Source organism: Dermacentor andersoni, chromosome 1 (genome assembly GCF_023375885.2).
Source record: "Dermacentor andersoni chromosome 1, qqDerAnde1_hic_scaffold, whole genome shotgun sequence".
Classification (NCBI taxonomy): Eukaryota; Metazoa; Arthropoda; class Arachnida; order Ixodida; family Ixodidae; genus Dermacentor; species Dermacentor andersoni.
In genome coordinates, this window is record NC_092814.1 from 407,801,689 (window position 1) to 407,945,867 (window position 144,179).

Below are 144,179 nucleotides of genomic sequence, written 5' to 3' on the forward strand. Positions count from 1 at the left end.
TACAACGTTAGAAAAGGGTAGCATCGCCTTTCTTTGCACAGGCAGTCTCCTGGGGATTACGCTGCTCGCAATAAAGACTTTTCTGAAACTGAGACGCGTCGCATAACACTTGGTGCGTGATATATCGCTGTGCGCTTTCGCTACAACGTTAGAAAAGGGTAGCATCGCCTTTCTTTGCACAGGCAGTCTCCTGGGGATTACGCTGCTCGCAATAAAGACTTTTCTGAAACTGAGACACGTCGCATACCACTTGGTGCGCAATATATCGCTCTGCGCTTTCGCTACAACGTTAGAAAAGGGTAGCATCGCCTTTCTTTGCACAGGCAGTCTCCTGGGGATTACGCTGCTCGCAATAAAGACTTTTCTGAAACTGAGACGCGTCGCATAACACTTGGTGCGCAATATATCGCTGTGCGCTTTCGCTACAACGTTAGAAAAGGGTAGCATCGCCTTTCTTTGCACAGGCAGTCTCCTGGGGATTACGCTGCTCGCAATAATGACTTTTCTGAAACTGAGAAGCGTCGCATAACACTTGGTGCGCGATATATCGCTGCGCGCTCTAGCTACAAGGTTAGAAAAGGGTTGCATCGCCTTTCTTTGCAGAGGCAGTCTCCTGGGGATTACACTGCTCGCAATAAACACTTTTCTAAAACTGAGACGCGTCGCATAACACTTGGTGCGCGATATATCGCTTTTTGCTTTCGCTACAACGTTAGAAAAGGGTAGCATCACCTTTCTTTGCACAGGCAGTCTCCTGGGGATTACGCTGCTCGCAATAAAGACTTTTCTGAAACTGAGACGCGTCGCATAACGCTTGGTGCGTGATATATCGCTGTGCGCTTTCGCTAGAACGTTAGAAAAGGGTAGCATCGCCTTTCTTTGCACAGGCAGGCTCCTGGGGATTACGCTGCTCGCAATAAAGACTTTTCTGAAACTGAGACGCGTCGCATAACACTTGGTGCGCGATATATCGCTTTGCGCTTTCGCTACAACGTTAAAAAGGGTAGCATCGTCTTTCTTTGCACAGGCAGTCTCCTGGGGATTACGGTGCTCGCAATAAAGACTTTTCTGAAACTGAGACGCGTCGCATAACACTTGGTGCGCGATATATCGCTGTGCGCTTTCGCTACAACGTTAGAAAAAGGTAGCATCGCCTTTCTTTGCACAGGCAGTCTCCTGGGGATTACGCTGCTCCCAATGAAGACTTTTCTGAAAATGAGACGCGTCGCATAACACTTGGTGCGCGATATATCGCTGTGCGCTTTCGCTACAACGTTAGAAAAGGGTACCATCGCCTTTCTTTGCACAGGCAGTCGCCTGGATTACGCTGCTCCCAATAAAGAATTTTCTGAAACTGAGGCGCGTCGCATAACACTTGGTGCGCGATATATCGCTGTGCGCTTTCGCTACAACGTTAGAAAGGGGTAGCATCGCCTTTCTTTGCACAGGCAGTCTCCTGGGGATTACGCTGCTCGCAATGAAGACTTTTCTGAAACTGAGACGCGTCGCATAACACTTGGTGCGCGATATCTCGCTGTGCGCTTTCGCTACAACGTTAGAAAAAGGTAGCATCGCCTTTCTTTGCACAGGCAGTCTCCTGGGGATTACGCTGCTCCCAATGAAGACTTTTCTAAATCTGAGACGCGTCGCATAACACTTGGTGCGCGATATATCGCTGTGTGCTTTCGCTACAACGTCAGAAAAGCGTAGCATCGCCTTTCTTTGCACAGGCAGTCTCCTGGGGATTACGCTGCTCGAAATAAGGACTTTTCTGAAACTGAGACGCGTCGCATTACACTTGGTGCGCGATATATCGCTTTGTGCTTTCGCTACAACGTTAGAAAAGGGTAGCATCACCTTTCTTTGCACAGGCAGTCTCCTGGGGATTACGCTGCTCGCAATAAAGACTTTTCTGAAACTGAGACGCGTCGCATAACACTTGGTGCGTGATATATCGCTGTGCGCTTTCGCTACAACGTTAGAAAAGGGTAGCATCGCCTTGCTTTGCACAGGCAGTCTCCTGGAGATTACGCTGCTCGCAACAAAGACTTTTCTGAAACTGAGACGCGTCGCATAACACTTGGTGCGCGATATATCGCTGTGCGCTTTCGCTACAACGTTAGAAAAGGGTAGCATCGCCTTTCTTTGCACAGGCAGTCTACTGGTGATTACGCTGCTCGCAATAAAGACTGTTCTGAAACTGAGAAGCGTCGCATAATACTTGGTGCGCGATATATCGCTGCGCGCTCTCGCTACAACGTTAGAAAAGGGTTGCATCGCCTTTCTTTGCACAGGTGGTGTCCTGGGGATTACACTGCTCGCAATAAAGACTTTTCTAAAACTGAGACGCGTCGCATAACACTTGGTGCGCGATATATCGCTTTGTGCTTTCGCTACAACGTTAGAAAAGGCTAGCATCGCCTTTCTTTGCACAGGCAGCCTCCTGGGGATTACGCTGCTCGCAATAAAGACTTTTCTGAAACTGAGACGCGTCGCATAACACTTGGTGCGCGATATATCGCTCTGCGCTTTCGCTACAACGTTAGAAAAGGGCTGCATCGCCTTTCTTTGCACAGGCAGTCTCCTGGGGTTTACGCTGCTCGCAATAAAGATTGTTCTGAAACTGAGAAGCGTCGCATAATACTTGGTGCGCGATATATCGCTGCGCGCTCTCGCTACAACGTTAGAAAAGGGTTGCATCGCCTTTCTTTGCACAGGCAGTCTCATGGGGATTACACTGCTCGCAATAAAGACTTTTCTAAAACTGAGACGCGTCGCATAACACTTGGTGCGCGATATATCGCTTTGTGCTTTCGCTACAACGTTAGAAAGGGTAGCATCGCCTTTCTTTGCACAGGCAGTCTCCTGGGGATTACGCTGCTCGCAATAAAGACTTTTCTGAAACTGAGACGCGTCGCATAACACTTGGTGCGTGATATATCGCTTTGCGCTTTCGCTACAACGTTAGAAAAGGGTAGCATCGCCTTTCTTTGCAAGATTACGCTGCTCGCAATAAAGACTTTTCTGAAACTGAGACGCGTCGCATACCACTTGGTGCGCGATATATCGCTCTGCGTTTTCGCTACAACGTTAGAAAAGGGTAGCATCGCCTTTCTTTGCACAGGCAGTCTCCTGGGGATTACGCTGCTCCCAATGAAGACTTTTCTGAAAATGAGACGCGTCGCATAACACTTGGTGCGCGATATATCGCTGTGCGCTTTCGCTACAACGTTAGAAAAGGGTAGCATCGCCTTTCTTTGCACAGGCAGTCTCCTGGATTACGCTGCTCCCAATAAAGAATTTTCTGAAACTGAAGCGCGTCGCATAACACTTGGTGCGCGATATATCGCTGTGCGCTTTCGCTACAACGTTAGAAAAGGGTAGTATCGCCTTTCTTTGCAGAGGCAGTCTCCTGGGGATTACGCTGCTCGCAATAAAGACTTTTCTGAAACTGAGACGCGTCGCATAACACTTGGTGCGCGATATATCGCTGTGCGCTTTCGCTACAACGTTAGAAAAGGGTAGCATCGCCTTTCTTTGCACAGGCAGTCTCCTGGGCATTACGCTGCTCGCAATAAAGACTTTTCTGAAACTGAGACGCGTCGCATAACACTTGGTGCGTGATATTTCGCGTTGCGCTTTCGCTACAACGTTAAAAAAGGGTAACATCGCCTTTCTTTGCACAGGCAGTTTCCTGGGGATTACGCTGCTCGCAATAAAGACTGTTCTGAAACTGAGAAGCGTCGCATAATACTTGGTGCGCGATATATCGCTGCGCGCTCTCGCTACAACGTTAGAAAAGGGTTGCATCGCCTTTCTTTGCACAGGCAGTCTCCTGGGGATTACACTGCTCGCAATAAAGACTTTTCTAAAACTGAGACGCGTCGCATAACACTTGGTGCGCGATATATCACTTTGTGCTTTCGCTACAACGTTAGAAAAGGGTAGCATCGCCTTTCTTTGCACAGGCAGTCTCCTGGGGATTACGCTGCTCGCAATAAAGACTTTTCTGAAACTGAGACGCGTCGCATAACACTTGGTGCGTGATATATCGCTGTGCGCTTTCGCTACAACGTTAGAAAAGGGTAGCATCGCCTTTCTTTGCACAGGCAGTCTCCTGGGGATTACGCTGCTCGCAATAAAGACTTTTCTGAAACTGAGACGCGCCGCATACCACTTGGTGCGCGATATATCGCTCTGCGCTTTCGCTACAACGTTAGAAAAGGGTAGCATCGCCTTTCTTTGCACAGGCAGTCTCCTGGGGATTACGCTGCTCCCAATGAAGACTTTTCTGAAAATGAGACGCGTCGCATAACACTTGGTGCGCGATATATCGCTGTGCGCTTTCGCTACAACGTTAGAAAAGGGTAGCATCGCCTTTCTTTGCACAGGCAGTCGCCTGGATTACGCTGCTCCCAATAAAGAATTTTCTGAAACTGAGGCGCGTCGCATAACACTTGGTGCGCGATATATCGCTGTGCGCTTTCGCTACAACGTTAGAAAAGGGTAGCATCGCCTTTCTTTGCACAGGCAGTCTCCTGGGGATTACGCTGCTCGCAATAAAGACTTTTCTGAAACTGAGAGGCGTCGCATAACACTTGGTGCGTGATATTTCGCGTTGCGCTTTCGCTACAACGTTAAAAAAGGGTAGCATCGCCTTTCTTTGCACAGGCAGTTTCCTGGGGATTACGCTGCTCGCAATAAAGACTGTTCTGAAACTGAGAAGCGTCGCATAATACTTGGTGCGCGATATATCGCTGCGCGCTCTCGCTACAACGTTAGAAAAGGGTTGCATCGCCTTTCTTTGCACAGGCAGTCTCCTGGGGATTACACTGCTCGCAATAAAGACTTTTCTAAAACTGAGACGCGTCGCATAACACTTGGTGCGCGATATATCACTTTGTGCTTTCGCTACAACGTTAGAAAAGGGTAGCATCGCCTTTCTTTGCACAGGCAGTCTCCTGGGGATTACGCTGCTCGCAATAAAGACTTTTCTGAAACTGAGACGCGTCGCATAACACTTGGTGCGTGATATATCGCTGTGCGCTTTCGCTACAACGTTAGAAAAGGGTAGCATCGCCTTTCTTTGCACAGGCAGTCTCCTGGGGATTACGCTGCTCGCAATAAAGACTTTTCTGAAACAGAGACGCGGGGCATACCACTTGGTGCGCGATATATCGCTCTGTGCTTTCGCTACAACGTTAGAAAAGGGTAGCATCGCCTTTCTTTGCACAGGCAGTCTCCTGGGGATTACGCTGCTCGCAATAAAGACTTTTCTGAAACTGAGACGCGTCGCATAACACTTGGTGCGCAATATATCGCTGTGCGCTTTCGCTACAACGTTAGAAAAGGGTAGCATCGCCTTTCTTTGCACAGGCAGTCGCCTGGATTACGCTGCTCCCAATAAAGAATTTTCTGAAACTGAGGCGCGTCGCATAACACTTGGTGCGCGATATATCGCTGTGCGCTTTCGCTACAACGATAGAAAAGGGTAGCATCGCCTTTCTTTGCACAGGCAGTCTCCTGGGGATTACGCTGCTCTCAATAAAGACTTTTCTGAAACTGAGACGCGTCGCATAACACTTGGTGCGTGATATTTCGCGTTGCGCTTTCGCTACAACGTTAAAAAAGGGTAGCATCGCCTTTCTTTGCACAGGCAGTTTCCTGGGGATTACGCTGCTCGCAATAAAGACTGTTCTGAAACTGAGAAGCGTCGCATAATACTTGGTGCTCGATATATCGCTGCGCGCTCTCGCTACAACGTTAGAAAAGGGTTGCATCGCCTTTCTTTGCACAGGCAGTCTCCTGGGGATTACACTGCTCGCAATAAAGACTTTTCTAAAACTGAGACGCGTCGCATAACATTGGTGCGCGATATATCACTTTGTGCTTTCGCTACAACGTTAGAAAAGGGTAGCATCGCCTTTCTTTGCACAGGCAGTCTCCTGGGGATTACGCTGCTCGCAATAAAGACTTTTCTGAAACTGAGACGCGTCGCATAACACTTGGTGCGTGATATATCGCTGTGCGCTTTCGCTACAACGTTAGAAAAGGGTAGCATCGCCTTTCTTTGCACAGGCAGTCTCCTGGGGATTACGCTGCTCGCAATAAAGACTTTTCTGAAACTGAGACGCGTCGCATACCACTTGGTGCGCGATATATCGCTCTGCGCTTTCGCTACAACGTTAGAAAAGGGTAGCATCGCCTTTCTTTGCACAGGCAGTCTCCTGGGGATTACGCTGCTCGCAATAAAGACTTTTCTGAAACTGAGACGCGTCGCATAACACTTGGTGCGCAATATATCGCTGTGCGCTTTCGCTACAACGTTAGAAAAGGGTAGCATCGCCTTTCTTTGCACAGGCAGTCTCCTGGGGATTACGCTGCTCGCAATAATGACTTTTCTGAAACTGAGAAGCGTCGCATAACACTTGGTGCGCGATATATCGCTGCGCGCTCTCGCTACAAGGTTAGAAAAGGGTTGCATCGCCTTTCTTTGCAGAGGCAGTCTCCTGGGGATTACACTGCTCGCAATAAACACTTTTCTAAAACTGAGACGCGTCGCATAACACTTGGTGCGCGATATATCGCTTTTTGCTTTCGCTACAACGTTAGAAAAGGGTAGCATCACCTTTCTTTGCACAGGCAGTCTCCTGGGGATTACGCTGCTCGCAATAAAGACTTTTCTGAAACTGAGACGCGTCGCATAACGCTTGGTGCGTGATATATCGCTGTGCGCTTTCGCTAGAACGTTAGAAAAGGGTAGCATCGCCTTTCTTTGCACAGGCAGGCTCCTGGGGATTACGCTGCTCGCAATAAAGACTTTTCTGAAACTGAGACGCGTCGCATAACACTTGGTGCGCGATATATCGCTTTGCGCTTTCGCTACAACGTTAAAAAGGGTAGCATCGTCTTTCTTTGCACAGGCAGTCTCCTGGGGATTACGGTGCTCGCAATAAAGACTTTTCTGAAACTGAGACGCGTCGCATAACACTTGGTGCGCGATATATCGCTGTGCGCTTTCGCTACAACGTTAGAAAAAGGTAGCATCGCCTTTCTTTGCACAGGCAGTCTCCTGGGGATTACGCTGCTCCCAATGAAGACTTTTCTGAAAATGAGACGCGTCGCATAACACTTGGTGCGCGATATATCGCTGTGCGCTTTCGCTACAACGTTAGAAAAGGGTACCATCGCCTTTCTTTGCACAGGCAGTCGCCTGGATTACGCTGCTCCCAATAAAGAATTTTCTGAAACTGAGGCGCGTCGCATAACACTTGGTGCGCGATATATCGCTGTGCGCTTTCGCTACAACGTTAGAAAGGGGTAGCATCGCCTTTCTTTGCACAGGCAGTCTCCTGGGGATTACGCTGCTCGCAATGAAGACTTTTCTGAAACTGAGACGCGTCGCATAACACTTGGTGCGCGATATCTCGCTGTGCGCTTTCGCTACAACGTTAGAAAAAGGTAGCATCGCCTTTCTTTGCACAGGCAGTCTCCTGGGGATTACGCTGCTCCCAATGAAGACTTTTCTAAATCTGAGACGCGTCGCATAACACTTGGTGCGCGATATATCGCTGTGTGCTTTCGCTACAACGTCAGAAAAGCGTAGCATCGCCTTTCTTTGCACAGGCAGTCTCCTGGGGATTACGCTGCTCGAAATAAGGACTTTTCTGAAACTGAGACGCGTCGCATTACACTTGGTGCGCGATATATCGCTTTGTGCTTTCGCTACAACGTTAGAAAAGGGTAGCGTCACCTTTCTTTGCACAGGCAGTCTCCTGGGGATTACGCTGCTCGCAATAAAGACTTTTCTGAAACTGAGACGCGTCGCATAACACTTGGTGCGTGATATATCGCTGTGCGCTTTCGCTACAACGTTAGAAAAGGGTAGCATCGCCTTGCTTTGCACAGGCAGTCTCCTGGAGATTACGCTGCTCGCAACAAAGACTTTTCTGAAACTGAGACGCGTCGCATAACACTTGGTGCGCGATATATCGCTGTGCGCTTTCGCTACAACGTTAGAAAAGGGTAGCATCGCCTTTCTTTGCACAGGCAGTCTACTGGTGATTACGCTGCTCGCAATAAAGACTGTTCTGAAACTGAGAAGCGTCGCATAATACTTGGTGCGCGATATATCGCTGCGCGCTCTCGCTACAACGTTAGAAAAGGGTTGCATCGCCTTTCTTTGCACAGGTGGTGTCCTGGGGATTACACTGCTCGCAATAAAGACTTTTCTAAAACTGAGACGCGTCGCATAACACTTGGTGCGCGATATATCGCTTTGTGCTTTCGCTACAACGTTAGAAAAGGCTAGCATCGCCTTTCTTTGCACAGGCAGCCTCCTGGGGATTACGCTGCTCGCAATAAAGACTTTTCTGAAACTGAGACGCGTCGCATAACACTTGGTGCGCGATATATCGCTCTGCGCTTTCGCTACAACGTTAGAAAAGGGCTGCATCGCCTTTCTTTGCACAGGCAGTCTCCTGGGGTTTACGCTGCTCGCAATAAAGATTGTTCTGAAACTGAGAAGCGTCGCATAATACTTGGTGCGCGATATATCGCTGCGCGCTCTCGCTACAACGTTAGAAAAGGGTTGCATCGCCTTTCTTTGCACAGGCAGTCTCATGGGGATTACACTGCTCGCAATAAAGACTTTTCTAAAACTGAGACGCGTCGCATAACACTTGGTGCGCGATATATCGCTTTGTGCTTTCGCTACAACGTTAGAAAGGGTAGCATCGCCTTTCTTTGCACAGGCAGTCTCCTGGGGATTACGCTGCTCGCAATAAAGACTTTTCTGAAACTGAGACGCGTCGCATAACACTTGGTGCGTGATATATCGCTTTGCGCTTTCGCTACAACGTTAGAAAAGGGTAGCATCGCCTTTCTTTGCAAGATTACGCTGCTCGCAATAAAGACTTTTCTGAAACTGAGACGCGTCGCATACCACTTGGTGCGCGATATATCGCTCTGCGTTTTCGCTACAACGTTAGAAAAGGGTAGCATCGCCTTTCTTTGCACAGGCAGTCTCCTGGGGATTACGCTGCTCCCAATGAAGACTTTTCTGAAAATGAGACGCGTCGCATAACACTTGGTGCGCGATATATCGCTGTGCGCTTTCGCTACAACGTTAGAAAAGGGTAGCATCGCCTTTCTTTGCACAGGCAGTCTCCTGGATTACGCTGCTCCCAATAAAGAATTTTCTGAAACTGAAGCGCGTCGCATAACACTTGGTGCGCGATATATCGCTGTGCGCTTTCGCTACAACGTTAGAAAAGGGTAGTATCGCCTTTCTTTGCAGAGGCAGTCTCCTGGGGATTACGCTGCTCGCAATAAAGACTTTTCTGAAACTGAGACGCGTCGCATAACACTTGGTGCGCGATATATCGCTGTGCGCTTTCGCTACAACGTTAGAAAAGGGTAGCATCGCCTTTCTTTGCACAGGCAGTCTCCTGGGGATTACGCTGCTCGCAATAAAGACTTTTCTGAAACTGAGACGCGTCGCATAACACTTGGTGCGTGATATTTCGCGTTGCGCTTTCGCTACAACGTTAAAAAAGGGTAGCATCGCCTTTCTTTGCACAGGCAGTTTCCTGGGGATTACGCTGCTCGCAATAAAGACTGTTCTGAAACTGAGAAGCGTCGCATAATACTTGGTGCGCGATATATCGCTGCGCGCTCTCGCTACAACGTTAGAAAAGGGTTGCATCGCCTTTCTTTGCACAGGCAGTCTCCTGGGGATTACACTGCTCGCAATAAAGACTTTTCTAAAACTGAGACGCGTCGCATAACACTTGGTGCGCGATATATCACTTTGTGCTTTCGCTACAACGTTAGAAAAGGGTAGCATCGCCTTTCTTTGCACAGGCAGTCTCCTGGGGATTAGGCTGCTCGCAATAAAGACTTTTCTGAAACTGAGACGCGTCGCATAACACTTGGTGCGTGATATATCGCTGTGCGCTTTCGCTACAACGTTAGAAAAGGGTAGCATCGCCTTTCTTTGCACAGGCAGTCTCCTGGGGATTACGCTGCTCGCAATAAAGACTTTTCTGAAACTGAGACGCGCCGCATACCACTTGGTGCGCGATATATCGCTCTGCGCTTTCGCTACAACGTTAGAAAAGGGTAGCATCGCCTTTCTTTGCACAGGCAGTCTCCTGGGGATTACGCTGCTCCCAATGAAGACTTTTCTGAAAATGAGACGCGTCGCATAACACTTGGTGCGCGATATATCGCTGTGCGCTTTCGCTACAACGTTAGAAAAGGGTAGCATCGCCTTTCTTTGCACAGGCAGTCGCCTGGATTACGCTGCTCCCAATAAAGAATTTTCTGAAACTGAGGCGCGTCGCATAACACTTGGTGCGCGATTATCGCTGTGCGCTTTCGCTACAACGTTAGAAAAGGGTAGCATCGCCTTTCTTTGCACAGGCAGTCTCCTGGGGATTACGCTGCTCGCAATAAAGACTTTTCTGAAACTGAGAGGCGTCGCATAACACTTGGTGCGTGATATTTCGCGTTGCGCTTTCGCTACAACGTTAAAAAAGGGTAGCATCGCCTTTCTTTGCACAGGCAGTTTCCTGGGGATTACGCTGCTCGCAATAAAGACTGTTCTGAAACTGAGAAGCGTCGCATAATACTTGGTGCGCGATATATCGCTGCGCGCTCTCGCTACAACGTTAGAAAAGGGTTGCATCGCCTTTCTTTGCACAGGCAGTCTCCTGGGGATTACACTGCTCGCAATAAAGACTTTTCTAAAACTGAGACGCGTCGCATAACACTTGGTGCGCGATATATCACTTTGTGCTTTCGCTACAACGTTAGAAAAGGGTAGCATCGCCTTTCTTTGCACAGGCAGTCTCCTGGGGATTACGCTGCTCGCAATAAAGACTTTTCTGAAACTGAGACGCGTCGCATAACACTTGGTGCGTGATATATCGCTGTGCGCTTTCGCTACAACGTTAGAAAAGGGTAGCATCGCCTTTCTTTGCACAGGCAGTCTCCTGGGGATTACGCTGCTCGCAATAAAGACTTTTCTGAAACAGAGACGCGGGGCATACCACTTGGTGCGCGATATATCGCTCTGTGCTTTCGCTACAACGTTAGAAAAGGGTAGCATCGCCTTTCTTTGCACAGGCAGTCTCCTGGGGATTACGCTGCTCGCAATAAAGACTTTTCTGAAACTGAGACGCGTCGCATAACACTTGGTGCGCAATATATCGCTGTGCGCTTTCGCTACAACGTTAGAAAAGGGTAGCATCGCCTTTCTTTGCACAGGCAGTCGCCTGGATTACGCTGCTCCCAATAAAGAATTTTCTGAAAATGAGGCGCGTCGCATAACACTTGGTGCGCGATATATCGCTGTGCGCTTTCGCTACAACGATAGAAAAGGGTAGCATCGCCTTTCTTTGCACAGGCAGTCTCCTGGGGATTACGCTGCTCGCAATAAAGACTTTTCTGAAACTGAGACGCGTCGCATAACACTTGGTGCGTGATATTTCGCGTTGCGCTTTCGCTACAACGTTAAAAAAGGGTAGCATCGCCTTTCTTTGCAGAGGCAGTTTCCTGGGGATTACGCTGCTCGCAATAAAGACTGTTCTGAAACTGAGAAGCGTCGCATAATACTTGGTGCTCGATATATCGCTGCGCGCTCTCGCTACAACGTTAGAAAAGGGTTGCATCGCCTTTCTTTGCACAGGCAGTCTCCTGGGGATTACACTGCTCGCAATAAAGACTTTTCTAAAACTGAGACGCGTCGCATAACATTGGTGCGCGATATATCACTTTGTGCTTTCGCTACAACGTTAGAAAAGGGTAGCATCGCCTTTCTTTGCACAGGCAGTCTCCTGGGGATTACGCTGCTCGCAATAAAGACTTTTCTGAAACTGAGACGCGTCGCATAACACTTGGTGCGTGATATATCGCTGTGCGCTTTCGCTACAACGTTAGAAAAGGGTAGCATCGCCTTTCTTTGCACAGGCAGTCTCCTGGGGATTACGCTGCTCGCAATAAAGACTTTTCTGAAACTGAGACGCGTCGCATACCACTTGGTGCGCGATATATCGCTCTGCGCTTTCGCTACAACGTTAGAAAAGGGTAGCATCGCCTTTCTTTGCACAGGCAGTCTCCTGGGGATTACGCTGCTCGCAATAAAGACTTTTCTGAAACTGAGACGCGTCGCATAACACTTGGTGCGCAATATATCGCTGTGCGCTTTCGCTACAACGTTAGAAAAGGGTAGCATCGCCTTTCTTTGCACAGGCAGTCTCCTGGGGATTACGCTGCTCGCAATAATGACTTTTCTGAAACTGAGAAGCGTCGCATAACACTTGGTGCGCGATATATCGCTGCGCGCTCTCGCTACAAGGTTAGAAAAGGGTTGCATCGCCTGTCTTTGCAGAGGCAGTCTCCTGGGGATTACACTGCTCGCAATAAACACTTTTCTAAAACTGAGACGCGTCGCATAACACTTGGTGCGCGATATATCGCTTTTTGCTTTCGCTACAACGTTAGAAAAGGGTAGCATCACCTTTCTTTGCACAGGCAGTCTCCTGGGGATTACGCTGCTCGCAATAAAGACTTTTCTGAAACTGAGACGCGTCGCATAACGCTTGGTGCGTGATATATCGCTGTGCGCTTTCGCTAGAACGTTAGAAAAGGGTAGCATCGCCTTTCTTTGCACAGGCAGGCTCCTGGGGATTACGCTGCTCGCAATAAAGACTTTTCTGAAACTGAGACGCGTCGCATAACACTTGGTGCGCGATATATCGCTTTGCGCTTTCGCTACAACGTTAAAAAGGGTAGCATCGTCTTTCTTTGCACAGGCAGTCTCCTGGGGATTACGGTGCTCGCAATAAAGACTTTTCTGAAACTGAGACGCGTCGCATAACACTTGGTGCGCGATATATCGCTGTGCGCTTTCGCTACAACGTTAGAAAAAGGTAGCATCGCCTTTCTTTGCACAGGCAGTCTCCTGGGGATTACGCTGCTCCCAATGAAGACTTTTCTGAAAATGAGACGCGTCGCATAACACTTGGTGCGCGATATATCGCTGTGCGCTTTCGCTACAACGTTAGAAAAGGGTACCATCGCCTTTCTTTGCACAGGCAGTCGCCTGGATTACGCTGCTCCCAATAAAGAATTTTCTGAAACTGAGGCGCGTCGCATAGCACTTGGTGCGCGATATATCGCTGTGCGCTTTCGCTACAACGTTAGAAAGGGGTAGCATCGCCTTTCTTTGCACAGGCAGTCTCCTGGGGATTACGCTGCTCGCAATGAAGACTTTTCTGAAACTGAGACGCGTCGCATAACACTTGGTGCGCGATATCTCGCTGTGCGCTTTCGCTACAACGTTAGAAAAAGGTAGCATCGCCTTTCTTTGCACAGGCAGTCTCCTGGGGATTACGCTGCTCCCAATGAAGACTTTTCTAAATCTGAGACGCGTCGCATAACACTTGGTGCGCGATATATCGCTGTGTGCTTTCGCTACAACGTTAGAAAAGCGTAGCATCGCCTTTCTTTGCACAGGCAGTCTCCTGGGGATTACGCTGCTCGAAATAAGGACTTTTCTGAAACTGAGACGCGTCGCATTACACTTGGTGCGCGATATATCGCTTTGTGCTTTCGCTACAACGTTAGAAAAGGGTAGCATCACCTTTCTTTGCACAGGCAGTCTCCTGGGGATTACGCTGCTCGCAATAAAGACTTTTCTGAAACTGAGACGCGTCGCATAACACTTGGTGCGTGATATATCGCTGTGCGCTTTCGCTACAACGTTAGAAAAGGGTAGCATCGCCTTGCTTTGCACAGGCAGTCTCCTGGAGATTACGCTGCTCGCAACAAAGACTTTTCTGAAACTGAGACGCGTCGCATAACACTTGGTGCGCGATATATCGCTGTGCGCTTTCGCTACAACGTTAGAAAAGGGTAGCATCGCCTTTCTTTGCACAGGCAGTCTACTGGTGATTACGCTGCTCGCAATAAAGACTGTTCTGAAACTGAGAAGCGTCGCATAATACTTGGTGCGCGATATATCGCTGCGCGCTCTCGCTACAACGTTAGAAAAGGGTTGCATCGCCTTTCTTTGCACAGGTGGTGTCCTGGGGATTACACTGCTCGCAATAAAGACTTTTCTAAAACTGAGACGCGTCGCATAACACTTGGTGCGCGATATATCGCTTTGTGCTTTCGCTACAACGTTAGAAAAGGCTAGCATCGCCTTTCTTTGCACAGGCAGCCTCCTGGGGATTACGCTGCTCGCAATAAAGACTTTTCTGAAACTGAGACGCGTCGCATAACACTTGGTGCGCGATATATCGCTCTGCGCTTTCGCTACAACGTTAGAAAGGGGCTGCATCGCCTTTCTTTGCACAGGCAGTCTCCTGGGGTTTACGCTGCTCGCAATAAAGATTGTTCTGAAACTGAGAAGCGTCGCATAATACTTGGTGCGCGATATATCGCTGCGCGCTCTCGCTACAACGTTAGAAAAGGGTTGCATCGCCTTTCTTTGCACAGGCAGTCTCATGGGGATTACACTGCTCGCAATAAAGACTTTTCTAAAACTGAGACGCGTCGCATAACATTGGTGCGCGATATATCACTTTGTGCTTTCGCTACAACGTTAGAAAAGGGTAGCATCGCCTTTCTTTGCACAGGCAGTCTCCTGGGGATTACGCTGCTCGCAATAAAGACTTTTCTGAAACTGAGACGCGTCGCATAACACTTGGTGCGTGATATATCGCTGTGCGCTTTCGCTACAACGTTAGAAAAGGGTAGCATCGCCTTTCTTTGCACAGGCAGTCTCCTGGGGATTACGCTGCTCGCAATAAAGACTTTTCTGAAACTGAGACGCGTCGCATACCACTTGGTGCGCGATATATCGCTCTGCGCTTTCGCTACAACGTTAGAAAAGGGTAGCATCGCCTTTCTTTGCACAGGCAGTCTCCTGGGGATTACGCTGCTCGCAATAAAGACTTTTCTGAAACTGAGACGCGTCGCATAACACTTGGTGCGCAATATATCGCTGTGCGCTTTCGCTACAACGTTAGAAAAGGGTAGCATCGCCTTTCTTTGCACAGGCAGTCTCCTGGGGATTACGCTGCTCGCAATAATGACTTTTCTGAAACTGAGAAGCGTCGCATAACACTTGGTGCGCGATATATCGCTGTGTGCTTTCGCTACAACGTTAGAAAAGCGTAGCATCGCCTTTCTTTGCACAGGCAGTCTCCTGGGGATTACGCTGCTCGAAATAAGGACTTTTCTGAAACTGAGACGCGTCGCATTACACTTGGTGCGCGATATATCGCTTTGTGCTTTCGCTACAACGTTAGAAAAGGGTAGCATCACCTTTCTTTGCACAGGCAGTCTCCTGGGGATTACGCTGCTCGCAATAAAGACTTTTCTGAAACTGAGACGCGTCGCATAACACTTGGTGCGTGATATATCGCTGTGCGCTTTCGCTACAACGTTAGAAAAGGGTAGCATCGCCTTTCTTTGCACAGGCAGCCTCCTGGGGATTACGCTGCTCGCAATAAAGACTTTTCTGAAACTGAGACGCGTCGCATAACACTTGGTGCGCGATATATCGCTCTGCGCTTTCGCTACAACGTTAGAAAAGGGCTGCATCGCCTTTCTTTGCACAGGCAGTCTCCTGGGGTTTACGCTGCTCGCAATAAAGATTGTTCTGAAACTGAGAAGCGTCGCATAATACTTGGTGCGCGATATATCGCTGCGCGCTCTCGCTACAACGTTAGAAAAGGGTTGCATCGCCTTTCTTTGCACAGGCAGTCTCATGGGGATTACACTGCTCGCAATAAAGACTTTTCTAAAACTGAGACGCGTCGCATAACACTTGGTGCGCGATATATCGCTTTGTGCTTTCGCTACAACGTTAGAAAGGGTAGCATCGCCTTTCTTTGCACAGGCAGTCTCCTGGGGATTCGGCTGCTCGCAATAAAGACTTTTCTGAAACTGAGACGCGTCGCATAACACTTGGTGCGTGATATATCGCTTTGCGCTTTCGCTACAACGTTAGAAAAGGGTAGCATCGCCTTTCTTTGCAAGATTACGCTGCTCGCAATAAAGACTTTTCTGAAACTGAGACGCGTCGCATACCACTTGGTGCGCGATATATCGCTCTGCGTTTTCGCTACAACGTTAGAAAAGGGTAGCATCGCCTTTCTTTGCACAGGCAGTCTCCTGGGGATTACGCTGCTCGCAATAAAGACTTTTCTGAAACTGAGACGCGTCGCATAACACTTGGTGCGCAATATATCGCTGTGCGCTTTCGCTACAACGTTAGAAAAGGGTAGCATCGCCTTTCTTTGCACAGGCAGTCTCCTGGGGATTACGCTGCTCGCAATAAAGACTTTTCTGAAACTGAGAAGCGTCGCATAACACTTGGTGCGCGATATATCGCTGCGCGCTCTCGCTACAAGGTTAGAAAAGGGTTGCATCGCCTTTCTTTGCAGAGGCAGTCTCCTGGGGATTACACTGCTCGCAATAAACACTTTTCTAAAACTGAGACGCGTCGCATAACACTTGGTGCGCGATATATCGCTGTGCGCTTTCGCTAGAACGTTAGAAAAGGGTAGCATCGCCTTTCTTTGCACAGGCAGTCTCCTCGGGATTACGCTGCTCGCAATAAAGACTGTTCTGAAACTGAGAAGCGTCGCATAATACTTGGTGCGCGATATATCGCTGCGCGCTCTCGCTACAACGTTAGAAAAGGGTTGCATCGCCTTTCTTTGCACAGGTGGTGTCCTGGGGATTACACTGCTGGCAATAAAGACTTTTCTAAAACTGAGACGCGTCGCATAACACTTGGTGCGCGATATATCGCTTTGTGCTTTCGCTACAACGTTAGAAAAGGCTAGCATCGCCTTTCTTTGCACAGGCAGCCTCCTGGGGATTACGCTGCTCGCAATAAAGACTTTTCTGAAACTGAGACGCGTCGCATAACACTTGGTGCGCGATATATCGCTCTGCGCTTTCGCTACAACGTTAGAAAAGGGCTGCATCGCCTTTCTTTGCACAGGCAGTCTCCTGGGGTTTACGCTGCTCGCAATAAAGATTGTTCTGAAACTGAGAAGCGTCGCATAATACTTGGTGCGCGATATATCGCTGCGCGCTCTCGCTACAACGTTAGAAAAGGGTTGCATCGCCTTTCTTTGCACAGGCAGTCTCATGGGGATTACACTGCTCGCAATAAAGACTTTTCTAAAACTGAGACGCGTCGCATAACACTTGGTGCGCGATATATCGCTTTGTGCTTTCGCTACAACGTTAGAAAGGGTAGCATCGCCTTTCTTTGCACAGGCAGTCTCCTGGGGATTCGGCTGCTCGCAATAAAGACTTTTCTGAAACTGAGACGCGTCGCATAACACTTGGTGCGTGATATATCGCTTTGCGCTTTCGCTACAACGTTAGAAAAGGGTAGCATCGCCTTTCTTTGCAAGATTACGCTGCTCGCAATAAAGACTTTTCTGAAACTGAGACGCGTCGCATACCACTTGGCGCGCGATATATCGCTCTGCGTTTTCGCTACAACGTTAGAAAAGGGTAGCATCGCCTTTCTTTGCACAGGCAGTCTCCTGGGGATTACGCTGCTCGCAATAAAGACTTTTCTGAAACTGAGACGCGTCGCATAACACTTGGTGCGCAATATATCGCTGTGCGCTTTCGCTACAACGTTAGAAAAGGGTAGCATCGCCTTTCTTTGCACAGGCAGTCTCCTGGGGATTACGCTGCTCGCAATAAAGACTTTTCTGAAACTGAGAAGCGTCGCATAACACTTGGTGCGCGATATATCGCTGCGCGCTCTCGCTACAAGGTTAGAAAAGGGTTGCATCGCCTTTCTTTGCAGAGGCAGTCTCCTGGGGATTACACTGCTCGCAATAAACACTTTTCTAAAACTGAGACGCGTCGCATAACACTTGGTGCGCGATATATCGCTGTGCGCTTTCGCTAGAACGTTAGAAAAGGGTAGCATCGCCTTTCTTTGCACAGGCAGTCTCCTCGGGATTACGCTGCTCGCAATAAAGACTGTTCTGAAACTGAGAAGCGTCGCATAATACTTGGTGCGCGATATATCGCTGCGCGCTCTCGCTACAACGTTAGAAAAGGGTTGCATCGCCTTTCTTTGCACAGGCAGTCTCCTGGGGATTACACTGCTCGCAATAAAGACTTTTCTAAAACTGAGACGCGTCGCATAACACTTGGTGCGCGATATATCACTTTGTGCTTTCGCTACAACGTTAGAAAAGGGTAGCATCGCCTTTCTTTGCACAGGCAGTCTCCTGGGGATTACGCTGCTCGCAATAAAGGCTTTTCTGAAACTGAGACGCGTCGCATAACACTTGGTGCGTGATATATCGCTGTGCGCTTTCGCTACAACGTTAGAAAAGGGTAGCATCGCCTTTCTTTGCACAGGCAGTCTCCTGGGGATTACGCTGCTCGCAATAAAGACTTTTCTGAAACTTAGACGCGTCGCATAACACTTGGTGCGCGATATATCGCTGTGCGCTTTCGCTACAACGTTAGAAAAGGGTAGCATCGCCTTTCTTTGCACAGGCAGTCTACTGGTGATTACGCTGCTCGCAATAAAGACTGTTCTGAAACTGAGAAGCCTCGCATAATACTTGGTGCGCGATATATCGCTGCGCGCTCTCGCTACAACGTTAGAAAAGGGTTGCATCGCCTTTCTTTGCACAGGGGGTGTCCTGGGGATTACACTGCTCGCAATAAAGACTTTTCTAAAACTGAGACGCGTCGCATAACACTTGGTGCGCGATATATCGCTTTGTGCTTTCGCTACAACGTTAGAAAAGGCTAGCATCGCCTTTCTTTGCACAGGCAGCCTCCTGGGGATTACGCTGCTCGCAATAAAGACTTTTCTGAAACTGAGACGCGTCGCATAACACTTGGTGCGCGATATATCGCTCTGCGCTTTCGCTACAACGTTAGAAAAGGGTAGCATCGCCTTTCTTTGCACAGGCAGTCTCCTGGGGTTTACGCTGCTCGCAATAAAGATTGTTCTGAAACTGAGAAGCGTCGCATAATACTTGGTGCGCGATATATCGCTGCGCGCTCTCGCTACAACGTTAGAAAAGGGTTGCATCGCCTTTCTTTGCACAGGCAGTCTCATGGGGATTACACTGCTCGCAATAAAGACTTTTCTAAAACTGAGACGCGTCGCATAACACTTGGTGCGCGATATATCGCTTTGTGCTTTCGCTACAACGTTAGAAAGGGTAGCATCGCCTTTCTTTGCACAGGCAGTCTCCTGGGGATTACGCTGCTCGCAATAAAGACTTTTCTGAAACTGAGACGCGTCGCATAACACTTGGTGCGTGATATATCGCTGTGCGCTTTCGCTACAACGTTAGAAAAGGGTAGCATCGCCTTTCTTTGCACAGGCAGTCTCCTGGGGATTACGCTGCTCGCAATAAAGACTTTTCTGAAACTGAGACGCGTCGCATACCACTTGGTGCGCGATATATCGCTCTGCGTTTTCGCTACAACGTTAGAAAAGGGTAGCATCGCCTTTCTTTGCACAGGCAGTCTCCTGCGGATTACGCTGCTCGCAATAAACACTTTTCTGAAACTGAGACGCGTCGCATAACACTTGGTGCGCAATATATCGCTGTGCGCTTTCGCTACAACGTTAGAAAAGGGTAGCATCGCCTTTCTTTGCACAGGCAGTCTCCTGGGGATTACGCTGCTCGCAATAAAGACTTTTCTGAAACTGAGAAGCGTCGCATAACACTTGGTGCGCGATATATCGCTGCGCGCTCTCGCTACAAGGTTAGAAAAGGGTTGCATCGCCTTTCTTTGCAGAGGCAGTCTCCTGGGGATTACACTGCTCGCAATAAACACTTTTCTAAAACTGAGACGCGTCGCATAACACTTGGTGCGCGATATATCGCTGTGTGCTTTCGCTACAACGTTAGAAAAGGGTAGCATCGCCTTTCTTTGCACAGGCAGTCTCCTGGGGATTACGCTGCTCGCAATAAGGACTTTTCTGAAACTGAGACGCGTCGCATAACACTTGGTGCGCGATATATCGCTTTGTGCTTTCGCTACAACGTTAGAAAAGGGTTGCATCGCCTTTCTTTGCACAGGCAGTCTCCTGGGGATTACACTGCTCGCAATAAAGACTTTTCTAAAACTGAGACGCGTCGCATAACACTTGGTGCGCGATATATCGCTGTGTGCTTTCGCTACAACGTTAGAAAAGGGTAGCATCGCCTTTCTTTGCACAGGCAGTCTCCTGGGGATTACGCTGCTCGCAATAAGGACTTTTCTGAAACTGAGACGCGTCGCATAACACTTGGTGCGCGATATATCGCTTTGTGCTTTCGCTACAACGTTAGAAAAGGGTTGCATCGCCTTTCTTTGCACAGGCAGTCTCCTGGGGATTACACTGCTCGCAATAAAGACTTTTCTAAAACTGAGACGCGTCGCATAACACTTGGTGCGCGATATATCACTTTGTGCTTTCGCTACAACGTTAGAAAAGGGTAGTATCGCCTTTCTTTGCACAGGCAGTCTACTGGTGATTACGCTGCTCGCAATAAAGACTTTTCTGAAACTGAGAAGCGTCGTATAACACCTGGTGCGCGATATATCGCTGTGTGCTTTCGCTACAACGTTAGAAAAGCGTAGCATCGCCTTTCTTTGCACAGGCAGTCTCCTGGGGATTACGCTGCTCGAAATAAGGACTTTTCTGAAACTGAGACGCGTCGCATTACACTTGGTGCGCGATATATCGCTTTGTGCTTTCGCTACAACGTTAGAAAAGGGTAGCATCACCTTTCTTTGCACAGGCAGTCTCCTGGGGATTACGCTGCTCGCAATAAAGACTTTTCTGAAACTGAGACGCGTCGCATAACACTTGGTGCGTGATATATCGCTGTGCGCTTTCGCTACAACGTTAGAAAAGGGTAGCATCGCCTTGCTTTGCACAGGCAGTCTCCTGGAGATTACGCTGCTCGCAACAAAGACTTTTCTGAAACTGAGACGCGTCGCATAACACTTGGTGCGCGATATATCGCTGTGCGCTTTCGCTACAACGTTAGAAAAGGGTAGCATCGCCTTTCTTTGCACAGGCAGTCTACTGGTGATTACGCTGCTCGCAATAAAGACTGTTCTGAAACTGAGACGCGTCGCATAATACTTGGTGCGCGATATATCGCTGCGCGCTCTCGCTACAACGTTAGAAAAGGGTTGCATCGCCTTTCTTTGCACAGGTGGTGTCCTGGGGATTACACTGCTCGCAATAAAGACTTTTCTAAAACTGAGACGCGTCGCATAACACTTGGTGCGCGATATATCGCTTTGTGCTTTCGCTACAACGTTAGAAAAGGCTAGCATCGCCTTTCTTTGCACAGGCAGCCTCCTGGGGATTACGCTGCTCGCAATAAAGACTTTTCTGAAACTGAGACGCGTCGCATAACACTTGGTGCGCGATATATCGCTCTGCGCTTTCGCTACAACGTTAGAAAAGGGCTGCATCGCCTTTCTTTGCACAGGCAGTCTCCTGGGGTTTACGCTGCTCGCAATAAAGATTGTTCTGAAACTGAGAAGCGTCGCATAATACTTGGTGCGCGATATATCGCTGCGCGCTCTCGCTACAACGTTAGAAAAGGGTTGCATCGCCTTTCTTTGCACAGGCAGTCTCATGGGGATTACACTGCTCGCAATAAAGACTTTTCTAAAACTGAGACGCGTCGCATAACACTTGGTGCGCGATATATCGCTTTGTGCTTTCGCTACAACGTTAGAAAGGGTAGCATCGCCTTTCTTTGCACAGGCAGTCTCCTGGGGATTACGCTGCTCGCAATAAAGACTTTTCTGAAACTGAGACGCGTCGCATAACACTTGGTGCGTGATATATCGCTTTGCGCTTTCGCTACAACGTTAGAAAAGGGTAGCATCGCCTTTCTTTGCAAGATTACGCTGCTCGCAATAAAGACTTTTCTGAAACTGAGACGCGTCGCATACCACTTGGTGCGCGATATATCGCTCTGCGTTTTCGCTACAACGTTAGAAAAGGGTAGCATCGCCTTTCTTTGCACAGGCAGTCTCCTGGGGATTACGCTGCTCGCAATAAAGACTTTTCTGAAACTGAGACGCGTCGCATAACACTTGGTGCGCAATATATCGCTGTGCGCTTTCGCTACAACGTTAGAAAAGGGTAGCATCGCCTTTCTTTGCACAGGCAGTCTCCTGGGGATTACGCTGCTCGCAATAAAGACTTTTCTGAAACTGAGAAGCGTCGCATAACACTTGGTGCGCGATATATCGCTGCGCGCTCTCGCTACAAGGTTAGAAAAGGGTTGCATCGCCTTTCTTTGCAGAGGCAGTCTCCTGGGGATTACACTGCTCGCAATAAACACTTTTCTAAAACTGAGACGCGTCGCATAACACTTGGTGCGCGATATATCGCTGTGCGCTTTCGCTAGAACGTTAGAAAAGGGTAGCATCGCCTTTCTTTGCACAGGCAGTCTCCTCGGGATTACGCTGCTCGCAATAAAGACTTTTCTGAAACTGAGACGCGTCGCATAACACTTGGTGCGTGATATTTCGCTTTGCGCTTTCGCTACAACGTTAAAAAAGGGTAGCATCGCCTTTCTTTGCACAGGCAGTTTCCTGGGGATTACGCTGCTCGCAATAAAGACTGTTCTGAAACTGAGAAGCGTCGCATAATACTTGGTGCGCGATATATCGCTGCGCGCTCTCGCTACAACGTTAGAAAAGGGTTGCATCGCCTTTCTTTGCACAGGCAGTCTCCTGGGGATTACACTGCTCGCAATAAAGACTTTTCTAAAACTGAGACGCGTCGCATAACACTTGGTGCGCGATATATCACTTTGTGCTTTCGCTACAACGTTAGAAAAGGGTAGCATCGCCTTTCTTTGCACAGGCAGTCTCCTGGGGATTACGCTGCTCGCAATAAAGGCTTTTCTGAAACTGAGACGCGTCGCATAACACTTGGTGCGTGATATATCGCTGTGCGCTTTCGCTACAACGTTAGAAAAGGGTAGCATCGCCTTTCTTTGCACAGGCAGTCTCCTGGGGATTACGCTGCTCGCAATAAAGACTTTTCTGAAACTGAGACGCGTCGCATAACACTTGGTGCGCGATATATCGCTGTGCGCTTTCGCTACAACGTTAGAAAAGGGTAGCATCGCCTTTCTTTGCACAGGCAGTCTACTGGTGATTACGCTGCTCGCAATAAAGACTGTTCTGAAACTGAGAAGCCTCGCATAATACTTGGTGCGCGATATATCGCTGCGCGCTCTCGCTACAACGTTAGAAAAGGGTTGCATCGCCTTTCTTTGCACAGGGGGTGTCCTGGGGATTACACTGCTCGCAATAAAGACTTTTCTAAAACTGAGACGCGTCGCATAACACTTGGTGCGCGATATATCGCTTTGTGCTTTCGCTACAACGTTAGAAAAGGCTAGCATCGCCTTTCTTTGCACAGGCAGCCTCCTGGGGATTACGCTGCTCGCAATAAAGACTTTTCTGAAACTGAGACGCGTCGCATAACACTTGGTGCGCGATATATCGCTCTGCGCTTTCGCTACAACGTTAGAAAAGGGTAGCATCGCCTTTCTTTGCACAGGCAGTCTCCTGGGGTTTACGCTGCTCGCAATAAAGATTGTTCTGAAACTGAGAAGCGTCGCATAATACTTGGTGCGCGATATATCGCTGCGCGCTCTCGCTACAACGTTAGAAAAGGGTTGCATCGCCTTTCTTTGCACAGGCAGTCTCATGGGGATTACACTGCTCGCAATAAAGACTTTTCTAAAACTGAGACGCGTCGCATAACACTTGGTGCGCGATATATCGCTTTGTGCTTTCGCTACAACGTTAGAAAGGGTAGCATCGCCTTTCTTTGCACAGGCAGTCTCCTGGGGATTACGCTGCTCGCAATAAAGACTTTTCTGAAACTGAGACGCGTCGCATAACACTTGGTGCGTGATATATCGCTGTGCGCTTTCGCTACAACGTTAGAAAAGGGTAGCATCGCCTTTCTTTGCACAGGCAGTCTCCTGGGGATTACGCTGCTCGCAATAAAGACTTTTCTGAAACTGAGACGCGTCGCATACCACTTGGTGCGCGATATATCGCTCTGCGTTTTCGCTACAACGTTAGAAAAGGGTAGCATCGCCTTTCTTTGCACAGGCAGTCTCCTGCGGATTACGCTGCTCGCAATAAACACTTTTCTGAAACTGAGACGCGTCGCATAACACTTGGTGCGCAATATATCGCTGTGCGCTTTCGCTACAACGTTAGAAAAGGGTAGCATCGCCTTTCTTTGCACAGGCAGTCTCCTGGGGATTACGCTGCTCGCAATAAAGACTTTTCTGAAACTGAGAAGCGTCGCATAACACTTGGTGCGCGATATATCGCTGCGCGCTCTCGCTACAAGGTTAGAAAAGGGTTGCATCGCCTTTCTTTGCAGAGGCAGTCTCCTGGGGATTACACTGCTCGCAATAAACACTTTTCTAAAACTGAGACGCGTCGCATAACACTTGGTGCGCGATATATCGCTGTGTGCTTTCGCTACAACGTTAGAAAAGGGTAGCATCGCCTTTCTTTGCACAGGCAGTCTCCTGGGGATTACGCTGCTCGCAATAAGGACTTTTCTGAAACTGAGACGCGTCGCATAACACTTGGTGCGCGATATATCGCTTTGTGCTTTCGCTACAACGTTAGAAAAGGGTTGCATCGCCTTTCTTTGCACAGGCAGTCTCCTGGGGATTACACTGCTCGCAATAAAGACTTTTCTAAAACTGAGACGCGTCGCATAACACTTGGTGCGCGATATATCACTTTGTGCTTTCGCTACAACGTTAGAAAAGGGTAGCATCGCCTTTCTTTGCACAGGCAGTCTCCTGGGGATTACGCTGCTCGCAATAAAGACTTTTCTGAAACTGAGACGCGTCGCATAACACTTGGTGCGTGATATATCGCTGTGCGCTTTCGCTACAACGTTAGAAAAGGGTAGCATCGCCTTTCTTTGCACAGGCAGTCTCCTGGGGATTACGCTGCTCGCAATAAAGACTTTTCTGAAACTGAGACGCGTCGCATACCACTTGGTGCGCGATATATCGCTCTGCGCTTTCGCTACAACGTTAGAAAAGGGTAGCATCGCCTTTCTTTCACAGGCAGTCTCCTGGGGATTACGCTGCTCGCAATAAAGACTTTTCTGAAACTGAGAAGCGTCGCATAACACTTGGTGCGCGATATATCGCTGCGCGCTCTCGCTACAAGGTTAGAAAAGGGTTGCATCGCCTTTCTTTGCAGAGGCAGTCTCCTGGGAATTACACTGCTCGCAATAAACACTTTTCTAAAACTGAGACGCGTCGCATAACACTTGGTGCGCGATATATCGCTGTGTGCTTCCGCTACAACGTTAGAAAAGGGTAGCATCGCCTTTCTTTGCACAGGCAGTCTCCTGGGGATTACGCTGCTCCCAATAAAGAATTTTCTGAAACTGAGGCGCGTCGCATAACACTTGGTGCGCGATATATCGCTGTGCGCTTTCGCTACAACGTTAGAAAAGGGTAGCATCGCCTTTCTTTGCACAGGCACTCTCCTGGGGATTACGCTGCTCGCAATAAAGACTTTTCTGAAACTGAGACGCGTCGCATAACACTTGGTGCGCGATATATCGCTGTGCGCTTTCGCTACAACGTTACAAAAGGGTAGTATCGCCTTTCTTTGCACAGGCAGTCTCCTGGGGATTACGCTGCTCGCAATAAAGACTTTTCTGAAACTGAGACGCGTCGCATAACACTTGGTGCGTGATATTTCGCTTTGCGCTTTCGCTACAACGTTAAAAAAGGGTAGCATCGCCTTTCTTTGCACAGGCAGTTTCCTGGGGATTACGCTGCTCGCAATAAAGACTGTTCTGAAACTGAGAAGCGTCGCATAATACTTGGTGCGCGATATATCGCTGCGCGCTCTCGCTACAACGTTAGAAAAGGGTTGCATCGCCTTTCTTTGCACAGGCAGTCTCCTGGGGATTACACTGCTCGCAATAAAGACTTTTCTAAAACTGAGACGCGTCGCATAACACTTGGTGCGCGATATATCCCTTTGTGCTTTCGCTACAACGTTAGAAAAGGGTAGCATCGCCTTTCTTTGCACAGGCAGTCTCCTGGGGATTACGCTGCTCGCAATAAAGACTTTTCTGAAACTGAGACGCGTCGCATAACACTTGGTGCGTGATATATCGCTGTGCGCTTTCGCTACAACGTTAGAAAAGGGTAGCATCGCCTTTCTTTGCACAGGCAGTCGCCTGGATTACGCTGCTCCCAATAAAGAATTTTCTGAAACTGAGGCGCGTCGCATAACACTTGGTGCGCGATATATCGCTGTGCGCTTTCGCTACAACGTTAGAAAGGGGTAGCATCGCCTTTCTTTGCACAGGCAGTCTCCTGGGGATTACGCTGCTCGCAATGAAGACTTTTCTGAAACTGAGACGCGTCGCATAACACTTGGTGCGCGATATCTCGCTGTGCGCTTTCGCTACAACGTTAGAAAAAGGTAGCATCGCCTTTCTTTGCACAGGCAGTCTCCTGGGGATTACGCTGCTCCCAATGAAGACTTTTCTAAAACTGAGACGCGTCGCATAACACTTGGTGCGCGATATATCGCTGTGTGCTTTCGCTACAACGTTAGAAAAGCGTAGCATCGCCTTTCTTTGCACAGGCAGTCTCCTGGGGATTACGCTGCTCGAAATAAGGACTTTTCTGAAACTGAGACGCGTCGCATAACACTTGGTGCGCGATATATCGCTTTGTGCTTTCGCTACAACGTTAGAAAAGGGTAGCATCGCCTTTCTTTGCACAGGAAGTCTCCTGGGGATTACGCTGCTCGCAATAAAGACTTTTCTGAAACTGAGACGCGTCGCATAACACTTGGTGCGCGATATATCGCTTTGTGCTTTCGCTACAACGTTAGAAAAGGCTAGCATCGCCTTTCTTTGCACAGGCAGTCTCCTGGGGATTACGCTGCTCGCAATAAAGACTTTTCTGAAACTGAGACGCGTCGCATACCACTTGGTGCGCGATATATCGCTCTGCGTTTTCGCTACAACGTTAGAAAAGGGTAGCATCGCCTTTCTTTGCACAGGCAGTCTCCTGCGGATTACGCTGCTCGCAATAAAGACTTTTCTGAAACTGAGACGCGTCGCATAACACTTGGTGCGCAATATATCGCTGTGCGCTTTCGCTACAACGTTAGAAAAGGGTAGCATCGCCTTTCTTTGCACAGGCAGTCTCCTGGGGATTACGCTGCTCGCAATAAAGACTTTTCTGAAACTGAGAAGCGTCGCATAACACTTGGTGCGCGATATATCGCTGCGCGCTCTCGCTACAAGGTTAGAAAAGGGTTGCATCGCCTTTCTTTGCAGAGGCAGTCTCCTGGGGATTACACTGCTCGCAATAAACACTTTTCTAAAACTGAGACGCGTCGCATAACACTTGGTGCGCGATATATCGCTGTGTGCTTTCGCTACAACGTTAGAAAAGGGTAGCATCGCCTTTCTTTGCACAGGCAGTCTCCTGGGGATTACGCTGCTCGCAATAAGGACTTTTCTGAAACTGAGACGCGTCGCATAACACTTGGTGCGCGATATATCGCTTTGTGCTTTCGCTACAACGTTAGAAAAGGGTTGCATCGCCTTTCTTTGCACAGGCAGTCTCCTGGGGATTACACTGCTCGCAATAAAGACTTTTCTAAAACTGAGACGCGTCGCATAACACTTGGTGCGCGATATATCACTTTGTGCTTTCGCTACAACGTTAGAAAAGGGTAGCATCGCCTTTCTTTGCACAGGCAGTCTCCTGGGGATTACGCTGCTCGCAATAAAGACTTTTCTGAAACTGAGACGCGTCGCATAACACTTGGTGCGTGATATATCGCTGTGCGCTTTCGCTACAACGTTAGAAAAGGGTAGCATCGCCTTTCTTTGCACAGGCAGTCTCCTGGGGATTACGCTGCTCGCAATAAAGACTTTTCTGAAACTGAGACGCGTCGCATACCACTTGGTGCGCGATATATCGCTCTGCGCTTTCGCTACAACCTTAGAAAAGGGTAGCATCGCCTTTCTTTCACAGGCAGTCTCCTGGGGATTACGCTGCTCGCAATAAAGACTTTTCTGAAACTGAGAAGCGTCGCATAACACTTGGTGCGCGATATATCGCTGCGCGCTCTCGCTACAAGGTTAGAAAAGGGTTGCATCGCCTTTCTTTGCAGAGGCAGTCTCCTGGGAATTACACTGCTCGCAATAAACACTTTTCTAAAACTGAGACGCGTCGCATAACACTTGGTGCGCGATATATCGCTGTGTGCTTCCGCTACAACGTTAGAAAAGGGTAGCATCGCCTTTCTTTGCACAGGCAGTCTCCTGGGGATTACGCTGCTCCCAATAAAGAATTTTCTGAAACTGAGGCGCGTCGCATAACACTTGGTGCGCGATATATCGCTGTGCGCTTTCGCTACAACGTTAGAAAAGGGTAGCATCGCCTTTCTTTGCACAGGCACTCTCCTGGGGATTACGCTGCTCGCAACAAAGACTTTTCTGAAACTGAGACGCGTCGCATAACACTTGGTGCGCGATATATCGCTGTGCGCTTTCGCTACAACGTTACAAAAGGGTAGTATCGCCTTTCTTTGCACAGGCAGTCTCCTGGGGATTACGCTGCTCGCAATAAAGACTTTTCTGAAACTGAGACGCGTCGCATAACACTTGGTGCGTGATATTTCGCTTTGCGCTTTCGCTACAACGTTAAAAAAGGGTAGCATCGCCTTTCTTTGCACAGGCAGTTTCCTGGGGATTACGCTGCTCGCAATAAAGACTGTTCTGAAACTGAGAAGCGTCGCATAATACTTGGTGCGCGATATATCGCTGCGCGCTCTCGCTACAACGTTAGAAAAGGGTTGCATCGCCTTTCTTTGCACAGGCAGTCTCCTGGGGATTACACTGCTCGCAATAAAGACTTTTCTAAAACTGAGACGCGTCGCATAACACTTGGTGCGCGATATATCACTTTGTGCTTTCGCTACAACGTTAGAAAAGGGTAGCATCGCCTTTCTTTGCACAGGCAGTCTCCTGGGGATTACGCTGCTCGCAATAAAGACTTTTCTGAAACTGAGACGCGTCGCATAACACTTGGTGCGTGATATATCGCTGTGCGCTTTCGCTACAACGTTAGAAAAGGGTAGCATCGCCTTTCTTTGCACAGGCAGTCGCCTGGATTACGCTGCTCCCAATAAAGAATTTTCTGAAACTGAGGCGCGTCGCATAACACTTGGTGCGCGATATATCGCTGTGCGCTTTCGCTACAACGTTAGAAAGGGGTAGCATCGCCTTTCTTTGCACAGGCAGTCTCCTGGGGATTACGCTGCTCGCAATGAAGACTTTTCTGAAACTGAGACGCGTCGCATAACACTTGGTGCGCGATATCTCGCTGTGCGCTTTCGCTACAACGTTAGAAAAAGGTAGCATCGCCTTTCTTTGCACAGGCAGTCTCCTGGGGATTACGCTGCTCCCAATGAAGACTTTTCTAAAACTGAGACGCGTCGCATAACACTTGGTGCGCGATATATCGCTGTGTGCTTTCGCTACAACGTTAGAAAAGCGTAGCATCGCCTTTCTTTGCACAGGCAGTCTCCTGGGGATTACGCTGCTCGAAATAAGGACTTTTCTGAAACTGAGACGCGTCGCATAACACTTGGTGCGCGATATATCGCTTTGTGCTTTCGCTACAACGTTAGAAAAGGGTAGCATCGCCTTTCTTTGCACAGGCAGTCTCCTGGGGATTACGCTGCTCGCAATAAAGACTTTTCTGAAACTGAGACGCGTCGCATAACACTTGGTGCGTGATATATCGCTGTGCGCTTTCGCTACAACGTTAGAAAAGGGTAGCATCGCCTTGCTTTGCACAGGCAGTCTCCTGGAGATTACGCTGCTCGCAACAAAGACTTTTCTGAAACTGAGACGCGTCGCATAACACTTGGTGCGCGATATATCGCTGTGCGCTTTCGCTACAACGTTAGAAAAGGGTAGCATCGCCTTTCTTTGCACAGGCAGTCTACTGGTGATTACGCTGCTCGCAATAAAGACTGTTCTGAAACTGAGAAGCGTCGCATAATACTTGGTGCGCGATATATCGCTGCGCGCTCTCGCTGCAACGTTAGAAAAGGGTTGCATCGCCTTTCTTTGCACAGGTGGTGTCCTGGGGATTACACTGCTCGCAATAAAGACTTTTCTAAAACTGAGACGCGTCGCATAACACTTGGTGCGCGATATATCGCTTTGTGCTTTCGCTACAACGTTAGAAAAGGCTAGCATCGCCTTTCTTTGCACAGGCAGCCTCCTGGGGATTACGCTGCTCGCAATAAAGACTTTTCTGAAACTGAGACGCGTCGCATAACACTTGGTGCGCGATATATCGCTCTGCGCTTTCGCTACAACGTTAGAAAAGGGCTGCATCGCCTTTCTTTGCACAGGCAGTCTCCTGGGGTTTACGCTGCTCGCAATAAAGATTGTTCTGAAACTGAGAAGCGTCGCATAATACTTGGTGCGCGATATATCGCTGCGCGCTCTCGCTACAACGTTAGAAAAGGGTTGCATCGCCTTTCTTTGCACAGGCAGTCTCATGGGGATTACACTGCTCGCAATAAAGACTTTTCTAAAACTGAGACGCGTCGCATAACACTTCGTGCGCGATATATCGCTTTGTGCTTTCGCTACAACGTTAGAAAGGGTAGCATCGCCTTTCTTTGCACAGGCAGTCTCCTGGGGATTACGCTGCTCGCAATAAAGACTTTTCTGAAACTGAGACGCGTCGCATAACACTTGGTGCGTGATATATCGCTTTGCGCTTTCGCTACAACGTTAGAAAAGGGTAGCATCGCCTTTCTTTGCAAGATTACGCTGCTCGCAATAAAGACTTTTCTGAAACTGAGACGCGTCGCATACCACTTGGTGCGCGATATATCGCTCTGCGTTTTCGCTACAACGTTAGAAAAGGGTACCATCGCCTTTCTTTGCACAGGCAGTCTCCTGGGGATTACGCTGCTCGCAATAAAGACTTTTCTGAAACTGAGACGCGTCGCATAACACTTGGTGCGCAATATATCGCTGTGCGCTTTCGCTACAACGTTAGAAAAGGGTAGCATCGCCTTTCTTTGCACAGGCAGTCTCCTGTGGATTACGCTGCTCGCAATAAAGACTTTTCTGAAACTGAGAAGCGTCCCATAACACTTGGTGCGCGATATATCGCTGCGCGCTCTCGCTACAAGGTTAGAAAAGGGTTGCATCGCCTTTCTTTGCAGAGGCAGTCTCCTGGGGATTACACTGCTCGCAATAAACACTTTTCTAAAACTGAGACGCGTCGCATAACACTTGGTGCGCGATATATCGCTGTGCGCTTTCGCTACAACGTTAGAAAAGGGTAGCATCGCCTTTCTTTGCACAGGCAGTCTCCTGGGGATTACGCTGCTCGCAATAAAGGCTTTTCTGAAACTGAGACGCGTCGCATAACACTTGGTGCGTGATATATCGCTGTGCGCTTTCGCTACAACGTTAGAAAAGGGTAGCATCGCCTTTCTTTGCACAGGCAGTCTCCTGGGGATTACGCTGCTCGCAATAAAGACTTTTCTGAAACTGAGACGCGTCGCATAACACTTGGTGCGCGATATATCGCTGTGCGCTTTCGCTACAACGTTAGAAAAGGGTAGCATCGCCTTTCTTTGCACAGGCAGTCTACTGGTGATTACGCTGCTCGAAATAAAGACTGTTCTGAAACTGAGAAGCCTCGCATAATACTTGGTGCGCGATATATCGCTGCGCGCTCTCGCTACAACGTTAGAAAAGGGTTGCATCGCCTTTCTTTGCACAGGGGGTGTCCTGGGGATTACACTGCTCGCAATAAAGACTTTTCTAAAACTGAGACGCGTCGCATAACACTTGGTGCGCGATATATCGCTTTGTGCTTTCGCTACAACGTTAGAAAAGGCTAGCATCGCCTTTCTTTGCACAGGCAGCCTCCTGGGGATTACGCTGCTCGCAATAAAGACTTTTCTGAAACTGAGACGCGTCGCATAACACTTGGTGCGCGATATATCGCTCTGCGCTTTCGCTACAACGTTAGAAAAGGGTAGCATCGCCTTTCTTTGCACAGGCAGTCTCCTGGGGTTTACGCTGCTCGCAATAAAGATTGTTCTGAAACTGAGAAGCGTCGCATAATACTTGGTGCGCGATATATCGCTGCGCGCTCTCGCTACAACGTTAGAAAAGGGTTGCATCGCCTTTCTTTGCACAGGCAGTCTCATGGGGATTACACTGCTCGCAATAAAGACTTTTCTAAAACTGAGACGCGTCGCATAACACTTGGTGCGCGATATATCGCTTTGTGCTTTCGCTACAACGTTAGAAAGGGTAGCATCGCCTTTCTTTGCACAGGCAGTCTCCTGGGGATTACGCTGCTCGCAATAAAGACTTTTCTGAAACTGAGACGCGTCGCATAACACTTGGTGCGTGATATATCGCTGTGCGCTTTCGCTACAACGTTAGAAAAGGGTAGCATCGCCTTTCTTTGCACAGGCAGTCTCCTGGGGATTACGCTGCTCGCAATAAAGACTTTTCTGAAACTGAGACGCGTCGCATACCACTTGGTGCGCGATATATCGCTCTGCGTTTTCGCTACAACGTTAGAAAAGGGTAGCATCGCCTTTCTTTGCACAGGCAGTCTCCTGCGGATTACGCTGCTCGCAATAAAGACTTTTCTGAAACTGAGACGCGTCGCATAACACTTGGTGCGCAATATATCGCTGTGCGCTTTCGCTACAACGTTAGAAAAGGGTAGCATCGCCTTTCTTTGCACAGGCAGTCTCCTGGGGATTACGCTGCTCGCAATAAAGACTTTTCTGAAACTGAGAAGCGTCGCATAACACTTGGTGCGCGATATATCGCTGCGCGCTCTCGCTACAAGGTTAGAAAAGGGTTGCATCGCCTTTCTTTGCAGAGGCAGTCTCCTGGGGATTACACTGCTCGCAATAAACACTTTTCTAAAACTGAGACGCGTCGCATAACACTTGGTGCGCGATATATCGCTGTGTGCTTTCGCTACAACGTTAGAAAAGGGTAGCATCGCCTTTCTTTGCACAGGCAGTCTCCTGTGGATTACGCTGCTCGCAATAAAGACTTTTCTGAAACTGAGAAGCGTCCCATAACACTTGGTGCGCGATATATCGCTGCGCGCTCTCGCTACAAGGTTAGAAAAGGGTTGCATCGCCTTTCTTTGCAGAGGCAGTCTCCTGGGGATTACACTGCTCGCAATAAACACTTTTCTAAAACTGAGACGCGTCGCATAACACTTGGTGCGCGATATATCGCTGTGCGCTTTCGCTACAACGTTAGAAAAGGGTAGCATCGCCTTTCTTTGCACAGGCAGTCTCCTGGGGATTACGCTGCTCGCAATAAAGGCTTTTCTGAAACTGAGACGCGTCGCATAACACTTGGTGCGTGATATATCGCTGTGCGCTTTCGCTACAACGTTAGAAAAGGGTAGCATCGCCTTTCTTTGCACAGGCAGTCTCCTGGGGATTACGCTGCTCGCAATAAAGACTTTTCTGAAACTGAGACGCGTCGCATAACACTTGGTGCGCGATATATCGCTGTGCGCTTTCGCTACAACGTTAGAAAAGGGTAGCATCGCCTTTCTTTGCACAGGCAGTCTACTGGTGATTACGCTGCTCGAAATAAAGACTGTTCTGAAACTGAGAAGCCTCGCATAATACTTGGTGCGCGATATATCGCTGCGCGCTCTCGCTACAACGTTAGAAAAGGGTTGCATCGCCTTTCTTTGCACAGGGGGTGTCCTGGGGATTACACTGCTCGCAATAAAGACTTTTCTAAAACTGAGACGCGTCGCATAACACTTGGTGCGCGATATATCGCTTTGTGCTTTCGCTACAACGTTAGAAAAGGCTAGCATCGCCTTTCTTTGCACAGGCAGCCTCCTGGGGATTACGCTGCTCGCAATAAAGACTTTTCTGAAACTGAGACGCGTCGCATAACACTTGGTGCGCGATATATCGCTCTGCGCTTTCGCTACAACGTTAGAAAAGGGTAGCATCGCCTTTCTTTGCACAGGCAGTCTCCTGGGGTTTACGCTGCTCGCAATAAAGATTGTTCTGAAACTGAGAAGCGTCGCATAATACTTGGTGCGCGATATATCGCTGCGCGCTCTCGCTACAACGTTAGAAAAGGGTTGCATCGCCTTTCTTTGCACAGGCAGTCTCATGGGGATTACACTGCTCGCAATAAAGACTTTTCTAAAACTGAGACGCGTCGCATAACACTTGGTGCGCGATATATCGCTTTGTGCTTTCGCTACAACGTTAGAAAGGGTAGCATCGCCTTTCTTTGCACAGGCAGTCTCCTGGGGATTACGCTGCTCGCAATAAAGACTTTTCTGAAACTGAGACGCGTCGCATAACACTTGGTGCGTGATATATCGCTGTGCGCTTTCGCTACAACGTTAGAAAAGGGTAGCATCGCCTTTCTTTGCACAGGCAGTCTCCTGGGGATTACGCTGCTCGCAATAAAGACTTTTCTGAAACTGAGACGCGTCGCATACCACTTGGTGCGCGATATATCGCTCTGCGTTTTCGCTACAACGTTAGAAAAGGGTAGCATCGCCTTTCTTTGCACAGGCAGTCTCCTGCGGATTACGCTGCTCGCAATAAAGACTTTTCTGAAACTGAGACGCGTCGCATAACACTTGGTGCGCAATATATCGCTGTGCGCTTTCGCTACAACGTTAGAAAAGGGTAGCATCGCCTTTCTTTGCACAGGCAGTCTCCTGGGGATTACGCTGCTCGCAATAAAGACTTTTCTGAAACTGAGAAGCGTCGCATAACACTTGGTGCGCGATATATCGCTGCGCGCTCTCGCTACAAGGTTAGAAAAGGGTTGCATCGCCTTTCTTTGCAGAGGCAGTCTCCTGGGGATTACACTGCTCGCAATAAACACTTTTCTAAAACTGAGACGCGTCGCATAACACTTGGTGCGCGATATATCGCTGTGTGCTTTCGCTACAACGTTAGAAAAGGGTAGCATCGCCTTTCTTTGCACAGGCAGTCTCCTGGGGATTACGCTGCTCGCAATAAGGACTTTTCTGAAACTGAGACGCGTCGCATAACACTTGGTGCGCGATATATCGCTTTGTGCTCTCGCTACAACGTTAGAAAAGGGTAGCATCGCCTTTCTTTGCACAGGCAGTCTCCTGGATTACGCTGCTCCCAATAAAGAATTTTCTGAAACTGAGGCGCGTCGCATAACACTTGGTGCGCGATATATCGCTGTGCGCTTTCGCTACAACGTTAGAAAAGGGTAGCATCGCCTTTCTTTGCACAGGCACTCTCCTGGGGATTACGCTGCTCGCAATAAAGACTTTTCTGAAACTGAGACGCGTCGCATAACACTTGGTGCGCGATATATCGCTGTGCGCTTTCGCTACAACGTTAGAAAAGGGTAGCATCGCCTTTCTTTGCACAGGCAGTCTCCTGGGGATTACGCTGCTCGCAATAAAGACTTTTCTGAAACTGAGACACGTCGCATTACACTTGGTGCGTGATATATCGCTGTGCGCTTTCGCTACAACGTTAGAAAAGGGTAGCATCGCCTTTCTTTGCACAGGCAGCCTCCTGGGGATTACGCTGCTCGCAATAAAGACTTTTCTGAAACTGGGACGCGTCGCATAACACTTGGTGCGCGATATATCGCTGTGCGCTTTCGCTACAACGTTAGAAAAGGGTAGCATCGCCTTTCTTTGCACAGGCAGTCTACTGGTGATTACGCTGCTCGCAATAAAGACTGTTCTGAAACTGAGAAGCGTCGCATAAAACTTGGTGAGCGATATATCGCTGCGCGCTCTCGCTACAACGTTAGAAAAGGGTTGCATCGCCTTTCTTTGCACAGGCAGTGTCCTGGGGATTACACTGCTCGCAATAAAGACTTTTCTAAAACTGAGACGCGTCGCATAACACTTGGTGCGCGATATATCGCTGTGCGCTTTCGCTACAACGTTAGAAAAGGGTAGCATCGCCTTTCTTTGCACAGGCAGTCTACTGGTGATTACGCTGCTCGCAATAAAGACTTTTCTGAAACTGAGACGCGTCGCATAACACTTGGTGCGCGATATATCGCTTTGTGCTTTCGCTACAACGTTAGAAAAGGGTAGCATCGCCTTTCTTTGCACAGGCAGTCTTCTGGGGATTACGCTGCTCGCAATAAAGACTTTTCTGAAACTGAGACGCGCCGCATAACACTTCGTGCGCGATATATCGCTGTGCGCTTTCGCTACAACGTTAGAAAAGGGTTGCATCGCCTTTCTTTGCACAGGTAGTCTCCTGGGGATTACGCTGCTGGCAATAAAGACTTTTCTGAAACTGAGACACGTCGCATAACACTTGGTGCGCGATATATCGCTTTGTGCTTTCGCTACAACGTTAGAAAAGGGTAGCATAGCCTTTCTTTGCACAGGCAGTCTCCTGGGGATTACGCTGCTCGCAATAAAGATTTTCTGAAACTGAGACGCGTCGCATAACACTTGGTGCGTGATATATCGCTGTGCGCTCTCGCTACAACGTTAGAAAAGGGTAGCATCGCCTTTCTTTGCACAGGCAGTCTCCTGGGGATTACGCTGCTCGCAATAAAGACTTTTCTGAAACTGAGACGCGTCGCATAACACTTGGTGCGCGATATATCGCTTTGCGCTTTCGCTACAACGTTAAAAAAGGGTAGCATCGCCTTTCTTTGCACAGGCAGTCTCCTGGGGATTACGCTGCTCGCAATAAAGACTTTTCTGAAACTGAGACGCGTCGCATAACACTTGGTGCGCGATATATCGCTGTGCGCTTTCGCTACAACGTTAGAAAAGGGTAGCATCGCCTTTCTTTGCACAGGCAGTCTACTGGTGATTACGCTGCTCGCAATAAAGACTGTTCTGAAACTGAGAAGCGTCGCATAAAACTTGGTGAGCGATATATCGCTGCGCGCTCTCGCTACAACGTTAGAAAAGGGTTGCATCGCCTTTCTTTGCACAGGCAGTGTCCTGGGGATTACACTGCTCGCAATAAAGACTTTTCTAAAACTGAGACGCGTCGCATAACACTTGGTGCGCGATATATCGCTTTGTGCTTTCGCTACAACGTTAGAAAAGGGTAGCATCGCCTTTCTTTGCACAGGCAGTCTCCTGGGGATTACGCTGCTCGCAATAAAGACTTTTCTGAAACTGAGACACGTCGCATTACACTTGGTGCGTGATATATCGCTGTGCGCTTTCGCTACAACGTTAGAAAAGGGTGGCATCGCCTTTCTTTGCACAGGCAGCCTCCTGGGGATTACGCTGCTCGCAATAAAGACTTTTCTGAAACTGGGACGCGTCGCATAACACTTGGTGCGCGATATATCGCTGTGCGCTTTCGCTACAACGTTAGAAAAGGGTAGCATCGCCTTTCTTTGCACAGGCAGTCTACTGGTGATTACGCTGCTCGCAATAAAGACTGTTCTGAAACTGAGAAGCGTCGCATAAAACTTGGTGAGCGATATATCGCTGCGCGCTCTCGCTACAACGTTAGAAAAGGGTTGCATCGCCTTTCTTTGCACAGGCAGTGTCCTGGGGATTACACTGCTCGCAATAAAGACTTTTCTAAAACTGAGACGCGTCGCATAACACTTGGTGCGCGATATATCGCTGTGCGCTTTCGCTACAACGTTAGAAAAGGGTAGCATCGCCTTTCTTTGCACAGGCAGTCTACTGGTGATTACGCTGCTCGCAATAAAGACTTTTCTGAAACTGAGACGCGTCGCATAACACTTGGTGCGCGATATATCGCTTTGTGCTTTCGCTACAACGTTAGAAAAGGGTAGCATCGCCTTTCTTTGCACAGGCAGTCTTCTGGGGATTACGCTGCTCGCAATAAAGACTTTTCTGAAACTGAGACGCGCCGCATAACACTTCGTGCGCGATATATCGCTGTGCGCTTTCGCTACAACGTTAGAAAAGGGTTGCATCGCCTTTCTTTGCACAGGTAGTCTCCTGGGGATTAGGCTGCTGGCAATAAAGACTTTTCTGAAACTGAGACACGTCGCATAACACTTGGTGCGCGATATATCGCTTTGTGCTTTCGCTACAACGTTAGAAAAGGGTAGCATCGCCTTTCCTTGCACAGGCAGTCTTCTGGGGATTACGCTGCTCGCAATAAAGACTTTTCTGAAACTGAGACGCGCCGCATTACACTTGGTGCGCGATATATCGCTGTGCGCTTTCGCTACAACGTTAGAAAAGGGTTGCATCGTATTTCTTTGCACAGGCAGTCTCCTGGGGATTACGCTGCTGGCAATAAAGAATTTTCTGAAACTGAGACGCGTCGCATAACACTTGGTGCGCGATATATCGCTTTGTGCTTTCGCTACAACGTTAGAAAAGGGTAGCATCGCCTTTCTTTGCACAGGCAGTCTTCTGGGGATTACGCTGCTCGCAATAAAGACTTTTCTGAAACTGAGACGCGTCGCATAACACTTGGTGCGCGATATATCGCTGTGCGCTTTCGCTACAACGTTAGAAAAGGGTAGCATCGCCTTTGTTTGCACAGGCAGTCTACTGGTGATTGCGCTGCTCGCAATAAAGACTTTTCTGAAACTGAGAAGCGTCGCATAACATTTGGTGCGCAATATATCGCTGCGCGCTCTCGCTACAACGTTAGAAAAGGGTTGCATCGCCTTTCTTTGCACAGGCAGTCTCCTGGGGATTACGCTGCTCGCAATAAAGACTTTTTTGAAACTGAGACGCGTCGCATAACACTTGGTGCGCGATATATCGCTGTGCGCTTTCGCTACAACGTTAGAAAAGGGTAGCATCGCCTTTCGTTGCACAGGCAGTCTCCTGGGGATTACGCTGCTCGCAATAAAGACTTTTCTGAAACTGAGACGCGTCGCATAACACTTGGTGCGCGATACATCGCTTTGCGTTTTCGCTACAACGTTAGAAAAGGGTAGCATCGCCTTTCTTTGCACAGGCAGTCTCGTGGGGATTACGCTGCTCGCAATAAAGACTTTTCTGAAACTGGGACGCGTCGCATAACACTTGGTGCGCGATATATCGCTGTGCGCTTTCGCTACAACGTTAGAAAAGGGTAGCATCGCCTTTCTTTGCACAGGCAGTCTACTGGTGATTACGCTGCTCGCAATAAAGACTTTTCTGAAACTGAGAAGCGTCGCATAACACTTGGTGCGCAATATATCGCTGCGCGCTCTCGCTACAACGTTAGAAAAGGGTAGCATCGCCTTTCTTTGCACAGGCAGTCTTCTGGGGATTACGCTGCTCGCAATAAAGACTTTTCTGAAACTGAGACGCGTCGCATAACACTTGGTGCGCGATATATCGCTGTCCGCTTTCGCTACAACGTTAGAAAAGGGTAGCATCGCGTTTGTTTGCACAGGCAGTCTACTGGTGATTACGCTGCTCGCAATAAATACTTTTCTGAAACTGAGAAGCGTCGCATAACACTTGGTGCGCAATATATCGCTGCGCGCTCTCGCTACAACGTTAGAAAAGGGTTGCATCCCCTTTCATTGCACAGGCAGTCTCCTGGGGATTACGCTGCTCGCAATAAAGACTTTTCTGAAACTGAGACGCGTCGCATAACACTTGGTGCGCGATATATCGCTTTGTGCTTTCGCTACAACGCTAGAAAAGGGTAGCATCGCCTTTCTTTGCACAGGCAGTCTCCTGGGGATTACGCTGCTCGCAATAAAGACTTTTCTGAAACTGAGACGCGTCGCATAATACTTGGTGCGTGATATATCGCTGTGCGCTTTCGCTACAACGTTAGAAAAGGGTAGCATCGCCTTTCTTTGCACAGGCAGTCTCCTGGGGATTACACTGCTCGCAATAAAGACTTTTCTGAAACTGAGACGCGTCGCATAACACTTGGTGCACGATATATCGCTGTGCGCTTTCGCTACAACGTTGGAAATAGGTAGCATCGTCTTTCTTTGCACAGGCAGTCTCCTGGGGATTACGCTGCTCGCAATAAAGACTTTTCTGAAACTGAGACGCGTCGCATAACACTTGGTGCGCGATATATCGCTTTGCGCTTTCGCTACAACGTTAGAAAAGGGTAGCATCGCCTTTCTTTGCACAGGCAGTCTCCTGGGGATTACGCTGCTCGCAATAAAGACTTTTCTGAAACTGGGACGCGTCGCATAACACTTGGTGCGCGATATATCGCTGTGCGCTTTCGCTACAACGTTAGAAAAGGGTAGCATCGCCTTTCTTTGCACAGGCAGTCTTCTGGGGATTACGCTGCTCGCAATAAAGACCTTTCTGAAACTGAGACACGCCGCATAACACTTGGTGCGCGATATATCGCTATGCGCTTTCGCTACAACGTCAGAAAAGGGTAGCATCTCCCTTTTATTGCACAGGCAGTCTCCTGGGGATTACGCTGCCCCCAATAAAGATTTTTCTGAAACTGAGACGCGTCGCATAGCACTTGGTGCGCAATATATCGCTGCGCGCTCTCGCTACAACGTTAGAAAAGGGTAGCATCGCCTTTCTTTGCACAGGCAGTCTTCTGGGGATTACGCTGCTCGCAATAAAGACCTTTCTGAAACTGAGACACGCCGCATAACACTTGGTGCGCGATATATCGCTTTGTGCTTTCGCTACAACGCTAGAAAAGGGTAGCATCGCCTTTCTTTGCACAGGCAGTCTCCTGGGGATTACGCTGCTCGCAATAAAGACTTTTCTGAAACTGAGACGCGTCGCATAACACTTGGTGCGTGATATATCGCTGTGCGCTTTCGCTATAACGTTAGAAAAGGGTAGCATCGCCTTTCTTTGCACAGGCAGTCTCCTGGGGATTACGCTGCTCGCAATAAAGACTTTTCTGAAACTGAGACGCGTCGCATAACACTTGGTGCGCGATATATCGCTTTGTGCTTTCGCTACAACGCTAGAAAAGGGTAGCATCGCCTTTCTTTGCACAGGCAGTCTCCTGGGGATTACGCTGCTCGCAATAAAGACTTTTCTGAAACTGAGACGCGTCGCATAACACTTGGTGCGCGATATATCGCTGTGCGCTTTCGCTACAACGTTAGAAATGGGTAGCATCGTCTTTCTTTGCACAGGCAGTCTCCTGGGGATTACGCCGCTCGCAATAAAGACTTTTCTGAAACTGAGGCGCGTCGCATAACACTTGGTGCGCGATATATCGCTTTGCGCTTTCGCTACAACGTTAGAAAAGGGTAGCATCGCCTTTCTTTGCACAGGCAGTCTCCTGGGGATTACTCTGCTCGCAATAAAGACTTTTCTGAAACTGAGACGCGTCGCATAACACTTGGTGCGCGATATATCGCTGTGCGCTTTCGCTACAACGTTAGAAAAGGGTAGCATCTCCTTTCTTTGCACAGGCAGTCTACTGGTGATTACGCTGCTCGCAATAAAGACTTTTCTGAAACTGAGAAGCGTCGCATAACACTTGGTGCGCAATATATCGCTGCGCGCTCTCGCTACAACGTTAGAAAAGGGTAGCATCGCCTTTCTTTGCACAGGGAGTCTTCTGGGGATTACGCTGCTCGCAATAAAGACCTTTCTGAAACTGAGACACGCCGCATAACACTTGGTGCGCGATATATCGCTGTGCGCTTTCGCTACAACGTTAGAAAAGGGTAGCGTCGCCCTTCTAATGCACAGGCAGTCTCCTGGGGATTACGCTGCTCGCAATAAAGATTTTTCTGAAACTGAGACTCATCGCATAACACTTGGTGCGCGATATATCGCTGTGTGCTTTCGCTACAACGTTAGAAAAGGGTAGCATCGCCTTTCTTTGCACAGGCAGTCTCCTGGGGATTACGCTGCTCGCAATAAAGACTTTTCTGAAACTGAGACGCGTCGCATAACACTTGGTGCGCGATATATCGCTGTGCGCTTTCGCTACAACGTTAGAAAAGGGTAGCATCGCCTTTATTTGCACAGGTAGTATCCTGGGGATTACGCTGCTCGCAATAAAGATTTTCTGAAACTGAGACGCGTCGCATAACACTTGGTGCGCGATATATCGCTTTGCGCTTTCGCTACAACATTAGAAAAAGATAGCATCGCCTTTCTTTGCACAGGCAGTCTCCTGGGGATTACGCTGCTCCCAATGAAGACTTTTTTGAAAATGAGACGCGTCGCATAACACTTGGTGCGCGATATATCGCTGTACGCTTTCGCTACAACGTTAGAAAAGGGTAGCATCGCCTTTCTTTGCACAGGCAGTCTCCTGGATTACGCTGCTCCCAATAAAGACTTTTCTGAAACTGAGACGCGTCGCATAACACTTGGTGCGCGATATATCGCTGTGCGCTTTCGCTACAACGTTAGAAAAGGGTAGCATCGCCTTTCTTTGCACAGGCAGTCTCCTGGGGATTACGCTGCTCGCAATAAAGACTTTTCTGAAACTGAGACGCGTCGCATAACACTTGGTGCGTGATATTTCGCGTTGCGCTTTCGCTACAACGTTAAAAAAGGGTAGCATCGCCTTTCTTTGCACAGGCAGTTTCCTGGGGATTACGCTGCTCGCAATAAAGACTGTTCTGAAACTGAGAAGCGTCGCATAATACTTGGTGTGCGATATATCGCTGCGCGCTCTCGCTACAACGTTAGAAAAGGGTTGCATCGCCTTTCTTTGCACAGGCAGTCTCCTGGGGATTACACTGCTCGCAATAAAGACTTTTCTAAAACTGAGACGCGTCGCATAACACTTGGTGCGCGATATATCACTTTGTGCTTTCGCTACAACGTTAGAAAAGGGTAGCATCGCCTTTCTTTGCACAGGCAGTCTCCTGGGGATTACGCTGCTCCCAATGAAGACTTTTCTGAAAATGAGACGCGTCGCATAACACTTGGTGCGCGATATATCGCTGTGCGCTTTCGCTACAACGTTAGAAAAGGGTAGCATCGCCTTTCTTTGCACAGGCAGTCGCCTGGATTACGCTGCTCCCAATAAAGAATTTTCTGAAACTGAGGCGCGTCGCATAACACTTGGTGCGCGATATATCGCTGTGCGCTTTCGCTACAACGTTAGAAAAGGGTTCCATCGCCTTTCTTTGCACAGGCAGTCTCCTGGGGATTACACTGCTCGCAATAAAGACTTTTCTAAAACAGAGACGCGTCGCATAACACTTGGTGCGCGATATATCGCTTTGTGCTTTCGCTACAACGTTAGAAAAGGGTGGCATCGCCTTTCTTTGCAGAGGCAGTCTCCTGGGGATTACACTGCTCGCAATAAACACTTTTCTAAAACTGAGACGCGTCGCATAACACTTGGTGCGCGATATATCGCTGTGTGCTTTCGCTACAACGTTAGAAAAGGGTAGCATCGCCTTTATTTGCACAGGCAGTCTCCTGGGGATTACGCTGCTCGCAATAAGGACTTTTCTGAAACTGAGACGCGTCGCATAACACTTGGTGCGCGATATATCGCTTTGTGCTTTCGCTACAACGTTAGAAAAGGGTAGCATCGCCTTTCTTTGCACAGGCAGTCTCCTGGGGATTACGCTGCTCGCAATAAAGACTTTTCTGAAACTGAGACGCGTCGCATAACACTTGGTGCGCGATATATCGCTGTGCGCTTTCGCTACAACGTTAGAAAAGGGTTCCATCGCCTTTCTTTGCACAGGCAGTCTCCTGGGGATTACACTGCTCGCAATAAAGACTTTTCTAAAACAGAGACGCGTCGCATAACACTTGGTGCGCGATATATCGCTTTGTGCTTTCGCTACAACGTTAGAAAAGGGTGGCATCGCCTTTCTTTGCAGAGGCAGTCTCCTGGGGATTACACTGCTCGCAATAAACACTTTTCTAAAACTGAGACGCGTCGCATAACACTTGGTGCGCGATATATCGCTGTGTGCTTTCGCTACAACGTTAGAAAAGGGTAGCATCGCCTTTATTTGCACAGGCAGTCTCCTGGGGATTACGCTGCTCGCAATAAGGACTTTTCTGAAACTGAGACGCGTCGCATAACACTTGGTGCGCGATATATCGCTTTGTGCTTTCGCTACAACGTTAGAAAAGGGTAGCATCGCCTTTCTTTGCACAGGCAGTCTCCTGGGGATTACGCTGCTCGCAATAAAGACTTTTCTGAAACTGAGACGCGTCGCATAACACTTGGTGCGTGATATATCGCTGTGCGCTTTCGCTACAACGTTAGAAAAGGGTAGCATCGCCTTTCTTTGCACAGGCAGTCTCCTGGGGATTACGCTGCTCGCAATAAAGACTTTTCTGAAACTGAGACGCGTCGCATAACACTTGGTGCGCGATATATCGCTTTGCGCTTTCGCTACAACGTTAAAAAAGGGTAGCATCGCCTTTCTTTGCACAGGCAGTCTCCTGGGGATTACGCTGCTCGCAATAAAGACTTTTCTGAAACTGAGACGCGTCGCATAACACTTGGTGCGCAATATATCGCTGTGCGCTTTCGCTACAATGTTAGAAAAGGGTAGCATCGCCTTTCTTTGCACAGGCAGTCTACTGGTGATTACGCTGCTCGCAATAAAGACTTTTCTGAAACTGAGACGCGTCGCATAACACTTGGTGCGCAATATATCGCTGTGCGCTTTCGCTACAACGTTAGAAAAGGGTAGCATCGCCTTTCTTTGCACAGGCAGTCTCCTGGGGATTACGCTGCTCGCAATAAAGACTTTTCTGAAACTGAGACACGTCGCATTACACTTGGTGCGTGATATATCGCTGTGCGCTTTCGCTACAACGTTAGAAAAGGGTAGCATCGCCTTTCTTTGCACAGGCAGCCTCCTGGGGATTACGCTGCTCGCAATAAAGACTTTTCTGAAACTGAGACGCGCCGCATAACACTTGGTGCGCGATATATCGCTGTGCGCTTTCGCTACAACGTTAGAAAAGGGTTGCATCGCCTTTCTTTGCACAGGCAGTCTCCTGGGGATTACGCTGCTGGCAATAAAGACTTTTCTGAAACTGAGACGCGTCGCATAACACTTGGTGCGCGATATATCGCTTTGTGCTTTTGCTACAACGTTAGAAAAGGGTTGCATCGCCTTTCTTTGCACAGGCAGTCTTCTGGGGATTACGCTGCTCGCAATAAAGACTTTTCTGAAACTGAGACACGTCGCATAACACTTGGTGCGCGATATATCGCTGTGCGCTTTCGCTACAACGTTAGAAAAGGGTAGCATCGCCTTTGTTTGCACAGGCAGTCTACTGGTGATTACGCTGCTCGCAATAAAGACTTTTCTGAAACTGAGAAGCGTCGCATAACACTTGGTGCGCAATATATCGCTGCGCGCTCTCGCTACAACGTTAGAAAAGGGTTGCATCGTCTTTCTTTGCACAGGCAGTCTCCTGGGGATTACGCTGCTCGCAATAAAGACTTTTCTGAAACTGAGACGCGTCGCATAACACTTGGTGCGCGATATATCGCTGTGCGCTTTCGCTACAACGTTAGAAAAGGGTAGCATCGCCTTTCTTTGCACAGGTAGTATCCTGGGGATTACGCTGCTCGCAATAAAGACTTTTCTGAAACTGAGAAGCGTCGCATAACACTTGGTGCGCGATATATCGCTGCGCGCTTTCGCTACAACGTTAGAAAAGGGTTGCATCGCCTTTCTTTGCACAGGCAGTTTCCTGGGGATTACACTGCTCGCAATAAAGACTTTTCTAAAACTGAGACGCGTCGCATAACACTTGGTGCGCGATATATCGCTGTGTGCTTTCGCTACAACGTTAGAAAAGGGTAGCATCGCCTTTCTTTGCACAGGCAGTCTGCTGGGGATTACGCTGCTCCCAATAAAGACTTTTCTGAAACTGAGACGCGTCGCATAACACTTGGTGCGCGATATATCGCTGTGCGCTTTCGCTACAACGTTAGAAAAGGGTAGCATCGCCTTTCTTTGCACAGGCAGTCTACTGGTGATTACGCTGCTCGCAATAAAGACTTTTCTGAAACTGAGACGCGTCGCATAACACTTGGTGCGCGATATATCGCTTTGTGCTTTCGCTACAACGTTAGAAAAGGGTAGCATCGCCTTTCTTTGCACAGGCAGTCTTCTGGGGATTACGCTGCTCGCAATAAAGACTTTTCTGAAACTGAGACGCGCCGCATAACACTTGGTGCGCGATATATCGCTGTGCGCTTTCGCTACAACGTTAGAAAAGGGTTGCATCGCCTTTCTTTGCACAGGTAGTCTCCTGGGGATTACGCTGCTGGCAATAAAGACTTTTCTGAAACTGAGACACGTCGCATAACACTTGGTGCGCGATATATCGCTTTGTGCTTTCGCTACAACGTTAGAAAAGGGTAGCATCGCCTTTCTTTGCACAGGCAGTCTTCTGGGGATTACGCTGCTCGCAATAAAGACTTTTCTGAAACTGAGACGCGCCGCATAACACTTGGTGCGCGATATATCGCTGTGCGCTTTCGCTACAACGTTAGAAAAGGGTTGCATCGCCTTTCTTTGCACAGGCAGTCTCCTGGGGATTACGCTGCTGGCAATAAAGAATTTTCTGAAACTGAGACGCGTCGCATAACACTTGGTGCGCGATATATCGCTTTGTGCTTTCGCTACAACGTTAGAAAAGGGTAGCATCGCCTTTCTTTGCACAGGCAGTCTTCTGGGGATTACGCTGCTCGCAATAAAAACTTTTCTGAAACTGAGACGCGTCGCATAACACTTGGTGCGCGATATATCGCTGTGCGCTTTCGCTACAACGTTAGAAAAGGGTAGCATCGCCTTTGTTTGCACAGGCAGTCTACTGGTGATTGCGCTGCTCGCAATAAAGACTTTTCTGAAACTGAGAAGCGTCGCATAACATTTGGTGCGCAATATATCGCTGCGCGCTCTCGCTACAACGTTAGAAAAGGGTTGCATCGCCTTTCTTTGCACAGGCAGTCTCCTGGGGATTACGCTGCTCGCAATAAAGACTTTTCTGAAACTGAGACGCGTCGCATAACACTTGGTGCGCGATATATCGCTGTGCGCTTTCGCTACAACGTTAGAAAAGGGTAGCATCGCCTTTCGTTGCACAGGCAGTCTCCTGGGGATTACGCTGCTCGCAATAAAGACTTTTCTGAAACTGAGACGCGTCGCATAACACTTGGTGCGCGATATATCGCTGTGCGCTTTCGCTACAACGTTAGAAAAGGGTAGCATAGCCTTTCTTTGCACAGGCAGTCTCCTGGGGATTACGCTGCTCGCAATAAAGATTTTCTGAAACTGAGACGCGTCGCATAACACTTGGTGCGTGATATATCGCTGTGCGCTCTCGCTACAACGTTAGAAAAGGGTAGCATCGCCTTTCTTTGCACAGGCAGTCTCCTGGGGATTACGCTGCTCGCAATAAAGACTTTTCTGAAACTGAGACGCGTCGCATAACACTTGGTGCGCGATATATCGCTTTGCGCTTTCGCTACAACGTTAAAAAAGGGTAGCATCGCCTTTCTTTGCACAGGCAGTCTCCTGGGGATTACGCTGCTCGCAATAAAGACTTTTCTGAAACTGAGACGCGTCGCATAACACTTGGTGCGCGATATATCGCTGTGCGCTTTCGCTACAACGTTAGAAAAGGGTAGCATCGCCTTTCTTTGCACAGGCAGTCTACTGGTGATTACGCTGCTCGCAATAAAGACTGTTCTGAAACTGAGAAGCGTCGCATAAAACTTGGTGAGCGATATATCGCTGCGCGCTCTCGCTACAACGTTAGAAAAGGGTTGCATCGCCTTTCTTTGCACAGGCAGTGTCCTGGGGATTACACTGCTCGCAATAAAGACTTTTCTAAAACTGAGACGCGTCGCATAACACTTGGTGCGCGATATATCGCTTTGTGCTTTCGCTACAACGTTAGAAAAGGGTAGCATCGCCTTTCTTTGCACAGGCAGTCTCCTGGGGATTACGCTGCTCGCAATAAAGACTTTTCTGAAACTGAGACACGTCGCATTACACTTGGTGCGTGATATATCGCTGTGCGCTTTCGCTACAACGTTAGAAAAGGGTAGCATCGCCTTTCTTTGCACAGGCAGCCTCCTGGGGATTACGCTGCTCGCAATAAAGACTTTTCTGAAACTGAGACGCGTCGCATAACACTTGGTGCGCGATACATCGCTTTGCGTTTTCGCTACAACGTTAGAAAAGGGTAGCATCGCCTTTCTTTGCACAGGCAGTCTCGTGGGGATTACGCTGCTCGCAATAAAGACTTTTCTGAAACTGGGACGCGTCGCATAACACTTGGTGCGCGATATATCGCTGTGCGCTTTCGCTACAACGTTAGAAAAGGGTAGCATCGCCTTTCTTTGCACAGGCAGTCTACTGGTGATTACGCTGCTCGCAATAAAGACTGTTCTGAAACTGAGAAGCGTCGCATAAAACTTGGTGAGCGATATATCGCTGCGCGCTCTCGCTACAACGTTAGAAAAGGGTTGCATCGCCTTTCTTTGCACAGGCAGTGTCCTGGGGATTACACTGCTCGCAATAAAGACTTTTCTAAAACTGAGACGCGTCGCATAACACTTGGTGCGCGATATATCGCTGTGCGCTTTCGCTACAACGTTAGAAAAGGGTAGCATCGCCTTTCTTTGCACAGGCAGTCTACTGGTGATTACGCTGCTCGCAATAAAGACTTTTCTGAAACTGAGACGCGTCGCATAACACTTGGTGCGCGATATATCGCTTTGTGCTTTCGCTACAACGTTAGAAAAGGGTAGCATCGCCTTTCTTTGCACAGGCAGTCTTCTGGGGATTACGCTGCTCGCAATAAAGACTTTTCTGAAACTGAGACGCGCCGCATAACACTTGGTGCGCGATATATCGCTGTGCGCTTTCGCTACAACGTTAGAAAAGGGTTGCATCGCCTTTCTTTGCACAGGTAGTCTCCTGGGGATTACGCTGCTGGCAATAAAGACTTTTCTGAAACTGAGACACGTCGCATAACACTTGGTGCGCGATATATCGCTTTGTGCTTTCGCTACAACGTTAGAAAAGGGTAGCATCGCCTTTCTTTGCACAGGCAGTCTTCTGGGGATTACGCTGCTCGCAATAAAGACTTTTCTGAAACTGAGACGCGCCGCATTACACTTGGTGCGCGATATATCGCTGTGCGCTTTCGCTACAACGTTAGAAAAGGGTTGCATCGCCTTTCTTTGCACAGGCAGTCTCCTGGGGATTACGCTGCTGGCAATAAAGAATTTTCTGAAACTGAGACGCGTCGCATAACACTTGGGGCGCGATATATCGCTTTGTGCTTTCGCTACAACGTTAGAAAAGGGTAGCATCGCCTTTCTTTGCACAGGCAGTCTTCTGGGGATTACGCTGCTCGCAATAAAGACTTTTCTGAAACTGAGACGCGTCGCATAACACTTGGTGCGCGATATATCGCTGTGCGCTTTCGCTACAACGTTAGAAAAGGGTAGCATCGCCTTTGTTTGCACAGGCAGTCTACTGGTGATTGCGCTGCTCGCAATAAAGACTTTTCTGAAACTGAGAAGCGTCGCATAACATTTGGTGCGCAATATATCGCTGCGCGCTCTCGCTACAACGTTAGAAAAGGGTTGCATCGCCTTTCTTTGCACAGGCAGTCTCCTGGGGATTACGCTGCTCGCAATAAAGACTTTTTTGAAACTGAGACGCGTCGCATAACACTTGGTGCGCGATATATCGCTGTGCGCTTTCGCTACAACGTTAGAAAAGGGTAGCATCGCCTTTCGTTGCACAGGCAGTCTCCTGGGGATTACGCTGCTCGCAATAAAGACTTTTCTGAAACTGAGACGCGTCGCATAACACTTGGTGCGCGATACATCGCTTTGCGTTTTCGCTACAACGTTAGAAAAGGGTAGCATCGCCTTTCTTTGCACAGGCAGTCTCGTGGGGATTACGCTGCTCGCAATAAAGACTTTTCTGAAACTGGGACGCGTCGCATAACACTTGGTGCGCGATATATCGCTGTGCGCTTTCGCTACAACGTTAGAAAAGGGTAGCATCGCCTTTCTTTGCACAGGCAGTCTACTGGTGATTACGCTGCTCGCAATAAAGACTTTTCTGAAACTGAGAAGCGTCGCATAACACTTGGTGCGCAATATATCGCTGCGCGCTCTCGCTACAACGTTAGAAAAGGGTAGCATCGCCTTTCTTTGCACAGGCAGTCTTCTGGGGATTACGCTGCTCGCAATAAAGACTTTTCTGAAACTGAGACGCGTCGCATAACACTTGGTGCGCGATATATCGCTGTCCGCTTTCGCTACAACGTTAGAAAAGGGTAGCATCGCGTTTGTTTGCACAGGCAGTCTACTGGTGATTACGCTGCTCGCAATAAATACTTTTCTGAAACTGAGAAGCGTCGCATAACACTTGGTGCGCAATATATCGCTGCGCGCTCTCGCTACAACGTTAGAAAAGGGTTGCATCCCCTTTCATTGCACAGGCAGTCTCCTGGGGATTACGCTGCTCGCAATAAAGACTTTTCTGAAACTGAGACGCGTCGCATAACACTTGGTGCGCGATATATCGCTTTGTGCTTTCGCTACAACGCTAGAAAAGGGTAGCATCGCCTTTCTTTGCACAGGCAGTCTCCTGGGGATTACGCTGCTCGCAATAAAGACTTTTCTGAAACTGAGACGCGTCGCATAATACTTGGTGCGTGATATATCGCTGTGCGCTTTCGCTACAACGTTAGAAAAGGGTAGCATCGCCTTTCTTTGCACAGGCAGTCTCCTGGGGATTACACTGCTCGCAATAAAGACTTTTCTGAAACTGAGACGCGTCGCATAACACTTGGTGCACGATATATCGCTGTGCGCTTTCGCTACAACGTTAGAAATAGGTAGCATCGTCTTTCTTTGCACAGGCAGTCTCCTGGGGATTACGCTGCTCGCAATAAAGACTTTTCTGAAACTGAGACGCGTCGCATAACACTTGGTGCGCGATATATCGCTTTGCGCTTTCGCTACAACGTTAGAAAAGGGTAGCATCGCCTTTCTTTGCACAGGCAGTCTCCTGGGGATTACGCTGCTCGCAATAAAGACTTTTCTGAAACTGGGACGCGTCGCATAACACTTGGTGCGCGATATATCGCTGTGCGCTTTCGCTACAACGTTAGAAAAGGGTAGCATCGCCTTTCTTTGCACAGGCAGTCTTCTGGGGATTACGCTGCTCGCAATAAAGACCTTTCTGAAACTGAGACACGCCGCATAACACTTGGTGCGCGATATATCGCTATGCGCTTTCGCTACAACGTCAGAAAAGGGTAGCATCTCCCTTTTATTGCACAGGCAGTCTCCTGGGGATTACGCTGCCCCCAATAAAGATTTTTCTGAAACTGAGACGCGTCGCATAGCACTTGGTGCGCAATATATCGCTGCGCGCTCTCGCTACAACGTTAGAAAAGGGTAGCATCGCCTTTCTTTGCACAGGCAGTCTTCTGGGGATTACGCTGCTCGCAATAAAGACCTTTCTGAAACTGAGACACGCCGCATAACACTTGGTGCGCGATATATCGCTTTTTTCTTTCGCTACAACGCTAGAAAAGGGTAGCATCGCCTTTCTTTGCACAGGCAGTCTCCTGGGGATTACGCTGCTCGCAATAAAGACTTTTCTGAAACTGAGACGCCTCGCATAACACTTGGTGCGTGATATATCGCTGTGCGCTTTCGCTATAACGTTAGAAAAGGGTAGCATCGCCTTTCTTTGCACAGGCAGTCTCCTGGGGATTACTCTGCTCGCAATAAAGACTTTTCTGAAACTGAGACGCGTCGCATAACACTTGGTGCGCGATATATCGCTTTGTGCTTTGGCTACAACGCTAGAAAAGGGTAGCATCGCCTTTCTTTGCACAGGCAGTCTCCTGGGGATTACGCTGCTCGCAATAAAGACTTTTCTGAAACTGAGACGCGTCGCATAACACTTGGTGCGCGATATATCGCTGTGCGCTTTCGCTACAACGTTAGAAATGGGTAGCATCGTCTTTCTTTGCACAGGCAGTCTCCTGGGGATTACGCCGCTCGCAATAAAGACTTTTCTGAAACTGAGGCGCGTCGCATAACACTTGGTGCGCGATATATCGCTTTGCGCTTTCGCTACAACGTTAGAAAAGGGTAGCATCGCCTTTCTTTGCACAGGCAGTCTCCTGGGGATTACTCTGCTCGCAATAAAGACTTTTCTGAAACTGAGACGCGTCGCATAACACTTGGTGCGCGATATATCGCTGTGCGCTTTCGCTACAACGTTAGAAAAGGGTAGCATCTCCTTTCTTTGCACAGGCAGTCTACTGGTGATTACGCTGCTCGCAATAAAGACTTTTCTGAAACTGAGAAGCGTCGCATAACACTTGGTGCGCAATATATCGCTGCGCGCTCTCGCTACAACGTTAGAAAAGGGTAGCATCGCCTTTCTTTGCACAGGGAGTCTTCTGGGGATTACGCTGCTCGCAATAAAGACCTTTCTGAAACTGAGACACGCCGCATAACACTTGGTGCGCGATATATCGCTGTGCGCTTTCGCTACAACGTTAGAAAAGGGTAGCGTCGCCCTTCTAATGCACAGGCAGTCTCCTGGGGATTACGCTGCTCGCAATAAAGATTTTTCTGAAACTGAGACGCATCGCATAACACTTGGTGCGCGATATATCGCTGTGTGCTTTCGCTACAACGTTAGAAAAGGGTAGCATCGCCTTTCTTTGCACAGGCAGTCTCCTGGGGATTACGCTGCTCGCAATAAAGACTTTTCTGAAACTGAGACGCGTCGCATAACACTTGGTGCGCGATATATCGCTGTGCGCTTTCGCTACAACGTTAGAAAAGGGTAGCATCGCCTTTATTTGCACAGGTAGTATCCTGGGGATTACGCTGCTCGCAATAAAGATTTTCTGAAACTGAGACGCGTCGCATAACACTTGGTGCGCGATATATCGCTTTGCGCTTTCGCTACAACATTAGAAAAAGATAGCATCGCCTTTCTTTGCACAGGCAGTCTCCTGGGGATTACGCTGCTCCCAATGAAGACTTTTTTGAAAATGAGACGCGTCGCATAACACTTGGTGCGCGATATATCGCTGTACGCTTTCGCTACAACGTTAGAAAAGGGTAGCATCGCCTTTCTTTGCACAGGCAGTCTCCTGGATTACGCTGCTCCCAATAAAGAATTTTCTGAAACTGAAGCGCGTCGCATAACACTTGGTGCGCGATATATCGCTGTGCGCATTCGCTACAACGTTAGAAAAGGGTAGTATCGCCTTTCTTTGCAGAGGCAGTCTCCTGGGGATTACGCTGCTCGCAATAAAGACTTTTCTGAAACTGAGACGCGTCGCATAACACTTGGTGCGCGATATATCGCTGTGCGCTTTCGCTACAACGTTAGAAAAGGGTAGCATCGCCTTTCTTTGCACAGGCAGTCTCCTGGGCATTACGCTGCTCGCAATAAAGACTTTTCTGAAACTGAGACGCGTCGCATAACACTTGGTGCGTGATATTTCGCGTTGCGCTTTCGCTACAACGTTAAAAAAGGGTAGCATCGCCTTTCTTTGCACAGGCAGTTTCCTGGGGATTACGCTGCTCGCAATAAAGACTGTTCTGAAACTGAGAAGCGTCGCATAATACTTGGTGCGCGATATATCGCTGCGCGCTCTCGCTACAACGTTAGAAAAGGGTTGCATCGCCTTTCTTTGCACAGGCAGTCTCCTGGGGATTACACTGCTCGCAATAAAGACTTTTCTAAAACTGAGACGCGTCGCATAACACTTGGTGCGCGATATATCACTTTGTGCTTTCGCTACAACGTTAGAAAAGGGTAGCATCGCCTTTCTTTGCACAGGCAGTCTCCTGGGGATTACGCTGCTCGCAATAAAGACTTTTCTGAAACTGAGACGCGTCGCATAACACTTGGTGCGTGATATATCGCTGTGCGCTTTCGCTACAACGTTAGAAAAGGGTAGCATCGCCTTTCTTTGCACAGGCAGTCTCCTGGGGATTACGCTGCTCGCAATAAAGACTTTTCTGAAACTGAGACGCGCCGCATACCACTTGGTGCGCGATATATCGCTCTGCGCTTTCGCTACAACGTTAGAAAAGGGTAGCATCGCCTTTCTTTGCACAGGCAGTCTCCTGGGGATTACGCTGCTCCCAATGAAGACTTTTCTGAAAATGAGACGCGTCGCATAACACTTGGTGCGCGATATATCGCTGTGCGCTTTCGCTACAACGTTAGAAAAGGGTAGCATCGCCTTTCTTTGCACAGGCAGTCGCCTGGATTACGCTGCTCCCAATAAAGAATTTTCTGAAACTGAGGCGCGTCGCATAACACTTGGTGCGCGATATATCGCTGTGCGCTTTCGCTACAACGTTAGAAAAGGGTAGCATCGCCTTTCTTTGCACAGGCAGTCTCCTGGGGATTACGCTGCTCGCAATAAAGACTTTTCTGAAACTGAGAGGCGTCGCATAACACTTGGTGCGTGATATTTCGCGTTGCGCTTTCGCTACAACGTTAAAAAAGGGTAGCATCGCCTTTCTTTGCACAGGCAGTTTCCTGGGGATTACGCTGCTCGCAATAAAGACTGTTCTGAAACTGAGAAGCGTCGCATAATACTTGGTGCGCGATATATCGCTGCGCGCTCTCGCTACAACGTTAGAAAAGGGTTGCATCGCCTTTCTTTGCACAGGCAGTCTCCTGGGGATTACACTGCTCGCAATAAAGACTTTTCTAAAACTGAGACGCGTCGCATAACACTTGGTGCGCGATATATCACTTTGTGCTTTCGCTACAACGTTAGAAAAGGGTAGCATCGCCTTTCTTTGCACAGGCAGTCTCCTGGGGATTACGCTGCTCGCAATAAAGACTTTTCTGAAACTGAGACGCGTCGCATAACACTTGGTGCGTGATATATCGCTGTGCGCTTTCGCTACAACGTTAGAAAAGGGTAGCATCGCCTTTCTTTGCACAGGCAGTCTCCTGGGGATTACGCTGCTCGCAATAAAGACTTTTCTGAAACAGAGACGCGGGGCATACCACTTGGTGCGCGATATATCGCTCTGTGCTTTCGCTACAACGTTAGAAAAGGGTAGCATCGCCTTTCTTTGCACAGGCAGTCTCCTGGGGATTACGCTGCTCGCAATAAAGACTTTTCTGAAACTGAGACGCGTCGCATAACACTTGGTGCGCAATATATCGCTGTGCGCTTTCGCTACAACGTTAGAAAAGGGTAGCATCGCCTTTCTTTGCACAGGCAGTCGCCTGGATTACGCTGCTCCCAATAAAGAATTTTCTGAAACTGAGGCGCGTCGCATAACACTTGGTGCGCGATATATCGCTGTGCGCTTTCGCTACAACGATAGAAAAGGGTAGCATCGCCTTTCTTTGCACAGGCAGTCTCCTGGGGATTACGCTGCTCGCAATAAAGACTTTTCTGAAACTGAGACGCGTCGCATAACACTTGGTGCGTGATATTTCGCGTTGCGCTTTCGCTACAACGTTAAAAAAGGGTAGCATCGCCTTTCTTTGCACAGGCAGTTTCCTGGGGATTACGCTGCTCGCAATAAAGACTGTTCTGAAACTGAGAAGCGTCGCATAATACTTGGTGCTCGATATATCGCTGCGCGCTCTCGCTACAACGTTAGAAAAGGGTTGCATCGCCTTTCTTTGCACAGGCAGTCTCCTGGGGATTACACTGCTCGCAATAAAGACTTTTCTAAAACTGAGACGCGTCGCATAACATTGGTGCGCGATATATCACTTTGTGCTTTCGCTACAACGTTAGAAAAGGGTAGCATCGCCTTTCTTTGCACAGGCAGTCTCCTGGGGATTACGCTGCTCGCAATAAAGACTTTTCTGAAACTGAGACGCGTCGCATAACACTTGGTGCGTGATATATCGCTGTGCGCTTTCGCTACAACGTTAGAAAAGGGTAGCATCGCCTTTCTTTGCACAGGCAGTCTCCTGGGGATTACGCTGCTCGCAATAAAGACTTTTCTGAAACTGAGACGCGTCGTATACCACTTGGTGCGCGATATATCGCTCTGCGCTTTCGCTACAACGTTAGAAAAGGGTAGCATCGCCTTTCTTTGCACAGGCAGTCTCCTGGGGATTACGCTGCTCGCAATAAAGACTTTTCTGAAACTGAGACGCGTCGCATAACACTTGGTGCGCAATATATCGCTGTGCGCTTTCGCTACAACGTTAGAAAAGGGTAGCATCGCCTTTCTTTGCACAGGCAGTCTCCTGGGGATTACGCTGCTCGCAATAATGACTTTTCTGAAACTGAGAAGCGTCGCATAACACTTGGTGCGCGATATATCGCTGCGCGCTCTAGCTACAAGGTTAGAAAAGGGTTGCATCGCCTTTCTTTGCAGAGGCAGTCTCCTGGGGATTACACTGCTCGCAATAAACACTTTTCTAAAACTGAGACGCGTCGCATAACACTTGGTGCGCGATATATCGCTTTTTGCTTTCGCTACAACGTTAGAAAAGGGTAGCATCACCTTTCTTTGCACAGGCAGTCTCCTGGGGATTACGCTGCTCGCAATAAAGACTTTTCTGAAACTGAGACGCGTCGCATAACGCTTGGTGCGTGATATATCGCTGTGCGCTTTCGCTAGAACGTTAGAAAAGGGTAGCATCGCCTTTCTTTGCACAGGCAGGCTCCTGGGGATTACGCTGCTCGCAATAAAGACTTTTCTGAAACTGAGACGCGTCGCATAACACTTGGTGCGCGATATATCGCTTTGCGCTTTCGCTACAACGTTAAAAAGGGTAGCATCGTCTTTCTTTGCACAGGCAGTCTCCTGGGGATTACGGTGCTCGCAATAAAGACTTTTCTGAAACTGAGACGCGTCGCATAACACTTGGTGCGCGATATATCGCTGTGCGCTTTCGCTACAACGTTAGAAAAAGGTAGCATCGCCTTTCTTTGCACAGGCAGTCTCCTGGGGATTACGCTGCTCCCAATGAAGACTTTTCTGAAAATGAGACGCGTCGCATAACACTTGGTGCGCGATATATCGCTGTGCGCTTTCGCTACAACGTTAGAAAAGGGTACCATCGCCTTTCTTTGCACAGGCAGTCGCCTGGATTACGCTGCTCCCAATAAAGAATTTTCTGAAACTGAGGCGCGTCGCATAACACTTGGTGCGCGATATATCGCTGTGCGCTTTCGCTACAACGTTAGAAAGGGGTAGCATCGCCTTTCTTTGCACAGGCAGTCTCCTGGGGATTACGCTGCTCGCAATGAAGACTTTTCTGAAACTGAGACGCGTCGCATAACACTTGGTGCGCGATATCTCGCTGTGCGCTTTCGCTACAACGTTAGAAAAAGGTAGCATCGCCTTTCTTTGCACAGGCAGTCTCCTGGGGATTACGCTGCTCCCAATGAAGACTTTTCTAAATCTGAGACGCGTCGCATAACACTTGGTGCGCGATATATCGCTGTGTGCTTTCGCTACAACGTCAGAAAAGCGTAGCATCGCCTTTCTTTGCACAGGCAGTCTCCTGGGGATTACGCTGCTCGAAATAAGGACTTTTCTGAAACTGAGACGCGTCGCATTACACTTGGTGCGCGATATATCGCTTTGTGCTTTCGCTACAACGTTAGAAAAGGGTAGCATCACCTTTCTTTGCACAGGCAGTCTCCTGGGGATTACGCTGCTCGCAATAAAGACTTTTCTGAAACTGAGACGCGTCGCATAACACTTGGTGCGTGATATATCGCTGTGCGCTTTCGCTACAACGTTAGAAAAGGGTAGCATCGCCTTGCTTTGCACAGGCAGTCTCCTGGAGATTACGCTGCTCGCAACAAAGACTTTTCTGAAACTGAGACGCGTCGCATAACACTTGGTGCGCGATATATCGCTGTGCGCTTTCGCTACAACGTTAGAAAAGGGTAGCATCGCCTTTCTTTGCACAGGCAGTCTACTGGTGATTACGCTGCTCGCAATAAAGACTGTTCTGAAACTGAGAAGCGTCGCATAATACTTGGTGCGCGATATATCGCTGCGCGCTCTCGCTACAACGTTAGAAAAGGGTTGCATCGCCTTTCTTTGCACAGGTGGTGTCCTGGGGATTACACTGCTCGCAATAAAGACTTTTCTAAAACTGAGACGCGTCGCATAACACTTGGTGCGCGATATATCGCTTTGTGCTTTCGCTACAACGTTAGAAAAGGCTAGCATCGCCTTTCTTTGCACAGGCAGCCTCCTGGGGATTACGCTGCTCGCAATAAAGACTTTTCTGAAACTGAGACGCGTCGCATAACACTTGGTGCGCGATATATCGCTCTGCGCTTTCGCTACAACGTTAGAAAAGGGCTGCATCGCCTTTCTTTGCACAGGCAGTCTCCTGGGGTTTACGCTGCTCGCAATAAAGATTGTTCTGAAACTGAGAAGCGTCGCATAATACTTGGTGCGCGATATATCGCTGCGCGCTCTCGCTACAACGTTAGAAAAGGGTTGCATCGCCTTTCTTTGCACAGGCAGTCTCATGGGGATTACACTGCTCGCAATAAAGACTTTTCTAAAACTGAGACGCGTCGCATAACACTTGGTGCGCGATATATCGCTTTGTGCTTTCGCTACAACGTTAGAAAGGGTAGCATCGCCTTTCTTTGCACAGGCAGTCTCCTGGGGATTACGCTGCTCGCAATAAAGACTTTTCTGAAACTGAGACGCGTCGCATAACACTTGGTGCGTGATATATCGCTTTGCGCTTTCGCTACAACGTTAGAAAAGGGTAGCATCGCCTTTCTTTGCAAGATTACGCTGCTCGCAATAAAGACTTTTCTGAAACTGAGACGCGTCGCATACCACTTGGTGCGCGATATATCGCTCTGCGTTTTCGCTACAACGTTAGAAAAGGGTAGCATCGCCTTTCTTTGCACAGGCAGTCTCCTGGGGATTACGCTGCTCCCAATGAAGACTTTTCTGAAAATGAGACGCGTCGCATAACACTTGGTGCGCGATATATCGCTGTGCGCTTTCGCTACAACGTTAGAAAAGGGTAGCATCGCCTTTCTTTGCACAGGCAGTCTCCTGGATTACGCTGCTCCCAATAAAGAATTTTCTGAAACTGAAGCGCGTCGCATAACACTTGGTGCGCGATATATCGCTGTGCGCTTTCGCTACAACGTTAGAAAAGGGTAGTATCGCCTTTCTTTGCAGAGGCAGTCTCCTGGGGATTACGCTGCTCGCAATAAAGACTTTTCTGAAACTGAGACGCGTCGCATAACACTTGGTGCGCGATATATCGCTGTGCGCTTTCGCTACAACGTTAGAAAAGGGTAGCATCGCCTTTCTTTGCACAGGCAGTCTCCTGGGCATTACGCTGCTCGCAATAAAGACTTTTCTGAAACTGAGACGCGTCGCATAACACTTGGTGCGTGATATTTCGCGTTGCGCTTTCGCTACAACGTTAAAAAAGGGTAGCATCGCCTTTCTTTGCACAGGCAGTTTCCTGGGGATTACGCTGCTCGCAATAAAGACTGTTCTGAAACTGAGAAGCGTCGCATAATACTTGGTGCGCGATATATCGCTGCGCGCTCTCGCTACAACGTTAGAAAAGGGTTGCATCGCCTTTCTTTGCACAGGCAGTCTCCTGGGGATTACACTGCTCGCAATAAAGACTTTTCTAAAACTGAGACGCGTCGCATAACACTTGGTGCGCGATATATCACTTTGTGCTTTCGCTAGAACGTTAGAAAAGGGTAGCATCGCCTTTCTTTGCACAGGCAGTCTCCTGGGGATTACGCTGCTCGCAATAAAGACTTTTCTGAAACTGAGACGCGTCGCATAACACTTGGTGCGTGATATATCGCTGTGCGCTTTCGCTACAACGTTAGAAAAGGGTAGCATCGCCTTTCTTTGCACAGGCAGTCTCCTGGGGATTACGCTGCTCGCAATAAAGACTTTTCTGAAACTGAGACGCGCCGCATACCACTTGGTGCGCGATATATCGCTCTGCGCTTTCGCTACAACGTTAGAAAAGGGTAGCATCGCCTTTCTTTGCACAGGCAGTCTCCTGGGGATTACGCTGCTCCCAATGAAGACTTTTCTGAAAATGAGACGCGTCGCATAACACTTGGTGCGCGATATATCGCTGTGCGCTTTCGCTACAACGTTAGAAAAGGGTAGCATCGCCTTTCTTTGCACAGGCAGTCGCCTGGATTACGCTGCTCCCAATAAAGAATTTTCTGAAACTGAGGCGCGTCGCATAACACTTGGTGCGCGATATATCGCTGTGCGCTTTCGCTACAACGATAGAAAAGGGTAGCATCGCCTTTCTTTGCACAGGCAGTCTCCTGGGGATTACGCTGCTCGCAATAAAGACTTTTCTGAAACTGAGACGCGTCGCATAACACTTGGTGCGCAATATATCGCTGTGCGCTTTCGCTACAACGTTAGAAAAGGGTAGCATCGCCTTTCTTTGCACAGGCAGTCTCCTGGGGATTACGCTGCTCCCAATGAAGACTTTTCTGAAACTGAGACGCGTCGCATAACACTTGGTGCGTGATATATCGCTGTGCGCTTTCGCTACAACGTTAGAAAAGGGTAGCATCGCCTTTCTTTGCACAGGCAGTCTCCTGGGGATTACGCTGCTCGCAATAAAGACTTTTCTGAAACTGAGACGCGTCGCATACCACTTGGTGCGCGATATATCGCTCTGCGCTTTCGCTACAACGTTAGAAAAGGGTAGCATCGCCTTTCTTTGCACAGGCAGTCTCCTGGGGATTACGCTGCTCGCAATAAAGACTTTTCTGAAACTGAGACGCGTCGCATAACACTTGGTGCGCAATATATCGCTGTGCGCTTTCGCTACAACGTTAGAAAAGGGTAGCATCGCCTTTCTTTGCACAGGCAGTCTCCTGGGGATTACGCTGCTCGCAATAATGACTTTTCTGAAACTGAGAAGCGTCGCATAACACTTGGTGCGCGATATATCGCTGCGCGCTCTCGCTACAAGGTTAGAAAAGGGTTGCATCGCCTTTCTTTGCAGAGGCAGTCTCCTGGGGATTACACTGCTCGCAATAAACACTTTTCTAAAACTGAGACGCGTCGCATAACACTTGGTGCGCGATATATCGCTTTTTGCTTTCGCTACAACGTTAGAAAAGGGTAGCATCACCTTTCTTTGCACAGGCAGTCTCCTGGGGATTACGCTGCTCGCAATAAAGACTTTTCTGAAACTGAGACGCGTCGCATAACGCTTGGTGCGTGATATATCGCTGTGCGCTTTCGCTAGAACGTTAGAAAAGGGTAGCATCGCCTTTCTTTGCACAGGCAGGCTCCTGGGGATTACGCTGCTCGCAATAAAGACTTTTCTGAAACTGAGACGCGTCGCATAACACTTGGTGCGCGATATATCGCTTTGCGCTTTCGCTACAACGTTAAAAAGGGTAGCATCGTCTTTCTTTGCACAGGCAGTCTCCTGGGGATTACGGTGCTCGCAATAAAGACTTTTCTGAAACTGAGACGCGTCGCATAACACTTGGTGCGCGATATATCGCTGTGCGCTTTCGCTACAACGTTAGAAAAAGGTAGCATCGCCTTTCTTTGCACAGGCAGTCTCCTGGGGATTACGCTGCTCCCAATGAAGACTTTTCTGAAAATGAGACGCGTCGCATAACACTTGGTGCGCGATATATCGCTGTGCGCTTTCGCTACAACGTTAGAAAAGGGTACCATCGCCTTTCTTTGCACAGGCAGTCGCCTGGATTACGCTGCTCCCAATAAAGAATTTTCTGAAACTGAGGCGCGTCGCATAACACTTGGTGCGCGATATATCGCTGTGCGCTTTCGCTACAACGTTAGAAAGGGGTAGCATCGCCTTTCTTTGCACAGGCAGTCTCCTGGGGATTACGCTGCTCGCAATGAAGACTTTTCTGAAACTGAGACGCGTCGCATAACACTTGGTGCGCGATATCTCGCTGTGCGCTTTCGCTACAACGTTAGAAAAAGGTAGCATCGCCTTTCTTTGCACAGGCAGTCTCCTGGGGATTACGCTGCTCCCAATGAAGACTTTTCTAAATCTGAGACGCGTCGCATAACACTTGGTGCGCGATATATCGCTGTGTGCTTTCGCTACAACGTCAGAAAAGCGTAGCATCGCCTTTCTTTGCACAGGCAGTCTCCTGGGGATTACGCTGCTCGGAATAAGGACTTTTCTGAAACTGAGACGCGTCGCATTACACTTGGTGCGCGATATATCGCTTTGTGCTTTCGCTACAACGTTAGAAAAGGGTAGCATCACCTTTCTTTGCACAGGCAGTCTCCTGGGGATTACGCTGCTCGCAATAAAGACTTTTCTGAAACTGAGACGCGTCGCATAACACTTGGTGCGTGATATATCGCTGTGCGCTTTCGCTACAACGTTAGAAAAGGGTAGCATCGCCTTGCTTTGCACAGGCAGTCTCCTGGAGATTACGCTGCTCGCAACAAAGACTTTTCTGAAACTGAGACGCGTCGCATAACACTTGGTGCGCGATATATCGCTGTGCGCTTTCGCTACAACGTTAGAAAAGGGTAGCATCGCCTTTCTTTGCACAGGCAGTCTACTGGTGATTACGCTGCTCGCAATAAAGACTGTTCTGAAACTGAGAAGCGTCGCATAATACTTGGTGCGCGATATATCGCTGCGCGCTCTCGCTACAACGTTAGAAAAGGGTTGCATCGCCTTTCTTTGCACAGGTGGTGTCCTGGGGATTACACTGCTCGCAATAAAGACTTTTCTAAAACTGAGACGCGTCGCATAACACTTGGTGCGCGATATATCGCTTTGTGCTTTCGCTACAACGTTAGAAAAGGCTAGCATCGCCTTTCTTTGCACAGGCAGCCTCCTGGGGATTACGCTGCTCGCAATAAAGACTTTTCTGAAACTGAGACGCGTCGCATAACACTTGGTGCGCGATATATCGCTCTGCGCTTTCGCTACAACGTTAGAAAAGGGCTGCATCGCCTTTCTTTGCACAGGCAGTCTCCTGGGGTTTACGCTGCTCGCAATAAAGATTGTTCTGAAACTGAGAAGCGTCGCATAATACTTGGTGCGCGATATATCGCTGCGCGCTCTCGCTACAACGTTAGAAAAGGGTTGCATCGCCTTTCTTTGCACAGGCAGTCTCATGGGGATTACACTGCTCGCAATAAAGACTTTTCTAAAACTGAGACGCGTCGCATAACACTTGGTGCGCGATATATCGCTTTGTGCTTTCGCTACAACGTTAGAAAGGGTAGCATCGCCTTTCTTTGCACAGGCAGTCTCCTGGGGATTACGCTGCTCGCAATAAAGACTTTTCTGAAACTGAGACGCGTCGCATAACACTTGGTGCGTGATATATCGCTTTGCGCTTTCGCTACAACGTTAGAAAAGGGTAGCATCGCCTTTCTTTGCAAGATTACGCTGCTCGCAATAAAGACTTTTCTGAAACTGAGACGCGTCGCATACCACTTGGTGCGCGATATATCGCTCTGCGTTTTCGCTACAACGTTAGAAAAGGGTAGCATCGCCTTTCTTTGCACAGGCAGTCTCCTGGGGATTACGCTGCTCCCAATGAAGACTTTTCTGAAAATGAGACGCGTCGCATAACACTTGGTGCGCGATATATCGCTGTGCGCTTTCGCTACAACGTTAGAAAAGGGTAGCATCGCCTTTCTTTGCACAGGCAGTCTCCTGGATTACGCTGCTCCCAATAAAGAATTTTCTGAAACTGAAGCGCGTCGCATAACACTTGGTGCGCGATATATCGCTGTGCGCTTTCGCTACAACGTTAGAAAAGGGTAGTATCGCCTTTCTTTGCAGAGGCAGTCTCCTGGGGATTACGCTGCTCGCAATAAAGACTTTTCTGAAACTGAGACGCGTCGCATAACACTTGGTGCGCGATATATCGCTGTGCGCTTTCGCTACAACGTTAGAAAAGGGTAGCATCGCCTTTCTTTGCACAGGCAGTCTCCTGGGGATTACGCTGCTCGCAATAAAGACTTTTCTGAAACTGAGACGCGTCGCATAACACTTGGTGCGTAATATTTCGCGTTGCGCTTTCGCTACAACGTTAAAAAAGGGTAGCATCGCCTTTCTTTGCACAGGCAGTTTCCTGGGGATTACGCTGCTCGCAATAAAGACTGTTCTGAAACTGAGAAGCGTCGCATAATACTTGGTGCGCGATATATCGCTGCGCGCTCTCGCTACAACGTTAGAAAAGGGTTGCATCGCCTTTCTTTGCACAGGCAGTCTCCTGGGGATTACACTGCTCGCAATAAAGACTTTTCTAAAACTGAGACGCGTCGCATAACACTTTGTGCGCGATATATCACTTTGTGCTTTCGCTACAACGTTAGAAAAGGGTAGCATCGCCTTTCTTTGCACAGGCAGTCTCCTGGGGATTAGGCTGCTCGCAATAAAGACTTTTCTGAAACTGAGACGCGTCGCATAACACTTGGTGCGTGATATATCGCTGTGCGCTTTCGCTACAACGTTAGAAAAGGGTAGCATCGCCTTTCTTTGCACAGGCAGTCTCCTGGGGATTACGCTGCTCGCAATAAAGACTTTTCTGAAACTGAGACGCGCCGCATACCACTTGGTGCGCGATATATCGCTCTGCGCTTTCGCTACAACGTTAGAAAAGGGTAGCATCGCCTTTCTTTGCACAGGCAGTCTCCTGGGGATTACGCTGCTCCCAATGAAGACTTTTCTGAAAATGAGACGCGTCGCATAACACTTGGTGCGCGATATATCGCTGTGCGCTTTCGCTACAACGTTAGAAAAGGGTAGCATCGCCTTTCTTTGCACAGGCAGTCGCCTGGATTACGCTGCTCCCAATAAAGAATTTTCTGAAACTGAGGCGCGTCGCATAACACTTGGTGCGCGATATATCGCTGTGCGCTTTCGCTACAACGTTAGAAAAGGGTAGCATCGCCTTTCTTTGCACAGGCAGTCTCCTGGGGATTACGCTGCTCGCAATAAAGACTTTTCTGAAACTGAGAGGCGTCGCATAACACTTGGTGCGTGATATTTCGCGTTGCGCTTTCGCTACAACGTTAAAAAAGGGTAGCATCGCCTTTCTTTGCACAGGCAGTTTCCTGGGGATTACGCTGCTCGCAATAAAGACTGTTCTGAAACTGAGAAGCGTCGCATAATACTTGGTGCGCGATATATCGCTGCGCGCTCTCGCTACAACGTTAGAAAAGGGTTGCATCGCCTTTCTTTGCACAGGCAGTCTCCTGGGGATTACACTGCTCGCAATAAAGACTTTTCTAAAACTGAGACGCGTCGCATAACACTTGGTGCGCGATATATCACTTTGTGCTTTCGCTACAACGTTAGAAAAGGGTAGCATCGCCTTTCTTTGCACAGGCAGTCTCCTGGGGATTACGCTGCTCGCAATAAAGACTTTTCTGAAACTGAGACGCGTCGCATAACACTTGGTGCGTGATATATCGCTGTGCGCTTTCGCTACAACGTTAGAAAAGGGTAGCATCGCCTTTCTTTGCACAGGCAGTCTCCTGGGGATTACGCTGCTCGCAATAAAGACTTTTCTGAAACAGAGACGCGGGGCATACCACTTGGTGCGCGATATATCGCTCTGTGCTTTCGCTACAACGTTAGAAAAGGGTAGCATCGCCTTTCTTTGCACAGGCAGTCTCCTGGGGATTACGCTGCTCGCAATAAAGACTTTTCTGAAACTGAGACGCGTCGCATAACACTTGGTGCGCAATATATCGCTGTGCGCTTTCGCTACAACGTTAGAAAAGGGTAGCATCGCCTTTCTTTGCACAGGCAGTCGCCTGGATTACGCTGCTCCCAATAAAGAATTTTCTGAAAATGAGGCGCGTCGCATAACACTTGGTGCGCGATATATCGCTGTGCGCTTTCGCTACAACGATAGAAAAGGGTAGCATCGCCTTTCTTTGCACAGGCAGTCTCCTGGGGATTACGCTGCTCGCAATAAAGACTTTTCTGAAACTGAGACGCGTCGCATAACACTTGGTGCGTGATATTTCGCGTTGCGCTTTCGCTACAACGTTAAAAAAGGGTAGCATCGCCTTTCTTTGCAGAGGCAGTTTCCTGGGGATTACGCTGCTCGCAATAAAGACTGTTCTGAAACTGAGAAGCGTCGCATAATACTTGGTGCTCGATATATCGCTGCGCGCTCTCGCTACAACGTTAGAAAAGGGTTGCATCGCCTTTCTTTGCACAGGCAGTCTCCTGGGGATTACACTGCTCGCAATAAAGACTTTTCTAAAACTGAGACGCGTCGCATAACATTGGTGCGCGATATATCACTTTGTGCTTTCGCTACAACGTTAGAAAAGGGTAGCATCGCCTTTCTTTGCACAGGCAGTCTCCTGGGGATTACGCTGCTCGCAATAAAGACTTTTCTGAAACTGAGACGCGTCGCATAACACTTGGTGCGTGATATATCGCTGTGCGCTTTCGCTACAACGTTAGAAAAGGGTAGCATCGCCTTTCTTTGCACAGGCAGTCTCCTGGGGATTACGCTGCTCGCAATAAAGACTTTTCTGAAACTGAGACGCGTCGCATACCACTTGGTGCGCGATATATCGCTCTGCGCTTTCGCTACAACGTTAGAAAAGGGTAGCATCGCCTTTCTTTGCACAGGCAGTCTCCTGGGGATTACGCTGCTCGCAATAAAGACTTTTCTGAAACTGAGACGCGTCGCATAACACTTGGTGCGCAATATATCGCTGTGCGCTTTCGCTACAACGTTAGAAAAGGGTAGCATCGCCTTTCTTTGCACAGGCAGTCTCCTGGGGATTACGCTGCTCGCAATAATGACTTTTCTGAAACTGAGAAGCGTCGCATAACACTTGGTGCGCGATATATCGCTGCGCGCTCTCGCTACAAGGTTAGAAAAGGGTTGCATCGCCTTTCTTTGCAGAGGCAGTCTCCTGGGGATTACACTGCTCGCAATAAACACTTTTCTAAAACTGAGACGCGTCGCATAACACTTGGTGCGCGATATATCGCTTTTTGCTTTCGCTACAACGTTAGAAAAGGGTAGCATCACCTTTCTTTGCACAGGCAGTCTCCTGGGGATTACGCTGCTCGCAATAAAGACTTTTCTGAAACTGAGACGCGTCGCATAACGCTTGGTGCGTGATATATCGCTGTGCGCTTTCGCTAGAACGTTAGAAAAGGGTAGCATCGCCTTTCTTTGCACAGGCAGGCTCCTGGGGATTACGCTGCTCGCAATAAAGACTTTTCTGAAACTGAGACGCGTCGCATAACACTTGGTGCGCGATATATCGCTTTGCGCTTTCGCTACAACGTTAAAAAGGGTAGCATCGTCTTTCTTTGCACAGGCAGTCTCCTGGGGATTACGGTGCTCGCAATAAAGACTTTTCTGAAACTGAGACGCGTCGCATAACACTTGGTGCGCGATATATCGCTGTGCGCTTTCGCTACAACGTTAGAAAAAGGTAGCATCGCCTTTCTTTGCACAGGCAGTCTCCTGGGGATTACGCTGCTCCCAATGAAGACTTTTCTGAAAATGAGACGCGTCGCATAACACTTGGTGCGCGATATATCGCTGTGCGCTTTCGCTACAACGTTAGAAAAGGGTACCATCGCCTTTCTTTGCACAGGCAGTCGCCTGGATTACGCTGCTCCCAATAAAGAATTTTCTGAAACTGAGGCGCGTCGCATAGCACTTGGTGCGCGATATATCGCTGTGCGCTTTCGCTACAACGTTAGAAAGGGGTAGCATCGCCTTTCTTTGCACAGGCAGTCTCCTGGGGATTACGCTGCTCGCAATGAAGACTTTTCTGAAACTGAGACGCGTCGCATAACACTTGGTGCGCGATATCTCGCTGTGCGCTTTCGCTACAACGTTAGAAAAAGGTAGCATCGCCTTTCTTTGCACAGGCAGTCTCCTGGGGATTACGCTGCTCCCAATGAAGACTTTTCTAAATCTGAGACGCGTCGCATAACACTTGGTGCGCGATATATCGCTGTGTGCTTTCGCTACAACGTTAGAAAAGCGTAGCATCGCCTTTCTTTGCACAGGCAGTCTCCTGGGGATTACGCTGCTCGAAATAAGGACTTTTCTGAAACTGAGACGCGTCGCATTACACTTGGTGCGCGATATATCGCTTTGTGCTTTCGCTACAACGTTAGAAAAGGGTAGCATCACCTTTCTTTGCACAGGCAGTCTCCTGGGGATTACGCTGCTCGCAATAAAGACTTTTCTGAAACTGAGACGCGTCGCATAACACTTGGTGCGTGATATATCGCTGTGCGCTTTCGCTACAACGTTAGAAAAGGGTAGCATCGCCTTGCTTTGCACAGGCAGTCTCCTGGAGATTACGCTGCTCGCAACAAAGACTTTTCTGAAACTGAGACGCGTCGCATAACACTTGGTGCGCGATATATCGCTGTGCGCTTTCGCTACAACGTTAGAAAAGGGTAGCATCGCCTTTCTTTGCACAGGCAGTCTACTGGTGATTACGCTGCTCGCAATAAAGACTGTTCTGAAACTGAGAAGCGTCGCATAATACTTGGTGCGCGATATATCGCTGCGCGCTCTCGCTACAACGTTAGAAAAGGGTTGCATCGCCTTTCTTTGCACAGGTGGTGTCCTGGGGATTACACTGCTCGCAATAAAGACTTTTCTAAAACTGAGACGCGTCGCATAACACTTGGTGCGCGATATATTCGCTTTGTGCTTTCGCTACAACGTTAGAAAAGGCTAGCATCGCCTTTCTTTGCACAGGCAGCCTCCTGGGGATTACGCTGCTCGCAATAAAGACTTTTCTGAAACTGAGACGCGTCGCATAACACTTGGTGCGCGATATATCGCTCTGCGCTTTCGCTACAACGTTAGAAAGGGGCTGCATCGCCTTTCTTTGCACAGGCAGTCTCCTGGGGTTTACGCTGCTCGCAATAAAGATTGTTCTGAAACTGAGAAGCGTCGCATAATACTTGGTGCGCGATATATCGCTGCGCGCTCTCGCTACAACGTTAGAAAAGGGTTGCATCGCCTTTCTTTGCACAGGCAGTCTCATGGGGATTACACTGCTCGCAATAAAGACTTTTCTAAAACTGAGACGCGTCGCATAACATTGGTGCGCGATATATCACTTTGTGCTTTCGCTACAACGTTAGAAAAGGGTAGCATCGCCTTTCTTTGCACAGGCAGTCTCCTGGGGATTACGCTGCTCGCAATAAAGACTTTTCTGAAACTGAGACGCGTCGCATACCACTTGGTGCGCGATATATCGCTCTGCGCTTTCGCTACAACGTTAGAAAAGGGTAGCATCGCCTTTCTTTGCACAGGCAGTCTCCTGGGGATTACGCTGCTCGCAATAAAGACTTTTCTGAAACTGAGACGCGTCGCATAACACTTGGTGCGCAATATATCGCAGTGCGCTTTCGCTACAACGTTAGAAAAGGGTAGCATCGCCTTTCTTTGCACAGGCAGTCTCCTGGGGATTACGCTGCTCGCAATAATGACTTTTCTGAAACTGAGAAGCGTCGCATAACACTTGGTGCGCGATATATCGCTGTGTGCTTTCGCTACAACGTTAGAAAAGTGTAGCATCGCCTTTCTTTGCACAGGCAGTCTCCTGGGGATTACGCTGCTCGAAATAAGGACTTTTCTGAAACTGAGACGCGTCGCATTACACTTGGTGCGCGATATATCGCTTTGTGCTTTCGCTACAACGTTAGAAAAGGGTAGCATCACCTTTCTTTGCACAGGCAGTCTCCTGGGGATTACGCTGCTCGCAATAAAGACTTTTCTGAAACTGAGACGCGTCGCATAACACTTGGTGCGTGATATATCGCTGTGCGCTTTCGCTACAACGTTAGAAAAGGGCTGCATCGCCTTTCTTTGCACAGGCAGTCTCCTGGGGTTTACGCTGCTCGCAATAAAGATTGTTCTGAAACTGAGAAGCGTCGCATAATACTTGGTGCGCGATATATCGCTGCGCGCTCTCGCTACAACGTTAGAAAAGGGTTGCATCGCCTTTCTTTGCACAGGCAGTCTCATGGGGATTACACTGCTCGCAATAAAGACTTTTCTAAAACTGAGACGCGTCGCATAACACTTGGTGCGCGATATATCGCTTTGTGCTTTCGCTACAACGTTAGAAAGGGTAGCATCGCCTTTCTTTGCACAGGCAGTCTCCTGGGGATTCGGCTGCTCGCAATAAAGACTTTTCTGAAACTGAGACGCGTCGCATAACACTTGGTGCGTGATATATCGCTTTGCGCTTTCGCTACAACGTTAGAAAAGGGTAGCATCGCCTTTCTTTGCAAGATTACGCTGCTCGCAATAAAGACTTTTCTGAAACTGAGACGCGTCGCATACCACTTGGTGCGCGATATATCGCTCTGCGTTTTCGCTACAACGTTAGAAAAGGGTAGCATCGCCTTTCTTTGCACAGGCAGTCTCCTGGGGATTACGCTGCTCGCAATAAAGACTTTTCTGAAACTGAGACGCGTCGCATAACACTTGGTGCGCAATATATCGCTGTGCGCTTTCGCTACAACGTTAGAAAAGGGTAGCATCGCCTTTCTTTGCACAGGCAGTCTCCTGGGGATTACGCTGCTCGCAATAAAGACTTTTCTGAAACTGAGAAGCGTCGCATAACACTTGGTGCGCGATATATCGCTGCGCGCTCTCGCTACAAGGTTAGAAAAGGGTTGCATCGCCTTTCTTTGCAGAGGCAGTCTCCAGGGGATTACACTGCTCGCAATAAACACTTTTCTAAAACTGAGACGCGTCGCATAACACTTGGTGCGCGATATATCGCTGTGCGCTTTCGCTAGAACGTTAGAAAAGGGTAGCATCGCCTTTCTTTGCACAGGCAGTCTCCTCGGGATTACGCTGCTCGCAATAAAGACTGTTCTGAAACTGAGAAGCGTCGCATAATACTTGGTGCGCGATATATCGCTGCGCGCTCTCGCTACAACGTTAGAAAAGGGTTGCATCGCCTTTCTTTGCACAGGTGGTGTCCTGGGGATTACACTGCTCGCAATAAAGACTTTTCTAAAACTGAGACGCGTCGCATAACACTTGGTGCGCGATATATCGCTTTGTGCTTTCGCTACAACGTTAGAAAAGGCTAGCATCGCCTTTCTTTGCACAGGCAGCCTCCTGGGGATTACGCTGCTCGCAATAAAGACTTTTCTGAAACTGAGACGCGTCGCATAACACTTGGTGCGCGATATATCGCTCTGCGCTTTCGCTACAACGTTAGAAAAGGGCTGCATCGCCTTTCTTTGCACAGGCAGTCTCCTGGGGTTTACGCTGCTCGCAATAAAGATTGTTCTGAAACTGAGAAGCGTCGCATAATACTTGGTGCGCGATATATCGCTGCGCGCTCTCGCTACAACGTTAGAAAAGGGTTGCATCGCCTTTCTTTGCACAGGCAGTCTCATGGGGATTACACTGCTCGCAATAAAGACTTTTCTAAAACTGAGACGCGTCGCATAACACTTGGTGCGCGATATATCGCTTTGTGCTTTCGCTACAACGTTAGAAAGGGTAGCATCGCCTTTCTTTGCACAGGCAGTCTCCTGGGGATTCGGCTGCTCGCAATAAAGACTTTTCTGAAACTGAGACGCGTCGCATAACACTTGGTGCGTGATATATCGCTTTGCGCTTTCGCTACAACGTTAGAAAAGGGTAGCATCGCCTTTCTTTGCAAGATTACGCTGCTCGCAATAAAGACTTTTCTGAAACTGAGACGCGTCGCATACCACTTGGCGCGCGATATATCGCTCTGCGTTTTCGCTACAACGTTAGAAAAGGGTAGCATCGCCTTTCTTTGCACAGGCAGTCTCCTGGGGATTACGCTGCTCGCAATAAAGACTTTTCTGAAACTGAGACGCGTCGCATAACACTTGGTGCGCAATATATCGCTGTGCGCTTTCGCTACAACGTTAGAAAAGGGTAGCATCGCCTTTCTTTGCACAGGCAGTCTCCTGGGGATTACGCTGCTCGCAATAAAGACTTTTCTGAAACTGAGAAGCGTCGCATAACACTTGGTGCGCGATATATCGCTGCGCGCTCTCGCTACAAGGTTAGAAAAGGGTTGCATCGCCTTTCTTTGCAGAGGCAGTCTCCTGGGGATTACACTGCTCGCAATAAACACTTTTCTAAAACTGAGACGCGTCGCATAACACTTGGTGCGCGATATATCGCTGTGCGCTTTCGCTAGAACGTTAGAAAAGGGTAGCATCGCCTTTCTTTGCACAGGCAGTCTCCTCGGGATTACGCTGCTCGCAATAAAGACTGTTCTGAAACTGAGAAGCGTCGCATAATACTTGGTGCGCGATATATCGCTGCGCGCTCTCGCTACAACGTTAGAAAAGGGTTGCATCGCCTTTCTTTGCACAGGCAGTCTCCTGGGGATTACACTGCTCGCAATAAAGACTTTTCTAAAACTGAGACGCGTCGCATAACACTTGGTGCGCGATATATCACTTTGTGCTTTCGCTACAACGTTAGAAAAGGGTAGCATCGCCTTTCTTTGCACAGGCAGTCTCCTGGGGATTACGCTGCTCGCAATAAAGGCTTTTCTGAAACTGAGACGCGTCGCATAACACTTGGTGCGTGATATATCGCTGTGCGCTTTCGCTACAACGTTAGAAAAGGGTAGCATCGCCTTTCTTTGCACAGGCAGTCTCCTGGGGATTACGCTGCTCGCAATAAAGACTTTTCTGAAACTTAGACGCGTCGCATAACACTTGGTGCGCGATATATCGCTGTGCGCTTTCGCTACAACGTTAGAAAAGGGTAGCATCGCCTTTCTTTGCACAGGCAGTCTACTGGTGATTACGCTGCTCGCAATAAAGACTGTTCTGAAACTGAGAAGCCTCGCATAATACTTGGTGCGCGATATATCGCTGCGCGCTCTCGCTACAACGTTAGAAAAGGGTTGCATCGCCTTTCTTTGCACAGGGGGTGTCCTGGGGATTACACTGCTCGCAATAAAGACTTTTCTAAAACTGAGACGCGTCGCATAACACTTGGTGCGCGATATATCGCTTTGTGCTTTCGCTACAACGTTAGAAAAGGCTAGCATCGCCTTTCTTTGCACAGGCAGCCTCCTGGGGATTACGCTGCTCGCAATAAAGACTTTTCTGAAACTGAGACGCGTCGCATAACACTTGGTGCGCGATATATCGCTCTGCGCTTTCGCTACAACGTTAGAAAAGGGTAGCATCGCCTTTCTTTGCACAGGCAGTCTCCTGGGGTTTACGCTGCTCGCAATAAAGATTGTTCTGAAACTGAGAAGCGTCGCATAATACTTGGTGCGCGATATATCGCTGCGCGCTCTCGCTACAACGTTAGAAAAGGGTTGCATCGCCTTTCTTTGCACAGGCAGTCTCATGGGGATTACACTGCTCGCAATAAAGACTTTTCTAAAACTGAGACGCGTCGCATAACACTTGGTGCGCGATATATCGCTTTGTGCTTTCGCTACAACGTTAGAAAGGGTAGCATCGCCTTTCTTTGCACAGGCAGTCTCCTGGGGATTACGCTGCTCGCAATAAAGACTTTTCTGAAACTGAGACGCGTCGCATAACACTTGGTGCGTGATATATCGCTGTGCGCTTTCGCTACAACGTTAGAAAAGGGTAGCATCGCCTTTCTTTGCACAGGCAGTCTCCTGGGGATTACGCTGCTCGCAATAAAGACTTTTCTGAAACTGAGACGCGTCGCATACCACTTGGTGCGCGATATATCGCTCTGCGTTTTCGCTACAACGTTAGAAAAGGGTAGCATCGCCTTTCTTTGCACAGGCAGTCTCCTGCGGATTACGCTGCTCGCAATAAACACTTTTCTGAAACTGAGACGCGTCGCATAACACTTGGTGCGCAATATATCGCTGTGCGCTTTCGCTACAACGTTAGAAAAGGGTAGCATCGCCTTTCTTTGCACAGGCAGTCTCCTGGGGATTACGCTGCTCGCAATAAAGACTTTTCTGAAACTGAGAAGCGTCGCATAACACTTGGTGCGCGATATATCGCTGCGCGCTCTCGCTACAAGGTTAGAAAAGGGTTGCATCGCCTTTCTTTGCAGAGGCAGTCTCCTGGGGATTACTATGCTCGCAATAAACACTTTTCTAAAACTGAGACGCGTCGCATAACACTTGGTGCGCGATATATCGCTGTGTGCTTTCGCTACAACGTTAGAAAAGGGTAGCATCGCCTTTCTTTGCACAGGCAGTCTCCTGGGGATTACGCTGCTCGCAATAAGGACTTTTCTGAAACTGAGACGCGTCGCATAACACTTGGTGCGCGATATATCGCTTTGTGCTTTCGCTACAACGTTAGAAAAGGGTTGCATCGCCTTTCTTTGCACAGGCAGTCTCCTGGGGATTACACTGCTCGCAATAAAGACTTTTCTAAAACTGAGACGCGTCGCATAACGCTTGGTGCGCGATATATCGCTGTGTGCTTTCGCTACAACGTTAGAAAAGGGTAGCATCGCCTTTCTTTGCACAGGCAGTCTCCTGGGGATTACGCTGCTCGCAATAAGGACTTTTCTGAAACTGAGACGCGTCGCATAACACTTGGTGCGCGATATATCGCTTTGTGCTTTCGCTACAACGTTAGAAAAGGGTTGCATCGCCTTTCTTTGCACAGGCAGTCTCCTGGGGATTACACTGCTCGCAATAAAGACTTTTCTAAAACTGAGACGCGTCGCATAACACTTGGTGCGCGATATATCACTTTGTGCTTTCGCTACAACGTTAGAAAAGGGTAGTATCGCCTTTCTTTGCACAGGCAGTCTACTGGTGATTACGCTGCTCGCAATAAAGACTTTTCTGAAACTGAGAAGCGTCGTATAACACCTGGTGCGCGATATATCGCTGTGTGCTTTCGCTACAACGTTAGAAAAGCGTAGCATCGCCTTTCTTTGCACAGGCAGTCTCCTGGGGATTACGCTGCTCGAAATAAGGACTTTTCTGAAACTGAGACGCGTCGCATTACACTTGGTGCGCGATATATCGCTTTGTGCTTTCGCTACAACGTTAGAAAAGGGTAGCATCACCTTTCTTTGCACAGCCAGTCTCCTGGGGATTACGCTGCTCGCAATAAAGACTTTTCTGAAACTGAGACGCGTCGCATAACACTTGGTGCGTGATATATCGCTGTGCGCTTTCGCTACAACGTTAGAAAAGGGTAGCATCGCCTTGCTTTGCACAGGCAGTCTCCTGGAGATTACGCTGCTCGCAACAAAGACTTTTCTGAAACTGAGACGCGTCGCATAACACTTGGTGCGCGATATATCGCTGTGCGCTTTCGCTACAACGTTAGAAAAGGGTAGCATCGCCTTTCTTTGCACAGGCAGTCTACTGGTGATTACGCTGCTCGCAATAAAGACTGTTCTGAAACTGAGACGCGTCGCATAATACTTGGTGCGCGATATATCGCTGCGCGCTCTCGCTACAACGTTAGAAAAGGGTTGCATCGCCTTTCTTTGCACAGGTGGTGTCCTGGGGATTACACTGCTCGCAATAAAGACTTTTCTAAAACTGAGACGCGTCGCATAACACTTGGTGCGCGATATATCGCTTTGTGCTTTCGCTACAACGTTAGAAAAGGCTAGCATCGCCTTTCTTTGCACAGGCAGCCTCCTGGGGATTACGCTGCTCGCAATAAAGACTTTTCTGAAACTGAGACGCGTCGCATAACACTTGGTGCGCGATATATCGCTCTGCGCTTTCGCTACAACGTTAGAAAAGGGCTGCATCGCCTTTCTTTGCACAGGCAGTCTCCTGGGGTTTACGCTGCTCGCAATAAAGATTGTTCTGAAACTGAGAAGCGTCGCATAATACTTGGTGCGCGATATATCGCTGCGCGCTCTCGCTACAACGTTAGAAAAGGGTTGCATCGCCTTTCTTTGCACAGGCAGTCTCATGGGGATTACACTGCTCGCAATAAAGACTTTTCTAAAACTGAGACGCGTCGCATAACACTTGGTGCGCGATATATCGCTTTGTGCTTTCGCTACAACGTTAGAAAGGGTAGCATCGCCTTTCTTTGCACAGGCAGTCTCCTGGGGATTACGCTGCTCGCAATAAAGACTTTTCTGAAACTGAGACGCGTCGCATAACACTTGGTGCGTGATATATCGCTTTGCGCTTTCGCTACAACGTTAGAAAAGGGTAGCATCGCCTTTCTTTGCAAGATTACGCTGCTCGCAATAAAGACTTTTCTGAAACTGAGACGCGTCGCATACCACTTGGTGCGCGATATATCGCTCTGCGTTTTCGCTACAACGTTAGAAAAGGGTAGCATCGCCTTTCTTTGCACAGGCAGTCTCCTGGGGATTACGCTGCTCGCAATAAAGACTTTTCTGAAACTGAGACGCGTCGCATAACACTTGGTGCGCAATATATCGCTGTGCGCTTTCGCTACAACGTTAGAAAAGGGTAGCATCGCCTTTCTTTGCACAGGCAGTCTCCTGGGGATTACGCTGCTCGCAATAAAGACTTTTCTGAAACTGAGAAGCGTCGCATAACACTTGGTGCGCGATATATCGCTGCGCGCTCTCGCTACAAGGTTAGAAAAGGGTTGCATCGCCTTTCTTTGCAGAGGCAGTCTCCTGGGGATTACACTGCTCGCAATAAACACTTTTCTAAAACTGAGACGCGTCGCATAACACTTGGTGCGCGATATATCGCTGTGCGCTTTCGCTAGAACGTTAGAAAAGGGTAGCATCGCCTTTCTTTGCACAGGCAGTCTCCTCGGGATTACGCTGCTCGCAATAAAGACTTTTCTGAAACTGAGACGCGTCGCATAACACTTGGTGCGTGATATTTCGCTTTGCGCTTTCGCTACAACGTTAAAAAAGGGTAGCATCGCCTTTCTTTGCACAGGCAGTTTCCTGGGGATTACGCTGCTCGCAATAAAGACTGTTCTGAAACTGAGAAGCGTCGCATAATACTTGGTGCGCGATATATCGCTGCGCGCTCTCGCTACAACGTTAGAAAAGGGTTGCATCGCCTTTCTTTGCACAGGCAGTCTCCTGGGGATTACACTGCTCGCAATAAAGACTTTTCTAAAACTGAGACGCGTCGCATAACACTTGGTGCGCGATATATCACTTTGTGCTTTCGCTACAACGTTAGAAAAGGGTAGCATCGCCTTTCTTTGCACAGGCAGTCTCCTGGGGATTACGCTGCTCGCAATAAAGACTTTTCTGAAACTGAGACGCGTCGCATAACACTTGGTGCGTGATATATCGCTGTGCGCTTTCGCTACAACGTTAGAAAAGGGTAGCATCGCCTTTCTTTGCACAGGCAGTCTCCTGGGGATTACGCTGCTCGCAATAAAGACTTTTCTGAAACTGAGACGCGTCGCATACCACTTGGTGCGCGATATATCGCTCTGCGCTTTCGCTACAACGTTAGAAAAGGGTAGCATCGCCTTTCTTTCACAGGCAGTCTCCTGGGGATTACGCTGCTCGCAATAAAGACTTTTCTGAAACTGAGAAGCGTCGCATAACACTTGGTGCGCGATATATCGCTGCGCGCTCTCGCTACAAGGTTAGAAAAGGGTTGCATCGCCTTTCTTTGCAGAGGCAGTCTCCTGGGAATTACACTGCTCGCAATAAACACTTTTCTAAAACTGAGACGCGTCGCATAACACTTGGTGCGCGATATATCGCTGTGTGCTTCCGCTACAACGTTAGAAAAGGGTAGCATCGCCTTTCTTTGCACAGGCAGTCTCCTGGGGATTACGCTGCTCCCAATAAAGAATTTTCTGAAACTGAGGCGCGTCGCATAACACTTGGTGCGCGATATATCGCTGTGCGCTTTCGCTACAACGTTAGAAAAGGGTAGCATCGCCTTTCTTTGCACAGGCACTCTCCTGGGGATTACGCTGCTCGCAATAAAGACTTTTCTGAAACTGAGACGCGTCGCATAACACTTGGTGCGCGATATATCGCTGTGCGCTTTCGCTACAACGTTACAAAAGGGTAGTATCGCCTTTCTTTGCACAGGCAGTCTCCTGGGGATTACGCTGCTCGCAATAAAGACTTTTCTGAAACTGAGACGCGTCGCATAACACTTGGTGCGTGATATTTCGCTTTGCGCTTTCGCTACAACGTTAAAAAAGGGTAGCATCGCCTTTCTTTGCACAGGCAGTTTCCTGGGGATTACGCTGCTCGCAATAAAGACTGTTCTGAAACTGAGAAGCGTCGCATAATACTTGGTGCGCGATATATCGCTGCGCGCTCTCGCTACAACGTTAGAAAAGGGTTGCATCGCCTTTCTTTGCACAGGCAGTCTCCTGGGGATTACACTGCTCGCAATAAAGACTTTTCTAAAACTGAGACGCGTCGCATAACACTTGGTGCGCGATATATCCCTTTGTGCTTTCGCTACAACGTTAGAAAAGGGTAGCATCGCCTTTCTTTGCACAGGCAGTCTCCTGGGGATTACGCTGCTCGCAATAAAGACTTTTCTGAAACTGAGACGCGTCGCATAACACTTGGTGCGTGATATATCGCTGTGCGCTTTCGCTACAACGTTAGAAAAGGGTAGCATCGCCTTTCTTTGCACAGGCAGTCGCCTGGATTACGCTGCTCCCAATAAAGAATTTTCTGAAACTGAGGCGCGTCGCATAACACTTGGTGCGCGATATATCGCTGTGCGCTTTCGCTACAACGTTAGAAAGGGGTAGCATCGCCTTTCTTTGCACAGGCAGTCTCCTGGGGATTACGCTGCTCGCAATGAAGACTTTTCTGAAACTGAGACGCGTCGCATAACACTTGGTGCGCGATATCTCGCTGTGCGCTTTCGCTACAACGTTAGAAAAAGGTAGCATCGCCTTTCTTTGCACAGGCAGTCTCCTGGGGATTACGCTGCTCCCAATGAAGACTTTTCTAAAACTGAGACGCGTCGCATAACACTTGGTGCGCGATATATCGCTGTGTGCTTTCGCTACAACGTTAGAAAAGCGTAGCATCGCCTTTCTTTGCACAGGCAGTCTCCTGGGGATTACGCTGCTCGAAATAAGGACTTTTCTGAAACTGAGACGCGTCGCATAACACTTGGTGCGCGATATATCGCTTTGTGCTTTCGCTACAACGTTAGAAAAGGGTAGCATCGCCTTTCTTTGCACAGGAAGTCTCCTGGGGATTACGCTGCTCGCAATAAAGACTTTTCTGAAACTGAGACGCGTCGCATAACACTTGGTGCGTGATATATCGCTGTGCGCTTTCGCTACAACGTTAGAAAAGGGTAGCATCGCCTTGCTTTGCACAGGCAGTCTCCTGGAGATTACGCTGCTCGCAACAAAGACTTTTCTGAAACTGAGACGCGTCGCATAACACTTGGTGCGCGATATATCGCTGTGCGCTTTCGCTACAACGTTAGAAAAGGGTAGCATCGCCTTTCTTTGCACAGGCAGTCTACTGGTGATTACGCTGCTCGCAATAAAGACTGTTCTGAAACTGAGAAGCGTCGCATAATACTTGGTGCGCGATATATCGCTGCGCGCTCTCGCTACAACGTTAGAAAAGGGTTGCATCGCCTTTCTTTGCACAGGTGGTGTCCTGGGGATTACACTGCTCGCAATAAAGACTTTTCTAAAACTGAGACGCGTCGCATAACACTTGGTGCGCGATATATCGCTTTGTGCTTTCGCTACAACGTTAGAAAAGGCTAGCATCGCCTTTCTTTGCACAGGCAGTCTCCTGGGGATTACGCTGCTCGCAATAAAGACTTTTCTGAAACTGAGACGCGTCGCATACCACTTGGTGCGCGATATATCGCTCTGCGTTTTCGCTACAACGTTAGAAAAGGGTAGCATCGCCTTTCTTTGCACAGGCAGTCTCCTGCGGATTACGCTGCTCGCAATAAAGACTTTTCTGAAACTGAGACGCGTCGCATAACACTTGGTGCGCAATATATCGCTGTGCGCTTTCGCTACAACGTTAGAAAAGGGTAGCATCGCCTTTCTTTGCACAGGCAGTCTCCTGGGGATTACGCTGCTCGCAATAAAGACTTTTCTGAAACTGAGAAGCGTCGCATAACACTTGGTGCGCGATATATCGCTGCGCGCTCTCGCTACAAGGTTAGAAAAGGGTTGCATCGCCTTTCTTTGCAGAGGCAGTCTCCTGGGGATTACACTGCTCGCAATAAACACTTTTCTAAAACTGAGACGCGTCGCATAACACTTGGTGCGCGATATATCGCTGTGTGCTTTCGCTACAACGTTAGAAAAGGGTAGCATCGCCTTTCTTTGCACAGGCAGTCTCCTGGGGATTACGCTGCTCGCAATAAGGACTTTTCTGAAACTGAGACGCGTCGCATAACACTTGGTGCGCGATATATCGCTTTGTGCTTTCGCTACAACGTTAGAAAAGGGTTGCATCGCCTTTCTTTGCACAGGCAGTCTCCTGGGGATTACACTGCTCGCAATAAAGACTTTTCTAAAACTGAGACGCGTCGCATAACACTTGGTGCGCGATATATCACTTTGTGCTTTCGCTACAACGTTAGAAAAGGGTAGCATCGCCTTTCTTTGCACAGGCAGTCTCCTGGGGATTACGCTGCTCGCAATAAAGACTTTTCTGAAACTGAGACGCGTCGCATAACACTTGGTGCGTGATATATCGCTGTGCGCTTTCGCTACAACGTTAGAAAAGGGTAGCATCGCCTTTCTTTGCACAGGCAGTCTCCTGGGGATTACGCTGCTCGCAATAAAGACTTTTCTGAAACTGAGACGCGTCGCATACCACTTGGTGCGCGATATATCGCTCTGCGCTTTCGCTACAACCTTAGAAAAGGGTAGCATCGCCTTTCTTTCACAGGCAGTCTCCTGGGGATTACGCTGCTCGCAATAAAGACTTTTCTGAAACTGAGAAGCGTCGCATAACACTTGGTGCGCGATATATCGCTGCGCGCTCTCGCTACAAGGTTAGAAAAGGGTTGCATCGCCTTTCTTTGCAGAGGCAGTCTCCTGGGAATTACACTGCTCGCAATAAACACTTTTCTAAAACTGAGACGCGTCGCATAACACTTGGTGCGCGATATATCGCTGTGTGCTTCCGCTACAACGTTAGAAAAGGGTAGCATCGCCTTTCTTTGCACAGGCAGTCTCCTGGGGATTACGCTGCTCCCAATAAAGAATTTTCTGAAACTGAGGCGCGTCGCATAACACTTGGTGCGCGATATATCGCTGTGCGCTTTCGCTACAACGTTAGAAAAGGGTAGCATCGCCTTTCTTTGCACAGGCACTCTCCTGGGGATTACGCTGCTCGCAACAAAGACTTTTCTGAAACTGAGACGCGTCGCATAACACTTGGTGCGCGATATATCGCTGTGCGCTTTCGCTACAACGTTACAAAAGGGTAGTATCGCCTTTCTTTGCACAGGCAGTCTCCTGGGGATTACGCTGCTCGCAATAAAGACTTTTCTGAAACTGAGACGCGTCGCATAACACTTGGTGCGTGATATTTCGCTTTGCGCTTTCGCTACAACGTTAAAAAAGGGTAGCATCGCCTTTCTTTGCACAGGCAGTTTCCTGGGGATTACGCTGCTCGCAATAAAGACTGTTCTGAAACTGAGAAGCGTCGCATAATACTTGGTGCGCGATATATCGCTGCGCGCTCTCGCTACAACGTTAGAAAAGGGTTGCATCGCCTTTCTTTGCACAGGCAGTCTCCTGGGGATTACACTGCTCGCAATAAAGACTTTTCTAAAACTGAGACGCGTCGCATAACACTTGGTGCGCGATATATCACTTTGTGCTTTCGCTACAACGTTAGAAAAGGGTAGCATCGCCTTTCTTTGCACAGGCAGTCTCCTGGGGATTACGCTGCTCGCAATAAAGACTTTTCTGAAACTGAGACGCGTCGCATAACACTTGGTGCGTGATATATCGCTGTGCGCTTTCGCTACAACGTTAGAAAAGGGTAGCATCGCCTTTCTTTGCACAGGCAGTCGCCTGGATTACGCTGCTCCCAATAAAGAATTTTCTGAAACTGAGGCGCGTCGCATAACACTTGGTGCGCGATATATCGCTGTGCGCTTTCGCTACAACGTTAGAAAGGGGTAGCATCGCCTTTCTTTGCACAGGCAGTCTCCTGGGGATTACGCTGCTCGCAATGAAGACTTTTCTGAAACTGAGACGCGTCGCATAACACTTGGTGCGCGATATCTCGCTGTGCGCTTTCGCTACAACGTTAGAAAAAGGTAGCATCGCCTTTCTTTGCACAGGCAGTCTCCTGGGGATTACGCTGCTCCCAATGAAGACTTTTCTAAAACTGAGACGCGTCGCATAACACTTGGTGCGCGATATATCGCTGTGTGCTTTCGCTACAACGTTAGAAAAGCGTAGCATCGCCTTTCTTTGCACAGGCAGTCTCCTGGGGATTACGCTGCTCGAAATAAGGACTTTTCTGAAACTGAGACGCGTCGCATAACACTTGGTGCGCGATATATCGCTTTGTGCTTTCGCTACAACGTTAGAAAAGGGTAGCATCGCCTTTCTTTGCACAGGCAGTCTCCTGGGGATTACGCTGCTCGCAATAAAGACTTTTCTGAAACTGAGACGCGTCGCATAACACTTGGTGCGTGATATATCGCTGTGCGCTTTCGCTACAACGTTAGAAAAGGGTAGCATCGCCTTGCTTTGCACAGGCAGTCTCCTGGAGATTACGCTGCTCGCAACAAAGACTTTTCTGAAACTGAGACGCGTCGCATAACACTTGGTGCGCGATATATCGCTGTGCGCTTTCGCTACAACGTTAGAAAAGGGTAGCATCGCCTTTCTTTGCACAGGCAGTCTACTGGTGATTACGCTGCTCGCAATAAAGACTGTTCTGAAACTGAGAAGCGTCGCATAATACTTGGTGCGCGATATATCGCTGCGCGCTCTCGCTGCAACGTTAGAAAAGGGTTGCATCGCCTTTCTTTGCACAGGTGGTGTCCTGGGGATTACACTGCTCGCAATAAAGACTTTTCTAAAACTGAGACGCGTCGCATAACACTTGGTGCGCGATATATCGCTTTGTGCTTTCGCTACAACGTTAGAAAAGGCTAGCATCGCCTTTCTTTGCACAGGCAGCCTCCTGGGGATTACGCTGCTCGCAATAAAGACTTTTCTGAAACTGAGACGCGTCGCATAACACTTGGTGCGCGATATATCGCTCTGCGCTTTCGCTACAACGTTAGAAAAGGGCTGCATCGCCTTTCTTTGCACAGGCAGTCTCCTGGGGTTTACGCTGCTCGCAATAAAGATTGTTCTGAAACTGAGAAGCGTCGCATAATACTTGGTGCGCGATATATCGCTGCGCGCTCTCGCTACAACGTTAGAAAAGGGTTGCATCGCCTTTCTTTGCACAGGCAGTCTCATGGGGATTACACTGCTCGCAATAAAGACTTTTCTAAAACTGAGACGCGTCGCATAACACTTCGTGCGCGATATATCGCTTTGTGCTTTCGCTACAACGTTAGAAAGGGTAGCATCGCCTTTCTTTGCACAGGCAGTCTCCTGGGGATTACGCTGCTCGCAATAAAGACTTTTCTGAAACTGAGACGCGTCGCATAACACTTGGTGCGTGATATATCGCTTTGCGCTTTCGCTACAACGTTAGAAAAGGGTAGCATCGCCTTTCTTTGCAAGATTACGCTGCTCGCAATAAAGACTTTTCTGAAACTGAGACGCGTCGCATACCACTTGGTGCGCGATATATCGCTCTGCGTTTTCGCTACAACGTTAGAAAAGGGTACCATCGCCTTTCTTTGCACAGGCAGTCTCCTGGGGATTACGCTGCTCGCAATAAAGACTTTTCTGAAACTGAGACGCGTCGCATAACACTTGGTGCGCAATATATCGCTGTGCGCTTTCGCTACAACGTTAGAAAAGGGTAGCATCGCCTTTCTTTGCACAGGCAGTCTCCTGGGGATTACGCTGCTCGCAATAAAGACTTTTCTGAAACTGAGAAGCGTCCCATAACACTTGGTGCGCGATATATCGCTGCGCGCTCTCGCTACAAGGTTAGAAAAGGGTTGCATCGCCTTTCTTTGCAGAGGCAGTCTCCTGGGGATTACACTGCTCGCAATAAACACTTTTCTAAAACTGAGACGCGTCGCATAACACTTGGTGCGCGATATATCGCTGTGCGCTTTCGCTACAACGTTAGAAAAGGGTAGCATCGCCTTTCTTTGCACAGGCAGTCTCCTGGGGATTACGCTGCTCGCAATAAAGGCTTTTCTGAAACTGAGACGCGTCGCATAACACTTGGTGCGTGATATATCGCTGTGCGCTTTCGCTACAACGTTAGAAAAGGGTAGCATCGCCTTTCTTTGCACAGGCAGTCTCCTGGGGATTACGCTGCTCGCAATAAAGACTTTTCTGAAACTGAGACGCGTCGCATAACACTTGGTGCGCGATATATCGCTGTGCGCTTTCGCTACAACGTTAGAAAAGGGTAGCATCGCCTTTCTTTGCACAGGCAGTCTACTGGTGATTACGCTGCTCGAAATAAAGACTGTTCTGAAACTGAGAAGCCTCGCATAATACTTGGTGCGCGATATATCGCTGCGCGCTCTCGCTACAACGTTAGAAAAGGGTTGCATCGCCTTTCTTTGCACAGGGGGTGTCCTGGGGATTACACTGCTCGCAATAAAGACTTTTCTAAAACTGAGACGCGTCGCATAACACTTGGTGCGCGATATATCGCTTTGTGCTTTCGCTACAACGTTAGAAAAGGCTAGCATCGCCTTTCTTTGCACAGGCAGCCTCCTGGGGATTACGCTGCTCGCAATAAAGACTTTTCTGAAACTGAGACGCGTCGCATAACACTTGGTGCGCGATATATCGCTCTGCGCTTTCGCTACAACGTTAGAAAAGGGTAGCATCGCCTTTCTTTGCACAGGCAGTCTCCTGGGGTTTACGCTGCTCGCAATAAAGATTGTTCTGAAACTGAGAAGCGTCGCATAATACTTGGTGCGCGATATATCGCTGCGCGCTCTCGCTACAACGTTAGAAAAGGGTTGCATCGCCTTTCTTTGCACAGGCAGTCTCATGGGGATTACACTGCTCGCAATAAAGACTTTTCTAAAACTGAGACGCGTCGCATAACACTTGGTGCGCGATATATCGCTTTGTGCTTTCGCTACAACGTTAGAAAGGGTAGCATCGCCTTTCTTTGCACAGGCAGTCTCCTGGGGATTACGCTGCTCGCAATAAAGACTTTTCTGAAACTGAGACGCGTCGCATAACACTTGGTGCGTGATATATCGCTGTGCGCTTTCGCTACAACGTTAGAAAAGGGTAGCATCGCCTTTCTTTGCACAGGCAGTCTCCTGGGGATTACGCTGCTCGCAATAAAGACTTTTCTGAAACTGAGACGCGTCGCATACCACTTGGTGCGCGATATATCGCTCTGCGTTTTCGCTACAACGTTAGGAAAGGGTAGCATCGCCTTTCTTTGCACAGGCAGTCTCCTGCGGATTACGCTGCTCGCAATAAAGACTTTTCTGAAACTGAGACGCGTCGCATAACACTTGGTGCGCAATATATCGCTGTGCGCTTTCGCTACAACGTTAGAAAAGGGTAGCATCGCCTTTCTTTGCACAGGCAGTCTCCTGGGGATTACGCTGCTCGCAATAAAGACTTTTCTGAAACTGAGAAGCGTCGCATAACACTTGGTGCGCGATATATCGCTGCGCGCTCTCGCTACAAGGTTAGAAAAGGGTTGCATCGCCTTTCTTTGCAGAGGCAGTCTCCTGGGGATTACACTGCTCGCAATAAACACTTTTCTAAAACTGAGACGCGTCGCATAACACTTGGTGCGCGATATATCGCTGTGTGCTTTCGCTACAACGTTAGAAAAGGGTAGCATCGCCTTTCTTTGCACAGGCAGTCTCCTGGGGATTACGCTGCTCGCAATAAGGACTTTTCTGAAACTGAGACGCGTCGCATAACACTTGGTGCGCGATATATCGCTTTGTGCTCTCGCTACAACGTTAGAAAAGGGTAGCATCGCCTTTCTTTGCACAGGCAGTCTCCTGGATTACGCTGCTCCCAATAAAGAATTTTCTGAAACTGAGGCGCGTCGCATAACACTTGGTGCGCGATATATCGCTGTGCGCTTTCGCTACAACGTTAGAAAAGGGTAGCATCGCCTTTCTTTGCACAGGCACTCTCCTGGGGATTACGCTGCTCGCAATAAAGACTTTTCTGAAACTGAGACGCGTCGCATAACACTTGGTGCGCGATATATCGCTGTGCGCTTTCGCTACAACGTTAGAAAAGGGTAGCATCGCCTTTCTTTGCACAGGCAGTCTCCTGGGGATTACGCTGCTCGCAATAAAGACTTTTCTGAAACTGAGACGCGTCGCATAACACTTGGTGCGTGATATTTCGCTTTGCGCTTTCGCTAGAACGTTAAAAAAGGGTAGCATCGCCTTTCTTTGCACAGGCAGTTTCCTGGGGATTACGCTGCTCGCAATAAAGACTGTTCTGAAACTGAGAAGCGTCGCATAATACTTGGTGCGCGATATATCGCTGCGCGCTCTCGCTACAACGTTAGAAAAGGGTTGCATCGCCTTTCTTTGCACAGGCAGTCTCCTGGGGATTACACTGCTCGCAATAAAGACTTTTCTAAAACTGAGACGCGTCGCATAACACTTGGTGCGCGATATATCACTTTGTGCTTTCGCTACAACGTTAGAAAAGGGTAGCATCGCCTTTCTTTGCACAGGCAGTCTCCTGGGGATTACGCTGCTCGCAATAAAGACTTTTCTGAAACTGAGACGCGTCGCATAACACTTGGTGCGTGATATATCGCTGTGCGCTTTCGCTACAACGTTAGAAAAGGGTAGCATCGCCTTTCTTTGCACAGGCAGTCTCCTGGGGATTACGCTGCTCGCAATAAAGACTTTTCTGAAACTGAGACGCGTCGCATACCACTTGGTGCGCGATATATCGCTCTGCGCTTTCGCTACAAGGTTAGAAAAGGGTTGCATCGCCTTTCTTTGCAGAGGCAGTCTCCTGGGGATTACACTGCTCGCAATAAACACTTTTCTAAAACTGAGACGCGTCGCATAACACTTGGTGCGCGATATATCGCTGTGTGCTTTCGCTACAACGTTAGAAAAGGGTAGCATCGCCTTTCTTTGCACAGGCAGTCTCCTGGGGATTACGCTGCTCCCAATAAAGAATTTTCTGAAACTGAGGCGCGTCGCATAACACTTGGTGCGCGATATATCGCTGTGCGCTTTCGCTACAACGTTAGAAAAGGGTAGCATCGCCTTTCTTTGCACAGGCACTCTCCTGGGGATTACGCTGCTCGCAATAAAGACTTTTCTGAAACTGAGACGCGTCGCATAACACTTGGTGCGCGATATATCGCTGTGCGCTTTCGCTACAACGTTACAAAAGGGTAGTATCGCCTTTCTTTGCACAGGCAGTCTCCTGGGGATTACGCTGCTCGCAATAAAGACTTTTCTGAAACTGAGACGCGTCGCATAACACTTGGTGCGTGATATTTCGCTTTGCGCTTTCGCTACAACATTAAAAAGGGTAGCATCGCCTTTCTTTGCACAGGCAGTTTCCTGGGGATTACGCTGCTCGCAATAAAGACTGTTCTGAAACTGAGAAGCGTCGCATAATACTTGGTGCGCGATATATCGCTGCGCGCTCTCGCTACAACGTTAGAAAAGGGTTGCATCGCCTTTCTTTGCACAGGCAGTCTCCTGGGGATTACACTGCTCGCAATAAAGACTTTTCTAAAACTGAGACGCGTCGCATAACACTTGGTGCGCGATATATCACTTTGTGCTTTCGCTACAACGTTAGAAAAGGGTAGCATCGCCTTTCTTTGCACAGGCAGTCTCCTGGGGATTACGCTGCTCGCAATAAAGACTTTTCTGAAACTGAGACGCGTCGCATAACACTTGGTGCGCAATATATCGCTGTGCGCTTTCGCTACAACGTTAGAAAAGGGTAGCATCGCCTTTCTTTGCACAGGCAGTCTCCTGGGGATTACGCTGCTCGCAATAAAGACTTTTCTGAAACTGAGAAGCGTCGCATAACACTTGGTGCGCGATATATCGCTGCGCGCTATCGCTACAAGGTTAGAAAAGGGTTGCATCGCCTTTCTTTGCAGAGGCAGTCTCCTGGGGATTACACTGCTCGCAATAAACACTTTTCTAAAACTGAGACGCGTCGCATAACACTTGGTGCGCGATATATCGCTGTGTGCTTTCGCTACAACGTTAGAAAAGGGTAGCATCGCCTTTCTTTGCACAGGCAGTCTCCTGGGGATTACGCTGCTCGCAATAAAGACTTTTCTGAAACTGAGACGCGTCGCATAACACTTGGTGCGCGATATATCGCTGTGCGCTTTCGCTACAACGTTAGAAAAGGGTAGCATCGCCTTTCTTTGCACAGGCAGTCTACTGGTGATTACGCTGCTCGAAATAAGGACTGTTCTGAAACTGAGAAGCCTCGCATAATACTTGGTGCGCGATATATCGCTGCGCGCTCTCGCTACAACGTTAGAAAAGGGTTGCATCGCCTTTCTTTGCACAGGGGGTGTCCTGGGGATTACACTGCTCGCAATAAAGACTTTTCTAAAACTGAGACGCGTCGCATAACACTTGGTGCGCGATATATCGCTTTGTGCTTTCGCTACAACGTTAGAAAAGGCTAGCATCGCCTTTCTTTGCACAGGCAGCCTCCTGGGGATTACGCTGCTCGCAATAAAGACTTTTCTGAAACTGAGACGCGTCGCATAACACTTGGTGCGCGATATATCGCTCTGCGCTTTCGCTACAACGTTAGAAAAGGGTAGCATCGCCTTTCTTTGCACAGGCAGTCTCCTGGGGTTTACGCTGCTCGCAATAAAGATTGTTCTGAAACTGAGAAGCGTCGCATAATACTTGGTGCGCGATATATCGCTGCGCGCTCTCGCTACAACGTTAGAAAAGGGTTGCATCGCCTTTCTTTGCACAGGCAGTCTCATGGGGATTACACTGCTCGCAATAAAGACTTTTCTAAAACTGAGACGCGTCGCATAACACTTGGTGCGCGATATATCGCTTTGTGCTTTCGCTACAACGTTAGAAAGGGTAGCATCGCCTTTCTTTGCACAGGCAGTCTCCTGGGGATTACGCTGCTCGCAATAAAGACTTTTCTGAAACTGAGACGCGTCGCATAACACTTGGTGCGTGATAGATCGCTGTGCGCTTTCGCTACAACGTTAGAAAAGGGTAGCATCGCCTTTCTTTGCACAGGCAGTCTCCTGGGGATTACGCTGCTCGCAATAAAGACTTTTCTGAAACTGAGACGCGTCGCATACCACTTGGTGCGCGATACGTCGCTGTGCGCTTTCGCTACAACGTTAGAAAAGGGTAGCATCGCCTTTCTTTGCACAGGCAGTCTCCTGCGGATTACGCTGCTCGCAATAAAGACTTTTCTGAAACTGAGACGCGTCGCATAACACTTGGTGCGCAATATATCGCTGTGCGCTTTCGCTACAACGTTAGAAAAGGGTAGCATCGCCTTTCTTTGCACAGGCAGTCTCCTGGGGATTACGCTGCTCGCAATAAAGACTTTTCTGAAACTGAGAAGCGTCGCATAACACTTGGTGCGCGATATATCGCTGCGCGCTATCGCTACAAGGTTAGAAAAGGGTTGCATCGCCTTTCTTTGCAGAGGCAGTCTCCTGGGGATTACACTGCTCGCAATAAACACTTTTCTAAAACTGAGACGCGTCGCATAACACTTGGTGCGCGATATATCGCTGTGCGCTTTCGCTACAACGTTAGAAAAGGGTAGCATCGCCTTTCTTTGCACAGGCAGTCTACTGGTGATTACGCTGCTCGAAATAAAGACTGTTCTGAAACTGAGAAGCCTCGCATAATACTTGGTGCGCGATATATCGCTGCGCGCTCTCGCTACAACGTTAGAAAAGGGTTGCATCGCCTTTCTTTGCACAGGGGGTGTCCTGGGGATTACACTGCTCGCAATAAAGACTTTTCTAAAACTGAGACGCGTCGCATAACACTTGGTGCGCGATATATCGCTTTGTGCTTTCGCTACAACGTTAGAAAAGGCTAGCATCGCCTTTCTTTGCACAGGCAGCCTCCTGGGGATTACGCTGCTCGCAATAAAGACTTTTCTGAAACTGAGACGCGTCGCATAACACTTGGTGCGCGATATATCGCTCTGCGCTTTCGCTACAACGTTAGAAAAGGGTAGCATCGCCTTTCTTTGCACAGGCAGTCTCCTGGGGTTTACGCTGCTCGCAATAAAGATTGTTCTGAAACTGAGAAGCGTCGCATAATACTTGGTGCGCGATATATCGCTGCGCGCTCTCGCTACAACGTTAGAAAAGGGTTGCATCGCCTTTCTTTGCACAGGCAGTCTCATGGGGATTACACTGCTCGCAATAAAGACTTTTCTAAAACTGAGACGCGTCGCATAACACTTGGTGCGCGATATATCGCTTTGTGCTTTCGCTACAACGTTAGAAAGGGTAGCATCGCCTTTCTTTGCACAGGCAGTCTCCTGGGGATTACGCTGCTCGCAATAAAGACTTTTCTGAAACTGAGACGCGTCGCATAACACTTGGTGCGTGATATATCGCTGTGCGCTTTCGCTACAACGTTAGAAAAGGGTAGCATCGCCTTTCTTTGCACAGGCAGTCTCCTGGGGATTACGCTGCTCGCAATAAAGACTTTTCTGAAACTGAGACGCGTCGCATACCACTTGGTGCGCGATATATCGCTCTGCGTTTTCGCTACAACGTTAGAAAAGGGTAGCATCGCCTTTCTTTGCACAGGCAGTCTCCTGCGGATTACGCTGCTCGCAATAAAGACTTTTCTGAAACTGAGACGCGTCGCATAACACTTGGTGCGCAATATATCGCTGTGCGCTTTCGCTACAACGTTAGAAAAGGGTAGCATCGCCTTTCTTTGCACAGGCAGTCTCCTGGGGATTACGCTGCTCGCAATAAAGACTTTTCTGAAACTGAGAAGCGTCGCATAACACTTGGTGCGCGATATATCGCTGCGCGCTCTCGCTACAAGGTTAGAAAAGGGTTGCATCGCCTTTCTTTGCAGAGGCAGTCTCCTGGGGATTACACTGCTCGCAATAAACACTTTTCTAAAACTGAGACGCGTCGCATAACACTTGGTGCGCGATATATCGCTGTGTGCTTTCGCTACAACGTTAGAAAAGGGTAGCATCGCCTTTCTTTGCACAGGCAGTCTCCTGGGGATTACGCTGCTCGCAATAAGGACTTTTCTGAAACTGAGACGCGTCGCATAACACTTGGTGCGCGATATATCGCTTTGTGCTCTCGCTACAACGTTAAAAAAGGGTAGCATCGCCTTTCTTTGCACAGGCAGTCTCCTGGATTACGCTGCTCCCAATAAAGAATTTTCTGAAACTGAGGCGCGTCGCATAACACTTGGTGCGCGATATATCGCTGTGCGCTTTCGCTACAACGTTAGAAAAGGGTAGCATCGCCTTTCTTTGCACAGGCACTCTCCTGGGGATTACGCTGCTCGCAATAAAGACTTTTCTGAAACTGAGACGCGTCGCATAACACTTGGTGCGCGATATATCGCTGTGCGCTTTCGCTACAACGTTAGAAAAGGGTAGCATCGCCTTTCTTTGCACAGGCAGTCTCCTGGGGATTACGCTGCTCGCAATAAAGACTTTTCTGAAACTGAGACGCGTCGCATAACACTTGGTGCGTGATATTTCGCTTTGCGCTTTCGCTAGAACGTTCAAAAAGGGTAGCATCGCCTTTCTTTGCACAGGCAGTTTCCTGGGGATTACGCTGCTCGCAATAAAGACTGTTCTGAAACTGAGAAGCGTCGCATAATACTTGGTGCGCGATATATCGCTGCGCGCTCTCGCTACAACGTTAGAAAAGGGTTGCATCGCCTTTCTTTGCACAGGCAGTCTCCTGGGGATTACACTGCTCGCAATAAAGACTTTTCTAAAACTGAGACGCGTCGCATAACACTTGGTGCGCGATATATCACTTTGTGCTTTCGCTACAACGTTAGAAAAGGGTAGCATCGCCTTTCTTTGCACAGGCAGTCTCCTGGGGATTACGCTGCTCGCAATAAAGACTTTTCTGAAACTGAGACGCGTCGCATAACACTTGGTGCGTGATATATCGCTGTGCGCTTTCGCTACAACGTTAGAAAAGGGTAGCATCGCCTTTCTTTGCACAGGCAGTCTCCTGGGGATTACGCTGCTCGCAATAAAGACTTTTCTGAAACTGAGACGCGTCGCATACCACTTGGTGCGCGATATATCGCTCTGCGCTTTCGCTACAAGGTTAGAAAAGGGTTGCATCGCCTTTCTTTGCAGAGGCAGTCTCCTGGGGATTACACTGCTCGCAATAAACACTTTTCTAAAACTGAGACGCGTCGCATAACACTTGGTGCGCGATATATCGCTGTGTGCTTTCGCTACAACGTTAGAAAAGGGTAGCATCGCCTTTCTTTGCACAGGCAGTCTCCTGGGGATTACGCTGCTCCCAATAAAGAATTTTCTGAAACTGAGGCGCGTCGCATAACACTTGGTGCGCGATATATCGCTGTGCGCTTTCGCTACAACGTTAGAAAAGGGTAGCATCGCCTTTCTTTGCACAGGCACTCTCCTGGGGATTACGCTGCTCGCAATAAAGACTTTTCTGAAACTGAGACGCGTCGCATAACACTTGGTGCGCGATATATCGCTGTGCGCTTTCGCTACAACGTTACAAAAGGGTAGTATCGCCTTTCTTTGCACAGGCAGTCTCCTGGGGATTACGCTGCTCGCAATAAAGACTTTTCTGAAACTGAGACGCGTCGCATAACACTTGGTGCGTGATATTTCGCTTTGCGCTTTCGCTACAACATTAAAAAGGGTAGCATCGCCTTTCTTTGCACAGGCAGTTTCCTGGGGATTACGCTGCTCGCAATAAAGACTGTTCTGAAACTGAGAAGCGTCGCATAATACTTGGTGCGCGATATATCGCTGCGCGCTCTCGCTACAACGTTAGAAAAGGGTTGCATCGCCTTTCTTTGCACAGGCAGTCTCCTGGGGATTACACTGCTCGCAATAAAGACTTTTCTAAAACTGAGACGCGTCGCATAACACTTGGTGCGCGATATATCACTTTGTGCTTTCGCTACAACGTTAGAAAAGGGTAGCATCGCCTTTCTTTGCACAGGCAGTCTCCTGGGGATTACGCTGCTCGCAATAAAGACTTTTCTGAAACTGAGACGCGTCGCATAACACTTGGTGCATGATATATCGCTGTGCGCTTTCGCTACAACGTTAGAAAAGGGTAGCATCGCCTTTCTTGGCACAGGCAGTCTCCTGGGGATTACGCTGCTCGCAATAAAGACTTTTCTGAAACTGAGACGCGTCGCATACCACTTGGTGCGCGATATATCGCTCTGCGCTTTCGCTACAACGTTAGAAAAGGGTAGCATCGCCTTTCTTTGCACAGGCAGTCTCCTGGGGATTACGCTGCTCGCAATAAAGACTTTTCTGAAACTGAGACGCGTCGCATAACACTTGGTGCGCAATATATCGCTGTGCGCTTTCGCTACAACGTTAGAAAAGGGTAGCATCGCCTTTCTTTGCACAGGCAGTCTCCTGGGGATTACGCTGCTCGCAATAATGACTTTTCTGAAACTGAGAAGCGTCGCATAACACTTGGTGCGCGATATATCGCTGCGCGCTCTCGCTACAAGGTTAGAAAAGGGTTGCATCGCCTTTCTTTGCAGAGGCAGTCTCCTGGGGATTACACTGCTCGCAATAAACACTTTTCTAAAACTGAGACGCGTCGCATAACACTTGGTGCGCGATATATCGCTGTGTGCTTTCGCTACAACGTTGGAAAGGGTAGCATCGCCTTTCTTTGCACAGGCAGTCTCCTGGGGATTACGCTGCTCGCAATAAGGACTTTTCTGAAACTGAGACGCGTCGCATAACACTTGCTGCGCGATATATCGCTTTGTGCTTTCGCTACAACGTTAGAAAAGGGTAGCATCACCTTTCTTTGCACAGGCAGTCTCCTGGGGATTACGCTGCTCGCAATAAAGACTTTTCTGAAACTGAGACGCGTCGCATACCACTTGGTGCGTGATATATCGCTGTGCGCTTTCGCTAGAACGTTACAAAAGGGTAGCATCGCCTTTCTTTGCACAGGCAGTCTCCTGGGGATTACGCTGCTCCCAATGAAGACTTTTCTGAAAATGAGACGCGTCGCATAACACTTGGTGCGCGATATATCGCTGTGCGCTTTCGCTACAACGTTAGAAAAGGGTAGCATCGCCTTTCTTTGCACAGGCAGTCGCCTGGATTACGGTGCTCCCAATAAAGAATTTTCTGAAACTGAGGCGCGTCGCATAACACTTGGTGCGCGATATATCGCTGTGCGCTTTCGCTACAACGTTAGAAAAGGGTAGCATCGCCTTTCTTTGCACAGGCAGTCTCCTGGGGATTACGCTGCTCGCAATGAAGACTTTTGTGAAACTGAGACGCGTCGCATAAAACTTGGTGCGCGATATATCGCTTTGTGCTTTCGCTACAACGTTAGAAAAGGGTAGCATCGCCTTTCTTTCCACAGGCAGTCTCCTGGGGATTACGCTGCTCGCAATAAAGACTTTTCTGAAACTGAGACGCGTCGCATAACACTTGGTGCGTGATACGTCGCTGTGCGCTTTCGCTACAACGTTAGAAAAGGGTAGCATCGCCTTTCTTTGCACAGGCAGTCTCCTGCGGATTACGCTGCTCGCAATAAAGACTTTTCTGAAACTGAGACGCGTCGCATAACACTTGGTGCGCAATATATCGCTGTGCGCTTTCGCTACAACGTTAGAAAAGGGTAGCATCGCCTTTCTTTGCACAGGCTGTCTCCTGGGGATTACGCTGCTCGCAATAAAGACTTTTCTGAAACTGAGAAGCGTCGCATAACACTTGGTGCGCGATATATCGCTGCGCGCTATCGCTACAAGGTTAGAAAAGGGTTGCATCGCCTTTCTTTGCAGAGGCAGTCTCCTGGGGATTACACTGCTCGCAATAAACACTTTTCTAAAACTGAGACGCGTCGCATAACACTTGGTGCGCGATATATCGCTGTGTGCTTTCGCTACAACGTTAGAAAAGGGTAGCATCGCCTTTCTTTGCACAGGCAGTCTCCTGGGGATTACGCTGCTCGAAATAAGGACTTTTCTGAAACTGAGACGCGTCGCATAACACTTGGTGCGTGATATATCGCTGTGCGCTTTCGCTACAACGTTAGAAAAGGGTAGCATCGCCTTTCTTTGCACAGGCAGTCTCCTGGGGATTACGCTGCTCGCAATAAAGACTTTTCTGAAACTGAGACGCGTCGCATAACACTTGGTGCGCGATATATCGCTGTGCGCTTTCGCTACAACGTTAGAAAAGGGTAGCATCGCCTTTCTTTGCACAGGCAGTCTACTGGTGATTACGCTGCTCGCAATAAAGATTGTTCTGAAACAGAGAAGCGTCGCATAATACTTGGTGCGCGATATATCGCTGCGCGCTCTCGCTACAACGTTAGAAAAGGGTTGCATCGCCTTTCTTTGCACAGGTGGTGTCCTGGGGATTACACTGCTCGCAATAAAGACTTTTCTAAAACTGAGACGCGTCGCATAACACTTGGTGCGCGATATATCGCTTTGTGCTTTCGCTACAACGTTAGAAAAGGGTAGCATCGCCTTTCTTTGCACAGGCAGTCTCCTGGGGTTTACGGTGCTCGCAATAAAGATTGTTCTGAAACTGAGAAGCGTCGCATAATACTTGGTGCGCGATATATCGCTGCGCGCTCTCGCTACAACGTTAGAAAAGGGTTGCATCGCCTTTCTTTGCACAGGCAGTCTCATGGGGATTACACTGCTCGCAATAAAGACTTCTCTAAAACTGAGACGCGTCGCATAACACTTGGTGCGCGATATATCGCTTTGTGCTTTCGCTACAACGTTACAAAAGGGTAGCATCGCCTTTCTTTGCACAGGCAGTCTCCTGGGGATTACGCTGCTCGCAATAAAGACTTTTCTGAAACTGAGACGCGTCGCATAACACTTGGTGCGCGATATATCGCTTTGCGCATTCGCTACAACGTTAAAAAGGGTAGCATCGTCTTTCTTTGCACAGGCAGTCTCCTGGGGATTACGCTGCTCGCAATAAAGACTTTTCTGAAACTGAGACGCGTCGCATAACACTTCGTGCGTGATATATCGCTGTGCGCTTTCGCTACAACGTTAGAAAAGGGTAGCATCGCCTTTCTTTGCACAGGCAGTCTCCTGGGGATTACGCTGCTCGCAATAAAGACTTTTCTGAAACTGAGACGCGTCGCATACCACTTGGTGCGCGATATATCGCTCTGCGTTTTCGCTACAACGTTAGAAAAGGGTTGCATCGCCTTTCTTTGCAGAGGCAGTCTCCTGGGGATTACACTGCTCGCAATAAACACTTTTCTAAAACTGAGACGCGTCGCATAACACTTGGTGCGCGATATATCGCTGTGTGCTTTCGCTACAACGTTAGAAAAGGGTAGCATCGCCTTTCTTTGCACAGGCAGTCTCCTGGGGATTACGCTGCTCGCAATAAGGACTTTTCTGAAACTGAGACGCGTCGCATAACACTTGGTGCGCGATATATCGCTTTGTGCTTTCGCTACAACGTTAGAAAAGGGTAGCATCGCCTTTCTTTGCACAGGCAGTCTCCTGGATTACGCTGCTCCCAATAAAGAATTTTCTGAAACTGAGGCGCGTCGCATAACACTTGGTGCGCGATATATCGCTGTGCGCTTTCGCTACAACGTTAGAAAAGGGTAGCATCGCCTTTCTTTGCACAGGCACTCTCCTGGGGATTACGCTGCTCGCAATAAAGACTTTTCTGAAACTGAGACGCGTCGCATAACACTTGGTGCGCGATATATCGCTGTGCGCTTTCGCTACAACGTTAGAAAAGGGTAGCATCGCCTTTCTTTGCACAGGCAGTCTCCTGGGGATTACGCTGCTCGCAATAAAGACTTTTCTGAAACTGAGACGCGTCGCATAACACTTGGTGCGTGATATTTCGCTTTGCGCTTTCGCTACAACGTTAAAAAAGGGTAGCATCGCCTTTCTTTGCACAGGCAGTTTCCTGGGGATTACGCTGCTCGCAATAAAGACTGTTCTGAAACTGAGAAGCGTCGCATAATACTTGGTGCGCGATATATCGCTGCGCGCTCTCGCTACAACGTTAGAAAAGGGTTGCATCGCCTTTCTTAGCACAGGCAGTCTCCTGGGGATTACACTGCTCGCAATAAAGACTTTTCTAAAACTGAGACGCGTCGCATAACATTTGGTGCGCGATATATCACTTTGTGCTTTCGCTACAACGTTAGAAAAGGGTAGCATCGCCTTTCTTTGCACAGGCAGTCTCCTGGGGATTACGCTGCTCGCAATAAAGACTTTTCTGAAACTGAGACGCGTCGCATAACACTTGGTGCGTGATATATCGCTGTGCGCTTTCGCTACAACGTTAGAAAAGGGTAGCATCGCCTTTCTTTGCACAGGCAGTCTCCTGGGGATTACGCTGCTCGCAATAAAGACTTTTCTGAAACTGAGACGCGTCGCATACCACTTGGTGCGCGATATATCGCTCTGCGCTTTCGCTACAACGTTAGAAAAGGGTAGCATCGCCTTTCTTTGCACAGGCAGTCTCCTGGGGATTACGCTGCTCGCAATAAGGACTTTTCTGAAACTGAGACGCGTCGCATAACACTTGGTGCGCGATATCTCGCTTTGTGCTTTCGCTACAACGTTAGAAAAGGGTAGCATCGCCTTTCTTTGCACAGGCAGTCTCCTGGATTACGCTGCTCGCAATAAAGAATTTTCTGAAACTGAGGCGCGTCGCATAACACTTGGTGCGCGATATATCACTGTGCGCTTTCGCTACAACGTTAGAAAAGGGTAGCATCGCCTTTCTTTGCACAGGCACTCTCCTGGGGATTACGCTGCTCGCAATAAAGACTTTTCTGAAACTGAGACGCGTCGCATAACACTTGGTGCGCGATATATCGCTGTGCGCTTTCGCTACAACGTTAGAAAAGGGCAGCATCGCCTTTCTTTGGACAGGCAGTCTCCTGGGGATTACGCTGCTCGCAATAAAGACTTTTCTGAAACTGAGACGCGTCGCATAACACTTGGTGCGTGATATTTCGCTTTGCGCTTTCGCTACAACGTTAAAAAAGGGTAGCATCGCCTTTCTTTGCACAGGCAGTTTCCTGGGGATTACGCTGCTCGCAATAAAGACTGTTCTGAAACTGAGAAGCGTCGCATAATACTTGGTGCGCGATATATCGCTGCGCGCTCTCGCTACAACGTTAGAAAAGGGTTGCATCGCCTTTCTTTGCACAGGCAGTCTCCTGGGGATTACACTGCTCGCAATAAAGACTTTTCTAAAACTGAGACGCGTCGCATAACACTTGGTGCGCGATATATCACTTTGTGCTTTCGCTACAACGTTAGAAAAGGGTAGCATCGCCTTTCTTTGCACAGGCAGTCTCCTGGGGATTACGCTGCTCGCAATAAAGACTTTTCTGAAACTGAGACGCGTCGCATAACACTTGGTGCGTGATATATCGCTGTGCGCTTTCGCTACAACGTTAGAAAAGGGTAGCATCGCCTTTCTTTGCACAGGCAGTCTCCTGGGGATTACGCTGCTCGCAATAAAGACTTTTCTGAAACTGAGACGCGTCGCATAACACTTGGTGCGCAATATATCGCTGTGCGCTTTCGCTACAACGTTAGAAAAGGGTAGCATCGCCTTTCTTTGCACAGGCAGTCTCCTGGGGATTACGCTGCTCGCAATAAAGACTTTTCTGAAACTGAGAAGCGTCGCATAACACTTGGTGCGCGATATATCGCTGCGCGCTATCGCTACAAGGTTAGAAAAGGGTTGCATCGCCTTTCTTTGCAGAGGCAGTCTCCTGGGGATTACACTGCTCGCAATAAACACTTTTCTAAAACTGAGACGCGTCGCATAACACTTGGTGCGCGATATATCGCTGTGTGCTTTCGCTACAACGTTAGAAAAGGGTAGCATCGCCTTTCTTTGCACAGGCAGTCTCCTGGGGATTACGCTGCTCGAAATAAGGACTTTTCTGAAACTGAGACGCGTCGCATAACACTTGGTGCGCGATATATCGCTTTGTGCTTTCGCTACAACGTTAGAAAAGGGTAGCATCACCTTTCTTTGCACAGGCAGTCTCCTGGGGATTACGCTGCTCGCAATAAAGACTTTTCTGAAACTGAGACGCGTCGCATAACACTTGGTGCGTGATATATCGCTGTGCGCTTTCGCTACAACGTTAGAAAAGGGTAGCATCGCCTTTCTTTGCACAGGCAGTCTCCTGGGGATTACGCTGCTCGCAATAAAGACTTTTCTGAAACTGAGACGCGTCGCATAACACTTGGTGCGCGATATATCGCTGTGCGCTTTCGCTACAACGTTAGAAAAGGGTAGCATCGCCTTTCTTTGCACAGGCAGTCTACTGGTGATTACGCTGCTCGCAATAAAGATTGTTCTGAAACAGAGAAGCGTCGCATAATACTTGGTGCGCGATATATCGCTGCGCGCTCTCGCTACAACGTTAGAAAAGGGTTGCATCGCCTTTCTTTGCACAGGTGGTGTCCTGGGGATTACACTGCTCGCAATAAAGACTTTTCTAAAACTGAGACGCGTCGCATAACACTTGGTGCGCGATATATCGCTTTGTGCTTTCGCTACAACGTTAGAAAAGGCTAGCATCGCCTTTCTTTGCACAGGCAGCCTCCTGGGGATTACGCTGCTCGCAATAAAGACTTTTCTGAAACTGAGACGCGTCGCATAACACTTGGTGCGCGATATATCGCTCTGCGCTTTCGCTACAACGTTAGAAAAGGGTAGCATCGCCTTTCTTTGCACAGGCAGTCTCCTGGGGTTTACGGTGCTCGCAATAAAGATTGTTCTGAAACTGAGAAGCGTCGCATAATACTTGGTGCGCGATATATCGCTGCGCGCTCTCGCTACAACGTTAGAAAAGGGTTGCATCGCCTTTCTTTGCACAGGCAGTCTCATGGGGATTACACTGCTCGCAATAAAGACTTCTCTAAAACTGAGACGCGTCGCATAACACTTGGTGCGCGATATATCGCTTTGTGCTTTCGCTACAACGTTACAAAAGGGTAGCATCGCCTTTCTTTGCACAGGCAGTCTCCTGGGGATTACGCTGCTCGCAATAAAGACTTTTCTGAAACTGAGACGCGTCGCATAACACTTGGTGCGCGATATATCGCTTTGCGCATTCGCTACAACGTTAAAAAGGGTAGCATCGTCTTTCTTTGCACAGGCAGTCTCCTGGGGATTACGCTGCTCGCAATAAAGACTTTTCTGAAACTGAGACGCGTCGCATAACACTTCGTGCGTGATATATCGCTGTGCGCTTTCGCTACAACGTTAGAAAAGGGTAGCATCGCCTTTCTTTGCACAGGCAGTCTCCTGGGGATTACGCTGCTCGCAATAAAGACTTTTCTGAAACTGAGACGCGTCGCATACCACTTGGTGCGCGATATATCGCTCTGCGTTTTCGCTACAACGTTAGAAAAGGGTTGCATCGCCTTTCTTTGCAGAGGCAGTCTCCTGGGGATTACACTGCTCGCAATAAACACTTTTCTAAAACTGAGACGCGTCGCATAACACTTGGTGCGCGATATATCGCTGTGTGCTTTCGCTACAACGTTAGAAAAGGGTAGCATCGCCTTTCTTTGCACAGGCAGTCTCCTGGGGATTACGCTGCTCGCAATAAGGACTTTTCTGAAACTGAGACGCGTCGCATAACACTTGGTGCGCGATATATCGCTTTGTGCTTTCGCTACAACGTTAGAAAAGGGTAGCATCGCCTTTCTTTGCACAGGCAGTCTCCTGGATTACGCTGCTCCCAATAAAGAATTTTCTGAAACTGAGGCGCGTCGCATAACACTTGGTGCGCGATATATCGCTGTGCGCTTTCGCTACAACGTTAGAAAAGGGTAGCATCGCCTTTCTTTGCACAGGCACTCTCCTGGGGATTACGCTGCTCGCAATAAAGACTTTTCTGAAACTGAGACGCGTCGCATAACACTTGGTGCGCGATATATCGCTGTGCGCTTTCGCTACAACGTTAGAAAAGGGTAGCATCGCCTTTCTTTGCACAGGCAGTCTCCTGGGGATTACGCTGCTCGCAATAAAGACTTTTCTGAAACTGAGACGCGTCGCATAACACTTGGTGCGTGATATTTCGCTTTGCGCTTTCGCTACAACGTTAAAAAAGGGTAGCATCGCCTTTCTTTGCACAGGCAGTTTCCTGGGGATTACGCTGCTCGCAATAAAGACTGTTCTGAAACTGAGAAGCGTCGCATAATACTTGGTGCGCGATATATCGCTGCGCGCTCTCGCTACAACGTTAGAAAAGGGTTGCATCGCCTTTCTTTGCACAGGCAGTCTCCTGGGGATTACACTGCTCGCAATAAAGACTTTTCTAAAACTGAGACGCGTCGCATAACATTTGGTGCGCGATATATCACTTTGTGCTTTCGCTACAACGTTAGAAAAGGGTAGCATCGCCTTTCTTTGCACAGGCAGTCTCCTGGGGATTACGCTGCTCGCAATAAAGACTTTTCTGAAACTGAGACGCGTCGCATAACACTTGGTGCGTGATATATCGCTGTGCGCTTTCGCTACAACGTTAGAAAAGGGTAGCATCGCCTTTCTTTGCACAGGCAGTCTCCTGGGGATTACGCTGCTCGCAATAAAGACTTTTCTGAAACTGAGATGCGTCGCATACCACTTGGTGCGCGATATATCGCTCTGCGCTTTCGCTACAACGTTAGAAAAGGGTAGCATCGCCTTTCTTTGCACAGGCAGTCTCCTGGGGATTACGCTGCTCGCAATAAGGACTTTTCTGAAACTGAGACGCGTCGCATAACACTTGGTGCGCGATATCTCGCTTTGTGCTTTCGCTACAACGTTAGAAAAGGGTAGCATCGCCTTTCTTTGCACAGGCAGTCTCCTGGATTACGCTGCTCGCAATAAAGAATTTTCTGAAACTGAGGCGCGTCGCATAACACTTGGTGCGCGATATATCACTGTGCGCTTTCGCTACAACGTTAGAAAAGGGTAGCATCGCCTTTCTTTGCACAGGCACTCTCCTGGGGATTACGCTGCTCGCAATAAAGACTTTTCTGAAACTGAGACGCGTCGCATAACACTTGGTGCGCGATATATCGCTGTGCGCTTTCGCTACAACGTTAGAAAAGGGCAGCATCGCCTTTCTTTGGACAGGCAGTCTCCTGGGGATTACGCTGCTCGCAATAAAGACTTTTCTGAAACTGAGACGCGTCGCATAACACTTGGTGCGTGATATTTCGCTTTGCGCTTTCGCTACAACGTTAAAAAAGGGTAGCATCGCCTTTCTTTGCACAGGCAGTTTCCTGGGGATTACGCTGCTCGCAATAAAGACTGTTCTGAAACTGAGAAGCGTCGCATAATACTTGGTGCGCGATATATCGCTGCGCGCTCTCGCTACAACGTTAGAAAAGGGTTGCATCGCCTTTCTTTGCACAGGCAGTCTCCTGGGGATTACACTGCTCGCAATAAAGACTTTTCTAAAACTGAGACGCGTCGCATAACACTTGGTGCGCGATATATCACTTTGTGCTTTCGCTACAACGTTAGAAAAGGGTAGCATCGCCTTTCTTTGCACAGGCAGTCTCCTGGGGATTACGCTGCTCGCAATAAAGACTTTTCTGAAACTGAGACGCGTCGCATAACACTTGGTGCGTGATATATCGCTGTGCGCTTTCGCTACAACGTTAGAAAAGGGTAGCATCGCCTTTCTTTGCACAGGCAGTCTCCTGGGGATTACGCTGCTCGCAATAAAGACTTTTCTGAAACTGAGACGCGTCGCATACCACTTGGTGCGCGATATATCGCTCTGCGCTTTCGCTACAACGTTAGAAAAGGGTAGCATCGCCTTTCTTTGCACAGGCAGTCTCCTGGGGATAACGCTGCTCGCAATAAAGACTTTTCTGAAACTGAGACGCGTCGCATACCACTTGGTGCGCAATATATCGCTGTGCGCTTTCGCTACAACGTTAGAAAAGGGTAGCATCGCCTTTCTTTGCACAGGCAGTCTCCTGGGGATTACGCTGCTCGCAATAATGACTTTTCTGAAACTGAGAAGCGTTGCATAACACTTGGTGCGCGATATATCGCTGCGCGCTCTCGCTACAAGGTTAGAAAAGGGTTGCATCGCCTTTCTTTGCAGAGGCAGTCTCCTGGGGATTACACTGCTCGCAATAAACACTTTTCTAAAACTGAGACGCGTCGCATAACACTTGGTGCGCGATATATCGCTGTGTGCTTTCGCTACAACGTTGGAAAGGGTAGCATCGCCTTTCTTTGTACAGGCAGTCTCCTGGGGATTACGCTGCTCGCAATAAGGACTTTTCTGAAACTGAGACGCGTCGCATAACACTTGGTGCGCGATATATCGCTTTGTGCTTTCGCTACAACGTTAGAAAAGGGTAGCATCACCTTTCTTTGCACAGGCAGTCTCCTGGGGATTACGCTGCTCGCAATAAAGACTTTTCTGAAACTGAGACGCGTCGCATACCACTTGGTGCGTGATATATCGCTGTGCGCTTTCGCTAGAACGTTACAAAAGGGTAGCATCGCCTTTCTTTGCACAGGCAGTCTCCTGGGGATTACGCTGCTCCCAATGAAGACTTTTCTGAAAATGAGACGCGTCGCATAACACTTGGTGCGCGATATATCGCTGTGCGCTTTCGCTACAACGTTAGAAAAGGGTAGCATCGCCTTTCTTTGCACAGGCAGTCGCCTGGATTACGCTGCTCCCAATAAAGAATTTTCTGAAACTGAGGCGCGTCGCATAACACTTGGTGCGCGATATATCGCTGTGCGCTTTCGCTACAACGTTAGAAAAGGGTAGCATCGCCTTTCTTTGCACAGGCAGTCTCCTGGGGATTACGCTGCTCGCAATGAAGACTTTTCTGAAACTGAGACGCGTCGCATAACACTTGGTGCGCGATACATCGCTTTGTGCTTTCGCTACAACGTTAGAAAAGGGTAGCATCGCCTTTCTTTCCACAGGCAGTCTCCTGGGGATTACGCTGCTCGCAATAAAGACTTTTCTGAAACTGAGACGCGTCGCATAACACTTGGTGCGTGATATATCGCTGTGCGCTTTCGCTACAACGTTAGAAAAGGGTAGCATCGCCTTTCTTTGCACAGGCAGTCTCCTGGGGATTACGCTGCTCGCAATAAAGACTTTTCTGAAACTGAGACGCGTCGCATAACACTTGGTGCGCAATATATCGCTGTGCGCTTTCGCTACAACGTTAGAAAAGGGTAGCATCGCCTTTCTTTGCACAGGCAGTTTCCTGGGGATTACGCTGCTCGCAATAAAGACTGTTCTGAAACTGAGAAGCGTCGCATAATACTTGGTGCGCGATATATCGCTGCGCGCTCTCGCTACAACGTTAGAAAAGGGTTGCATCGCCTTTCTTTGCACAGGCAGTCTCCTGGGGATTACACTGCTCGCAATAAAGACTTTTCTAAAACTGAGACGCGTCGCATAACACTTGGTGCGCGATATATCACTTTGTGCTTTCGCTACAACGTTAGAAAAGGGTAGCATCACCTTTCTTTGCACAGGCAGTCTCCTGGGGATTACGCTGCTCGCAATAAAGACTTTTCTGAAACTGAGACGCGTCGCATAACACTTGGTGCGTGATATATCGCTGTGCGCTTTCGCTACAACGTTAGAAAAGGGTAGCATCGCCTTTCTTTGCACAGGCAGTCTCCTGGGGATTACGCTGCTCGCAATAATGACTTTTCTGAAACTGAGAAGCGTCGCATAACACTTGGTGCGCGATATATCGCTGCGCGCTCTCGCTACAAGGTTAGAAAGGGGTTGCATCGCCTTTCTTTGCAGAGGCAGTCTCTTGGGGATTACACTGCTCGCAATAAACACTTTTCTAAAACTGAGACGCGTCGCATAACACTTGGTGCGCGATATATCGCTGTGTGCTTTCGCTACAACGTTGGAAAGGGTAGCATCGCCTTTCTTTGCACAGGCAGTCTCCTGGGGATTACGCTGCTCGCAATAAGGACTTTTCTGAAACTGAGACGCGTCGCATAACACTTGGTGCGCGATATATCGCTTTGTGCTTTCGCTACAACGTTAGAAAAGGGTAGCATCACCTTTCTTTGCACAGGCAGTCTCCTGGGGATTACGCTGCTCGCAATAAAGACTTTTCTTAAACTGAGACGCGTCGCATACCACTTGGTGCGTGATATATCGCTGTGCGCTTTCGCTAGAACGTTACAAAAGGGTAGCATCGCCTTTCTTTGCACAGGCAGTCTCCTGGGGATTACGCTGCTCCCAATGAAGACTTTTCTGAAAATGAGACGCGTCGCATAACACTTGGTGCGCGATATATCGCTGTGCGCTTTCGCTACAACGTTAGAAAAGGGTAGCATCGCCTTTCTTTGCACAGGCAGTCGCCTGGATTACGCTGCTCCCAATAAAGAATTTTCTGAAACTGAGGCGCGTCGCATAACACTTGGTGCGCGATATATCGCTGTGCGCTTTCGCTACAGCGTTAGAAAAGGGTAGCATCGCCTTTCTTTGCACAGGCAGTCTCCTGGGGATTACGCTGCTCGCAATGAAGACTTTTCTGAAACTGAGACGCGTCGCATAACACTGGGTGCGCGATATATCGCTTTGTGCTTTCGCTACAACGTTAGAAAAGGGTAGCATCGCCTTTCTTTCCACAGGCAGTCTCCTGGGGATTACGCTGCTCGCAATAAAGACTTTTCTGAAACTGAGACGCGTCGCATAACACTTGGTGCGTGATATATCGCTGTGCGCTTTCGCTACAACGTTAGAAAAGGGTAGCATCGCCTTTCTTTGCACAGGCAGTCTCCTGGGGATTACGCTGCTCGCAATAAAGACTTTTCTGAAACTGAGACGCGTCGCATAACACTTGGTGCGCAATATATCGCTGTGCGCTTTCGCTACAACGTTAGAAAAGGGTAGCATCGCCTTTCTTTGCACAAGCAGTCTCCTGGGGATTACGCTGCTCGCAATAAAGACTTTTCTGAAACTGAGAAGCGTCGCATAACACTTGGTGCGCGATATATCGCTGCGCGCTATCGCTACAAGGTTAGAAAAGGGTTGCATCGCCTTTCTTTGCAGAGGCAGTCTCCTGGGGATTACACTGCTCGCAATAAACACTTTTCTAAAACTGAGACGCGTCGCATAACACTTGGTGCGCGATATATCGCTGTGTGCTTTCGCTACAACGTTAGAAAAGGGTAGCATCGCCTTTCTTTGCACAGGCAGTCTCCTGGGGATTACGCTGCTCGAAATAAGGACTTTTCTGAAACTGAGACGCGTCGCATACCACTTGGTGCGCGATATATCGCTTTGTGCTTTCGCTACAACGTTAGAAAAGGGTAGCATGACCTTTCTTTGCACAGGCAGTCTCTTGGGGATTACGCTGCTCGCAATAAAGACTTTTCTGAAACTGAGACGCGTCGCATAACACTTGGTGCGTGATATATCGCTGTGCGCTTTCGCTACAACGTTAGAAAAGGGTAGCATCGCCTTTCTTTGCACAGGCAGTCTCCTGGGGATTACGCTGCTCGCAATAAAGACTTTTCTGAAACTGAGACGCGTCGCATAACACTTGGTGCGCGATATATCGCTGTGCGCTTTCGCTACAACGTTAGAAAAGGGTAGCATCGCCTTTCTTTGCACAGGCAGTCTACTGGTGATTACGCTGCTCGCAATAAAGACTGTTCTGAAACTTAGAAGCGTCGCATAATACTTGGTGCGCGATATATCGCTGCGCGCTCTCGCTACAACGTTAGAAAAGGTTTGCATCGCCTTTCTTTGCACAGGTGGTGTCCTGGGGATTACACTGCTCGCAATAAAGACTTTTCTAAAACTGAGACGCGTCGCATAACACTTGGTGCGCGATATATCGCTGTGTGCTTTCGCTACAACGTTAGAAAAGGGTAGCATCGCCTTTCTTTGCACAGGCAGTCTCCTGGGGATTACGCTGCTCGCAATAAAGACTGTTCTGAAACTTAGAAGCGTCGCATAATACTTGGTGCGCGATATATCGCTGCGCGCTCTCGCTACAACGTTAGAAAAGGGTTGCATCGCCTTTTTTTGCACAGGCAGTCTCATGGGGATTACACTGCTCGCAATAAAGACTTTTCTAAAACTGAGACGCGTCGCATAACACTTGGTGCGCGATATATCGCTTTGTGCTTTCGCTACAACGTTACAAAAGGGTAGCATCGCCTTTCTTTGCACAGGCAGTCTCCTGGGGATTACGCTGCTCCCAATGAAGACTTTTCTGAAAATGAGACGCGTCGCATAACACTTGGTGCGCGATATATCGCTGTGCGCTTTCGCTACAACGTTAGAAAAGGGTAGCATCGCCTTTCTTTGCACAGGCAGTCGCCTGGATTACGCTGCTCCCAATAAAGAATTTTCTGAAACTGAGGCGCGTCGCATAACACTTGGTGCGCGATATATCGCTGTGCGCTTTCGCTACAACGTTAGAAAAGGGTAGCATCGCCTTTCTTTGCACAGGCAGTCTCCTGGGGATTACGCTGCTCGCAATGAAGACTTTTCTGAAACTGAGACGCCTCGCATAACACTTGGTGCGCGATATATCGCTTTGTGCTTTCGCTACAACGTTAGAAAAGGGTAGCATCGCCTTTCTTTCCACAGGTAGTCTCCTGGGGATTACGCTGCTCGCAATAAAGACTTTTCTGAAACTGAGACGCGTCGCATAACACTTGGTGCGTGATATATCGCTGTGCGCTTTCGCTACAACGTTAGAAAAGGGTAGCATCGCCTTTCTTTGCACAGGCAGTCTCCTGGGGATTACGCTGCTCGCAATAAAGACTTTTCTGAAACTGAGACGCGTCGCATAACACTTGGTGCGCAATATATCGCTGTGCGCTTTCGCTACAACGTTAGAAAAGGGTAGCATCGCCTTTCTTTGCACAGGCAGTCTCCTGGGGATTACGCTGCTCGCAATAAAGACTTTTCTGAAACTGAGAAGCGTCGCATAACACTTGGTGCGCGATATATCGCTGCGCGCTATCGCTACAAGGTTAGAAAAGGGTTGCATCGCCTTTCTTTGCAGAGGCAGTCTCCTGGGGATTACACTGCTCGCAATAAACACTTTTCTAAAACTGAGACGCGTCGCATAACACTTGGTGCGCGATATATCGCTGTGTGCTTTCGCTACAACGTTAGAAAAGGGTAGCATCGCCTTTCTTTGCACAGGCAGTCTCCTGGGGATTACGCTGCTCGAAATAAGGACTTTTCTGAAACTGAGACGCGTCGCATAACACTTGGTGCGCGATATGTCGCTTTGTGCTTTCGCTACAACGTTGGAAAAGGGTAGCATCACCTTTCTTTGCACAGGCAGTCTCCTGGGGATTACGCTGCTCGCAATAAAGACTTTTCTGAAACTGTGACGCGTCGCATAACACTTGGTGCGTGATATATCGCTGTGCGCTTTCGCTACAACGTTAGAAAAGGGTAGCATCGCCTTTCTTTGCACAGGCAGTCTCCTGGGGATTACGCTGCTCGCAATAAAGACTTTTCTGAAACTGAGACGCGTCGCATAACACTTGGTGCGCGATATATCGCTGTGCGCTTTCGCTACAACGTTAGAAAAGGGTAGCATCGCCTTTCTTTGAACAGGCAGTCTACTGGTGATTACGCTGCTCGCAATAGAGACTGTTCTGAAACTGAGAAGCGTCGCATAATACTTGGTGCGCGACATATCGCTGCGCGCTCTCGCTACAACGTTAGAAAAGGGTTGCATCGCCTTTGTTTGCACAGGTGGTGTCCTGGGGATTACACTGCTCGCAATAAACTTTTCTAAAACTGAGACGCGTCGCATAACACTTGGTGCGCGATATATCGCTTTGTGCTTTCGCTACAACGTTAGAAAAGGCTAGCATCGCCTTTCTTTGCACAGGCAGCCTCCTGGGGATTACGCTGCTCGCAATAAAGACTTTTCTGAAACTGAGACGCGTCGCATAACACTTGGTGCGCGATATATCGCTCTGCGCTTTCGCTACAACGTTAGAAAAGGGTAGCATCGCCTTTATTTGCACAGGCAGTCTCCTGGGGTTTACGCTGCTCGCAATAAAGATTGTTCTGAAACTGAGAAGCGTCGCATAATACTTGGTGCGCGATATATCGCTGCGCGCTCTCGCTACAACGTTAGAAAAGGGTTGCATCGCGTTTTTTTGCACAGGTAGTCTCATGGGGATTACACTGCTCGCAATAAAGACTTTTCTAAAACTGAGACGCGTCGCATAACACTTGGTGCGCGATATATCGCTTTGTGCTTTCGCTACGACGTTAGAAAAGGGTAGCATCGCCTTTCTTTGCACAGGCAGTCTCCTGGGGATTACGCTGCTCGCAATAAAGACTTTTCTGAAACTGAGACGCGTCGCATACCACTTGGTGCGCGATATATCGCTCTGCGTTTTCGCTACAACGTTAGAAAAGGGTAGCATCGCCTTTCTTTGCACAGGCAGTCTCCTGGGAATTACGCTGCTCGCAATAAAGACTTTTCTGAAACTGAGACGCGTCGCATAACACTTGGTGCGCAATATATCGCTGTGCGCTTTCGCTACAACGTTAGAAAAGGGTAGCATCGCCTTTCTTTGCACAGGCAGTCTCCTGGGGATTACGCTGCTCGCAATAAAGACTTTTCTGAAACTGAGAAGCGTCGCATAACACTTGGTGCGCGATATATCTCTGCGCGCTCTCGCTACAAGGTTAGAAAAGGGTTGCATCGCCTTTCTTTGCAGAGGCAGTCTCCTGGGGATTACACTGCTCGCAATAAACACTTTTCTAAAACTGAGACGCGTCGCATAACACTTGGTGCGCGATATATCGCTGTGTGCTTTCGCTACAACGTTAGAAAAGGGTAGCATCGCCTTTCTTTGCACAGGCAGTCTCCTGGGGATTACGCTGCTCGCAATAAGGACTTTTCTGAAACTGAGACGCGTCGCATAACACTTGGTGCGCGATATATCGCTTTGTGCTTTCGCTACAACGTAAGAAAAGGGTAGCATCGACTTTCTTTGCACAGGCAGTCTCCTGGGGATTACGCTGCTCGCAATAAAGACTTTTCTGAAACTGAGACGCGTCGCATACCACTTGGTGCGCGATATATCGCTCTGCGTTTTCGCTACAACGTTAGAAAAGGGTAGCATCGCCTTTCTTTGCACAGGCAGTCTCCTGGGAATTACGCTGCTCGCAATAAAGACTTTTCTGAAACTGAGAAGCGTCGCATAATACTTGGCGCGCGATATATCGCTGCGCGCTCTCGCTACAACGTTAGAAAAGGGTTGCATCGCCTTTCTTTGCACAGGCAGTCTCATGGGGATTACACTGCTCGCAATAAAGACTTTTCTAAAACTGAGACGCGTCGCATAACACTTGGTGCGCGATATATCGCTTTGTGCTTTCGCTACAACGTTAGAAAAGGGTAGCATCGCCTTTCTTTGCACAGGCAGTCTCCTGGGGATTACGCTGCTCGCAATAAAGACTTTTCTGAAACTGAGACGCGTCGCATAACACTTGGTGCGCGATATATCGCTGTGTGCTTTCGCTACAACGTTAGAAAAGGGTAGCATCGCCTTTCTTTGCACAGGCAGTCTCCTGGGGATTACGCTGCTCGAAATAAGGACTTTTCTGAAACTGAGACGCGTCGCATAACACTTGGTGCGCGATATATCGCTTTGTGCTTTCGCTACAACGTTGGAAAAGGGTAGCATCACCTTTCTTTGCACAGGCAGTCTCCTGGGGATTACGCTGCTCGCAATAAAGACTTTTCTGAAACTGTGACGCGTCGCATAACACTTGGTGCGTGATATATCGCTGTGCGCTTTCGCTACAACGTTAGAAAAGGGTAGCATCGCCTTTCTTTGCACAGGCAGTCTCCTGGGGATTACGCTGCTCGCAATAAAGACTTTTCTGAAACTGAGACGCGTCGCATAACACTTGGTGCGCGATATATCGCTGTGCGCTTTCGCTACAACGTTAGAGAAGGGTAGCATCGCCTTTCTTTGCACAGGCAGTCTACTGGTGATTACGCTGCTCGCAATAAAGACTGTTCTGAAACTGAGAAGCGTCGCATAATACTTGGTGCGCGATATATCACTGCGCGCTCTCGCTACAACGTTAGAAAAGGGTTGCATCGCCTTTCTTTGCACAGGTGGTGTCCTGGGGATTACACTGCTCGCAATAAAGACTTTTCTAAAACTGAGACGCGTCGCATAACACTTGGTGAGCGATATATCGCTTTGTGCTTTCGCTACAACGTTAGAAAAGGCTAGCATCGCCTTTCTTTGCACAGGCAGCCTCCTGGGGATTACGCTGCTCGCAATAAAGACTTTTCTGAAACTGAGACGCGTCGCATAACACTTGGTGCGCGATATATCGCTCTGCGCTTTCGCTACAACGTTAGAAAAGGGTAGCATCGCCTTTATTTGCACAGGCAGTCTCCTGGGGTTTACGCTGCTCGCAATAAAGATTGTTCTGAAACTGAGAAGCGTCGCATAATACTTGGTGCGCGATATATCGCTGCGCGCTCTCGCTACAACGTTAGAAAAGGGTTGCATCGCCTTTCTTTGCACAGGTAGTCTCATGGGGATTACACTGCTCGCAATAAAGACTTTTCTAAAACTGAGACGCGTCGCATAACACTTGGTGCGCGATATATCGCTTTGTGCTTTCGCTACGACGTTAGAAAAGGGTAGCATCGCCTTTCTTTGCACAGGCAGTCTCCTGGGGATTACGCTGCTCGCAATAAAGACTTTTCTGAAACTGAGACGCGTCGCATAACACTTGGTGCGTGATATATCGCTGTGCGCTTTCGCTACAACGTTAGAAAAGGGTAGCATCGCCTTTCTTTGCACAGGCAGTCTCCTGGGGATTACGCTGCTCGCAATAAAGACTTTTCTGAAACTGAGACGCGTCGCATACCACTTGGTGCGCGATATATCGCTCTGCGTTTTCGCTACAACGTTAGAAAAGGGTAGCATCGCCTTTCTTTGCACAGGCAGTCTCCTGGGAATTACGCTGCTCGCAATAAAGACTTTTCTGAAACTGAGACGCGTCGCATAACACTTGGTGCGCAATATATCGCTGTGCGCTTTCGCTACAACGTTAGAAAAGGGTAGCATCGCCTTTCTTTGCACAGGCAGTCTCCTGGGGATTACGCTGCTCGCAATAAAGACTTTTCTGAAACTGAGAAGCGTCGCATAACACTTGGTGCGCGATATATCTCTGCGCGCTCTCGCTACAAGGTTAGAAAAGGGTTGCATCGCCTTTCTTTGCAGAGGCAGTCTCCTGGGGATTACACTGCTCGCAATAAACACTTTTCTAAAACTGAGACGCGTCGCATAACACTTGGTGCGCGATATATCGCTGTGTGCTTTCGCTACAACGTTAGAAAAGGGTAGCATCGCCTTTCTTTGCACAGGCAGTCTCCTGGGGATTACGCTGCTCGCAATAAGGACTTTTCTGAAACTGAGACGCGTCGCATAACACTTGGTGCGCGATATATCGCTTTGTGCTTTCGCTACAACGTAAGAAAAGGGTAGCATCGCCTTTCTTTGCACAGGCAGTCTCCTGGGGATTACGCTGCTCGCAATAAAGACTTTTCTGAAACTGAGACGCGTCGCATAACACTTGGTGCGCGATATATCGCTGTGCGCTTTCGCTACAACGTTAGAAAAGGGTAGCATCGCCTTTCTTTGCACAGGCAGTCTACTGGTGATTACGCTGCTCGCAATAAAGACTGTTCTGAAACTGAGAAGCGTCGCATAATACTTGGTGCGCGATATATCGCTGCGCGCTCTCGCTACAACGTGAGAAAAGGGTTGCATCGCCTTTCTTTGCACAGGCAGTGTCCTGGGGATTACACTGCTCGCAATAAAGACTTTTCTAAAACTGAGACGCGCCGCATAACACTTGGTGCGCGATATATCGCTCTGCGCTTTCGCTACAACGTTAGAAAAGGGTTGCATCGCCTTTCTTTGCACAGGCAGTCTCCTAGGATTACGCTGCTCGCAATAAAGACTTTTCTGAAACTGAGACGCGTCGCATACCACTTGGTGCGCGATATATCGCTGTGCGCTATCGCTACAACGTTAGAAAAGGGTAGCATTGCCTTTCTTTGCACAGGCAGTCTCCTGGGGATTACGCTGCTCGCAATAAATACTTTTCTGAAACTGAGACGCGTCGCATAACACTTGGTGCGCGATATATCGCTTCGCGCTTTCGCTACAACGTTAGAAAAGGGTAGCATCGCCTTTCTTTGCACAGGCAGTCTCCTGGGGATTACGCTGCTCGCAATAAAGACTTTTCTGAAACTGAGACGCGTCGCACAACACTTGGTGCGCGATATGTCGCTGCGCGCACTCGCTACAACGTTAGAAAAGGGTTGCATCGCCTTTGTTTGCACAGGCAGTCTCCTGAGGATTACACTGCTCGCAATAAAGACTTTTCTGAAACTGAGACGCGTCGCATAACACTTGGTGCGCGATATATCGCTGTGCGCTTTCGCTACAACGTTAGAAAAGGGGAGCATCGCCTTTTTTTGCACAGGCAGTCTCCTGGGTATTACGCTGCTCGCAATAAACACTTTTCTGAAACTGAGACGCGTCGCACAGCACTTGGTGCGCGATATATCGCTGTGCGCTTTCGTTACAACGTTAGAAAAGGATAGCATCGCCTTTCATTGCACAGGCAGTCTCCTGGGGATTACGCTGCTCGCAATAAAGACTTTCCTGAAACTGAGAAGCGTCGCATAACACTTGGTGCGCGATATATCGCTGCGCGCTCTCGCTACAACGTTAGAAAAGGGTTGCATCGCCTTTCTTTGCACAGGCAGTCTCCTGGGGATTACACTGCTCGCAATAAAGACTTTTCTAAAACTGAGACGCGTCGCATAACACTTGGTGCGCGATATATCGCTGTGTGCTTTCGCTACAACGTTAGAAAAGGGTAGCATCGCCTTTCTTTGCACAGGCAGTCTCCTGGGGATTACGCTGCTCGCAATAAAGACTTTTCTGAAACTGAGACGCGTCGCATAACACTTGGTGCGCGATATATCGATTTGTGCTTTCGCTACAACGTTAGAAAAGGGTTGCATCGCCTTTCTTTGCACAGGCAGTCTCCTGGGGATTACACTGCTCGCAATAAAGACTTTTCTGAAACTGAGACGCGCCGCATACCACTTGGTGCGCGATATATCGCTCTGCGCTTTCGCTACAACGTTAGAAAAGGGTTGCATCGGCTTTCTTTGCACAGGCAGTCTCCTAGGATTACGCTGCTCGCAATAAAGACTTTTCTGAAACTGAGACGCGTCGCATAACACTTGGTGCGCGATATATCGCTGTGCACTATCGCTACAACGTTAGAAAAGGGTAGCATCGCCTTTCTTTGTACAGGCAGTCTCCTGGGGATTACGCTGCTCGCAATAAAGACTTTTCTGAAACTGAGACGTGTCGCATAACACTTGGTGCGCGATATATCGCTGTGCGCTTTCGCTACAACGTTAGAAAAGGGTAGCATCGCCTTTCTTTGAACAGGCAGTCTCCTGGGGATTACGCTGCTCGCAATAAAGACTTTTCTGAAACTGAGACGCGCCGCATAACACTTGGTGCGCGATATATCGCTGTGCGCCTTAGCTACAACGTTAGAAAAGGGTTGCATCGCCTTTCTTTGAACAGGCAGTCTCCTGGGGATTACACTGCTCGCAATAAAGACTTTTCTGAAACTGAGACGCGCCGCATACCACTTGGTGCGCGATATATCGCTCTGCGCTTTCGCTACAACGTTAGAAAAGGGTTGCATCGGCTTTCTTTGCACAGGCAGTCTCCTAGGATTACGCTGCTCGCAATAAAGACTTTTCTGAAACTGAGACGCGTCGCATAACACTTGGTGCGCGATATATCGCTGTGCACTATCGCTACAACGTTAGAAAAGGGTTGCATCGCCTTTCTTTGCACAGGCAGTCTCCTGGGGATTACGCTGCTCGCAATAAAGACTTTTCTGAAACTGAGACGCGTCGCATAACACTTGGTGCGCGATATATCGCTGTGCACTATGGCTACAACGTTAGAAATGGGTAGCATCGCCTTTCTTTGTACAGGCAGTCTCCTGGGGATTACGCTGCTCGCAATAAAGACTTTTCTGAAACTGAGACGCGTCGCATAACACTTGGTGCGCGATATATCGCTTCGCGCTTTCGCTACAACGTTAGAAAAGGGTAGCATCGCCTTTCTTTGCACAGGCAGTCTCCTGGGGATTACGCTGCTCGCAATAAAGACTTTTCTGAAACTGAGACGCGTCGCACAACACTTGGTGCGCGATATGTCGCTGCGCGCACTCGCTACAACGTTAGAAAAGGGTTGCATCGCCTTTGTTTGCACAGGCAGTCTCCTGAGGATTACACTGCTCGCAATAAAGACTTTTCTGAAACTGAGACGCGTCGCATAACACTTGGTGCGCGATATATCGCTGTGCGCTTTCGCTACAACGTTAGAAAAGGTAGCATCGCCTTTCTTTGCACAGGCAGTCTCCTGGGGATTACGCTGCTCGCAATAAAGGCTTTTCTGAAACTGAGAAGCGTCGCATAACACTTGGTGCGCGATATATCGCTGTGCGCTTTCGCTACAACGTTAGAAAAGGGTAGCATCGCCTTTCTTTGCACAGGCAGTCTCCTGGGGATTACGCTGCTCGCAATAAAGACTTTTCTGAAACTGAGACGCGTCGCATAACACTTGGTGCGCGATATATCGATTTGTGCTTTCGCTACAACGTTAGAAAAGGGTAGCATCGCCTTTCTTTGCACAGGCAGTATCCTGGGGATTACGCTGCTCGCAATAAAGACTTTTCTAAAACTGAGACGCGTCGCATAACACTTGGTGCGCGATATATCGCTGTGCGCTTTCGCTACAACGTTAGAAAAGGGTTGCATCGCCTTTCTTTGCACAGGCAGTCTCCTGGGGATTACGCTGCTCGTAATAAAGACTTTTCTGAAACTGAGACGCGTCGCATAACACTTGGTGCTCGATATATCGCTGTGCGCTTTCGCTACAACGTTAGAAATGGGTAGCATCGCCTTTCTTTGTACAGGCAGTCTCCTGGGGATTACGCTGCTCGCAATAAAGACTTTTCTGAAACTGAGACGTGTCGCATAACACTTGGTGCGCGATATATCGCTGTGCGCTTTCGCTACAACGTTAGAAAAGGGTAGCATCGCCTTTCTTTGAACAGGCAGTCTCCTGGGGATTACGCTGCTCGCAATAAAGACTTTTCTGCAACTGAGACGCGCCGCATAACACTTGGTGCGCGATATATCGCTGTGCGCCTTAGCTACAACGTTAGAAAAGGGTTGCATCGCCTTTCTTTGCACAGGCAGTCTCCTGGGGATTACACTGCTCGCAATAAAGACTTTTCTGAAACTGAGACGCGCCGCATACCACTTGGTGCGCGATATATCGCTCTGCGCTTTCGCTACAACGTTAGAAAAGGGTTGCATCGGCTTTCTTTGCACAGGCAGTCTCCTAGGATTACGCTGCTCGCAATAAAGACTTTTCTGAAACTGAGACGCGTCGCATAACACTTGGTGCGCGATATATCGCTGTGCACTATCGCTACAACGTTAGAAAAGGGTTGCATCGCCTTTCTTTGCACAGGCAGTCTCCTGGGGATTACGCTGCTCGCAATAAAGACTTTTCTGAAACTGAGACGCGTCGCATAACACTTGGTGCGCGATATATCGCTTCGCGCTTTCGCTACAACGTTAGAAAAGGGTAGCATCGCCTTTCTTTGCACAGGCAGTCTCCTGGGGATTACGCTGCTCGCAATAAAGACTTTTCTGAAACTGAGACGCGTCGCACAACACTTGGTGCGCGATATGTCGCTGCGCGCACTCGCTACAACGTTAGAAAAGGGTTGCATCGCCTTTGTTTGCACAGGCAGTCTCCTGAGGATTACACTGCTCGCAATAAAGACTTTTCTGAAACTGAGACGCGTCGCATAACACTTGGTGCGCGATATATCGCTGTGCGCTTTCGCTACAACGTTAGAAAAGGTAGCATCGCCTTTCTTTGCACAGGCAGTCTCCTGGGGATTACGCTGCTCGCAATAAAGGCTTTTCTGAAACTGAGAAGCGTCGCATAACACTTGGTGCGCGATATATCGCTTTGTGCTTTCGCTACAACGTTAGAAAAGGGGAGCATCGCCTTTTTTTGCACAGGCAGTCTCCTGGGTATTACGCTGCTCGCAATAAACACTTTTCTGAAACTGAGACGCGTCGCACAGCACTTGGTGCGCGATATATCGCTGTGCGCTGTCGTTACAACGTTAGAAAAGGATAGCATCGCCTTTCATTGCACAGGCAGTCTCCTGGGGATTACGCTGCTCGCAATAAAGACTTTCCTGAAACTGAGAAGCGTCGCATAACACTTGGTGCGCGATATATCGCTGCGCGCTCTCGCTACAACGTTAGAAAAGGGTTGCATCGCCTTTCTTTGCACAGGCAGTCTCCTGGGGATTACACTGCTCGCAATAAAGACTTTTCTAAAACTGAGACGCGTCGCATAACACTTGGTGCGCGATATATCGCTGTGTGCTTTCGCTACAACGTTAGAAAAGGGTAGCATCGCCTTTCTTTGCACAGGCAGTCTCCTGGGGATTACGCTGCTCGCAATAAAGACTTTTCTGAAACTGAGACGCGTCGCATAACACTTGGTGCGTGATATATCGATTTGTGCTTTCGCTACAACGTTAGAAAAGGGTAGCATCGCCTTTCTTTGCACAGGCAGTCTCCTGGGGATTACGCTGCTCGCAATAAAGACTTTTCTGAAACTGAGACGCGTCGCATAACACTTGGTGCGCGATATATCGATTTGTGCTTTCGCTACAACGTTAGAAAAGGGTAGCATCGCCTTTCTTTGCACAGGCAGTATCCTGGGGATTACGCTGCTCGCAATAAAGACTTTTCTAAAACTGAGACGCGTCGCATAACACTTGGTGCGCGATATATCGCTGTGCGCTTTCGCTACAACGTTAGAAAAGGGTTGCATCGCCTTTCTTTGCACAGGCAGTCTCCTGGGGATTACGCTGCTCGTAATAAAGACTTTTCTGAAACTGAGACGCGTCGCATAACACTTGGTGCTCGATATATCGCTGTGCGCTTTCGCTACAACGTTAGAAATGGGTAGCATCGCCTTTCTTTGTACAGGCAGTCTCCTGGGGATTACGCTGCTCGCAATAAAGACTTTTCTGAAACTGAGACGTGTCGCATAACACTTGGTGCGCGATATATCGCTGTGCGCTTTCGCTACAACGTTAGAAAAGGGTAGCATCGCCTTTCTTTGAACAGGCAGTCTCCTGGGGATTACGCTGCTCGCAATAAAGACTTTTCTGAAACTGAGACGCGCCGCATAACACTTGGTGCGCGATATATCGCTGTGCGCCTTAGCTACAACGTTAGAAAAGGGTTGCATCGCCTTTCTTTGCACAGGCAGTCTCCTGGGGATTACACTGCTCGCAATAAAGACTTTTCTGAAACTGAGACGCGCCGCATACCACTTGGTGCGCGATATATCGCTGTGCACTATCGCTACAACGTTAGAAAAGGGTTGCATCGCCTTTCTTTGCACAGGCAGTCTCCTGGGGATTACGCTGCTCGCAATAAAGACTTTTCTGAAACTGAGACGCGCCGCATAACACTTGGTGCGCGATATATCGCTGTGCGCCTTAGCTACAACGTTAGAAAAGGGTTGCATCGCCTTTCTTTGCACAGGCAGTCTCCTGGGGATTACACTGCTCGCAATAAAGACTTTTCTGAAACTGAGACGCGCCGCATACCACTTGGTGCGCGATATATCGCTGTGCACTATCGCTACAACGTTAGAAAAGGGTTGCATCGCCTTTCTTTGCACAGGCAGTCTCCTGGGGATTACGCTGCTCGCAATAAAGACTTTTCTGAAACTGAGACGCGTCGCATAACACTTGGTGCGCGATATATCGCTTCGCGCTTTCGCTACAACGTTAGAAAAGGGTAGCATCGCCTTTCTTTGCACAGGCAGTCTCCTGGGGATTACGCTGCTCGCAATAAAGACTTTTCTGAAACTGAGACGCGTCGCACAACACTTGGTGCGCGATATGTCGCTGCGCGCACTCGCTACAACGTTAGAAAAGGGTTGCATCGCCTTTGTTTGCACAGGCAGTCTCCTGAGGATTACACTGCTCGCAATAAAGACTTTTCTGAAACTGAGACGCGTCGCATAACACTTGGTGCGCGATATATCGCTGTGCGCTTTCGCTACAACGTTAGAAAAGGTAGCATCGCCTTTCTTTGCACAGGCAGTCTCCTGGGGATTACGCTGCTCGCAATAAAGGCTTTTCTGAAACTGAGAAGCGTCGCATAACACTTGGTGCGCGATATATCGCTTTGTGCTTTCGCTACAACGTTAGAAAAGGGGAGCATCGCCTTTTTTTGCACAGGCAGTCTCCTGGGTATTACGCTGCTCGCAATAAACACTTTTCTGAAACTGAGACGCGTCGCACAGCACTTGGTGCGCGATATATCGCTGTGCGCTTTCGTTACAACGTTAGAAAAGGGTTGCATCGCCTTTCTTTGCACAGGCAGTCTCCTGGGGATTACACTGCTCGCAATAAAGACTTTTCTAAAACTGAGACGCGTCGCATAACACTTGGTGCGCGATATATCGCTGTATGCTTTCGCTACAACGTTAGAAAAGGGTAGCATCGCCTTTCTTTGCACAGGCAGTCTCCTGGGGATTACGCTGCTCGCAATAAAGACTTTTCTGAAACTGAGACGCGTCGCATAACACTTGGTGCGTGATATATCGATTTGTGCTTTCGCTACAACGTTAGAAAAGGGTAGCATCGCCTTTCTTTGCACAGGCAGTATCCTGGGGATTACGCTGCTCGCAATAAAGACTTTTCTAAAACTGAGACGCGTCGCATAACACTTGGTGCGTGATATATCGCTGTGCGCTTTCGCTACAACGTTAGAAAAGGGTAGCATCGCCTTTCTTTGCACAGGCAGTCTGCTGGGGATTACGCTGCTCGCAATAAAGACTTTTCTGAAACTGAGACGCGTCGCATAACACTTGGTGCGCGATATATCGATTTGTGCTTCCGCTACAACGTTAGAAATGGGTAGCATCGCCTTTCTTTGCACAGGCAGTATCCTGGGGATTACGCTGCTCGCAATAAAGACTTTTCTAAAACTGAGACGCGTCGCATAACACTTGGTGCGCGATATATCGCTGTGCGCTTTCGCTACAACGTTAGAAAAGGGTTGCATCGCCTTTCTTTGCAGAGGCAGTCTCCTGGGGATTACGCTGCTCGTAATAAAGACTTTTCTGAAACTGAGACGCGTCGCATAACACTTGGTGCGCGATATATCGCTGTGCGCTTTCGCTACAACGTTAGAAAAGGGTTGCATCGCCTTTCTTTGCACAGGCAGTCTCCTGGGGATTACGCTGCTCGTAATAAAGACTTTTCTGAAACTGAGACGCGTCGCATAACACTTGGTGCTCGATATATCGCTGTGCGCTTTCGCTACAACGTTAGAAATGGGTAGCATCGCCTTTCTTTGTACAGGCAGTCTCCTGGGGATTACGCTGCTCGCAATAAAGACTTTTCTGAAACTGAGACGTGTCGCATAACACTTGGTGCGCGATATATCGCTGTGCGCTTTCGCTACAACGTAAGAAAAGGGTAGCATCGCCTTTCTTTGAACAGGCAGTCTCCTGGGGATTACGCTGCTCGCAATAAAGACTTTTCTGAAACTGAGACGCGCCGCATAACACTTGGTGCGCGATATATCGCTGTGCGCCTTAGCTACAACGTTAGAAAAGGGTTGCATCGCTTTTCTTTGCACAGGCAGTCTCCTGGGGATTACACTGCTCGCAATAAAGACTTTTCTGAAACTGAGACGCGCCGCATACCATTTGGTGCGCGATATATCGCTCTGCGCTTTCGCTACAACGTTAGAAAAGGGTTGCATCGGCTTTCTTTGCACAGGCAGTCTCCTAGGATTACGCTGCTCGCAATAAAGACTTTCCTGAAACTGAGAAGCGTCGCATAACACTTGGTGCGCGATATATCGCTGCGCGCTCTCGCTACAACGTTAGAAAAGGGTTGCATCGCCTTTCTTTGCACAGGCAGTCTCCTGGGGATTACACTGCTCGCAATAAAGACTTTTCTAAAACTGAGACGCGTCGCATAACACTTGGTGCGCGATATATCGATTTGTGCTTTCGCTACAACGTTAGAAAAGGGTAGCATCGCCTTTCTTTGCACAGGCAGTCTTATGGGGATTACGCTGCTCGCAATAAAGACTTTTCTGAAACTGAGACGCGCCGCATAACACTTGGTGCGCGATATATCGCTGTGCGCTTTCGCTACAACGTTAGAAAAGGGTTGCATTGCCTTTCTTTGCACAGGCAGTCTCCTGGGGATTACGCTGCTGGCAATAAAGAGTTTTCTGAAACTGAGACGCGTCGCATAACACTTGGTGCGCGATATATCGCTTTGTGCTTTCGCTACAATGTTAGAAAAGGGTAGCATCGCCTTTCTTTGCACAGGCAGTCTTCTGGGGATTACGCTGCTCGCAATAAAGACTTTTCTGAAACTGAGACACGCCGCATAACGCTTGGTGCCCGATATATCGCTGTGCGCTTTCACTACAACGTTAGGAAAGGGTAGCATCGCCCTTTTATTGCACAGGCAGTCTCCTGGGGATTACGCTGCTCGCAATAAAGACTTTTCTGAAACTGAGACGCGTCGCATAACACTTGGTGCGCGATATATCGCTGTGCGCTTTTGCTACAACGTTAGAAAAGGGTAGCATCGCCTTTCTTTGCACAGGCAGTCTACTGGTGATTACGCTGCTCGCAATAAAGACCTTTCTGAAACTGAGAAGCGTCGCATAACACTTGGTGCGCAATATATCGCTGCGCGCTCTCGCTACAACGTTAGAAAAGGGTTGCATCGCCTTTCTTTGCACAGGCAGTCTCCTGGGGATTACGCTGCTCGCAATAAAGACTTTTCTGAAACTGAGACGCGTCGCATAACACTTGGTGCGCGATATATCGCTTTGTGCTTTCGCTACAACGCTAGAAAAGGGTAGCATTGCCTTTCTTTGCACAGGCAGTCTCCTGGGGATTACGCTGCTCGCAATAAAGACTTTTCTGAAACTGAGACGCGTCGCATAACACTTGGTGCGTGATATATCGCTGTGCGCTTTCGCTACAACGTTAGAAAAGGGTAGCATCGCCTTTCTTTGCACAGGCAGTCTCCTGGGGATTACGCTGCTCGCAATAAAGACTTTTCTGAAACTGAGACGCGTCGCATAACACTTGGTGCGCGATATATCGCTGCGCGCTTTCGCTACAACGTTAGAAATGGGTAGCATCGTCTTTCTTTGCACAGGCAGTCTCCTGGGGATTACGCTGCTCGCAATAAAGACTTTCCTAAAACTGAGACGCGTCGCATAACACTTGGTGCGCGATATATCGCTGTGCGCTTTCGCTACAACGTTAGAAAAGGGTAGCATCGCGTTTCATTGCACAGGCAGTCTACTGGTGATTACGCTGCTCGCAATAAAGACTTTTCTGAAACTGAGACGCGTCGCATAACACTTGGTGTGCGATATATCGCTTTGTGCTTTCGCTACAACGTTAGAAAAGGGTAGCATCGCCTTTCTTTGCACAGGCAGTCTTCTGGGGATTTCGCTGCTCGCAATAAAGACTTTTCTGAAACTGAGACGCGCCGCATAACACTTGGTACGCGATATATCGCTGTGCGCTTTCGCTACAACGTTAGAAAAGGGTAGCATCGCCTTTCTTTGCACAGGCAGTCTACTGGTGATTACGCTGCTCGCAATAAAGACTGTTCTGAAACTGAGAAGCGTCGCATAATACTTGGTGCGCGATATATCGCTGCGCGCTCTCGCTACAACGTGAGAAAAGGGTTGCATCGCCTTTCTTTGCACAGGCAGTGTCCTGGGGATTACACTGCTCGCAATAAAGACTTTTCTAAAACTGAGACGCGCCGCATAACACTTGGTGCGCGATATATCGCTCTGCGCTTTCGCTACAACGTTAGAAAAGGGTTGCATCGCCTTTCTTTGCACAGGCAGTCTCCTAGGATTACGCTGCTCGCAATAAAGACTTTTCTGAAACTGAGACGCGTCGCATAACACTTGGTGCGCGATATATCGCTGTGCGCTATCGCTACAACGTTAGAAAAGGGTAGCATTGCCTTTCTTTGCACAGGCAGTCTCCTGGGGATTACGCTGCTCGCAATAAAGACTTTTCTGAAACTGAGACGCGTCGCATTACACTTGGTGCGCGATATATCGCTTCGCGCTTTCGCTACAACGTTAGAAAAGGGTAGCATCGCCTTTCTTTGCACAGGCAGTCTCCTGGGGATTACGCTGCTCGCAATAAAGACTTTTCTGAAACTGAGACGCGTCGCACAACACTTGGTGCGCGATATGTCGCTGCGCGCACTCGCTACAACGTTAGAAAAGGGTTGCATCGCCTTTGTTTGCACAGGCAGTCTCCTGAGGATTACACTGCTCGCAATAAAGACTTTTCTGAAACTGAGACGCGTCGCATAACACTTGGTGCGCGATATATCGCTGTGCGCTTTCGCTACAACGTTAGAAAAGGGTTGCATCGCCTTTCTTTGCACAGGCAGTCTCCTGGGGATTACACTGCTCGCAATAAAGACTTTTCTAAAACTGAGACGCGTCGCATAACATTTGGTGCGCGATATGTCGCTGCGCGCACTCGCTACAACGTTAGAAAAGGGTTGCATCGCCTTTGTTTGCACAGGCAGTCTCCTGAGGATTACACTGCTCGCAATAAAGACTGTTCTGAAACTGAGAAGCGTCGCATAATACTTGGTGCGCGATATATCGCTGCGCGCTCTCGCTACAACGTTAGAAAAGGGTTGCATCGCCTTTCTTTGCACAGGCAGTCTCCTGGGGATTACACTGCTCGCAATAAAGACTTTTCTAAAACTGAGACGCGTCGCATAACATTTGGTGCGCGATATATCACTTTGTGCTTTCGCTACAACGTTAGAAAAGGGTAGCATCGCCTTTCTTTGCACAGGCAGTCTCCTGGATTACGCTGCTCCCAATAAAGAATTTTCTGAAACTGAGGCGCGTCGCATAACACTTGGTGCGCGATATATCGCTGTGCGCTTTCGCTACAACGTTAGAAAAGGGTAGCATCGCCTTTCTTTGCACAGGCACTCTCCTGGGGATTACGCTGCTCGCAATAAAGACTTTTCTGAAACTGAGACGCGTCGCATAACACTTGGTGCGCGATATATCGCTGTGCGCTTTCGCTACAACGTTAGAAAAGGGTAGCATCGCCTTTCTTTGCACAGGCAGTCTCCTGGGGATTACGCTGCTCGCAATAAAGACTTTTCTGAAACTGAGACGCGTCGCATAACACTTGGTGCGTGATATTTCGCTTTGCGCTTTCGCTACAACGTTAAAAAAGGGTAGCATCGCCTTTCTTTGCACAGGCAGTTTCCTGGGGATTACGCTGCTCGCAATAAAGACTGTTCTGAAACTGAGAAGCGTCGCATAATACTTGGTGCGCGATATATCGCTGCGCGCTCTCGCTACAACGTTAGAAAAGGGTTGCATCGCCTTTCTTTGCACAGGCAGTCTCCTGGGGATTACACTGCTCGCAATAAAGACTTTTCTAAAACTGAGACGCGTCGCATAACACTTGGTGCGCGATATATCACTTTGTGCTTTCGCTACAACGTTAGAAAAGGGTAGCATCGCCTTTCTTTGCACAGGCAGTCTCCTGGGGATTACGCTGCTCGCAATAAAGACTTTTCTGAAACTGAGACGCGTCGCATAACACTTGGTGCGTGATATATCGCTGTGCGCTTTCGCTACAACGTTAGAAAAGGGTAGCATCGCCTTTCTTTGCACAGGCAGTCTCCTGGGGATTACGCTGCTCGCAATAAAGACTTTTCTGAAACTGAGACGCGTCGCATACCACTTGGTGCGCGATATATCGCTCTGCGCTTTCGCTACAACGTTAGAAAAGGGTAGCATCGCCTTTCTTTGCACAGGCAGTCTCCTGTGGATTACGCTGCTCGCAATAAAGACTTTTCTGAAACTGAGACGCGTCGCATACCACTTGGTGCGTGATATATCGCTGTGCGCTTTCGCTAGAACGTTACAAAAGGGTAGCATCGCCTTTCTTTGCACAGGCAGTCTCCTGGGGATTACGCTGCTCCCAATGAAGACTTTTCTGAAAATGAGACGCGTCGCATAACACTTGGTGCGCGATATATCGCTGTGCGCTTTCGCTACAACGTTAGAAAAGGGTAGCATCGCCTTTCTTTGCACAGGCAGTCGCCTGGATTACGCTGCTCCCAATAAAGAATTTTCTGAAACTGAGGCGCGTCGCATAACACTTGGTGCACGATATATCGCTGTACGCTTTCGCTACAACGTTAGAAAAGGGTAGCATCGCCTTTCTTTGCACAGGCAGTCTCCTGGGGATTACGCTGCTCGCAATGAAGACTTTTCTGAAACTGAGACGCGTCGCATAACACTTGGTGCGCGATATATCGCTTTGTGCTTTCGCTACAACGTTAGAAAAGGGTAGCATCGCCTTTCTTTCCACAGGCAGTCTCCTGGGGATTACGCTGCTCGCAATAAAGACTTTTCTGAAACTGAGACGCGTCGCATAACACTTGGTGCGTGATATATCGCTGTGCGCTTTCGCTACAACGTTAGAAAAGGGTAGCATCGCCTTTCTTTGCACAGGCAGTCTCCTGGGGATTACGCTGCTCGCAATAAAGACTTTTCTGAAACTGAGACGCGTCGCATAACACTTGGTGCGCAATATATCGCTGTGCGCTTTCGCTACAACGTTAGAAAAGGGTAGCATCGCCTTTCTTTGCACAGGCAGTTTCCTGGGGATTACGCTGCTCGCAATAAAGACTGTTCTGAAACTGAGAAGCGTCGCATAATACTTGGTGCGCGATATATCGCTGCGCGCTCTCGCTACAACGTTAGAAAAGGGTTGCATCGCCTTTCTTTGCACAAGCAGTCTCCTGGGGATTACACTGCTCGCAATAAAGACTTTTCTAAAACTGAGACGCGTCGCATAACACTTGGTGCGCGATATATCACTTTGTGCTTTCGCTACAACGTTAGAAAAGGGTAGCATCGCCTTTCTTTGCACAGGCAGTCTCCTGGGGATTACGCTGCTCGCAATAAAGACTTTTCTGAAACTGAGACGCGTCGCATAACACTTGGTGCGTGATATATCGCTGTGCGCTTTCGCTACAACGTTAGAAAAGGGTAGCATCGCCTTTCTTTGCACAGGCAGTCTCCTGGGGATTACGCTGCTCGCAATAAAGACTTTTCTGAAACTGAGACGCGTCGCATACCACTTGGTGCGCGATATATCGCTCTGCGCTTTCGCTACAACGTTAGAAAAGGGTAGCATCGCCTTTCTTTGCACAGGCAGTCTCCTGGGGATTACGCTGCTCGCAATAAAGACTTTTCTGAAACTGAGACGCGTCGCATAACACTTGGTGCGCAATATATCGCTGTGCGCTTTCGCTACAACGTTAGAAAAGGGTAGCATCGCCTTTCTTTGCACAGGCAGTCTCCTGGGGATTACGCTGCTCGCAATAATGACTTTTCTGAAACTGAGAAGCGTCGCATAACACTTGGTGCGCGATATATCGCTGCGCGCTCTCGCTACAAGGTTAGAAAAGGGTTGCATCGCCTTTCTTTGCAGAGGCAGTCTCCTGGGGATTACACTGCTCGCAATAAACACTTTTCTAAAACTGAGACGCGTCGCATAACACTTGGTGCGCGATATATCGCTGTGTGCTTTCGCTACAACGTTGGAAAGGGTAGCATCGCCTTTCTTTGCACAGGCAGTCTCCTGGGGATTACGCTGCTCGCAATAAGGACTTTTCTGAAACTGAGACGCGTCGCATAACACTTGGTGCGCGATATATCGCTTTGTGCTTTCGCTACAACGTTAGAAAAGGGTAGCATCACCTTTCTTTGCACAGGCAGTCTCCTGGGGATTACGCTGCTCGCAATAAAGACTTTTCTGAAACTGAGACGCGTCGCATACCACTTGGTGCGTGATATATCGCTGTGCGCTTTCGCTAGAACGTTACAAAAGGGTAGCATCGCCTTTCTTTGCACAGGCAGTCTCCTGGGGATTACGCTGCTCCCAATGAAGACTTTTCTGAAAATGAGACGCGTCGCATAACACTTGGTGCGCGATATATCGCTGTGCGCTTTCGCTACAACGTTAGAAAAGAGTAGCATCGCCTTTCTTTGCACAGGCAGTCGCCTGGATTACGCTGCTCCCAATAAAGAATTTTCTGAAACTGAGGCGCGTCGCATAACACTTGGTGCGCGATATATCGCTGTGCGCTTTCGCTACAACGTTAGAAAAGGGTAGCATCGCCTTTCTTTGCACAGGCAGTCTCCTGGGGATTACGCTGCTCGCAATGAAGACTTTTCTGAAACTGAGACGCGTCGCATAACACTTGGTGCGCGATATATCGCTTTGTGCTTTCGCTACAACGTTAGAAAAGGGTAGCATCGCCTTTCTTTCCACAGGCAGTCTCCTGGGGATTACGCTGCTCGCAATAAAGACTTTTCTGAAACTGAGACGCGTCGCATAACACTTGGTGCGTGATATATCGCTGTGCGCTTTCGCTACAACGTTAGAAAAGGGTAGCATCGCCTTTCTTTGCACAGGCAGTCTCCTGGGGATTACGCTGCTCGCAATAAAGACTTTTCTGAAACTGAGACGCGTCGCATAACACTTGGTGCGCAATATATCGCTGTGCGCTTTCGCTACAACGTTAGAAAAGGGTAGCATCGCCTTTCTTTGCACAGGCAGTCTCCTGGGGATTACGCTGCTCGCAATAAAGACTTTTCTGAAACTGAGAAGCGTCGCATAACACTTGGTGCGCGATATATCGCTGCGCGCTATCGCTACAAGGTTAGAAAAGGGTTGCATCGCCTTTCTTTGCAGAGGCAGTCTCCTGGGGATTACACTGCTCGCAATAAACACTTTTCTAAAACTGAGACGCGTCGCATAACACTTGGTGCGCGATATATCGCTGTGTGCTTTCGCTACAACGTTAGAAAAGGGTAGCATCGCCTTTCTTTGCACAGGCAGTCTCCTGGGGATTACGCTGCTCGAAATAAGGACTTTTCTGAAACTGAGACGCGTCGCATAACACTTGGTGCGCGATATATCGCTTTGTGCTTTCGCTACAACGTTAGAAAAGGGTAGCATCACCTTTCTTTGCACAGGCAGTCTCTTGGGGATTACGCTGCTCGCAATAAAGACTTTTCTGAAACTGAGACGCGTCGCATAACACTTGGTGCGTGATATATCGCTGTGCGCTTTCGCTACAACGTTAGAAAAGGGTAGCATCGCCTTTCTTTGCACAGGCAGTCTCCTGGGGATTACGCTGCTCGCAATAAAGACTTTTCTGAAACTGAGACGCGTCGCATAACACTTGGTGCGCGATATATCGCTGTGCGCTTTCGCTACAACGTTAGAAAAGGGTAGCATCGCCTTTCTTTGCACAGGCAGTCTACTGGTGATTACGCTGCTCGCAATAAAGACTTTTCTGAAACTGAGACGCGTCGCATAACACTTGGTGCGCGATATATCGCTGTGCGCTTTCGCTACAACGTTAGAAAAGGGTAGCATCGCCTTTCTTTGCACAGGCAGTCTCCTGGGGATTACGCTGCTCGCAATAAAGACTTTTCTGAAACTGAGACGCGTCGCATACCACTTGGTGCGCGATATATCGCTCTGCGTTTTCGCTACAACGTTAGAAAAGGGTAGCATCGCCTTTCTTTGCACAGGCAGTCTCCTGGGAATTACGCTGCTCGCAATAAAGACTTTTCTGAAACTGAGACGCGTCGCATAACACTTGGTGCGCAATATATCGCTGTGCGCTTTCGCTACAACGTTAGAAAAGGGTAGCATCGCCTTTCTTTGCACAGGCAGTCTCCTGGGGATTACGCTGCTCGCAATAAAGACTTTTCTGAAACTGAGAAGCGTCGCATAACACTTGGTGCGCGATATATCTCTGCGCGCTCTCGCTACAAGGTTAGAAAAGGGTTGCATCGCCTTTCTTTGCAGAGGCAGTCTCCTGGGGATTACACTGCTCGCAATAAACACTTTTCTAAAACTGAGACGCGTCGCATAACACTTGGTGCGCGATATATCGCTGTGTGCTTTCGCTACAACGTTAGAAAAGGGTAGCATCGCCTTTCTTTGCACAGGCAGTCTCCTGGGGATTACGCTGCTCGCAATAAGGACTTTTCTGAAACTGAGACGCGTCGCATAACACTTGGTGCGCGATATATCGCTTTGTGCTTTCGCTACAACGTAAGAAAAGGGTAGCATCGCCTTTCTTTGCACAGGCAGTCTCCTGGGGATTACGCTGCTCGCAATAAAGACTTTTCTGAAACTGAGACGCGTCGCATAACACTTGGTGCGCGATATATCGCTGTGCGCTTTCGCTACAACGTTAGAAAAGGGTAGCATCGCCTTTCTTTGCACAGGCAGTCTACTGGTGATTACGCTGCTCGCAATAAAGACTGTTCTGAAACTGAGAAGCGTCGCATAATACTTGGTGCGCGATATATCGCTGCGCGCTCTCGCTACAACGTGAGAAAAGGGTTGCATCGCCTTTCTTTGCACAGGCAGTGTCCTGGGGATTACACTGCTCGCAATAAAGACTTTTCTAAAACTGAGACGCGCCGCATAACACTTGGTGCGCGATATATCGCTCTGCGCTTTCGCTACAACGTTAGAAATGGGTAGCATCGCCTTTCTTTGTACAGGCAGTCTCCTGGGGATTACGCTGCTCGCAATGAAGACTTTTCTGAAACTGAGACGCGTCGCATAACACTTGGTGCGCGATATATCGCTTTGTGCTTTCGCTACAACGTTAGAAAAGGGTAGCATCGCCTTTCTTTCCACAGGCAGTCTCCTGGGGATTACGCTGCTCGCAATAAAGACTTTTCTGAAACTGAGACGCGTCGCATAACACTTGGTGCGTGATATATCGCTGTGCGCTTTCGCTACAACGTTAGAAAAGGGTAGCATCGCCTTTCTTTGCACAGGCAGTCTCCTGGGGATTACGCTGCTCGCAATAAAGACTTTTCTGAAACTGAGACGCGTCGCATAACACTTGGTGCGCAATATATCGCTGTGCGCTTTCGCTACAACGTTAGAAAAGGGTAGCATCGCCTTTCTTTGCACAGGCAGTCTCCTGGGGATTACGCTGCTCGCAATAAAGACTTTTCTGAAACTGAGAAGCGTCGCATAACACTTGGTGCGCGATATATCGCTGCGCGCTATCGCTACAAGGTTAGAAAAGGGTTGCATCGCCTTTCTTTGCAGAGGCAGTCTCCTGGGGATTACACTGCTCGCAATAAACACTTTTCTAAAACTGAGACGCGTCGCATAACACTTGGTGCGCGATATATCGCTGTGTGCTTTCGCTACAACGTTAGAAAAGGGTAGCATCGCCTTTCTTTGCACAGGCAGTCTCCTGGGGATTACGCTGCTCGAAATAAGGACTTTTCTGAAACTGAGACGCGTCGCATAACACTTGGTGCGCGATATATCGCTTTGTGCTTTCGCTACAACGTTAGAAAAGGGTAGCATCACCTTTCTTTGCACAGGCAGTCTCTTGGGGATTACGCTGCTCGCAATAAAGACTTTTCTGAAACTGAGACGCGTCGCATAACACTTGGTGCGTGATATATCGCTGTGCGCTTTCGCTACAACGTTAGAAAAGGGTAGCATCGCCTTTCTTTGCACAGGCAGTCTCCTGGGGATTACGCTGCTCGCAATAAAGACTTTTCTGAAACTGAGACGCGTCGCATAACACTTGGTGCGCGATATATCGCTGTGCGCTTTCGCTACAACGTTAGAAAAGGGTAGCATCGCCTTTCTTTGCACAGGCAGTCTACTGGTGATTACGCTGCTCGCAATAAAGACTTTTCTGAAACTGAGACGCGTCGCATAACACTTGGTGCGCGATATATCGCTGTGCGCTTTCGCTACAACGTTAGAAAAGGGTAGCATCGCCTTTCTTTGCACAGGCAGTCTCCTGGGGATTACGCTGCTCGCAATAAAGACTTTTCTGAAACTGAGACGCGTCGCATACCACTTGGTGCGCGATATATCGCTCTGCGTTTTCGCTACAACGTTAGAAAAGGGTAGCATCGCCTTTCTTTGCACAGGCAGTCTCCTGGGAATTACGCTGCTCGCAATAAAGACTTTTCTGAAACTGAGACGCGTCGCATAACACTTGGTGCGCAATATATCGCTGTGCGCTTTCGCTACAACGTTAGAAAAGGGTAGCATCGCCTTTCTTTGCACAGGCAGTCTCCTGGGGATTACGCTGCTCGCAATAAAGACTTTTCTGAAACTGAGAAGCGTCGCATAACACTTGGTGCGCGATATATCTCTGCGCGCTCTCGCTACAAGGTTAGAAAAGGGTTGCATCGCCTTTCTTTGCAGAGGCAGTCTCCTGGGGATTACACTGCTCGCAATAAACACTTTTCTAAAACTGAGACGCGTCGCATAACACTTGGTGCGCGATATATCGCTGTGTGCTTTCGCTACAACGTTAGAAAAGGGTAGCATCGCCTTTCTTTGCACAGGCAGTCTCCTGGGGATTACGCTGCTCGCAATAAGGACTTTTCTGAAACTGAGACGCGTCGCATAACACTTGGTGCGCGATATATCGCTTTGTGCTTTCGCTACAACGTAAGAAAAGGGTAGCATCGCCTTTCTTTGCACAGGCAGTCTCCTGGGGATTACGCTGCTCGGAATAAAGACTTTTCTGAAACTGAGACGCGTCGCATAACACTTGGTGCGCGATATATCGCTGTGCGCTTTCGCTACAACGTTAGAAAAGGGTAGCATCGCCTTTCTTTGCACAGGCAGTCTACTGGTGATTACGCTGCTCGCAATAAAGACTGTTCTGAAACTGAGAAGCGTCGCATAATACTTGGTGCGCGATATATCGCTGCGCGCTCTCGCTACAACGTGAGAAAAGGGTTGCATCGCCTTTCTTTGCACAGGCAGTGTCCTGGGGATTACACTGCTCGCAATAAAGACTTTTCTAAAACTGAGACGCGCCGCATAACACTTGGTGCGCGATATATCGCTCTGCGCTTTCGCTACAACGTTAGAAATGGGTAGCATCGCCTTTCTTTGTACAGGCAGTCTCCTGGGGATTACGCTGCTCGCAATAAAGACTTTTCTGAAACTGAGACGCGTCGCATAACACTTGGTGCGCGATATATCGCTTCGCGCTTTCGCTACAACGTTAGAAAAGGGTAGCATCGCCTTTCTTTGCACAGGCAGTCTCCTGGGGATTACGCTGCTCGCAATAAAGACTTTTCTGAAACTGAGACGCGTCGCACAACACTTGGTGCGCGATATGTCGCTGCGCGCACTCGCTACAAAGTTAGAAAAGGGTTGCATCGCCTTTGTTTGCACAGGCAGTCTCCTGAGGATTACACTGCTCGCAATAAAGACTTTTCTGAAACTGAGACGCGTCGCATAACACTTGGTGCGCGATATTTCGCTGTGCGCTTTCGCTACAACGTTAGAAAAGGTAGCATCGCCTTTCTTTGCACAGGCAGTCTCCTGGGGATTACGCTGCTCGCAATAAAGGCTTTTCTGAAACTGAGAAGCGTCGCATAACACTTGGTGCGCGATATATCGCTGTGCGCTTTCGCTACAACGTTAGAAAAGGGTAGCATCGCCTTTCTTTGCACAGGCAGTCTCCTGGGGATTACGCTGCTCGCAATAAAGACTTTTCTGAAACTGAGACGCGTCGCATAACACTTGGTGCGCGATATATCGATTTGTGCTTTCGCTACAACGTTAGAAAAGGGTAGCATCGCCTTTCTTTGCACAGGCAGTATCCTGGGGATTACGCTGCTCGCAATAAAGACTTTTCTAAAACTGAGACGCGTCGCATAACACTTGGTGCGCGATATATCGCTGTGCGCTTTCGCTACAACGTTAGAAAAGGGTTGCATCGCCTTTCTTTGCACAGGCAGTCTCCTGGGGATTACGCTGCTCGTAATAAAGACTTTTCTGAAACTGAGACGCGTCGCATAACACTTGGTGCTCGATATATCGCTGTGCGCTTTCGCTACAACGTTAGAAATGGGTAGCATCGCCTTTCTTTGTACAGGCAGTCTCCTGGGGATTACGCTGCTCGCAATAAAGACTTTTCTGAAACTGAGACGTGTCGCATAACACTTGGTGCGCGATATATCGCTGTGCGCTTTCGCTACAACGTTAGAAAAGGGTTGCATCGGCTTTCTTTGCACAGGCAGTCTCCTAGGATTACGCTGCTCGCAATAAAGACTTTTCTGAAACTGAGACGCGTCGCATAACACTTGGTGCGCGATATATCGCTGTGCACTATCGCTACAACGTTAGAAAAGGGTTGCATCGCCTTTCTTTGCACAGGCAGTCTCCTGGGGATTACGCTGCTCGCAATAAAGACTTTTCTGAAACTGAGACGCGTCGCATAACACTTGGTGCGCGATATATCGCTTCGCGCTTTCGCTACAACGTTAGAAAAGGGTAGCATCGCCTTTCTTTGCACAGGCAGTCTCCTGGGGATTACGCTGCTCGCAATAAAGACTTTTCTGAAACTGAGACGCGTCGCACAACACTTGGTGCGCGATATGTCGCTGCGCGCACTCGCTACAATGTTAGAAAAGGGTTGCATCGCCTTTGTTTGCACAGGCAGTCTCCTGAGGATTACACTGCTCGCAATAAAGACTTTTCTGAAACTGAGACGCGTCGCATAACACTTGGTGCGCGATATATCGCTGTGCGCTTTCGCTACAACGTTAGAAAAGGTAGCATCGCCTTTCTTTGCACAGGCAGTCTCCTGGGGATTACGCTGCTCGCAATAAAGGCTTTTCTGAAACTGAGAAGCGTCGCATAACACTTGGTGCGCGATATATCGCTTTGTGCTTTCGCTACAACGTTAGAAAAGGGGAGCATCGCCTTTTTTTGCACAGGCAGTCTCCTGGGTATTACGCTGCTCGCAATAAACACTTTTCTGAAACTGAGACGCGTCGCACAGCACTTGGTGCGCGATATATCGCTGTGCGCTTTCGTTACAACCTTAGAAAAGGATAGCATCGCCTTTCATTGCACAGGCAGTCTCCTGGGGATTACGCTGCTCGCAATAAAGACTTTCCTGAAACTGAGAAGCGTCGCATAACACTTGGTGCGCGATATATCGCTGCGCGCTCTCGCTACAACGTTAGAAAAGGGTTGCATCGCCTTTCTTTGCACAGGCAGTCTCCTGGGGATTACACTGCTCGCAATAAAGACTTTTCTAAAACTGAGACGCGTCGCATAACACTTGGTGCGCGATATATCGCTGTGTGCTTTCGCTACAACGTTAGAAAAGGGTAGCATCGCCTTTCTTTGCACAGGCAGTCTCCTGGGGATTACGCTGCTCGCAATAAAGACTTTTCTGAAACTGAGACACGTCGCATAACACTTGGTGCGTGATATATCGATTTGTGCTTTCGCTACAACGTTAGAAAAGGTAGCATCGCCTTTCTTTGCACAGGCAGTATCCTGGGGATTACGCTGCTCGCAATAAAGACTTTTCTAAAACTGAGACGCGTCGCATAACACTTGGTGCGTGATATATCGCTGTGCGCTTTCGCTACAACGTTAGAAAAGGGTAGCATCGCCTTTCTTTGCACAGGCAGTCTGCTGGGGATTACGCTGCTCGCAATAAAGACTTTTCTGAAACTGAGACGTGTCGCATAACACTTGGTGCGCGATATATCGCTGTGCGCTTTCGCTACAACGTTAGAAAAGGGTAGCATCGCCTTTGTTTGCACAGGCAGTCTCCTGAGGATTACACTGCTCGCAATAAAGACTTTTCTGAACCTGAGACGCGTCGCATAACACTTGGTGCGCGATATATCGCTGTGCGCTTTCGCTACAACGTTAGAAAAGGTAGCATCGCCTTTCTTTGCACAGGCAGTCTCCTGGGGATTACGCTGCTCGCAATAAAGGCTTTTCTGAAACTGAGAAGCGTCGCATAACACTTGGTGCGCGATATATCGCTGTGCGCTTTCGCTACAACGTTAGAAAAGGGTAGCATCGCCTTTCTTTGCACAGGCAGTCTCCTGGGGATTACGCTGCTCGCAATAAAGACTTTTCTGAAACTGAGACGCGTCGCATAACACTTGGTGCGCGATATATCGATTTGTGCTTTCGCTACAACGTTAGAAAAGGGTAGCATCGCCTTTCTTTGCACAGGCAGTATCCTGGGGATTACGCTGCTCGCAATAAAGACTTTTCTAAAACTGAGACGCGTCGCATAACACTTGGTGCGCGATATATCGCTGTGCGCTTTCGCTACAACGTTAGAAAAGGGTTGCATCGCGTTTCTTTGCACAGGCAGTCTCCTGGGGATTACGCTGCTCGTAATAAAGACTTTTCTGAAACTGAGACGCGTCGCATAACACTTGGTGCTCGATATATCGCTGTGCGCTTTCGCTACAACGTTAGAAATGGGTAGCATCGCCTTTCTTTGTACAGGCAGTCTCCTGGGGATTACGCTGCTCGCAATAAAGACTTTTCTGAAACTGAGACGTGTCGCATAACACTTGGTGCGCGATATATCGCTGTGCGCTTTCGCTACAACGTTAGAAAAGGGTAGCATCGCCTTTCTTTGAACAGGCAGTCTCCTGGGGATTACGCTGCTCGCAATAAAGACTTTTCTGAAACTGAGACGCGCCGCATAACACTTGGTGCGCGATATATCGCTGTGCGCCTTAGCTACAACGTTAGAAAAGGGTTGCATCGCCTTTCTTTGCACAGGCAGTCTCCTGGGGATTACACTGCTCGCAATAAAGACTTTTCTGAAACTGAGACGCGCCGCATACCACTTGGGGCGCGATATATCGCTCTGCGCTTTCGCTACAACGTTAGAAAAGGGTTGCATCGGCTTTCTTTGCACAGGCAGTCTCCTAGGATTACGCTGCTCGCAATAAAGACTTTTCTGAAACTGAGACGCGTCGCATAACACTTGGTGCGCGATATATCGCTGTGCACTATCGCTACAACGTTAGAAAAGGGTTGCATCGCCTTTCTTTGCACAGGCAGTCTCCTGGGGATTACGCTGCTCGCAATAAAGACTTTTCTGAAACTGAGACGCGTCGCATAACACTTGGTGCGCGATATATCGCTTCGCGCTTTCGCTACAACGTTAGAAAAGGGTAGCATCGCCTTTCTTTGCACAGGCAGTCTCCTGGGGATTACGCTGCTCGCAATAAAGACTTTTCTGAAACTGAGACGCGTCGCACAACACTTGGTGCGCGATATGTCGCTGCGCGCACTCGCTACAATGTTAGAAAAGGGTTGCATCGCCTTTGTTTGCACAGGCAGTCTCCTGAGGATTACACTGCTCGCAATAAAGACTTTTCTGAAACTGAGACGCGTCGCATAACACTTGGTGCGCGATATATCGCTGTGCGCTTTCGCTACAACGTTAGAAAAGGTAGCATCGCCTTTCTTTGCACAGGCAGTCTCCTGGGGATTACGCTGCTCGCAATAAAGGCTTTTCTGAAACTGAGAAGCGTCGCATAACACTTAGTGCGCGATATATCGCTTTGTGCTTTCGCTACAACGTTAGAAAAGGGGAGCATCGCCTTTTTTTGCACAGGCAGTCTCCTGGGTATTACGCTGCTCGCAATAAACACTTTTCTGAAACTGAGACGCGTCGCACAGCACTTGGTGCGCGATATATCGCTGTGCGCTTTCGTTACAACGTTAGAAAAGGATAGCATCGCCTTTCATTGCACAGGCAGTCTCCTGGGGATTACGCTGCTCGCAATAAAGACTTTCCTGAAACTGAGAAGCGTCGCATAACACTTGGTGCGTGATATATCGATTTGTGCTTTCGCTACAACGTTAGAAAAGGTTAGCATCGCCTTTCTTTGCACAGGCAGTATCCTGGGGATTACGCTGCTCGCAATGAAGACTTTTCTAAAACTGAGACGCGTCGCATAACACTTGGTGCGTGATATATCGCTGTGCGCTTTCGCTACAACGTTAGAAAAGGGTAGCATCGCCTTTCTTTGCACAGGCAGTCTGCTGGGGATTACGCTGCTCGCAATAAAGACTTTTCTGAAACTGAGACGTGTCGCATAACACTTGGTGCGCGATATATCGCTGTGCGCTTTCGCTACAACGTTAGAAAAGGGTAGCATCGCCTTTGTTTGCACAGGCAGTCTCCTGAGGATTACACTGCTCGCAATAAAGACTTTTCTGAAACTGAGACGCGTCGCATAACACTTGGTGCGCGATATATCGCTGTGCGCTTTCGCTACAACGTTAGAAAAGGTAGCATCGCCTTTCTTTGCACAGGCAGTCTCCTGGGGATTACGCTGCTCGCAATAAAGACTTTTCTGAAACTGAGACGCGTCGCACAACACTTGGTGCGCGATATGTCGCTGCGCGCACTCGCTACAATGTTAGAAAAGGGTTGCATCGCCTTTGTTTGCACAGGCAGTCTCCTGAGGATTACACTGCTCGCAATAAAGACTTTTCTGAAACTAAGACGCGTCGCATAACACTTGGTGCGCGATATATCGCTGTGCGCTTTCGCTACAACGTTAGAAAAGGTAGCATCGCCTTTCTTTGCATAGGCAGTCTCCTGGGGATTACGCTGCTCGCAATAAAGGCTTTTCTGAAACTGAGAAGCGTCGCATAACACTTAGTGCGCGATATATCGCTTTGTGCTTTCGCTACAACGTTAGAAAAGGGGAGCATCGCCTTTTTTTGCACAGGCAGTCTCCTGGGTATTACGCTGCTCGCAATAAACACTTTTCTGAAACTGAGACGCGTCGCACAGCACTTGGTGCGCGATATATCGCTGTGCGCTTTCGTTACAACGTTAGAAAAGGATAGCATCGCCTTTCATTGCACAGGCAGTCTCCTGGGGATTACGCTGCTCGCAATAAAGACTTTCCTGAAACTGAGAAGCGTCGCATAACACTTGGTGCGCGATATATCGCTGCGCGCTCTCGCTACAACGTTAGAAAAGGGTTGCATCGCCTTTCTTTGCACAGGCAGTCTCCTGGGGATTACACTGCTCGCAATAAAGACTTTTCTGAAACTGAGACGCGTCGCATAACACTTGGTGCGCGATATATCGCTGTGCGCTTTCGCTACAACGTTAGAAAAGGTAGCATCGCCTTTCTTTGCACAGGCAGTCTCCTGGGGATTACGCTGCTCGCAATAAAGACTTTTCTGAAACTGAGACGCGTCGCATAACACTTGGTGCGCGATATATCGATTTGTGCTTTCGCTACAACGTTAGAAAAGGGTAGCATCGCCTTTCTTTGCACAGGCAGTATCCTGGGGATTACGCTGCTCGCAATAAAGACTTTTCTAAAACTGAGACGCGTCGCATAACACTTGGTGCGCGATATATCGCTGTGCGCTTTCGCTACAACGTTAGAAAAGGGTTGCATCGCCTTTCTTTGCACAGGCAGTCTCCTGGGGATTACGCTGCTCGTAATAAAGACTTTTCTGAAACTGAGACGCGTCGCATAACACTTGGTGCTCGATATATCGCTGTGCGCTTTCGCTACAACGTTAGAAATGGGTAGCATCGCCTTTCTTTGTACAGGCAGTCTCCTGGGGATTACGCTGCTCGCAATAAAGACTTTTCTGAAACTGAGACGTGTCGCATAACACTTGGTGCGCGATATATCGCTGTGCGCTTTCGCTACAACGTTAGAAAAGGGTAGCATCGCCTTTCTTTGAACAGGCAGTCTCCTGGGGATTACGCTGCTCGCAATAAAGACTTTTCTGAAACTGAGACGCGCCGCATAACACTTGGTGCGCGATATATCGCTGTGCGCCTTAGCTACAACGTTAGAAAAGGGTTGCATCGCCTTTCTTTGCACAGGAGGTCTCCTGGGGATTACACTGCTCGCAATAAAGACTTTTCTGAAACTGAGACGCGCCGCATACCACTTGGTGCGCGATATATCGCTCTGCGCTTTCGCTACAACGTTAGAAAAGGGTTGCATCGGCTTTCTTTGCACAGGCAGTCTCCTAGGATTACGCTGCTCGCAATAAAGACTTTTCTGAAACTGAGACGCGTCGCATAACACTTGGTGCGCGATATATCGCTGTGCACTATCGCTACAACGTGAGAAAAGGGTTGCATCGCCTTTCTTTGCACAGGCAGTCTCCTGGGGATTACGCTGCTCGCAATAAAGACTTTTCTGAAACTGAGACGCGTCGCATAACACCTGGTGCGCGATATATCGCTTCGCGCTTTCGCTACAACGTTAGAAAAGGGTAGCATCGCCTTTCTTTGCACAGGCAGTCTCCTGGGGATTACGCTGCTCGCAATAAAGACTTTTCTGAAACTGAGACGCGTCGCACAACACTTGGTGCGCGATATGTCGCTGCGCGCACTCGCTACAACGTTAGAAAAGGGTTGCATCGCCTTTGTTTGCACAGGCAGTCTCCTGAGGATTACACTGCTCGCAATAAAGACTTTTCTGAAACTGAGACGCGTCGCATAACACTTGGTGCGCGATATATCGCTGTGCGCTTTCGCTACAACGTTAGAAAAGGTAGCATCGCCTTTCTTTGCACAGGCAGTCTCCTGGGGATTACGCTGCTCGCAATAAAGGCTTTTCTGAAACTGAGAAGCGTCGCATAACACTTGGTGCGCGATATATCGCTTTGTGCTTTCGCTACAACGTTAGAAAAGGGGAGCATCGCCTTTTTTTGCACAGGCAGTCTCCTGGGTATTACGCTGCTCGCAATAAACACTTTTCTGAAACTGAGACGCGTCGCACAGCACTTGGTGCGCGATATATCGCTGTGCGCTTTCGTTACAACGTTAGAAAAGGATAGCATCGCCTTTCATTGCACAGGCAGTCTCCTGGGGATTACGCTGCTCGCAATAAAGACTTTCCTGAAACTGAGAAGCGTCGCATAACACTTGGTGCGCGATATATCGCTGCGCGCTCTCGCTACAACGTTAGAAAAGGGTTGCATCGCCTTTCTTTGCACAGGCAGTCTCCTGGGGATTACACTGCTCGCAATAAAGACTTTTCTAAAACTGAGACGCGTCGCATAACACTTGGTTCGCGATATATCGCTGTGTGCTTTCGCTACAACGTTAGAAAAGGGTAGCATCGCCTTTCTTTGCACAGGCAGTCTCCTGGGGATTACGCTGCTCGCAATAAAGACTTTTCTGAAACTGAGACGCGTCGCATAACACTTGGTGCGTGATATATCGATTTGTGCTTTCGCTACAACGTTAGAAAAGGGTAGCATCGCCTTTCTTTGCACAGGCAGTATCCTGGGGATTACGCTGCTCGCAATAAAGACTTTTCTAAAACTGAGACGCGTCGCATAACACTTGGTGCGTGATATATCGCTGTGCGCTTTCGCTACAACGTTAGAAAAGGGTAGCATCGCCTTTCTTTGCACAGGCAGTCTGCTGGGGATTACGCTGCTCGCAATAAAGACTTTTCTGAAACTGAGACGCGTCGCATAACACTTGGTGCGCGATATATCGATTTGTGCTTCCGCTACAACGTTAGAAAAGGGTAGCATCGCCTTTCTTTGCACAGGCAGTATCCTGGGGATTACGCTGCTCGCAATAAAGACTTTTCTAAAACTGAGACGCGTCGCATAACACTTGGTGCGCGATATATCGCTGTGCGCTTTCGCTACAACGTTCGAAAAGGGTTGCATCGCCTTTCTTTGCACAGGCAGTCTCCTGGGGATTACGCTGCTCCTAATAAAGACTTTTCTGAAACTGAGACGCGTCGCATAACACTTGGTGCTCGATATATCGCTGTGCGCTTTCGCTACAACGTTAGAAATGGGTAGCATCGCCTTTCTTTGTACAGGCAGTCTCCTGGGGATTACGCTGCTCGCAATAAAGACTTTTCTGAAACTGAGACGTGTCGCATAACACTTGGTGCGCGATATATCGCTGTGCGCTTTCGCTACAACGTTAGAAAAGGGTAGCATCGCCTTTCTTTGAACAGGCAGTCTCCTGGGGATTACGCTGCTCGCAATAAAGACTTTTCTGAAACTGAGACGCGCCGCATAACACTTGGTGCGCGATATATCGCTGTGCGCCTTAGCTACAACGTTAGAAAAGGGTTGCATCGCCTTTCTTTGCACAGGCAGTCTCCTGGGGATTACACTGCTCGCAATAAAGACTTTTCTGAAACTGAGACGCGCCGCATACCATTTGGTGCGCGATATATCGCTCTGCGCTTTCGCTACAACGTTAGAAAAGGGTTGCATCGGCTTTCTTTGCACAGGCAGCCTCCTGGGGATTACGCTGCTCGCAATAAAGACTTTTCTGAAAGTGAGACGCGTCGCATAACACTTGGTGCGCGATATATCGCTTTGTGCTTTCGCTACAACGCTAGGAAAGGGTAGCATTGCCTTTCTTTGCACAGGCAGTCTCCTGGGGATTACGCTGCTCGCAATAAAGACTTTTCTGAAACTGAGACGCGTCGCATAACACTTGGTGCGTGATATATCGCTGTGCGCTTTCGCTACAACGTTAGAAAAGGGTAGCATCGCCTTTCTTTGCACAGGCAGTCTCCTGGGGATTACGCTGCTCGCAATAAAGACTTTTCTGAAACTGAGACGCGTCGCATAACACTTGGTGCGCGATATATCGCTGCGCGCTTTCGCTACAACGTTAGAAATGGGTAGCATCGTCTTTCTTTGCACAGGCAGTCTCCTGGGGATTACGCTGCTCGCAATAAAGACTTTCCTGAAACTGAGACGCGTCGCATAACACTTGGTGCGCGATATATCGCTGTGCGCTTTCGCTACAACGTTAGAAAAGGGTAGCATCGCGTTTCATTGCACAGGCAGTCTACTGGTGATTACGCTGCTCGCAATAAAGACTTTTCTGAAACTGAGACGCGTCGCATAACACTTGGTGTGCGATATATCGCTTTGTGCTTTCGCTACAACGTTAGAAAAGGGTAGCATCGCCTTTCTTTGCACAGGCAGTCTTCTGGGGATTTCGCTGCTCGCAATAAAGACTTTTCTGAAACTGAGACGCGCCGCATAACACTTGGTACGCGATATATCGCTGTGCGCTTTCGCTACAACGTTAGAAAAGGGTAGCATCGCCTTTCTTTGCACAGGCAGTCTACTGGTGATTACGCTGCTCGCAATAAAGACTGTTCTGAAAATGAGAAGCGTCGCATAATACTTGGTGCGCGATATATCGCTGCGCGCTCTCGCTACAACGTGAGAAAAGGGTTGCATCGCCTTTCTTTGCACAGGCAGTGTCCTGGGGATTACACTGCTCGCAATAAAGACTTTTCTAAAACTGAGACGCGCCGCATAACACTTGGTGCGCGATATATCGCTCTGCGCTTTCGCTACAACGTTAGAAAAGGGTTGCATCGCCTTTCTTTGCACAGGCAGTCTCCTAGGATTACGCTGCTCGCAATAAAGACTTTTCTGAAACTGAGACGCGTCGCATAACACTTGGTGCGCGATATATCGCTGTGCGCTATCGCTACAACGTTAGAAAAGGGTAGCATTGCCTTTCTTTGCACAGGCAGTCTCCTGGGGATTACGCTGCTCGCAATAAAGACTTTTCTGAAACTGAGACGCGTCGCATAACACTTGGTGCGCGATATATCGCTTCGCGCTTTCGCTACAACGTTAGAAAAGGGTAGCATCGCCTTTCTTTGCACAGGCAGTCTCCTGGGGATTACGCTGCTCGCAATAAAGACTTTTCTGAAACTGAGACGCGTCGCACAACACTTGGTTCGCGATATGTCGCTGCGCGCACTCGCTACAACGTTAGAAAAGGGTTGCATCGCCTTTGTTTGCACAGGCAGTCTCCTGAGGATTACACTGCTCGCAATAAAGACTTTTCTGAAACTGAGACGCGTCGCATAACACTTGGTGCGCGATATATCGCTGTGCGCTTTCGCTACAACGTTAGAAAAGGGGAGCATCGCTTTTTTTGCACAGGCAGTCTCCTGGGTATTACGCTGCTCGCAATAAACACTTTTCTGAAACTGAGACGCGTCGCACAGCACTTGGTGCGCGATATATCGCTGTGCGCTTTCGTTACAACGTTAGAAAAGGATAGCATCGCCTTTCATTGCACAGGCAGTCTCCTGGGGATTACGCTGCTCGCAATAAAGACTTTCCTGAAACTGAGAAGCGTCGCATAACACTTGGTGCGCGATATATCGCTGTGTGCTTTCGCTACAACGTTAGAAAAGGGTAGCATCGCCTTTCTTTGCACAGGCAGTCTCCTGGGGATTACGCTGCTCGCAATAAAGACTTTTCTGAAACTGAGACGCGTCGCATAACACTTGGTGCGCGATATATCGATTTGTGCTTTCGCTACAACGTTAGAAAAGGGTAGCATCTCCTTTCTTTGCACAGGCAGTATCCTGGGGATTACGCTGCTCGCAATAAAGACTTTTCTAAAACTGAGACGCGTCGCATAACACTTGGTGCGTGATATATCGCTGTGCGCTTTCGCTACAACGTTAGAAAAGGGTAGCATCGCCTTTCTTTGCACAGGCAGTCTCCTGGGGATTACGCTGCTCGCAATAAAGACTTTTCTGAAACTGAGACGCGTCGCATAACACTTGGTGCGCGATATATCGATTTGTGCTTTCGCTACAACGTTAGAAAAGGGTAGCATCGCCTTTCTTTGCACAGGCAGTATCCTGGGGATTACGCTGCTCGCAATAAAGACTTTTCTAAAACTGAGACGCGTCGCATAACACTTGGTGCGCGATAT